General features: G+C 46.3%; 1 protein-coding gene across 1 annotated transcript; it reads left to right on the forward strand.

Moving 5' to 3' along the window:
- Positions 1-11,546: 11,546 nt before the first annotated feature.
- MAP3K9 (mitogen-activated protein kinase kinase kinase 9) lies at positions 11,547-89,642 on the forward strand. Its single transcript, XM_039251839.1, has 12 exons — positions 11,547-12,028; positions 19,344-19,757; positions 60,302-60,482; positions 70,213-70,361; positions 71,251-71,426; positions 75,406-75,646; positions 77,391-77,513; positions 78,894-79,047; positions 81,400-81,468; positions 82,882-82,994; positions 83,973-84,776; positions 86,347-89,642. The coding sequence occupies exons 1-12, from the start codon at positions 11,629-11,631 to the stop codon at positions 86,829-86,831; spliced, it is 3,309 nt and encodes a 1,102-aa protein (XP_039107770.1). The 5' UTR covers positions 11,547-11,628; the 3' UTR covers positions 86,832-89,642.
- Positions 89,643-139,270: the final 49,628 nt, after the last annotated feature.

Genomic DNA, 139,270 nt, shown 5'->3' on the forward strand with positions numbered 1-139,270 from the left:
GCATGCGATTTTAAGTATCAAGAGGTAACCGCAGACCCCCAACCCTTATGCAGGAAGGTAGCTGGGGGTCGGGAGGGGGGTGGAGGGCTGCAAGTGCTCAGTCAGAAATGGCAATAGGGCATGGGATTAAGTCCACACTGGGTCAGAACCTCTGGACTGGGAATTCTCTCAGGTAGAGGCTAAGTTGCATCTGAAGCGGCGGGGGGGGGGGGGGGGGGGGGAGTGTTAGCCTGGCCCCAGCCTCTGCGTTTGGGAGGAAGGAAGAGAAGCAGGAAGGAATGGTGAGTGGGCTGCCCCAGGGGTCAGCGTTGGGTGGGCACTTCCTGGCTTGGCTTGGGGTCAGATTATCATAAAGCGGTGAAGTCATCTGCATCCTCTCCCCCCCAGTCCATTCCGAATCCTAAAAGGGAGCCTCTACAGTGCAGTGAATTTTGCAGGTAGATAAACTGCTCCCAATGGAAGTCTTCCTGTGGATAAACTTAAGTAGATCTTGGATTCTGCTCCAACTCCTACCGCTCCTGTTACTCAATGGTTGTGGGGCCCAGTTTTTATACAAAGGGGCTGTTGAGCGTATGTAGTGCATGGGGTTTTGGGTGAAGATGCCCAAAAAGTGCTTGGCCCAGGCCTGAAAGGCTGAGAAGGTCAGTTAGTTTTGCCATCACTCTCCTGTAGACCCCGTGTGTCCTTTCACGAGGACAAAGCCGGTGGACACCAGGAGACCTGGCGAGAAAGTTTGGTTTGTATAACACAGAACCAGCACTCTTGGAGGAATGGATCCTGAGCGGGAAGAGCCTGGGGATCGAAGGGGGCCCAGTGCTTCTGCTCCTCACTGCTGCACTGTCACATGGAATAGCCTCTCTGAGCCTCAGTTTCCTTATTAAAGTTTTTTTTTTCCTAGGAGAGAGAGAGGGAGACAGCGTGAGCAGGGGAGGGGCAGAGAGAGAGGGAGACACAGAATCCGAAGCAGGCTCCAGGCTCTGAGCTGGCAGTCAGCACAGAGCCCGACGCGGGGCTCGAACCCACGAACCGCAAGATCATGACCTAAGCGAAAGTCAGACGCTTAACCGACTAAGCCACCCAGGCGCCCCCTCCGTTTCCTTATTAGTAAAGCTGGCTAAAAAGAATTTCCAACCTGTAGGACATTTTTGAGGGCTCAAAGAAATAATATAATCACTTCCACCCTATGGAGGGATCATTAAGTTCCAGGCATTGTTGTTGTTGTTTTTTTTTTAATGTTTTATTTATTCCTGAGAGAGAGAAAAAGAGACAGTGTGAGCAGGGGAGGGTCAGAGAGAGAGGGAGACACAGAATCTGAAGCAGGATCCAGGCTCTGAGCTGTCAGCACAGAGCCCGACGCAGGGCTTGAACCCACAAACTGTGAGATCATGACCTGAACCGAAGTTGGATGCTTAACCGAATGAGCCACCCAGGCGCCCCCCCCCCCCCCCCCGCCCCAGGCTTTGTTTTTAGGGCTGTTCATGTATCACCTCACTTAATTCTTGAAACCACTTTAGACCTCGGGTGTTTGCAGATATCTGAACTCATCAAATTGTACACATTGAATGTGTACAGTTCTTTGTATGTTGATTATACCTCAATGAAGCTCTTAAAAAAACACTTTAAGGGGGCTCCTGGGTGGCTCAGTCAGTTAGGCATCTGACCCTAGATCTCAGCTCAGGTCATGATCTCATGGTTTGTGGAATAAAGCCCCACATCAGGCTCTCTGCACACAGTGCAGAGCCTGCTTCAGATTCTTTCTCTCCCTCTCTCTGCCCCTCCCCCGCTCTCAAAATAAATAAACTTAAAAAAAATTTTTAGGAGGTAGGTATGATTTTTTTATCCCCATTTTGCAGTTGAAGAAAGGGTGGCTTAACAGAGAATTTAAGTAAATTGTCCCAGGCCACATAGTGAGTCATAGCAGAAGTAGGATTCAGACGGAGTGCAAGCAGGGGAGGGGCAAAGAGAGACACAGAATCCGAAGCAGACTCCAGGCTCTGAGCTGTCAGCGCAGAGCCCGACACGGGGCTGGAACTCATGAACCATGAGATCATGACCTGAGCTGAAGTTGGACGCTCAACTGACGGAACCACCCAGGCGTCCCCCTAGAAGTGTCTTTGAACTGCAAACCACTGTTTAAAGATCAGTTGTCATTACATTCAGTGGCATAGCTGGACGGGCCGTGGCGTGGTCTTTGCATACTAAGTGAGGGCACATGGATCAGCTCCGAAACTACCGCCTGGCGGTAGTTCAATCAGCACTGAATCACTCTGCTACCCTCGCCCTTGTGTCCAAGAGAGGACACGATGGAAAAGAAGGAACGTCAGTCCTACTACGTACAGAGCTATTGTGGGTGTGTCAAGGGCAGATAATAAAATAATAAAGAACCAGACCACAGAGCTGCAAGCAACTGCACCTGACCCGCACATGACAAATCCAAGGAAGCAAGGAAGCCAAGTCCTGAAATTGGGTCCCCTCTACCTTTAGTAACACAGGAAGCACAGATAGTTCCCCTGATGTCTCATAGGCCTGGCGGGGCCGCCCTCTGGGGCTCCCACTGACCTCACGCAGGCGCCATCCCTTAACCCAGGAAACACGCACTGTCCTTCTAAAGGCCTGACCCATGTCAGGAGACTCCTGTCTCATGGCCATGGGCAAGAGGTTAACAGCCGTCAACTATGCAAAGCTGAGCCATTTTAAAAGGTCTCTTTGGGTAGAGACCTGGGAAGCCCGAAACTAAAATAGGAAGTATTTTATTATCATTTGGGCCTGGAGATTTTCTAGTCATTCTGGTGCTCTTAGTTACTTTATTTTTATTTTAATTAATTAATTAATTAACTTAGAGAGCATGCAAGGGAGAGGGGCAGAGAGGGAGAGAGAATCTCAAGTAAGCTCCATAGTCAGTGCAGAGCCCTGATACATGGCTCTATCCCAAGATCCTGAGACTATGTCCTGAGCCAAAATTGAGACTTAGACACTTAACCGACTGAGCCACCCAGGCTCCCATTTTTGTTTTTTGGTGTTTTTCCCCCCTAGTCATCTTATGGAGGTGATCTTTTATGACTCTTATATTTAATGATCCTTGGCCGAACTCCAGACATACATAATGGCCTGCCCACCTGATCTCTCCGCTGGGGTATGGAGTGGTGACCTCACACTCGGTCGGTCTAACAGCACGATGCTCAGATAGTCCCCGCATCTCCAGTAATGACAATGCTATGCTCCTATCTGCTCAGGCCAAAAACCGCTTGCCATTATCCTTAACTCCTCTTTCATACCCCTTCTGACCCATCAGCAAAGCCACATTGATTTTTAAAATTGGGGCCATCTTTATTTTTTCCTTTGAGTTAAAAAAACAGTTGGTTTTTTTTTTCACATTTATTCATTTTTGAGAGAGAGAGAGCATGAGCTGGGGAGGGGCAGAGAGAGAGGTAGACAGAGAATGTGAAGCAGGCTCCAGGCTCTGAGCTGTCAGCACAGAGCCCGACACCCGGCTGGAACTCACAAACCATGAGATCATGACCTGAGCCAAAGCTGGGCACTTAACTGACTGAGCCACCCAAGCACCCCTCCTTTAAGCTTTTTAATAAAATAATCTGATGCTGCAGGAAAAGAAGTTCAGGGGTTGGGGCCGCTGCCTCTTTGGTCTGTGTGGGGCCACCTTTTACCATACGCACTATCACCTCCCTTGTCTCCACCTGCTGTTATCTCTTTCCAGAACACTGAAGAGCCTCCTTGTCTGTCTCTGCCCTTGTTCTTTGCAGCCCATTGTGAGCCTGGCAGCCCCAGTGTTTCTGTCCTGAGTCAGACCACACCACTCCTCTGTGAACACCCCTAACTGGCTCCCTTGTGACTCAAAGTAAAAGCCTCAGTCCTTCTTTGACCTGAAAGTCCCACATGATCTGCCCTCCCACCCCCCGCATCTCCTACCTCCTTCTAGCCTGAAATTCTCATTCCTGCTACATTGTTTCCTCTGCCAGAATGTTCTCCTCCCATAGCAGTATGCTGGTTTCCTCAGTTCCTTCAGATCTTTATTTCAAACATCACCTTGTGAAAGCCACTTGGTGTGGCCACTCTGAAATGTGACCCCGACCCCCACCCTGCCTTTTTTCCTTCTTAGCATTGATCCCTTTTTAATGCTATAATGTATTTTACTTACTTATCTTGTTTGTGTGTTTCCCTTGTTAGAAGATAAGATGTATGAAGGGATTTTTGTCTATTTCGCTCACTTTTGTACCTCCAGTGCCTTGAACACATAGTAGACACATGTTTAAATATTTGGTGAGTAAATGAATGAATGGAAAAATAAACAAGGGACACACTAGCTGTGGATCCTTTAGCAAATCATTTGGCTTCTCTAGGCTTCGGTTTCCTTGGATGTAAGACTGAGTCTGCACTAGATGGTTCTGAGCTTCCCTGAAGCTGACATGCAGACATCCCTGGGTTAACATCTAGAACGGGAAGCAGCCGTTTGGCAAGAAAGAGTCTGAAAATTTGGGTTCAAGCCTTCAAGCCCAGGTTGAGAACACTTGTCTGGGTCTTAGTTTCCACAACAAATAGAGAGAGCTCCACCCAGTGGCCAGTAAGGTTACTTTCGGCACTTAAAGTGTAAAAGTACCAAAGTCATTAAAAAAAGAAAAAGAAAAAAAGAAAAAATTTGCCTCCATATCCCTCAATACCACACGGTGGTGCAGTTGTCTACTACTGTTTCTAAGAGGGCGTTGCTGTGCCAAGTCCATGACTAAAGAGCCTGCCTACTGTAAAATATATTTTTCACGGACAATTGTGAGAGCTGCTCATTCATCACATCTCTCTGGTTTGTTTCAATAACAAATAACAGAAATCATTAAATAGATTTTTTTTTTTTAAATAAGAAGGCATGACTCTCAAAAGCAAAAGGGTGTGTGGAAATTTCAGCTAAATCTTTGTCACCAACTAACGACCAAGCTGCAAAGCTGTAAAACAAAAGAAGTCTATGCCAGTGTTAGATGAAGCCACAGCTATCCTAAATTAGTTCTAAAAGTAAGTAGCTACATACCTGTCTGCACATAACCAAGAATGTTCCCTCCAGGAAGTAGGAAGGCTAGGGAAGGACTGGTCTGTTTATATTCCAGCACCTTTTTGTTTGCTTGAAACGGCCGTTAAAGACTCTGACAGATAAAACAGATTGTGAACAGTGCATGGCATTCAGTCAGCCCTAAATTCATAGTAGCCATTGTCACTGTTGTTATTCGCATCATTATTATAGTCATCTTTGGGTTCTAGGTTTTCCCCTCCTCTACCAAGCATCTCTCCAACTAACAATAATGCTTTTGGCTTGAAACTTACTTCAGATTACAGGGGCGCCTGGGTGGCTTAGTCGGTTAAGCGTCCGACTTTCGCTTGGGTCATGATCTCGCGGTTCGTGGGTTCGAGCCCCGCGTCGGGCTCTGTGCTGACTGCCAGCTCAGAGCCTGAAGCCTGTTTCAGTCTGTGACTCCCTCTCTCTCTGACCCTCCCCTGTTCACGCTGTCTCTCTCTCTCTCCTAGAAATAAATAAAACATTAAAAAAAATTAAAAAAAAAAAAGAAACTTACTTCAGATTACAAAAAAAAAAATTGTGGGTCTTTATTCTAATTACAAAAGTATTACACGGTTATTTTGGGTATGTGGAAAATAAAGAAAAGTAAAATGAAGGCAAGACAAATTACCGACATTCTACCACGCAGCTCAGAAATAACCAAGATTTTGATGCTACCCAAATGCACACATGCACACACATTTGTGATTGTGTTGTATTGTTCGAAAACAAAATTCAACTGAGTAGATTTTACAGATCTTATTGGCTTTATCCAATGATTCACAAATTGCGTAGCATCCCACCTTGCAAACAGAAAGGAGCTCTTGGGAGCTCTGAAAAATGTAAGACTTTTACAGACAGAAGGAACAGAAACAAGGAAGTTAATTGGGCAACAAGTGGATTGGTTATAGCAAGATCACTTTCCTTCAGGGCATGGCAGGGGTCTATCAGGCAGATGCCCTCACCAGCGCTGATTAGGTAATTCCTCGTGACCAGATTAATACTCCATTTCCGGGACAGGCCGAAACTATAAATCAGTCTCAACTTGGTGACATGGGGCTTAGCATAAGTGACTCCATTTGGGGTCAGTTGTCTTGTTTTTAACGATTTAAAGGTTTTTTTCCCCACTAATTTTTCCTTTATCATTGTATTAAGCACATTTCCACATCTAAAATTTTCCTAATCATCACTTATGATTACATACTTCTTTGATTAGCAAATGAGTACATCTTATGTTTTTTAACGTTTATTTATTTTGAGAGAGTAGAGAGTGGGGCAGGGGCAGAGAGAAAGCAGGAGAAAGAGAATCCCGAGCAGGCTCTGCACTGACAACACAGACAGCACAGATTGTGGGGCTCGTTCCCACAAACCGTAAGAGGATGACCTGAGCTGAAATCAAGAGTTGGATGTAGAACTGACAGAGCCACCCAGGTGCCCCAAGTGAAGTACTACTATCCCCAGTTTCCTAAAGGGGGATCTGGGACACTGGAAGGTTAACTTGCCTAATGGCAAACACTAAGTATGGATTCCAATTCTGTCCGAGTCTCCAAGGTCCCAGAATTAACGATCAGTCTGCTTTTTCCCTCTTCTCTTTGTTTACACCCTACCTCCATCCCTCCTACCTTCTTGTCTCCCATCCCTCCTCTTTTCTCTCTTCTCCTTCCTTTTCCCACCCTTCTCTTTTTTAGAGGGAAAAACTATAGCTGAACTCCCAGTCAGGCAGCCTCTGCAGTTTCCTCCTCGGGTGTGATGAAAGACTGTCTCTGAGGGTGATGAGCAAAGAAGGAAGTAAATATGCTGAATATTTAGTGGGTGCTAAGCAGCATGCAAAGAGCTTTTTTTTGACTTATCTCATTTAATCCTGTAAGCCTCTAGAAAAAGGAGTTCCTATTGTTATATCTATTTAACAATGAGGAAACTGAGGCTCAGACAGGCACCTTGCCCAAAGTCGCACAGTTTTAATGAACAGAGCAAAGGATAAATCATGATCTGACATGTCTGGTGCAAAGGTGCATCACGGATTGCTATTACTCTCTCCCCGCTTTATGCTATACTTTTCAGTATGGTGGAGAAAATGGTCCTTTTCTGGGTGATGTTTGTCAACTGCTCCTCAAGAACTTAACAATGGTAAAATCATGGTGATTCCACCCGTCTTTCAAAGTCTTTTGCCATCTGCCCATTTTTACTTGGTCAATTCCATTTCCCACGACTCCCCTTTTCCTGTCTGTTACCGCTGTCTGTTACACTCACTTCCTTGTCCATGCTTTCTAGTCTCCACTATCAAGCTGCACACATCCTTCAATGCCCAACTTAAGCACTTCCTTATACACTCCTCATCTCTTGGTCCTAGGTGACAGAGACATTTCATCACCTCACAGCTCCATACCAAAGCTTTCAGTGATAGCCCTTTAATTGCTAAACGGAAGCCAGGCTTAGTATTCAAGGTAGCCATTGTCACCATATGTCTTGTGAGAGCCAGTTATGTGCTAGGTACTCTTGAGGTGCTGGGCAAAGTGTAGAGAACCAGACAGACAAGTTTCTATCCTGATGGTGAACAAACTGGACATTAAATAATTACAAATAATCAACTAAATAATTATTCGTCTGAGTCAAGCAATTACAAGGTCCTCTAGAATCTGGTCTCAGCCTATTTTCAGTTCCTCCTCATCCTTTTATTCCATGCAGACAAGCCTACTCATTCCATCCCCACCTCTGTGTCTGTGCCCACACTCTCCCATTTTTCCTGGGTGCTGGTTCTTAACTGCTCCACCCTGTGCCCCTCTGGGACCAACTTTGGTTCCACCTCTTCCATGAAACTCTGCTACACAACTTTAGCCCAGAGGACCTTTCCTCATTTGAATTTCTAGCACTTCTCCATTGGACAAATATTGACTGAATGACTTCTTGAAATGTTTGATGAATGACTCTTCATGAAGTCCTAAACACATGCTTCGGTATTAAAGATTTAAATTATATAAGGAGTTAGAGTTTTCCTACTGAGGGGGATCAGGATTTTTTTCCTCTTCTCCTCTGGGTGTGTGGGGGGGGGGGAGGGGAGGGGAAGTGGAGCTCAAAAAAGCTACAGTAAAATTTACAAAATTACCAATGAACAAAATGACAATAAAAACTGCCCAATTACTCATAATGATGTGAGAAACAGGCAGATGAAAAATTAAATTCCCTTACTGCCTACACCCTTTGACAAGTCTTTGAGACAGGCAGAGTGACCTCCCTCTAGAGGGTCAGCTGCCTCAATGATGACACTTTGCTAATGGCAAAATGGAATCTTAGCTTAACATTAACAGACTCCCTCCAGAATCTTCTAAGTCTACTTTAACATATAAAAATTCCTTTGGAAACTTCCTTTATCTTTACCCCCCACCCAAGATATATGTTGACCATCATCCTTCAAGCATATGGCCCACTGATATACATCTTAAGGGTCTCATGACTGAGGTTTTTACTAGACTGTAATAAATGACCTTTTCCTAACAATAGCTAGCTTCCCCCCCCCCCCCCCCCGCCCCGCCAAGGTCGTGGAAAACTTGCACCCAAAATTCCTTAGAGACTTTCACTATCCCTAACCCCCTCCGAACCTGAAGGTTAAAAAAATCAGTCACCAGTCACAACCCCAGTGCAGCTCTTTCTGTCTACGGGTCCTGTCCCCGTGCTTTAATAAAGTCACCTTTTTGCACCAAAGACGTCTCAAAAATTCTTTCTTGACCATCAGCTCTGGACCCCCACCACTCCCAAACCACATCAATAATCTTACTACTTGAAGGAAATCTGCCACTGATAGCTTTCTATCTTCCTAGTTTTTTGTTTCTATTTCTGTGTGTGTGTGTGTCTAGGAAAATTTTCTTTTTCCTCAAAGATTATCAAGAAAATCTTTTTTCTCATGGTCTCTTTTTATTATTTATTTTATTTTTACATCTATTTACTTTTGAGAGACACAGTGAGACAGAGCGTGAGCAGGGGAGGGGCAGAGAGAGAAGCACACACAGAATCCGAAGCAGGCTCCAGGCTCTGAGCAAGCGGTCAGCACAGAGCCCGACGCAGGGCTCCAATCCACGAAACGTGAGCTCGTGACCTGAGTCGAAGTCGGACATTTAACTGACTGAGCCACCCAGGCGGCCCAGTTATGGTCTCTTTTTATTTTTTATTTTTTTAATATTTTTAATTTATTTCTAGGAGAGAGAGAGACAGCGTGAGCAGGGGAGGGTCAGAGAGAGAGGGAGTCACAGACTGAAACAGGCTCCAGGCTCTGAGCCGGCAGTCAGCACAGAGCCCGACGCGGGGCCCGAACCACAAACCACGAGATCATGACCTAAGCGAAAGTCGGACGCTTAACCGACTAAGCTACCCAGGCGCCCCTGGTCTCTTTTTAAAACAGAGTACCTCTACCCCCACTTTCCTGCTCTTCTGCGTGAGGGTGGAATCGTTTGTTCTAGGTTGAACAAAACCTAGAGAATTTACTCAAAGACCCCCATATCTTTTCCAGTTCACTGATCCCATGTACAACAAAGAATCTGAACATTGTTTTATGGTATTTACTCAGAAGCCCTTTCTCAAGACCTATGCTAGAAAGCTCTTCAGAACAGCCCTCTTCTCCAACACTTCCAATGTGTGGGATGCCTAGGTGTAAGGTGTAGCCATACTTTTATGCAAACCACAGAATGCGGGGTCTAAAAGAACACAGATCTTCCAGTCCCCACCTCCCCCTCCCCCTCCCCCATCCCTTACAGGATGAACAGACTGAACTACAGTATTAAGTTGCAGCTGGGCCGGACAGGACTGAAGATACCAGATCTGGTTATCTTCAGAGATTGCTCCACTGTCCCCAGCTTGGCTAACAATCAACCTCAAATTAAAACTAAACAGAAAATACTCAGTGAAGCACCAACTCTTGCTAAGCAAATTGTATTTACTCCAGCCACTGAAAGGGAAAAGGTAACACTGTTTGGTAGAGATTAGATCTTTCGGCATTGCCTTGTTTTGAAACGTCAAAAAACTTTCTCTTTGGAAATCTGTATTACTATGATAGGATTAAAGCAAAGAGGAAATATCAGGGGCCACTTACCCCATTCTTTCCTACTGTCTGTGAAATGGAGAACAAAAGGGCGTAGGAAAAGGTTGGCCCTTGATCATGAACTGTAGCATTGGCCTGTCTGTATATTCTACTTTGGTTCTTAATCTGATTTCTAGAGGTCACAGTGATCTGAGGTGCAACTCGTTCAAGCAAAAGAAACCCACAATCTAGAAAAGCTGTGTTTCTTCAGAGAGGCCAAGCCCTCTCTTCACGGACAGCTTTCAAACTGGGCTTTCCAGTCGCAGTTTGAAGCCCCAGGAAGGTGGTCTCTCATTCTCTCTGAATTCTAAAAAATGCCGGTATTGGAATCGCTTCTTACAAAGGCGGGAGTTGTGTGAAAAGGGCGGGAACTGCAGTTTTAAGAGTGCTTCTTCTAAAGAACGTTCCGATGGGCCTAAAGGCCTTATAGAGATGAAAGGTTTCCTGGGTGCGAAAGGGTCTGGGAGCGGTAGCTGACCCACCTGGCTGGACTGGGGTAGAGGCACATCCGAGCGCGGGGAGACCCCCACCGCAGGAGCGAGCCAGAGAAGAAAGGGCTCTGAGGGGGAGGCACAACCCAGCTCGCTTGTCCTCTGCTCCCTCTCAAAAGCTCGCTTTAGGATCAAGAGCACAGGTGCTGGCCAACGGGGCCACTGCCCTACCCCAGCAAACAAAGGGCGCAGCCTCCAACAGCCTTTTTGGTCTGAATGGAGGCTCGGCCGTACCTTTCAGCGTCCACCCATCCCTCCTCATGCACCCAATGAGGCCGCAGCCTCCTGCTGCCTGGAGGTGTTGAACTCTCGCAGGAAATGGACAGGTAGCACGGACCAATGGTTGGAGCTGCCGCGGGCCAATGGGAGAGAGAAATGGGTCGACCTGGGGTTGAGAAGGAGAGCCCGCAAAAGGGGGCGGGGCCGCGGGGGAGGGACACGTAGGCGCCGGGGTTGGAGACGGGCGGGCGGGTGGCTGCCGGGGCAGCTCCAGCCGCGGCGCGAGGAACCTGCGGAAGGTCTGCCGCGACCAATGGGAGGGCAGGTTGGCCTGGGGGGGGTGGGCCCGGCGCCGGGCGGCCCCGCCCCTTCGGGTCCGCAGGGCTGGGGCGGAGCCAGGTCCGCGTCAGGTGGTCCCGGGCGTGCGGGCGGCGCTGGGGGCGGGGCGCGGCGCGGAAAGGGGAGCGGCGGCCAGCGGGCGGCGGCGGGCCCCGGCTGCGCGAGCAGGTACCCGCGGCAGAGGTGGCCAGGCCGCCCCGGTGGGGCGAGCGCGAAGGCGGGGGCTCCGGCCCGTCGCGCCCCCATGCCGCGGTGAGCACTCGCGCTCGGCGCACTTGTCGCCGCGCCGCGCCTGCCCCAGCGAGCCGGCTCTCTCCGCCCCGCCAGCCCGGGCCCTACCTGCGGCCGCCGTCGGGGGAGGGGGGTCCCCCCAGCTCTGCGGAGCCGCATGAACAATAGGCGGCGGCGGCTCCTGCGGGCGGCGGCAGCCCCGCACCCTATGGATCGGCCGCTCCATGGAGCCCTCCAGAGCGCTTCTCGGCTGCCTGGCGAGCGCCGCCGCTGCCGCCCCGCCGGGGGAGGATGGAGCGGGGGCCGCGGCCGAGGAGGAGGAGGAGGAGGAGGAGGAGGCGGCGGCGGCCCCCGGGGAGCTGGGTTCCGATGCGCCGCTGCCCTACTGGACGGCGGTGTTCGAGTACGAGGCTGCAGGCGAGGACGAGCTGACCCTGCGGCTGGGCGACGTGGTGGAGGTGCTGTCCAAGGACTCGCAGGTGTCCGGCGACGAGGGCTGGTGGACCGGGCAGCTGAACCAGCGGGTGGGCATCTTCCCCAGCAACTACGTGACCCCGCGCAGCGCCTTCTCCAGTCGTTGCCAGCACGGCGGCGAAGACCCCAGTTGCTACCCGCCCATTCAGTGTAAGGCAAAGGCGGGGCCGCAGGGCCGGGCGGAGAGTGGGGCTGGAGGCCTGGGGGTGGTCTCGGAGCGGGTGGGGAATGATTGACCGCAGGTTGGGTGTGTGTGCGCGCGCGCGCTGCAGGCAGGGGCTTTGGTGGGTGCGATGGGTAAGGTCGAGACGCCGCAGGCCTTGCCTGGACCCTCTGGCGCTCGGGCTCCTTAACCTTCATCTGACCACCTCAGCAGCAGCGTCTGCTTTCCACATCCAGAAGCCCCAGCGTGAGAATCTCCCCCATTTCCCGCTCCCCGCTCCCCCCAAATCTGGAAGGATGTCAGGCCGGCTGTCATAACCTTAGTCCCCAAATCAGGGACCTTCTCGACCTCTTCTGCCTCCTGTCCCCGCCCCTTCAAGGCATTTGTTAGCGAGCAGATGGGGGTGTCTCCCGCAGGGCTGGCTCTCAAGTCCCGGAAGCCTGTGTGAACTCGGGTCTGAACTGTCTTTGAAATGTCGTGTCGATTTCTGGGATCGCAATCACGTATCTCAGAAGTTGTACCTTTAGGAGTCTCGCTGAGAAGGGTCTAGTGTGTGGAGAAGCAGGTGATGGGGTGAGAGATGATTAGAGAGGGAAAAAGATGTCCTTCCCCCGTGAAAGTGGCTAGATCCCAGTCCCTTGACACCCAGGCCGTTCAGATAATACATTTCTCCTTATTTCTCACCCTAGATCCTTGCCTATATTTGGTGTTTGCCGAATCGCAAGGGGACCATGCCCATGGGTCCCTCCCAGGTCCTTTCTTCCAGTGCCCTGGTTTTCACCAGTTTCCCAGGAGCCCCCTGTTCCACACCCTGCAATGAAATTCCCTTTTTTTGGTTTTTCTTTTAAAGGGGTTAAATTCCTCTTAGGATCCCTTAATCGGTTCTGCTAGGTGGTTTTAAAAGAACGATGCAAATATTTTCTTGTGCAGTTTACACTGTTTTATATTTGAGGGTTTCCATGGTTTCTTCCCTGTTAATACAGGTTTTACTAATACATATTTATTATTGTTTATTCCTTATTTTGTATACTTTGCATTTTAGTTAATTTAAAAAAATCATTACCAAGGGCCAACTTTAGGCATTTAATTTTTAAATTTCATTTGTAACATTTATCTTTCTGAAACAAACAAACCATTTATCTTTTTGGTCCTATAACTTATTTTCACCTGAAGAATCGTTACTTTATTTAAGCTGTTTATAAAATACCATCACTTAATATGAAAATCGTAACTTCTTATTTTTCTATTCTCCTTTTTTATTGGTGTTTTGACTATCAAATTGATGTTCGAATCCTTAGTTCCCTTTGTTTCTATCTCCCTCTCATTCATTTTAAAACTTCTACACTTTGATCTTTATAAGGCCTGGAGGGGACAAATGACTTTAAATTGTTTTTGAGTGTTAAATCTTTTTGGCTGTGGTACTGGGAGGTTGTAGGCTAAGGGTCCTAGCGTAGTGTCTGAAATAGTGCTGAAGATGAACCTGGTCACATATTGGAAGAGATATTGGAAGAATGTCCTGGCCTATTAGATACAGTGCAGTTTTAAACATACGTCAAATTGTGAGTTTCTTTTTGGGTGACTTTTTGTGATCTTTTTACAGCTGATGTCAGAGTATGAGAGCTATGTGAGGCTCAGGAGCAGGAAGTCAGTTTAATATCTGTACTTAACATCTGTCAGAGCAGTCAAGAGTGAATATGACTTGGGCTGGAAGAACTCATCTGCAGAACACCAGATGTGTCCACAGTGTGCTACATTAGCAGCTCCTTCTCCGTTAGGTGCCCGGGACCTAATCTTTTATTTATTTATTTATTTATTTTTGAGAGACAGAGAGACAGAGCATGAGTGGGAGAGGGGCAGAGAGAGAGGAACACACAGAATCTGAAGCAGGCTCCAGGCTCTGAGCTGTCAGCACAGAGCCCGATGTGGGGCTCGAACTCATGGACCACGAGATCGTGACCTGAGCCAAAGTCGGACGCTTAACTGACTGAGCCACCCAGGGGCCCCCGGACCTAATCTTTAATGTAACAAAAGTTACCTTGGATAGACTAGATTCCTGTATGTAGAACTCAGATGATGAGAAAGTAGGAAGTACTTTGTGCTTGTTAAAAGAACTGACTTGAAGAACATTACATTTGAAGGCCCTGGTAACTTGTTTTGTTTCCTCTCACCAGGAGTTCTGAACTTGAATGGAATTAATTCTTGATAATTCAGAAAATTTAATTCCATTCAAAAACCAATTAGAGTACCTAAGGAAAGAGGGATACTGTGTTAAATACCAGGAGATAAAGAAATAAGATAAGGAGGTGCATATAAGTCACACCTGTGGGAGATTGGTGATGTAAATATATCATTTCAGTGCAATGCTTCGATGAAGATGAACGTGGGAAGTTGCTAACAGGTGCTCTGATGGGTGTCCTGTGTCCAGTTTAGTTAGTGCCACTCAGAAAATAAAGGTGATTCATAACCTTGTCTTCAAAGACTTGTAATAAAATCCAGCCACTGACAGCTTTTCCCCAATTACACTTTTGAAATTCTCCTTTGAGGCATGAATTGTGACATTAGATTATGAATATCAGACACTCAGTTAAGTAATAACGTTCAGTTTTAGTTTTAAATATTTCTTTTCTGGGGCGCCTGGGTGGCTTAGTCGGTTAAGCGTCCGACTTTCGCTTAGGTCATGATCTCGCGGTTCGTGGGTTCGAGCCCCGCGTCGGGCTCTGTGCTGACTGCCAGCTCAGAGCCTGGAGCCTGTTTCGGAGTCTGTGACTCCCTCTCTCTCTGACCCTCCCCTGCTCACGCTGTCTCTCTCTCTCTCTCACCTAGAAATAAATAAAACATTAAAAAAATTTTTTTAAAAATAAATACTGCTTTTCAAATTGGAAATTTTGTTTCAAGCTTTATTCAAAACAGAAGAGGAGGAAATTACCAAATCTTATGACAAATTGAAGAAATAGTGATATTAGAAATCATCTAATATTTATATAATGCCTTTATCCCCACCAATATAGATATGAACGTTTAGCTCTCCATGGAGCTGACAAATACAAATAACCTAGGAACTCCATCTTTTTTTTAGTGAAAGAGGAAACATGTACAGTTCCAAATTTATCATCATGAGAGATAAATAGCTCTAGGTTATTTTTAAAAAGTTTCTCCCATAGGAGGATTGTGTCTGTTTACAAGTGGGGCATAAATTAAGGTTATTACTAATTTACATTTTTTTCTTACATCCACTAGAAATATAAGGATGTATTTTCAGGTGTACTTGGGATTTTTGAATGAGTGACGTACGTACCATTCACTCACCCAAACCCACCAGAATGTGCCTATACATTTAGTTTCCAAGAATACAGTTGAGAGAGAATAACCTCTCGATTGCAAAAACAAAAGAAATAAGGTTTTGTTCCTGATATTCCTGAAAATATCCACCCACAGAAACTGAAAAATGTACTGAATGTGACTTGACCTGATTCTTACTTAAAACCAGGTCTTGGCTGGAGTGGGAAAGGAGAGCCCCACATTCTCTCACCTGCAGCGAAGGTCTAGTTCCTACCCAAAGGGACTTCTTCACAGGGAGGGGAAAAGAAAGTACCCTCCCACTGCTCCCCACTCTTCCGTCTTCCATCTGCTTGCAAATTGTGCTCTGTACTTTTCTTGAAGGTTGGTCATACTGTTTCCTTAACTAGTTAGCAAGAACCCGAGAGTTTATGTTCTACCAGAGAGAGATTATTGCTTTCCCTTCCCCACAGAGGTTTTCTGTTTTCTGTGAAATGCCGTTTGAGGAGCTGTCCCTTCAGCACCCTGGTTCAGAATCACTTCTTTTACATCCTTGTACGTTTAAATAAATATTTAACACATCCTGTGTGTTTACAACTATGCCTCAGACCAGAGGAAAGAAGGAAGGGTATAAGATGGAATACAACAGTTAATTTCCTTAAGGAAAATTCAGATATTCAATTGCAGAAATACATGTGTAAATGCAAACTTGTTACAGAGACATCTTTTCATAAGTGTAAAAGATGTTAGAAAAAGTGAATGTTTGAGGCACCTGGCTAGCTCAGTAGAGCATGCGACTCAATCTCAGGGTCATGAGTTCACACCCCACATTGGGCATAGAGCTTACTTAAGAATAAAATCTTTAAGAGGAAAGAAAAGAAAAGAAAAAGTGAATATTCCTTCTCTCCTTGACCAAGGAGGGTCCTAACATAACTTACATATTTCTCCAAGAGTGTTTCTTTTTTCTTTCTTTCTTTTTCTTTTCTTTTTTTTCTTTTTCTTTTTCTTTTTTTTTTTATTGAGATGGAGAGAGAAAGAGAGAGAGTGTGTGTGAGTGAGAGTGCAAGTGGGAGAGAGGATCAGAGGGACCGAGAGAATCTTAAGTAGGCTCCATGCTCAGCATGGAGCCCGATGCAGAGCTCAGTCCCATGACCCTATGATTATGACCTGAGCTGAAATCAAGAGTCGGACACTCAACCCACCGAGCCACCCAGGTGCCTCTCTCCAAGAAGATTTCTAATTGTCCCTTAATATAGCCATGTTTTTCTCATTCATATAAATGAAATAAGACAAGAATTAGTAATCAGGATTCATTTTAGGACCCAGAAACATTTAAAGTATTTTAAGCAAAAGTGATTTAGCACAGGAAATTGAGTGCTTCCAGAATTGTTGGAAGGGGAGAAGGGGCTCTTAGCTGGACCTGTGGGACCAACTCCCAGAACATTGCAGACCTGGCCCACCCGGCAAGCCACTCTAATTAGAAACGTACAGAATCAGGAGGTGACACTGAAGCTGTCAGTGTAAGGAACACCCTCTTGTAGTTAGGCAACTGCTTGGCCTTTCAACATTCCTTTCTAGGTTTTCCCAGAACTAATGACTGGACACTGACATGCAGAAAAATCCTACTTCTCCACAGCCATGCTTGCCAGGAGAGGCAGCAAGAGTATGGTGTCCATCTCTCTTCTGCCTTTCCTCTCTTGTGCATCTGATTGGCAGGAGCAGAACTGTAGCAGTCAGGGAGTCTGGGAAATGTAATTCTTAGCTCTCAGGCCTCTGTACAGAAAGGTAATGTAGAGAATTTTAGCGTGGATGTTGATTGTTAGTCCCCAGGACCAGCCACACCATTGATTCTTCAAGAGGAGTGCCAGATGAGATGAAAAGCTTAAACAGCTGAAACTTTTGGGTCAAGATGGGTTCTACTTTCTGCATACCTTTTTGTAGTCCTTTGTGCAGACTGCCAGTTGCATTGTAAAATACAAATGAATGTTAGCCGTAGCTAGGATAGGAATACTCTAAATAAGGAAGAATAGACTTGTGAGCACTGCCAGCATCTGAGTGAAAGATGGAGGCATTCTGGAGCTGGCTGAGGAAGGAAGAGAGCAGCCAGCAGTGGGCAGTTCTTCTTTTGATATTGCCAGAAATTCAGAAATATATCTTTGTTTTCTTAGTTTTTTGTTTGTTTAGTTTTTTAGCAAACTGATGCAAACTGATTATTTTCCCTATCTGTTTCAGGAGGTCCAATGCATTTTTTTAAAAAACATTTCAGGTCTGAGTTTGGTTTAAGTCCCTACTGAGATAGATTTTGCCCCCATTTTACTTGACTGTCACTTACCTGCTGAGTGTTCGGCAGGCTGAGTACAGTGGTGAATAAAGCAGACAGAATCTGCCCCAGCGAATCTCTCAATCTAGCAGGACAGCAGGCACTGAACAAGTAATTAAACCTTGTTGAGTCTTGCCAAACAGAGACTGTTATGGATATGCTTGATGGGGGCCTGACCTCATTTAGGCTGGGGTTAGGAAAAGTTCCTCTAGGAGATTTTGTTTAAGCTGAGACCTGAGGGTTGAGTATGAGTCAGCCAGGTAAAGACAAAGAGACCGAAAAGACACAGCACAGGGTTTTCATGAAAGAAACATAAAATCGCACTTTACTCATATAGCAACACCTTATCTAGCTCAAGATTTATAATCACCGGTAGCTGTTATCATCTATCCAAGGAAGCCTTTCCAAACAGAACAGAAGATATAATCAGGTACCCTGGGTTCAAACTCTGCATTGGAAAGAAGATGAGTGGTTGGGTGTGACACTGGGAACATCAGAGACGGAGCTGCGGAGCAGGTGACTTCTGGAGTAAGATGTCTCCTGGGAGGCTCCTCTCCCGCGTGCCTTAGTCACCAGGTCCTGGTAGAACCACGTTTGGAAAATATCCTCTCAATTTATTCCACACTCTCCATCTTCACCGTTGCTGCCATTCAGACCCTGGTCTTTGCATGCCTGGGTTATTTCAGTGGCCTCCTTAGTGGTTCCTTTTGCAGTAGGCTCCTGTCCTCTGGGTTATATTCCCCATGGCTGCCAGAGTTGATGTCCTTCCCAAGTCACAGTCTAACAGCACTCCTCTACTTAAAAATGCACGAGTCCTATCGTTCACAGCGTGAAGTTCAAGCCTCTCAGAATGACTTTTAAAACACTTCACAACCTAAGTGACCCCAACAACACCTTGAGCCCCATTTCCTATCCTAACGCATATAATCCAGCTACACTGGACTCCCTGAAGTTTTTAATATGCCATATCCTCTCATGCCCCATGTTCTTGCTCATGACCTTCCCTTTGCTTGGATTGTCCTTCTCCCACCCCTGATCATCACTGCCTGATGAGATCCTTTCCATTCATTCTTTTTTTTTTTTTTTTTAAGATTTTATTTTTAAGTAAGCTCTACACCCAGTAAGGGGTTCGAACTCACAACCCCGAGATCAAGAGTTGCATGTTCTACCAACTGAGCCGGCCAGGTGCTCCCCTCTAGCAGACTCATTCTTTAGGGCGCATTCCCATTGTTGCCTTCCCTGAGAATCCTTTCCCACTCACCCTCTTAATCCCTGTCCTGCAGTGAGAGTTGGGTGGTTTTCCTGATCTGATTATACTGCTATGAAGACCCTTTCCAGGCACTATGGTTTGGTTGTTGTGTGTCTGCCTTGTCACCGGATTATATGTTCCTCACCATCTAGTACCCAGTAAAATGATCTCCTTCTATGTTCCCTTCAGTTAGAATGGTTTGTCGTGGTATGACATTCTGTATGATGTCCCAAGTAGAAATTATTACATGAGTACTTATTGAATGCCTGCTATGTGCTAGTCATTAAGAATAATCCAGTAGGTTAACATTTCCTGCCCTTTTGCAGTTTACCTTATAGTGGGGAGATGAAAAAGCCAAGGGAACAGACAGCTTGCTGTGTTAATCCATCCAGGTAAATGGGTGAGTCAATGGTGTTTTCAGAATGTTTTTGACTTCCTTTTTTCTTCTCTTTCTCAGTGTTAGAGATTGATTTTGCGGAGCTAACCCTGGAAGAGATTATTGGCATCGGGGGCTTTGGGAAGGTCTATCGTGCTTTCTGGATAGGGGATGAGGTTGCCGTGAAAGCAGCTCGCCATGACCCCGATGAGGACATCAGCCAAACCATAGAGAATGTTCGCCAGGAGGCCAAACTCTTTGCCATGCTGAAGCACCCCAACATCATTGCCCTTAGGGGTGTGTGTCTGAAGGAACCTAACCTCTGCTTGGTCATGGAGTTTGCACGTGGAGGGCCTTTGAATAGAGTGTTATCTGGGAAAAGGATTCCCCCAGACATCCTGGTGAACTGGGCTGTGCAGATTGCCAGAGGGATGAACTACTTACATGATGAGGCAATTGTCCCCATCATCCACCGCGACCTTAAGTCCAGTAACAGTGAGTATGAAGAGATGAAGAGATGGGGCTGGAGGGCTGGAGAACACTCTTATGCTCAGTCCATGGCTTGGTGGGAGTGGATTCCTAATGGAATCTCAGTGGGCAGTGAAACTCCTTAAAACCATTCCGTCCTTGAGTTGAGATTTAGGGGTACAATGAATGCCAGGCAAAATTGGTTTAGGAAAAGAAGAATGAGGCAGCTCAGGGGTTTGAGATAATTTTGAGCTCATGTTAGCAGGCAAGGTTGGCAGTGTATAATTCTGAGATGCTGTGCAAAAATCCACATATGTACATAGATTTATTTTTCCACTTGAGGGAAGTGTGTCTGTAATTACAAAAGGGGTTTTCCTCTTTGGTGGAACAGCAGTCGATCAAAGGTATATTGCCTGTTTGCAGTCTGCCTGAGCACCCCAATTTGAGGTACCCATTAGAGAAGGGGCCGAGAGGAAAAAGAGGCACCTTCTTTGAGCCGTGAGGCCAATTCAGGTGACAGTGTCAACTGGGAGTGCACAACCGGCTCTTATTAAGCCTGCGGGTATTATTAATTAATTGTTGTAACTATCTAGTGTTTAATAGCAGGGAACTGAGAAGTAACTGTTTATTAAACATCCAGAATCCATAAACTGGATTGTAAAGCAAGTGTTAGACATAATTACATGGTAAGTTGGTGGAGACTGGTCTCCTTGGCGGAATCTGCGAGTGCTGGGACTACGCTGCTTTTGTGTTGTAATTTGTGCTCTCTCTCGCCTGACCTGTGTGGTAGAGAGGATGGAATTTGTTCAATGGCATATACTTAAAATCACTTCGAGCACCGTGTCCAGAGAGGAGGGAGTTAGGGTTTTGGAGGGTGACATGGGTCCCAGGAACTTTGCTGTCTGTCTTCTTCAGTGTTGAGCCCAGAAATCCTTCAGACTTTGTTCTGAGCTGTTCCAGATGAGGTTTATTGTTTCTGCTGATACTATTGTGAATCTGTTTATTTCAAAGAATATGTCTTAAAAGTTTAAAAATAATAAATAAAATAAAATTATATAAGTAGTACATGTTTTTGTTGTACAAAAATTAGTGAGTGTAGATAAACAACAACAAAAAAAAAAAAGAGAGAGAGAGAGAGAAAGGTAACCCATAATGTTTTTCTTCAGGAAGCGTAAGTATTTCATTTGACACATCCTTCTAAATATTTTTATGGGGCGCCTGAGTGTCTCAGTCAGTTGGACACTGGACTTCAGCTCAAGTCGTGATCTTGTGGTTCATGAGTTTGAGCCTCGCATCCGAATCTGTGCTGATAGCTCAGAGCCTGGAGCCTGCTTCCGTTTCTGTGTGTGTCTCTCTCTCTGCCCCTACCTGCTTGTGGTCAGTCTCTCTCTCTGTGTCTCTCTTTCTCAAAAATAAATTAAATAAATATTTTTAAAGGAAATATGTATATACACACAAATATATTTTCTGATTTTCTTTACAATAGCCTTTCTTAACCTTTTTTTATTTTTATTTATTTTTTTATTTATTTCTAGGAGAGAGAGAGAGAGAGAGACAGCGTGAGCAGGGGAGGGTCAGAGAGAGAGGGAGTCACAGACTCTGAAACAGGCTCCAGGCTCTGAGCTGGCAGTCAGCACAGAGCCCGACACGGGGCTCGAACCCACGAACCGCGAGATCATGACCTAAGCGAAAGTCGGACGCTTAACCGACTAAGCCACCCAGACGCCCCTAGCCTTTCTTAACCTTAAAGTAAATATATGTACACACACATACACATATTTTCTAATTTGCTTTAAATTAGCCTTTCTTACCCTTATCTCTTCTACCTGACCCTTATTCACCCTTAACAATAGAAAAATTCATCCTTGCAAAGGCATGGAACATTAAATATAATGCAGGTAAAGGATTTAAGTTCCATAAAACAAAATGTGATTATTTTCATCCCTCCTCCCAAATTCTGTTCTCTAAATGTATTAAATAAATTAAAAGTTTTGGTGACTCTTTTCACATTTCTGCCTAGACTTTGCTTTGGATGATGGGTTAAGAATAAGCAGATGTGTTGGTAGAAAATGTAATGTAGAAAGTGATTTTTAAAAAAGTTTTTTCTTGTATCCTTATCATGCTGGGAGAAATAGGCCAGTTCTCCAATCTTATGTATTGAGCCCTCTTAAAAACTTGAGCTAGGATGATGGAACTGTAAAAGTCAATCATTTCCTCCAGGAAGTTTCAAATTTGGGTGTAATCTAAGCTGTAAACACAAGGATTTACCTTCTGTGAGATTTATGTTTGGAAGTCTAGGTTCTTGGGAAGAAAAAGCTAACTTGTTGCGGGAGATGGCTAGAGACCTCGATGCCATTCTGTCATCAGGGAGACAAAACCCTTAACGGACTTTAAGATTGCCAAAGTGGAGCCTCAGGTGTAGTGTGTTGTGGCGAGAGCTGGACTTACACATGGGGCAGTATGACCCTTGACATCTGGGTAACAGATGCCCAGAAAAGTGCATAGTCCATTGGGCTCTGTGGCTGGTGCTGATATTGATGCCTGCTGTAAATCTCACATGGGAGTTAGGGTAGCTCCCTGAAATTTGTCTGTGGTGGCTGTTTGCTGGGATTGTAGAAATCCACTATGAGTCTTGATGACATTGCTGCTTTTACTCCACTGCTCTGTGGGCATGACTTGAAATTCATTTTAATCATGTTAATCATTTAAAATAATGTTGTGCTAGTTTTTACCCGCCTGTTAGAGAGTCAGAACTTAGTGTTTTGCAGACCTGAGTACACTGGCCTGTTTTTTTCTTGGTTCCAGAGGGTTGGATTTTGGTAGCGGTCATGTGAGGGCAGAATTGTATGAATCCTACACATTAGTTTACTTAGAACCACTAGAGAAAAGATATATATATATATATATATCGGGGCTGTCTTTGTGGAAGAAAGAAAGTAGTTGGTGATAAACATCTAACTGTTACAAAAGGTTCAGTAAAAAAGGTTATTTATTAAAATGCTTTATTATCCTGGTCACCGGCTTTTAAAAGTCACGTGCTGTTAACTGGCAATGGAATATGTACAGCGTCCTGTGTTAGTCTCTAATCCTCAGTAAGTTTAGGTTTGACTGCACATCACCTAAAAACCAAAATAGCAGTGGCTAAAACAAGATATACATTCATTTGTGTTTGAAAAGAAGTCTGCAGGGTTAAGACCACCACAGTGTCATCAGGACCCAGGCTCCTAGTTTTCACTGCATCCCAGTACATGGCCTGCAGCCTCAGGCTTGCCTTGTGCTCTAAGATGGCTGCTGAAATGCCAGTGATTTGGTCCAAGTAACAGGCCTGAAGGAGGACGGAAAGCAGAAGCACAGAAAAAGGGGCTCCTGAAACTGAGTTGGCTCCCATGAACCTCCCAGAAGTCCAGCAAGACACGTCTGCTTGCATTAATTGGCCAGGATGTCATCATATAGCGCAGGGGAGCCTGGGAGATGCAGGACGTTAATCTGGGTGGCAGTGAGCCCAGCTAATAATCAGGGTCTATTACCAGGGGAGGCTGGTGGCGGAAGCGGCTGGCGGTCTTACCATGGACTCTTAATGTGGGCCATGCGTTGGGAAGAACTATTACTTCAGGTACTGAGCACCGTATAGCCAAACAAGGTTAGCCAGGCCTTGGGACGTGTGGCTCATACCCCTGATTTAACTAATAGTTTATACTACTTTAGCATGTTGCATCATTAACGCAAACATTGCTTCTTAAAACCACTTGCTTTTATAGCTTTGGCTATAAAATTGGATTTATGTCTCTGTTCCATCCACTGGGGAAAACCAGCTACTTGATTGTTAGCAAAGCTGTCAGTGAAAGATGGCCTTTTAGTGGAAAGATTGTCCTTCTGGGGGTAGGTGGATGGATTTCAGGATTTTGGCTTATAGGCATGTGGCAGAATAGCAGTTTAATAGTGGTCATTAAAAGTTAAATCAGTGTAAAAATGAGATCATATGAAAAAGCTTTGGAAAATGAAAAACCTTGCCCGAAGTGAAGGTTGTGGTATTACTTTTATTATTAAATCACTTCTCTTAGAAAACACAGAAAAACATAGAGGTAAAAGCAGTTTTTCCAGTTTTTGCATGTATGTGTATTTGTTTTTACCCAGAATCATGCACAGGAAACCGTAATAACCCTGTTACTTGTAGCATGCTTTCCTGCTGCTCTACTTGTCAGCGGGTTGTGACTTGCTACATAAATAAATACTCTTCCACCACAAGATATTTAAAGGTTGCACAGTTCTTCCACTATTTAGATATGGTGTATTAACTAAACCAAACCCTTAGTAATAACAGTAAAAGCAATAATATAACTGATGCTATTAGGGCACCTGAGTGGCTCAGTCAGTTACACATCAGACTCTGATTTTGGCTCAGGTCATGATCTCATGGTTTTGTGAGTTTGAGCCACTTGCCAGGTTCTGCACTGACAGCGTGGAGCCTGCTTGGGATTCTGTCTCTGCCCCCTCCCCCACATGTGCATGCTCTCTCTCTCTCTCTCTCAAAAAAAAAAAAATATATACGTATGTATGTGCTCTCTTTAGATCAGGCACTATCTAAACATTTCATGTAGATTCTCTTAAGTTTTACAGCAACCCTGCAGAGTAAAGACTATGAATGTCTTTATTTTATAGATGAGGAAACTGAGGCTCAGAAAGGTCATCCATTTCTCTAGAATCTCACCGCTAGTCCTAAGAGCAGACTTAGCACCCAGACCTGACCCCTCAGCTTGTGTTCCCAGTCACCACACTGTTGCTGGCACATCGCTTTCGGGCAGCTGGGGTGTCTCACTGCATTGCGTCATGTGGCCCTATAGTGCTTTGGTTTCATAGAATTAGGGATAATATCACTATCCTACTCGCAGAGCCATAGCATGCACATTTCATAAGATCTGATCAACTTACTCTTAGTTTCATAGCTGAAAACCAGAGGTGAGTGGTGGACTGCACTTGGCTGGGACTAGCCACATCAGCCTTCTTTGGTTTGGATGTCACCCGAAACGTCTCATGAGGTCTTTGCTGCCTTTATCTCCCTTTTCCTCTAAAGGCACTTTCCTCTTAAGCCAGGCTGGTTTCCTCTTTCCCCTGGAATGAGGGTGTGCTTCCCAGCCACCAAGTCCTCATCACACCCTTGCCATGGGAATAACCTTGCTTCCAGGGTGCCCTTGCCACATGTCTGTGCCTGTCCAAACCCTGCCCGCTTTCCTGTGCTCAGCTCACAACTGGCCACTTCCTCCCAACACACCATCACTGTGGTCATTGCTAAGTAGTCGTCTGGTGCTAAGCACACACTACCTGAGAGCGTGTAGACGATGTTAGGGTGGCAAGCTCAGATGTCTTCAGGGTCAGTACATTTGCGGAGGCGCCAGTGTGAAGCTGCAGGGCACGCTGGGGATGATGAAGGGAGTGCGTGCTCCATCCAGCACAGGCCGTTGAAAAATAGAACAAAGCGCTGCTGGCCTGCAGCCGGCTGCCAGCCTGCAGCCCGTGGCCTCTTTTTGTTGGCTGTGATTTCAGGAGCATCCGCTGTGCCTCCAAATGGATTTTGTGTCTTTAGCTTCCCAGGCACATGAGTGAGTGAACAAATGAGCGAATGTGGTATCACCTGAACTGGTCTGCTTACAGGATTTCAAAATGTAAAACTTCTGCTTCTCTTGTCGAAGGATGTCCCTCCTGCCTCACTTGTGCGGATGTTGCATTTCATCTTCTGTGTGCTCTCCAGGCCCTCACCCGCTTCCTAATGTCCGGGTTCACCAACGTTTTGGGTGCCGAGGGTGGTATTCTCATGGTGTATTTGTTACCGTTCTTCAGTGCCTCTGCCCTCTTTCTTCCCTGCACGTTCCTGCATGCCAGCCCCGAATAATCCACTTGTCAGTGTCTCCACCGCAGCCAGTTGTGGGCTGCCAGATACTGGGGGGCAGGTCACCACCCTGTGCTGCCTCCATTCACTGCCAGTCCGTTCCATCCACCTCAGCACTTCTTGTGTCCCCAACTTGTGATTTCCCTTTCGTGCTCCTTACAGTCTCTGCTCTAGTTTTGTTGAGTCATTTGATTAGCTGCTCTTCTTGTACCTGGGGGCCTGAGGAGCACCTCTCCCTCTGGTGTCTCTGCTCATTTGTGCTCGGTGCCCTTCTTCGGCCTTCTCTCTAGAGTTCACAAGATAAGGAAGCCAAAGACTTGCTTTCTTTGGAAGTGTTAGGGGGACAGAGCTTCCATCTTGCCCTTGACCTCAGGTAGGCTATAACATTCTAAGCCCTGGTTTACACCTGGACTGGCTACTGGCCACAGTCCCAACTGTGTCTTCTGGGTAGGATTTCTCCAGGCTGAGAGTGTGCCAGCTGCAAGGCTCTGACCCACTGGATCCCACTCTCTGGTGCTCTTCCTCCCGTGTGCTGAGGTAGAGCACGTTCCTACGTGCAGGAAAGAAGGAATGGAAGAAGCAAGTAGGGTATGGGGATCCTGGCCAAGAGCAATGTGACAGGAAGGGCTTGCCTCAAAAAGGGTGAGGAGTGGCCATATAGAGTTTTTCCTATAAGAGAATAAAATGAACTATAAAACATTCCCAGGATGGGTCTGGAAGGCGGCAAAGTACTGGCTAGAGAACCCAGTTCCCAGTCCTTTATAAGACGTGCGTCAGTGGCTTTTTCGAAGCCTAAGGATTGCATCCCCAAATGAGATACTTCCAACAGTACCTGGCTTGGGTGCTGCTGGCTCTCCATTTTTCTTCCCATTTCTAGTCTTTGTGGTTCTTTCCTCAAGCTCCTTCTTTTGGAATTGCAGGGCGATGGACACGTTTTGAGGATTTTTTCCCTGGCAAAAGCATACCAGCGCTCAATGTTTTGGATCATTGGTAGGAGGCAATACCTGAGGTTAGCCAGCAGCCACCAGGCATGTACTAGACTGTTCTGTTCACCTGATGGGTAGCATTTTGCATGAACACAGACATGTTCTGCAAAGTCAAAATGAAGACACACATGAATGAAGCTGAGACTAAGCCAGCAGCCAGCCAGGTGAACACGACTCAGCAGAAAAAGCGGGTGAGGCCAAGAGGTCTGGGTTGCAGACCTCAGTTCTTTAACTTTGCCCTGGAATCTTGCTTGTCCCTTTTCCCGGGGCGTGGTCTTCTCTGCACAAGGATGGTTCTTCTCTGTGTGTCAACTCAAGTGCTTGGCGTTGAGAATAGAACAGTAAACAACAGACCCCTGCCCTGCCCTCACGGAGCTCCCTGGGGTGTCGTGGGGGAGAGACTGAAAATGTAAAGTCATGACTCTGTGCATGCTGTTCGGGGCAGATGTTGGTGCCGTGAGAATGATAATAAAGGGACATGCCTGAGGATTTCCTCAGGGTGCAGGGAGGAGTTCACGAGACGAAGCGGTATAGGGCCAGGGCAGTCCAGGCAGGGAGACCAGCAGACACAAATGCCCAGTGAGAGCATGGCCCCCAAGAGGCAGGTGGTACCTTTGACATCCCCTGGATCCTTTCCTGTGGTTGGTGGGGCTGAGGGGCCGCCAAGAAGGATCAGGAGGGGAACTGGGCTCTTTGCCATCCTTTCCCCAAGCTTGCTCTGGAGTGCCTTCCTTCATCTTTGGTGGCTCTGGGGCTTCTCTGCAGCTCACTCAGTGGTGTAGCAGGTGGCTTGCGGCCCTGGACAATGTTTAGGCACCTCTAAAGCCTGCGTTGCAGTTGGAGCAGAAGATGGCGTTATGTGAAGGATCGTGAGGTATTCTGGACCCTGAGCCATTATCTTGGAGAAAACAGCCTCGGTGAGGGTACAGGTTCAGGACAAGTAGGGCTTCTAATGGTGTGCGGGCTCTGATTTCCAGATTTTGAAGTGCCTTCCCTTTTATCTCTGTGTGCTCTGATTTGAGTTGCTTTTGCCTTCAAAGTCAAATTATCATGTCTGCTCTTCCCTGCACCTTTCCCCAAGCAAACCTGGTAACAGCTAAGTGGTGACCTGCACCTTTTGCAGCTGGTCTACTGCACTGTCACTGCTCAGGGTCAAGATTTGTGCTTCAGGATCTCTAAGGAGACAGGAGCCTGCCTGCCTCTCCCTTCCTCCATGTGTCTTGGAAAAATTTCCATTCCTGACTTGGTGTTTTACCTCATTTCCGTGAGGTCGCTCAGCGTTGCTTATGGATAGGGAAAGTGAGACACAAGGTGTGATGTGAGTGGTCTTCTTGAGTCAAGAAACAAATGTAGCTTCTTCTCCAGGTCACCCAGTGTCTTTACCTTAGAATCCCTTTCAGTCCCCTGTCAGTTTCATGTAGAGCCATACTTGTTCCTCTTATTAGGGATGGATTATTAATGTAGCGCTCTTGAGTCTCTTAGAATCTGTGGAAAATGTGCATAGGTTCATTTTGGGGGACAGGTGTCTACTACTTTGACTAATCCAGTATTCTGAGAAAGTTATGAATCAACACTGCTATAGAGAATTTCTTTTTTTTTTTAATGTTTATTTTTGAGAGAGAAAGAGACAGAGCATGAGTGGGGGAGGGGAAGAGAAAGGGAGACACAGAATCCAAAGCAGGCTTCAGGCTCTGAGCTGTCAGCACAGAGCCCAACGCAGGGCTCAAACTCAAAAACTGTGAGATCATGACTTGAGGGGAAGTCAGATGCTTAACCAGCTGAGCCCCCCAGGCACCCCTGTTACAGCGAACTTCTTAAGCTGGCCCTGTGGGTAAGGGGAGAATGGGTGCGGTAGAAGGAGCACTAGTTCACATGCCACCCTCGGCACTGACTGGCTGGGTTGCCTTGGGCACATCTTGTGCTCTCTGAGCCTCAGTTCCACGAGTGTGAAATGAAAGGTTTGGATGAGATGGTCTCAGAGGTCCCTTCCAGGACTGACATTATGGGACTTAAAGTGTGAATGTGTGTTTGGTAGAAGGTGGTGATTACACGGTCTGCCTGAATCCATGTGGCTGTCTACCACATGCCCGGGTTCCCCACTTTCTGGCTTCTTGTTGCAGGGGCCAGAGCTCCTGATGGGGACTGTTCTCCAAGTGGTTTAGCTAGCGCACAGTTGACCGGAGCTCTCAGGAGCTCCCCGCCCCTTTGCTGCCCAGGGCATGACAGATGGCCTTGCAGACAGAAGATGCTCCATTCACATGAATCATGACGGGGATTCACAATAAACCAAGGGCAGCCTTCATCCTGGAGGCAGGACGCAGTTCGTCAAACGTCACTTACGTCCTTGGGACTGAATGAGGGGCATCCCGGTGTCTCAGAGCTTTGCTGCTCTGAATTGACATTAAGCTTTTACAGATGGGGCTCAAGACCACTCAGGTGTTTGTGTGCCTCTGTCCCCCTCCCCAGCAGAGTTGCAGAAAGACTGTGTTCTTGCAGATGCTGGAGCGTGACAGTGAGGTCTAGAAATGAGACATATTAAAGCTGAAGATAGCTCATCCCTGGGATTTTTGCTCTCTATAGGGAACTTGGAGGTTTTGATCTGAGAAGAAAGCATTTCCCCCTATGATTGGTTTTGGGAATCACCTTGGTCTGATGGGAGGAACACTGGCTTGGGAGTCAGAGAGATGTGGATTAAAGCTACTTCTTGAGCCCTGATGTGGGACATGTGGCTAGCTACTTGGATCTCCAGGATCCCCATCTGCAAAATGTGGGCAATACAGAAAAGAGCAGTGTTGTTTTAAGATGGTATGAAACAGGGGCGCTTGGATGGCTCAGTCGGTTAAGCATCCGACTTTGGCTCAGGTCATGGTCTTGCGGTTCGTGGATTTGAGCCTCGCATAGGATCTGCACTGTCAGATTCTTTCTCTTTCCCTCGCTCTCTTCCTCTCCCACACTCTCACTTTCTCTCTCTCTCTCAAACTTAAAAAAAAAAAAAAAAAGATGGTATGAAACTGTGTGTGCATGTGCCCCATAGGCACCACATTCAGTAACAAGGCTGTGTTCTTTTCCTCTTTCCAAGTAATAGAAGAAACTTCTTTCTATTCCTTGTTATTTTAGATGTACACAGGATATGGTTCAGTTTTACTTTTTAAAGTAGCATAAGGAGGGGTGCGTGGGTGGTTCAGTCAAGCATCCAACTCTTGATCTCAAGTCAGTTCTTGATCTCAGGGTTGTAAGTTCAAGCCCTGAATTGGGCCCCACACTGAGCATGGAGCCTACTTGATTTTAGGCAGCCCTGAGCTGACTTTTCCCAAATCAGCCAGGGGCAGTTTTACTGAGACAGGCAAATTTACTTTAGCTGAAGCCACAGAAGAGGGGCTCGATACACCCCAGCCGCTTCTAGATGTGTCTGGGCTTTCTGTAGAAAAGGCAGAGTCTCTCACTCCCTCCAGACCTGCCTTAACTCACAGAGCTTGGCCCCCTGAGAAATTCTGTCTTGTCTTGTTATGGCCTTTGGCCTGATTGAATGGGACAGCTGGCCGGTTTTATGGCTCTGCTAGCCTCTCAGCTGATAATTAAAATGATTTTGCCCCAGGAGGAAGGCAGTTTATTTCTCTCTTCTCTGCTGCACGAGTCCATGGCCAAGGTCAAAGGGAATGCCATTTTCACACCTCTTCCTGGCTTCTTCCCCAAGTCAACTTAACATTATTGTCACACAGCCTTTATTAAGACTGGCATATTCAGGGTGGACTGAAGAGATTTATTTTGAGTGTGGCGGTCTTCCTTTGGTAGGAGGGTGGAGCATCATGGCCCCTTTCCATCTCTGTGCAGTGGCTTTATTGCCCGTAGCTATTCCACATCTGGCTGGGGCCAGCACTTAGTAGGTCCTCAGGAAATGTTTGCGGGTTTGGTCATCACAGATTCCAGCAGTGTGCCTGTTCCCATGTTTTGACCTCTCCCTCCAGCCCAAGATTATCTAAACAGTGCCCAAACTCTCCTTCAGAGCCCACATCTAGGATGTGAACCCCATCTATCATTGGAGATGACGCCATGTGAGCTCTGGGTGAGGCGTGGTTGGTATCTTGGCTCTACTACTTGGTAGCTGGGACCGTGCACAAATGATAAACATTTTGTGCTTTAGTTCTTATTAATGTTAAATGAGAATGATGATAATTCCACCCATCTCATTTTATAGGGTGGAGGTGAGGATTCAGTGAAATAATCTAGATGAAGCACTTAGCACTGTCTGGCACATGGTGAGGGCTCTGTATATTGATCATTATTTTATTATAATTCCAGAGGCTACATTTATTTCCTCAGTCTTCAGATCCATACTTTGTGATCTTGTATTTTTAAGTATAAATTACCTTGTACTTACATTTTCAATGTTTTAGCCCTGTTCTCACCAGTTGCGGTGTAGATATTTATAGTACAGATATAGTGATACGTACCTAAGGTAAGAATAGTTCAAAATGGAGATACAAAGAAAAGTCAATCTTATCCCTACCCTAAACCTAAGTTTACTTCTTAGAAGCAAATAAAATTAACGTGTGGGTTGTTTTTTTGTTTTGTTTTTTTGTTTTGTTTTTGTCTCCTTTGATAATTTTTTTCTGTGAAAACACAGGAATCCCAGTAGAATTATTGACGGCAGGGGTAATGTTGTTTTTCTTCCTTCCATCGTCTCCTGCTCCCCACCTCCCCTTTCCCACAAATCACCGCCAATGTAGGACTTCGCATAGAGCAGTCTGGATGTTAGCAATTCCATTGTTGCTGTGAAATCTTGCCTTTTCTATCCCTAGTTCCCTTCTGGCTGGACTCAAACTCCTCTATTGAACAAACTACATTTGCTGTCATCAAGCTTTGCTTTTGTACGTCCATTCCTGTTTCATAAACTTTTCAGGAGCTTAGGACCCTAGGGGAAGGTGTTTCTTGGAGCTTAGAAAGTCAGAAGCCTAATGTTTGCCTCTGGAATTGCCCTGCTGTGGAGGCTCTGACTCTCTACCCATCTCTCTACCTTGGGACCTGAGCCTTACCAGTGGGTCCACGGGGCCATGGCAGTGACTGATCTAGTAACTTAGGCCTTTCTCTGCAGATCCTTAATACAGTTTGCAACCTGATATGCCTGAGAAGGCAATGTAATAGGAAAAGGTAATATTGAAAAGAGAAGAAGTTATCTCAGATTGCACAGTGCAGATGCGACTGTTTTTTCTTTCTGTGGGATTTGCCTATTCCTGTCTGTGTACCTCATCTCCTGCCACTTCCGTCATGGAGTACATGCCATCTGGATACATTTTATTTTTGTTTGTTTCTGCATTCTGTTCACGTTCAGAATCCAAGAAGGCAAAAAGGACTGTAGCTGGGGGTGATAGTCTCCAGTTTCCAGTCATTCATACTCCCTTTTGTGTTAATGGATTAGACTTGAGCTTAAGGGAATTTTAGAGCCGTGACCACAGGACATTGAGTAATTTGCCTAGAGTCAGGCTTTTGGGTTGCCTGGGTCCTGTGACAGCGTCTTTTCTTCTAGGCTTCCCAGCCTCTGACAGTGGGGCCTGTCACTCTGCTACGTTTTCCAGCTAGGTCCCAAGTATCATGGGAGACGGCATCCGAGGAATCTACACTATCCGAGGAATCAGGGATGCCTTGCTTATAGCCCCGGAGGTCAAAGCTAAACAGCAAAGTCTGCATCTTTACTGCCCAATAACAATCACTTCTTCACTGGGTTATATAGAAGAGACCAGTGTTCAAGCTCTGCCAGGTATTTTAGTTTTCAGGAAGGAAAACCAGTAAAGACTCCTCTCCACCCCACCTCCCCCTACCAGCTGTATTGAGATATAATTGGCACGTAACATTGCGTAAGTTTAAGGTGTACAGTGTGATGATTTGATATACGCATATATTGCGAAATCGTTACCGCAGCAGGCTTAGTCAACACATCTGTCACCTCATGTAATTATTTTTTGGTATGGTGAGAACATTTAAGATCTACTCTTCTTGGCAATTTTCAAGTATATAATATCGTATTTTTTTATTTTTTAGAGATTTTGTTTTTAAGTAATCTCTATACTGAATGCGGGGCTTGAGCTCACAACCTCGAGATCAATAGTAGCATGCTCTACCGACTGAGACAGCCAGGCACCCAAATATGGCCTTGTGAGCTGTAGTCACCATGCTGTATGTTAGATCCCCAGAACTTACTTATCTTCTAATAGGAAGTTTGTACCCTCTGGCCAGCATGTCTCCATTTCCTCTACCCTTCAACCCCCAGCAATCACCGTTCTGCCCTGTTTCTGAGTTTACCTCTTTTTTAGAGTCTGTATGTATCTTTCTCTATCTGACTGATTCACTTTACATAATGCCCTCATGGCCCATCCATGTTGTCACAAATGGCAGGATTTCCTTCCTTTTTGATGGACCAAATAATACTCCATTGTATGTGTGTGTGTATATATATATATATATGTGTGTGTGTGTGTATATATATATATATACACACACATATACACAGCACGTCTTCTTTATCCATTTGTCAGTGGATAGACACTTGATTGTTACTGTATCATGTTTATTGTGAATAATGCTGCAATGAACATGGGGGTGCAGATATCTCTTGGAGATAGTGATTTCATTTCCTTTGGATATACACCCAGAAGTAGAATTGCTGGATCATATGGTATTTCTACTTTTAAATTTTTTGAGAAGCATCCATACTGTTTTCCACCCTGGCTGCAGCAATTTGCATTTCTACCAACAGTGCACAGAGACACAGAGATTCCCCCCCCTCCTTTTTCTTTTTACCTCCTTGCCAACACTTGTTATCTTTTGCTTTTTGGTAATAGCCATCCGAACGGATGTGACGTAATATCTCATTGTGGTTTTGACTTTCATCTTCCTGATGATTAGTGATGTTGAGCATCTTTGCATGTGTCTGCTGGACATTCGTTTGTCTTTTTGGAAAAGAAGGCCCTCTGCCCATTTTCTGATCAGATTGAAAAACATTTTTATTTCTTAAGTAGTCAGCTCCCAGCCATCTGGGATAGGAAAGTCCTGTTTAGGGACAGGAAACCCGTGGCACAACAGTAACAGTCTCTCTGTCATGGTCAGTTCTCTCCTCTCCCTCAAAACCATAAAATGAATCATAAGTTAGCTTGTCTTTTCCAAGTGCATGGCAGCTGGTGGCGAGGAAGGCTGGCCCATCAAGTCCCATGGATGGCAATGGAGAAGCAACTTAAATTTTTCCCAAATAAGCCTCTCAGATGATTTAAGATATTAGTGACATCTGATTTCCTGTCTTAGATAATTATTCATGGTGACAGAGATAAGTGCCCTCACTCCCCCCAACCCCCACCCCCAGTATTCCTAGAGATGAGGTGAAGAATAATCATATTTTGTATTTGGTGCTATAGAATTTTATTCGGAGGAGTATCTATGTAAGGTACTCAAGGCAGAAGTGGTGGTAGCCCCATTTTACAGTAGCAGAAACTGAGGCTCAGAGAGGTTTAACGTATTGCCCGAGAACACATAGCTAGAGAATGGCAGGGCCTGACCTCGAGTCCAGGGCTCTCCAGCATTCATGTGGTGGTCTTTCTTCTCTGTCCTTTGGGACCAGATGGCAGTAGGAGACCCTCACTCGCACCCTGTTCTGTAGGATTGACCCTGTGACCCACCAGACTCTGGGTGTGCTGGCGCTAGCCGTGGCTTTCAACCTGGTCTTGGGGTCCTTGTGGGGCAGACCCTCCCCACATGTGGAATTGCAGGGAGGGGATCCTTCACAGTTCCAGCCCAGGGACCTGACAGCCCTAGGCGTGGTGGTCCTAAAATGCACAGGAGCAGAGGGGGGCTCCTTTCTCCTCTCCCCTTTCCCCCAGGGCCCCTCAGGGAGCACAGTCTGAATCTTTGCCGTCATTCTGTAGCCTCAGCTTTGCTCCTTGTTAGTGTTCATTGTGAATCAAAGCCATGCTTATATACAGCCTTCTAAAAGCTGGGCCGTAACAGAAGCTTCCACATTATTTGACTCTTGCTTTTGCTTATGTTGGTATCATGGTTCTGCTTTTGTTTAAACAAGGGAAATACAGATAGATTTCACATAAATTCACACATACTTATTTATGGGAATTTAAAATTTCAACCAGAAAAGTGATGTAAACATTCAAAAAGGGTTTGGGCCCATTTTTAAATATCCAAGCCCCGAATAGTTATTTGGATGCCATGGCCTTTAGTCTCATGTCCTCTGGGAGGTGAGCAGGCCCTCCTGGGGCATTGCCTTTGCAAACTGAGGGGTTTTTTTTTAATGTTTTTATTTTTTATTTTTGAGAGAGGGGGAGAGAAAGAGAAAGAGACTCTCAAGCAGGCTCCCTGCTGTCAGCGCAGAACCTCATGTGGGGCTTGAACCCATGAACCGTGAGATCATAACCTGAGCTGAAGTCAGATGCTAAACTGAATGAGCTCCCCAGGCGCCCTGCAAACTGAGTTTGTAACCCAGTGTTGGGCCCACATGGGAATTCTGTTCCCTGTGGAGGACGGGTAGGCAGGCTTTGTAGTGCTCACTTACATTTGTAGATTAGTATCATGAAACAGAATTTGGGCTTTCCATCCTCCCTTCCGTAATGCTCCGAGCATTCCTTAATGCCGGTGGAATAGCACCCAAACCACTATGAGTGAAGCCTCCCAGCTCTTCCCTTCTCCTGCCTCCCCAAGAGAATTTTTAATTTGTTGCCACCGGTATTTTTGAGCTATGGTGACTGAAGGCAAGCAGAGGGGACAAGGGCTGGAATCCTGCAAATTCACCCTGACAGAAACACATTTTAAAAAAGAATTTTAAGGGACGCCTGGGTGGCTCAGTTGGTTAAGCATCTGACTTCGGCTCAGGTCATGATCTCATGGTTCGTGGGTCCGAGCCCCACGTCAGGCTCTGTGCTAACAGCTCAGAGCCTGGAGCCTGTTTTGGATTCTGTGTCTCCCTCTCTCTCTGACCCTCCCCTGCTCACGCTGTCTCTCTCTCTCTCTCTCCCTCTCTCTCTCTCTCTCAGAAATAAATAAAATATTTAAAAATAAATAAAAAAATGAAAAGGAATTTTAAGCAGGAAATTCATGACCTTCTTTATGTGAGGGCAACGAATAGGAGAAAAAGGGATTTGCAGAAGTGTTTCTGTGGAGCATATGAACCCTCTGATGCCTGGCAAAATAACTAGAGAGTCTAAGTAATTTTGATTGTCTTTTGGAGGCTGCCACCACCCTCCCACCCCGCCTCGCCACTGGACACATTTCAGCCCACAATCATTACGTGTAAGGCTGGCTTTATTTTTTTTTAATGTTTATTTATTTTTGAGAGAGAGTAAGCAGGAGAGGGGCAGAGAGAGAGGGAGACACAGAATCCAAAGCAGGCTCCAGGCTCTGAGCTGTCAGCATAGAGCCTGATGTGGGGCTCGAACTCATGAACAGTGAGATCGTGACCTGAGCCAAAGTTGGACACTTAACCAACTGAGCCACCCAGGCACCACATAAGGCTGGCTTCGTATGCATCGTTCTAGGCCATATGGATCATGAATCCAGCCAATTTTAGGCTTCTCATAAGCTTTTTGGTGTTTGATTTGATATGTAGTATATTGGAGGGCTGGGAATGGGAAGATCACTGATAATGACCTTGTAGGAAGAGTAAGAATGTCCCTGCTCAGGAAGAGGGACATAACCTAAGACTTTTCCTCACCGGGAGGTTCCACAAGGGCAGGAAAGAAGGCATTTGAACATTTTCCTAGCAGTTTCTGGCAATGCCCATTATGCCTACCTTTCTAGGTAGCAGAGAAGGAAGCAACAGACTGGCTTCCCCCTGGAACCGAGGCGTACCACCTTGAGAACCTGTGTGGTTGTGATTTTGCCTAACCATAGTAAGGTCCTCAACTCCATCACTCGGATTTGTGGAGTTATCTTTGGAGGCAGGCCAAGAAAGTACTGGTACAAACCTCATCTCACCCATCCCAGTGGGCATGGAGGTGGGAGGTGGGTACTCAGAAAGGCATCCGTAGCATAGACAGGAAGACAGTGAGTCAGAACAAAGCTAGTCTTAGCCTGAAGTGTTACTTGAGGTTGGCCTCTCCCTGCTCTTAGATGAGAAGTTGGGGAATGACTCATAGGAAATTTTACTGTGTTTTCCTTAGCTTTCCAGGACTATTAAGGATTTGTGGTTCAAAATGGCACCTCCCATTGTTTTGAGCCTGTGTGGTCATGCTTCCTTGGCTACAAGGGGATGGTGATGGGTAGCTGTGGTGGGTCATGCTATGTCTTCCTCCACACTAAAATCTTTTTTCTTCTGCGATGCCTTGGGTGATGCCTGGGGTGTTTGCATTTCGCGTGGGTTATGATTCTCAACCAGCAGGTCCTCATGAGAATCTGACGTGCCTGTGATTGCACTGGTGGCGTAGGAATTGTGACACATCACTTTATTATGTGTGCTGCATCGACGTTAGTTCCACCACATTCTCTCCGTCCTCAGGAGTCATACGACATAAACATGCCCCAACCACCAGAACAGTAGTATGCAGTATGGTATAGTGTGCCAAGGGTCTGTGAGATGGTGTCCAGACAAGGCAGAACTCTCTGACAGGCACTGATGGAAGAGTTAGGTCTTAAAGGGGCTTGGGAGGAGGGCTGTTGATAAAAGGATGGTGGGCCACAGCAATGACTTTCCAGGGGAAGGGGCTGCCTCAGTTGAGCCATGGCCAAGTGTTTGTCAATGCTGTGCCTCTGTCACCGGCTTCTTTAGGAAACCCCACCCCTGGACTACGGAACAGGAAAGCCATGTCCCCAAGTGATTGAGTCTCCCATATAGAAACCACTCCTGTCTCTAAGTGGCTGGGGAGCAGACAGAGCATGGTATACTGTTCTAGGCCCTGAGTCAGGCAGGTCTGGCTTGGGCAAGGTCCTCACCTCTGAGCCCATTTCCTCTTCCATAAAATGAGGATAATCCTAGTAGTTACTCATAGCATTGTAACGAGCATTCCATGAAATTGTGCACACAAGCCCTTAGCATAATACCTGGCACAAAGTAAATGCTCAGTAAAAGGGAGCTTTTCTTTCCTTTTTAAGAATACTGTTTCCAAGAGCAGCTGCTTCTCTGGTAGCAGCCGATATGAGAATAGACTCATAAGTGTGTCACCAACCGTTTCCATTCCTGTTGCTTCAGAACGAACCACCCCGAGCAAGAATCATTTCATTATCTCATGAAAACTGGGCGAGGGATTTGGAAAGGGCTCAGTAGGAATGGCTTCTTCCTGCTTCTCCCTGTATGGAACCTCAGCTGGGACAATTCGGAGGCTCTGATTGAGGCCGCAGATTGGGGGAGGACTCCTCAGAAAGGCTTGTTCACACACGTCTGGTGCCTGGGCTGGGAGGATCCGAAGGCTAGGGCTGCTGGTGGCGGTGCGCACGTGTGACCCCTCCGAGTGTGGCTGGCTCGGGGCTGTTGGCCTTCCGACATAGTGGCTCAAGGCTTCCAGCACAAGGGTTGCAGTGAACAGGGCAGCAGCTGCATTGTCTTCTCTGATCTGGCTCAGAAGTCATGCAGTGTTGCTTACGCATGCATGGGTTAACGTGGGTCTCAGGCCCGCTGTGATTCACAGGGGACAGAGACCCGCCTCTCTGTGGGAGGAGTGTCCAGATCACATCGGAGAAAAGCACAGAATATGGGGGACATTGTGCCATTTTGAGAAAGCCACCTGCCCTGCCTGCCAAGGGAACTCTGGTGGCAGAGCCTTGGGGACACAGGTTCGTGGGGAGCCTGGGAGCAATACCCCATGCCAAGAAAGAAGAATGACTTTTTGTTGACAAAATCATCAAAGGTCTGCAGCTTGTAGCTGAGGCATGGTAGCTCCTCGCGGTCAGGGCGAGACGGTACAGTGGGACTCTTCAGAGCTGGTGGGCGTTTGTGGAGACGTTCTTTAATAGGAAAAGTAGCTGCATAAAAGCTCTGCCTCTGGCTTTCCGTTTCCCGCTGGTGACACCTGTGTCTGGACGAGCCCGGGGCTAGAGTCCCATCTGTGGTATCCAAGCTTAATTTGCACAAGACGGCAATGGCCGCAGGTGCCCAAGTTGAAATGGTCCTATTTTAGGATGTGGCAGAGAGGAAGGTGTCCCTCAAACACACGGGAAGTGTGGCCAGAAAGGTGGTGGTGACAATTTGTGTTTTAATCACAAGCTCAGCCGTAAGAGAACCTTTCCTTGGCAGTGCGAGAGAGGTGGGAAGTGGTCCCTGTGTCCAGAGAAGAGATGAAAGTGACATTCCCATGGAAAGCTGGGGCTGGTTAAAGGGGTCATTGAAAAATAGCTTGAAAAAGTTGATGAATTGTGCTTCATCTCTTGAGACCAGCCATTGTTGGTCTATAAATATATGGGTTCTCTCTATTGGTCCCTCTATCCTCTAGGCCAACAAAGCAGTGGAAATCCACCCCTCATGCTGTTGGATCACGTAGCAAGCACAGATGTGGGCATGTCACAAAGGCTGGTGCTTTGAGTTGTTTCTCAAGTGCTGGTTTACACGTATACCTCTTTCCCCTTGTTCCCCGTGGCACGGATTCACGAGAAAACCAGCCAGGGTTCGGAGTGGCCTGGAGCCCTGGATGCCCTCCAGGTTTGAACTGAGGCCCCAGTACCACAGTCTTGTTAACTAGCCTGTCTGAACACTGTGCTTATGGCCCAGGCGCCTAAGGACTGGCCCTCACCACATTAGGCCACCCCGGGAAGCCCATCCATCTATCAGTTATGTCCTCTCTGGCCTCATTCTTAGGCTGGGCCATTCTCTGAGCTCTCTGCTGCCTGCCCTTGGCTGACATGGTAAAGCGTAGAGCACAGGTATCTGGGGCTTGCTCATTGTGTCGGACGATGCAGGACTGAGCTGCATTGGCAAAGAGTGCCTGGTCACAGCAGACATCAGGACTGTGGAACCGCATGTGGCCCAGGCAGTGGCAGTAGGTAATGTGTGAGTTTGTGGCTGTGCCCAGAAGTGAAGGAGCCCAGTTCCCAGGTGCTTATGGAGAGCTGGGGGGCACGGGGAGGGGAAGGAGGGGAAGCTTCAGTCTCTATTGGAAGCCAAGAGTTGGTGGGTGGGTGTTGGCACAGAGGTAGGGGCAATGGAATCCCTCAAAGCTCCTGTACTCGCTGAATGCTCATACCTTCCCGAAAGCTCAGTGACCTACAGGTACCCAGCTGGAGCAGCTGGGTGCTGTGAAGCTGGAGAGATTTCCTAGGACTCACTGGCCGCCCCTTCTCCCTGTTCATATGATTAATCACTCCGTCTCGCTGGCCCATCATCCCCAACCCCAGTACCGTGGTTTGTTCTTCACTACCTCCCCTGGGTAACTGTGAAGGTTACTGTTGTGTACTCACTGGCTGTCTTTCGTTCTTTCAGTTCTGTTTGCCTCACTGCCCAACTACACCACTACCCTGCTTACAAACTGCCTATCACTCCAGGATCAATTCCCAGCATCTCTGTGCCGCCTGCAGTTCTTCGCATCCGGCCCCAGCCCTTCACTGCCGCTCCGTCCTACTCCAGCTGCAAGGGACGATTTCCTTTGCCCTACATGTGTCAGGGTTTCTTCCCTGTGGCCTGAAACCACTTTATTCCTCCTGCTGAGAGTGGCCTCTGCCTCTTTCCCTTGGACCAAGCCCTGTCCTTTCTTTTAAAACTTTTTTTTAATGTTTTATTTATTTCTAGGAGAGAGAGAGAGAGAGAGAGACAGGGAGAGAGAGAGACAGCGTGAGCAGGGGAGGGTCAGAGAGAGAGGGAGTCACAGACTCTGAAATAGGCTCCAGGCTCTGAGCTGGCAGTCAGCACAGAGCCCGACGCGGGGCTCGAACCCACAAACCATGAGATCATGACCTAAGCGAAAGTCGGACGCTTAACCGACTAAGCCACCCAGGCGCCCCAGCCCTGTCCTTTCTTTACAGCTCAGACAGCAGCTGTGAATTCTTAAAAATTTTATTTCAGTTTTATTTTTGAGAGAGAAAGAGAGCAGGCAGACAGAGGATCTGAAGCAGGCTCCATGCTGACAGCAGCAAGCCTGATGTGGGGCTCGAACTCATGAACCATGAGATCATGACCTGAGCAGAAGTCAGACATTTAACCCACTGAGCCACCCAGGCGCCCCAGCAGCTATGTATTCTGTGATCTTCTTCCAAGGAGTTTCTTTCTCTCTATGTCTCTTGTTTCTGTATTTCTCCACAGTAGATGCTTGAAGCAAGATGGGCATGTGGGGTACACTAAGATCATCATTAAGAGCATGGGAGTGGTAGCCAGTCATCCCAGATTTACCGCTTACTGGCTGTGTAACTTGAGGAATATCCTCACTTCGCTCAGCCACAGCATCTTCATCTGTAAATAGAGATGAAACAGTACTCGTTTCATGAGGTGTTTGATTGAGGTGTAGTGCTTGTAGGATCCTAGCACCGTGCCTCAGGTATAGTTCGTGCTCCATAAATACGAGCAGTGCTGATGACAATGATTATAAGGGTGGACTTGTGGCCAGAGTGAATGGGAGTGGGGGTGTGAGGGGGAAGGACATTCCATTCCTGTTTTCCTTTATAGGATCATCTCTTCCTCATTCCTCTCCCCTTCTCCCTCTTGCCTGTGTAGGGGACTGCTGGCCTTTTCCAGTAACCTGAACAATTAGTATCTTTAACCAAAGTTCGTGGATTCTTAGGCAGGAGTATTAACAGGGAGGAGCTTTGCTCTCTTGAGTAACAAGCTGGATTCTCTGATCCTGGACGTTGGTTGTATTTTAGAGGCTTTAGCTAACCCCACATCCCTTTCCACCCATGGTGTGGTGCCTTTTCCCCAGAGAGGAGGATGGGTGCTACAGGTAGGCAGGGTGGGGCCTCATGGTCTGTGGGCCAAGCCCGGCACCATAAGAGTTGACCTGCTTGGGGTATGGATCCCTCCAGTGAAGGGCTGACCCTTGTACTTCCGAACTCCACCCAGTACCTTGACCACTTATAATAGCATCAGGCTATTCTTATAGGAGAGACTTTGTGGCCCCTGGGCTGTGATAGAGCAAGGAGAATCTTCCTCTCTAAAATAATCTTTCTCCATTTTGGGAGGTAGAGTATGATCATTCCTGGGGTGGATGAGCAGTGAGCAGTTTTTCTCCCATGGTTGATTGTGACTGTTGATGAACTGGGAATCTGAGGTACAGAGCTTTTGGAACTGACCCTTATTCTCTGCACTTCTGATATAGGAACCTTGACCTCTCTTTGTCCTCTCTGAAGGCCCTTGATGCTGGAGTGGTAAGACATACATTTTAGAAAAAGGAAAAAGAGATGTATGGGTGGGGACAGGAATAGAAGATTCTTCTGTGAAAGTGGTAGTGACATAGGCACTGGACCAAGTAACAGGGTCCTGGTGATGGGTGGTAAATTGGAGACGCTTCAGTCATGGGTATTTCCTAGCTCTTATGGCCTAGTGTCTGAAGGGCCAATGGGAGATGATTCTGTAAGTCAAAGCAGAGATCCCAGATTAAGAATATTCTGTGTTTGGGGGGCACCCAGCTGGCTTGGTTGAGAGTCCAACTTCAGCTCAGGTCATGATCTCATGGTTCGTGAGTTTGAGCCCCACATTGGGCTCTGTGCTGACAGCCAGGATCCTGCTTGGGATTCTCTCCTTCTCTCTTTCTCTCTGCCCCTCTCCCCCCAAAAATAAATAAATAAAGCATTAAAAGCCAACAACAGCATTCTGTGTTGGGTGCCGCCGAACAGCTGAATTGGACCTTCCTGCCCCTGCTCACCACCAAATACATACCTATTTTGAGGGTCAAGGTCCAGTGTAGAGAACAAGACTTAAGGTCCCAGGACTCCCCTGCTTAATAGTTCTTCTCTGTAAACGTTTGAACATTTAGCATGAAGCCAGCTCTCCCGCGGACTTTACTGAGGCACCGTCTGGGGGGGGTGTGACTGCAAGGTGACCGGTGCTACTGTGTTTGCAGGGTGCGGCCACTCAAAGCAAACCTCACGATTTCTAAAACAATGTCAGACCTGGCTGGTATGGGACAGCTACTTGTCTTGCCCATCACCACCTCTCCCCTACCCCTGAGCTAAGGGACTGTCTCAGCCCTGGTACTTTTAGCACACATTTGCCCTAAGTAACACCCGCCAGCAAACTTTTGCCCCCACTCCTTGCCAAAGCCATGCTGCATTGGGTTTCTGTGAGCTTCCCAGGTACATAGTCTTTATTTCTAATGTACTCTTATTCAAATATAAAAAGCTGGTTCCCTTCCCTACAAGGATACAGAGCACTACTCAAGTGGTTTGGCTTTAGTCTGAGACCCCGGGGTTCTGGTGAAAAGGGCAGTGTGCGCAGAGGTAGAATTAGGTTTGACTCCTACTTTGGTGGCTTCTCTGCCAGTTCTCTTCTGTCCTAAATGCAGGTTTCCCTCGTTGCCCTTCCCTGTCACTAAGACATAGCCATCAACTTGACAGTGCTATAGGGAAACCACTCTTTTTTTTTTTTTTTTAGTTAAAAAAATTGTTTTAGTGTTTGTTTTTGAGAGGGAGAGACACAGAGCACAAGCAAGGGAGGGGCACAGAGGGAGAGACACAGAGCACAAGAAAGGGTGGGGCACAGAGAGAGAGAGACACAGAATCCAAAACAGGCTCCAGGCTCTGAGCTGTCAGCACAGAGCCCGATGTGGGGCTTGAACCCGCGAACCATGAGATCATGATGTGAGCCAAAGTCAGATGCTTAACCGACTGAGCCATCCAGGCGCCCTTAGAAAACTACTCTCAGTGACTCTTTCTTTGTACAGGACACAGGATTAGGTGAGGTTCCTGCCCAATTAATCTATGAGTCTGCCCCAAGACAAGTAAAATGAAGACGCGGGTTGTACATGCCGGCATGGGAGAGACTGGCCTTGTAGAGGTGTAATTGTTTGAGCCCCGGGGAGGGGAGGCGGCAGGGTGTAGTGGGATGGGCACAGAAGCCAGGCGGGACTCAAATCCTGCCTGTTTCTCTTCCTCTGTGTGGAAGAGTCACTTAGCCCTTGAGCCCTAGCTTTCTCATCGGTAAAATGAGCATGCCACGCACCTGGCAGGTTGCTGGGACAGCTAGATGACGTAGCGTGGGTGACGTTCCCAGTATTGTGCCTGGGACACGGTAGGAATGCAAGGAATTGTAGCTGGTGCTATTATTTTTTAATGATTTAAGTTTTTAAAAGTTTATTTATTTTGATAGAAAGCATGCACGCACGAGTGGGGGAGAGCCAGAGAGAGGGAGAGAGAGAATCCCAAGCAGGGCTCGATGCAGGGCTCTAACCCACCAGCTGGGAGATCATGACCTAAAGCTGAAATCAAGAGTCGGACCCCTAACCAACTGAGCCACCCAGGTGCCGCTAATGACTTAATTTTTAAAATATTAAGAAAAAATACCTGTTTAATGCGGACAATTTTTTATAACATAGATGAATATAAGAAAAACTTACCACCCCAAATCCCAGTGCCCAGAGATAACTAGAGTTAGCATTTATATATATATATATCCTTTGGATGTTTTTCTGTCCAATAAACAGCATATTCTTAACAAAAAGAACTCTGATCTAACCATGTATTTTTGTATACTAATGTTTTATTAAAGTATGGTCACGTATATTATTTCTTGCTACATCTTTTTTATATATGTATTTTAAAGTGCATATACAGTGTCTATTAAAAAGCTAAATTATATCACAAGGTTTATAATAAGAAACAAAGATCTCCTGCTGTATTCTTTCTTACTTCCTGAATCTTCCTCCTGGCTAGTGATCTTCTTGAGAGGAGGTACTGGTTTAATTTATATTTGAACACATTGTACTTAGCACAGTACATATGGGCTCTCTCTAAAGGGGGCTCCTTAAAAAAAAATTTAAGTCAACACTTATTATAGAACATGACATACTACTTAAAAAACATGCAGCTGAAACGTGTCAAGTGGATTCATCTTATGGAAGCTTGGAGAGGTTTTCCAAATCTTTGGCTATATTTATTGTACAGAGATTTTATTGACTGGAATTGTTGCTTTCGGTTTAGATTTTCTTTTTTTTTTTTAATTTTTTTCTTTTTTCTTTTTTTTTCGGTTTAGATTTTCAATTTGAATATGTCTGTTTGCTATGAGAGATTTTGTAGTAGCGGAATTGAACTTTGTACCTGTTAGATTAGGATAGCTGATGAGAAACAGGCACCCCAAGTAACAGTGGCTGAATTAAGAAATCTTTCTGTCTTGAATATAAAAGTCTGACAGGAGACAGCCCACGGTTAGCATGACATCTTCCACAAGCCATAGACTCCTTCCATTTCACAGCTCTGCCAGCTTTTAGGCATGTCTTATCATCAAGGTCCAAGGTAGTAGCTAGATCTCCAACTGTCACATCTACATTCCAGGCAGCACAGTGTGGGAAGGGATGAAGAACGGCCAACGGCCTTGAGCTAATAACCTTTAAGACCAGTTACGGAAGGCAGCCACGTGAGGCTGAGTCACCTGGCTCTGCTTTCGAACAGGGAGACTGGGAAATGTAGTTAATGTTATATGTGGCCAGGTGCCCATCATGCACTTGAGGGTTCTGTTACTATGGGATGAGGAGAGGATAACCACTGAAGGGCGACCAGCCGTCTGGGTCACAGCTTTCAGGCTCCATTACTATCATTAATCCCTTGTTAGTCCTTCCATGATATGTTGCCAGGATTGCTACCGTAGCAATTCTTTTCTGCTGTGTTTTCAATTTGTCTTCTGTTTCTCATGGAATGCTGCTGACTCTCTCCTTCTGTTGTTTTAACCCTTCCTTGGAGATTTCTCTCCCATCCCCTCCTCTGGAGGCACAAGCCTTGAGACACCTGCTTGGATGTGAGATGGTGGCAGACAGGGAGATCTTTTCCTCAAGGCCAGTAGCCTTCTGCTTTCTGCATGGTGGGCCTCCAGTCACATCATCAAGATCAATGGTCCAGTGGGGGGCTCTAGACCTCTGCGGAGGGGGCCGCTGCAAGGGCGTGTTGAATCTAAGCGTGTTTGCAGAGAGTGTAAATATTCATATGTCCGGTTTTCAAATGTGTGTAGATGCTACTGTGTTGGTAGAATGCAAATTTGATTAAAAGTCTTTTTCTCAGTGAGTATTTTAATATGGCAGGATGCTTGGGATACTGAATGTGATTTCATTCAAACCTGGGTTAGGTCCGGGCTCTGCCTCTTCCCGCCTGTGACCTAGCCTCTCTGGATTTCAGTCTGCACATCTGAAAGTGCCTTCCTGAGTTAGTGAGAGAATTGAAGTAAGATTATGGATGTAAATCAGTTAGCCCGGCGCACAGCACACATTAGCTCCCGTTAGCTCTGATACGTATTTTCTTCTTCTTTTTTTTAAGTTTTTTTTTTTTTTGGGTTTCTTTTATTTTGAGAGAGAGAAAAAGAGTGTGAGTTGGGGGGAAGGGCAGAGAGAGAGACAGAATCTGAAGCAGGCTCCAGGCTCCGAGCTGACAGCACAGAGCCCGACGCAGGGCTTGAACCCACCCATGAGATCCTGTCCTGAGCCGAAGTTGGACACTTAGAAGGCACCCCCTGTAGTTTCTTCTTAACCAACATTAAAGGTACATCTGCCATCATAATAGCATTTTTTCTAAAGCCGAAAGGACATATTTCGAGAGGTTGGGAACCATTGCTGTAGCTGCTGTTTTGGTGATTCTGATGTAGCCAGCCCTCAGACAGGTTTGGGGACCACCATCTAAACTGATTCAGTCAGAAACCTTTTGGGATGATTTGTACGTGTGCATGTATATATTTATTTAACTTTAAAAAATTTATTTATTTTGAGAGAGGCAGAGAGGGCGTGAGCAGGGGAGGGGCAGAGAGAGGGAGAGAGAGAATCCCAGGCTTTGCACAGGCTCTGCATGGTCAGCACGCAGCGGACATGGGGCTCAAACTCAGAAAACCGGGAGATCATGACCTGAGCTTAAATCAAGAGTAGAACGGTTAACCGACGAGCCCCCCAGGTGCCCCTGTATCCATTTATTGATTCAAGCAAGAAGAGTCCTTACTGAGCACCTATTATAGGAGAAAGGGAGCCATCGTGGCTCAGCTTTGCTCAGCTCTGGGACAGACAAAGGTCACCGTGCTGAGCGCTCTCTGGCTGCTCCAGGAGGGCTTTCCCACATCCAGGGGCTTCCTCTGCTGTTTCCTTCACTTGCCTCTTCTGTACCAGGAGAGGGTGGGTCCTAAGTCCCCCGGGACCCGCTTCTCCCCACTCTCTGCTCTTCTGATGGGGACTGGGGTTGTCCGTGAGTGGTGCCGGGAAGCACAGCCTTGCGGGTTGTGCCGCTGCAACCCAGAGGAGCTCTGCCGACCTCGCTGACCCGGCCCAGTTCAGCCGGGGCCTCCGCGGCCACGTCTCCCGGCGTCTCCGGGCAGCGCCGCACCTGCCGAGGCGGAGAGTCGGGGAGTCTAGGTGGTGAGTCATTCGCCTCCGTAAGCGAGTCTGGCCTCTCTCGGCCCTGCCTGGATGGACAGAGTTGGCTGAGGGTCGGGAGAGGCCAGGGGATGCCTGCCGGCCGGGCGCCTGCCACAAGGTAGTGGTCCACGCAGCAGGCTCTTCCGTGTGGCTCTTGCTCTCAGCCTGACGGGGAGATCACCCCGCCTTGGCCAGGGGACCTGTTGGCGCTCTGGGCTGCTGGGTGGGGCAGGAGCCTGAGATCTTCTTCCTTCCTCCGCTGGAGACAACGGGCTGCAGGAAGCTAATGTCTCGCCCGCTGACTCAGGTGCCCTAAGGCCTGGCTGTGGCTAGTGAATGGGACTTCTCTCTGGGTACAGTCATCTTGCCTGACTCCTCTTTACCCTTTGGTTTAGCTGTTACTCCACTCAGATGGGTGGTGGAGCTTGGCTGGCCCCAGGAGAGACCGCCACTGCGTGCAGGGAATTACAGACTCAGGATGTCAGAAGCAGGGGGGTCGGTGGGGGGCCTGGTACTGATCCGCGGTAGTAGAGCCAGAACCCAGATGTTCTGGGTCCTCAGCGGTTACTTTTTTTCCTTCTGCCTTTTTGCAGCTCAGAGGTGGTTTTTGTTGAGGTGGGAGAGAGGGGACGCTGTGACGTAGATCTGGAGGTTCAACTGGGCTTTGGAAGGAAAAAGCTGGAGTACTTGCCTAACTGGAGACATGGGAGAACTAAGCCCAGCTAAGGGAAAGCCTCCGCAGGTGCCTTTGGGTACGGACTGCAGCACCTTCCTTCTCCCTACACCAAAAAAAAAAAAAAAACAAGCAAAACCGAAGGCAGCCTCCCGGGCTGGGAGGGCAGATTGAACACACACACACGTATTGCATTTGCTGGTGCTCACTCTTAAAACCCAGCTAAACCTGCAGGAGCTCACAGGGCCAGCAGGAGAGGAGGCCAGAGCTGCCACGTTTTGGAAGCTGGAAAACAGGTGGATGAATGGTAACTAGGAGACTTAGGACATTTGGAAAAGATCATCTTAAACTCACAGTGAGAGGGGCGCCTGGGTGGCTCAGTCGGTTGAGCATCCTACTTCAGCTCAGGTCATGATCTCATGGTTCGTGGGGTCGAGCCCCGTGTTGGGCTCTATGCTGACGGCTAGCTCAGAGTCTGGAGCCTGTCTTCAGATTCTGTATCTCCCTCTCTCTGCGACCCTCCCGTGCTCATGCTGTCTCTCTCTCTCTCAAAAATAAATAAAACATTTAAAAAATTAAAAAAATAAACTGACAGTGAGAAAAGCAAAGAACCAATCAGTTTATAGCACAGACTCCTAAAAAGTCTAGCAACAGGCAGCCCCAGGCGCCTCTGGAGCTGGAGAGAAGTGAGGTCCTAAAGTAAGCAAGATTGGGTAGCAGTGGTAGGACTGCATTTGAGTCTCGTGGATCTTTCTCCTTCGCTCCACGCAGTCACCTGACCGCCTTTCCATTTGGGAGAGGTTAACAGTTTCAAGACAGGGGGACTAACCACAGTGGAGGGGATGGGTACTTTATTAATAAAAGGAGGGGTGGGGCGCCTGGGTGGCTCAGTCGGTTAAGCATCCGACTTCAGCTTAGGTCATGAACTTGCGGTCCATGAGTTTGAGCTCCACGTCAGGCTCTGTGCTGACAGCTCAGAGCCTGGAGCCTGCTTCAGATTCTGGGTCTCCCTCTCTCTCTGCCCCTTCCCCACTCGCACTATGTCTCTTTCTCAATCTCTCTCAAAAATAAATAAACATTAAAAAAAAGACGAAGGAGGGATGAAGTATTTACAGACTGAAGTGTGCATTCTAAGACCACCTCAGCCCTCCTCATGACTGGCTTCCCAGCACGTTGGTAGCTTGGCCTTTCCTTTCCCAACCGTTTGCAAGAATACTTCTCCCTGCGAGCTGACCAGCTCAAGAGAAGTGACCTCCGATATTTTTTTCTAGGCTTGTCTGGATTTCCCCACAGTGAAGCTCAAAATTGACACATTCCTCCTATGTGCTTAGAGATTCTAGTCAGCTTGCAGTTCCTCACACCTTTCCCTGCCTACTAATTATGGAAAACTTACAGGTAGGGGAGATCACATAATGAACACCCGTCTACTCACCAGTTTTAACGCTGGCCAACTTGAGGCTAATCTTCCTTTGTCACCCTGTTCATTCCCCAGCCTTGATTATTTTGAAGGATATCTGTAGCATCGTTTCATATTTCTAGTAAATATTTCAGTAAGTCCTTCAAAATATAAGGACTTTTTATTTTTATTTATTTTTAAAGATTTTATTTTATTGTATTGTATTTTTTTAATATTTATTTATTTTTGAAACAGAGAGAGACAGAGCATGAGCCGGGAGGGGCAGAGAGAGAGGGAGACACAGAATTGGAAGCAGGTTCCAGGCTCTGAGCTGTCAGCACAGAGCCCGACGTGGGGCTTGAACTCACGAGCCGTGAGATCGTGACCTGAGCTGGAGTTGGATGCTTAACCAACTGAGCTACCCAGGCGCCCCTAAAGATTTTATTTTTAAGTAATCTTTATACCAATGTGGGGCTGGAACTCGCAACCCCAAAACCAAGAGTTGCATGCTCTACCAGCTGAGCCACTCAGGCACCCCAGGACTTCTTGTTAAAACCTCAGCATGGGGGTACCTGCATGGCTTAGTTAGTTAAGCATCTGACTTCGGCCTAGGTTACGGTCTCACCTTTCGTGAGTTTGAGCCCCACAGCGGGCTCCGTGCTGACAGCTCAGAGCCTGGAGCCTGCTTTGGATTCTATGTCTCTGTCTGTTTCTGCCCCACACCTGCTTGCATTGTCTGTCTCTCTCAAAAATAAATAAATATTTTTTAAAAAGTTTTTTTTAAAATCTAACCACAATCTGGTTCTTAATCATGAACCAAGGATTGCTGTAACTCTGAATGAAAGTGCATTAGAGGCCAAAACACAGATAGGAAAAGCACCTGGAGCAGCAAAATACACTGGAGAAAACAAAGAAGTAAAAAAGAACCGTTGGTGATACACTCAGGTAGAGGAAAAGATATTGTGCCTCTATTAAAAGAACAGCTACCTGAGTGCCAAGCACCAAAAAAAAAAAAAAAAAAAAGAAGGATAAAGAGCTCCTTTAGCAATTAAAACCATGATATGGAAATGGAAAACCCACTAGAAGTGTTCGAAGTTAAAGTGATGACATTTTCTAAAGAAGATCAAAACGAAAAACCAGATGGGAAAAATAGAGGAGAAAAGAAAACTGGAAGGCCAGTCTAGAAAGCCCAATGTATGAATAATAGAGGTTCTAGAGCAAGAAAACAGAAATACAGGCACGGAAATTAACAGTAAGATGCTTCAAAGAAATCCTCTGTACTGAAGGACATGAGTGTTCAGATTTCAAAGTACTCACAAAGTTCCCACCTCAAGCCATGTCCCTCTAAGATTTCAGACCACAGGGGACGAAGAAGAGAGTAGAAATTTCCCAAAGGAGAAAAACATCACTTAGCATCAGAAAGCTCAATGGCTGGAGGCTTCTTAAGAGCAGTGTTGAAAGCAAGAAAATGATGCATAATACCTTCAAAATTATGAAGGGACATCTCCATTTCTATACCAAGTATGCGGATGGAAAACAGACGTTTTCAAGCAACAACAAAAAAGTACCTTCCATGCATTCTTTCTAAGGAGCGACTGGAGAATGGACACCACCAAAGCCAGAGAAGAAACCAGCTAAGAGAGAAAGTGGGGTGCAGGACACAGGGATTAACACAGGAGGCGGGTGAAGGAAAACCCCTGCAGACTGAGAAGGAAGAGCCCAGGAGAACCGGCCGTGCCCCAGACCTTGACGTTGGGCAGTTGACACCCTGCAGTGTGAGTCAGGACTGTCATTGCCAACTCAGCGGCTGGTGGTGTTACACTGATCTAACCTGAGGTCTGACTGCCTGGGCCAGATTCTTATCTGCACTTGGCTGTCTTGCTCATGTGCTGATGCAGCTCCTGGGCGCTCCTCCTTGCCCTGCTTACCGGATAGACAAGTGTTTTCTTTGCACAACCGGAGAAACAGAGGTAGGCCAACGTGAATTTAGAAATAGAAAATCCAGGGGAGCTCACACCTGTGAGGTCCATGACCTTATTTGGAAGTTTTGTCTTTGCAGATGTAATCAAGTTAAGATGAGGCTACGCGGCATGAAGATGGCTCTAATGCAATGACCGGTGTCTTTGTAAGAAGAGGGAAATTTGGGTACAGACACACAGAGACGAGAAGGCCGGGGGAAGACACACGCGCGCGCGCGCGCGCACATACACACACACACACACAGGGCACACAGCCAGAGGTGAAGACACTGCAGTTACCCTGAAGCTGAGGAGCCCCCAGAATTGCTAGCAGTCACCAGAAGCTGGAAGGGGCAAGGAGGGCCTCTTCCTTCCCTGGGGTCTTTGGAAGGAGCACAGCCCTGCTGACATCTTGGTTTTAGATTTGAATTCTAGCCTCCAGAACTCAGGGAGAATAGATTTCTGTTGTTTTAAGCCACCAAATTTGTGGTAGCCATTTTACAGCAGCCCTAGGAAACTAGTACACATAGCTCCATTTGTGCCAGCTACTCGCCTTTTCAAAACATCTTCTTCAGGGATGTATACACGGGCGGTAACATAAAAAAGTAGGGGAATGAGGGACGCCTGGGTGGCTCAGTCGGTTAAATGGCCCAACTCTTGATTTCGGCTCAGGTTGTGATCTCATGGTTTATGAGTTCAAGCCCTGCATCAGGCTCTGCGCTGACAGTGAGGACCCTGCTTGGGATACTCTCTCCTTCTCTCTCTGCCCACCCCCCCCAAAATAAATAAAATAAACAAACAAACAAACAAACATTTTAAATAAAAGTCTTTAGGGGTCCCTGGGTAGCTTGGTCGATTAAGCATCCATCTTTGCCCCAGGTCATGATCTCGTGGTTTGTGAGCTTGAGCCCCATGTTGGGTCCGTGCTGACAGCTCAGAGTCAGGAGCCTGCTTCAGATTCTGTGTCTCCCTCTCTCTCTCTCTCTGCCTTTCTCCTGCTCATGCTCTATATTTCTCTGTCTCTCAAAAATAAATAAACATTTTTTTAAAAAATTCGGGGCACCTGGGTGGCTCATTCAGTTAAACATCCATCTTGGGCTCAGGTCATGATCCCACAACTGGGGAGTTCAAGCCCCTCTTCAGGCTCTGTGCTGACAGCTCAGAGCCTGGAGTCTGCTTCAGATTCTGTGTCTCCCTCTCTCTGTTACTCCCCTGCTTGCGCTTTGTCTCTCTCTCTCTCTCAAGATCTCTCTCAAAAATAAACAAACTTAAAAGATTTTTTTTTTAATCTTAAAAAAAAAAAAAAGGTAAAGGAGTGAATGACAGAAACTGGGAAAGGGATGTGACCGGGAGGGACCACAGAGAGTTTCTAGGGGATTGGATGGGATTATAGGAGTTTTCATCTCATTTTCTGTAAACTGTACATACGTGTTCTGTACACTGTTCTATGTGTATACACATTTGACAATAGGGGGAAAAAAGACTAAACCAACCAAAACACAACAACACTCAGAACAGAGTTGGACCAGTTGCTCCATCTGGTGCTGAATCAGGTCGTAGAGAATGAAGGCCTAGGGGACAGAGCCTTGGCGCCAAGGTGAACGTTTAGCAAATCAGAGCCCCTTGTGCTAATGGAGATGAATAATAAATAAGAAATCTCAAAGCGATAAATCATCCACCAAAGCTAAATTTACCATTACGACATATGGGAGTGTCTCCTCAGTTATGCCAAGTTTTGAGAGCCTGGCTTCCAGCTAAATGGTATTAGGTCAGACTCCGAGCCCTCAGCGGCCTCCCCTGCCTGACTGATTTCTCCTTCTGATGACTTAACAGGAGCTGGCCTTTGAGGTGGTCAGCTTGAAATACCACTGAATCCCATAGAAAGTCACTCAACCTCTCTGTATTTGTGGAGGATTAAGATTCACTTTGGCATTAGTTTACCTTTATATCTCCCCTTTTCTTTGTTTGTTTTTTAATTTTAGAGAAGACAGAGAGCACACAAGCAGGAGAGGAAGGGGGCAGAGGGGAGAGAGAGAATCCCAAGCAGGCTCCATGCTCAGCATGGAACCCAATGTAGGGCTCAATCCCAAATACTCTGGGTTCATGACCTGCACCAAAATCAAGATACCCAACTGACTGAGCCACCCAGGCGCCCCCAATCACTTCTTTCTAATGGAGACAGAAGGCCTTAATGGAGTTTGATCTGTAATAGGGTCTACTGAAACTTAATAACAGTGGTTTTTGTTTTCCTTTGTTTTATTTGTACAGGTTAACTGATATTAGAAGAACATTTGTGTTTTTCATTTATAACAATATAAAATTTGTTTTAGTAATCTTTAGAAAGTCAATGTAAAGAAAAATACTAAGTTAATGGTATATAAGTGGTATCTTTTTTTTTTTAATGTTTTATTTATTTCTGAGAAAGACAGACAGCATGAGTAGGGGAGGGTCAGAGAGGGAGGGAGACACAGAATCTGAAACAGGCTCCAGGCTCTGAGCTGGCTGTCCACACAGAGCCTGACACGCGGCTCGAATCCACGAACCGTGAGATCATGACCTGAGCCAAAGCCAGACGCTTAACTGACTGAGCCATCCAGGTGCTCCTGTAAGTGGTATCTTGATCTAGAAATAATCAAGAATAATGTCCATAGGTTACTGAGGTTTAGAAGACTGTTTATGCTCCTGATGGTAGCAAAATGTGGGCCCTTATTGAAGTTTGTTTTGTCTTGACCTGATCTTCAATTTTTGTCTTGGATCTTTCCTTTTTTCTTGTTGTTTACTTATTTATTTTTAGAGAGAGAGAGTTCACTTTGTCTTGACTTTTAGTTTTGTCTTATATCTTTCTTTGTTGTTTATTTTTAGAAAGAGAGTGAGCACACGTACTTCTGAGCAAGCAGGGGAGAGGCAGAGGGAGAGGGAGAGAGAAACTCCCACGCAGGCTCTGTGCTGTCAGTGCAGAGCTCTGTGTGGGGCTTGATCCCACAAACCATGAAATTGTGACCTGAGCTAAAATTAAGAGTTGGATGCTTAACTGACTGAGCCACCCAAGTGCCCCTGTCTTGTATCTTCCTATTCAGTATGTAGAAGGCCCTTTAAGGGCAGAATCTCTAGCTTAGCTTTCCTTGTCACCCCCCCCCTCCCGACCTGGCAGCAGCCGGATGTGGTATTCATCACTGAACCCCGGCTTCATGTTCCTCTTTCTTCAATCTCGTTATCTTGCATGGTACTCATCGGCTCCCCTTTGTGCCTCAGGATGGATGACCCTGTGGGCTGTACGCCCCCAGCACCCATAGGATGGGGAAGGGGACTGTCTGAGAAGATGCACAAGATACTTCTTCAGTGAAATAAGTGAGGGGTCAGTTCTTTCAGAGTCTGGTTCTGTGCTGGCTCCTGGAGAGCGAATGGTGTGGGTTCCAGAAGAAAGAGAATGGGGTTTTTACCCTCGCGGAGTCTTGTCCAGTACATTCTGGAGATGACGAGACACACATGCAGCAGTTGGGAAGAATTTAAAAGAAATATATAAAGTTAAATTGGGATACTGATTTTGGGTGCTGAAGGAATAATTCAGGAAACAGGAGAGCAGTGAAGACTAGTTAGTCAATGGTAGCTTAGGGATCAGGCAGAACTTGAGATAAGCCTTAAAGACGCATAGGATTCCTTTCTGACCTCTGTATGGCACAGCACATGAAGAGAGATGTGGCTTTGGTCCCATCTCCATCCCACAGTTAACCTTGCTGTGTCTGTTTCAATATGGATGAAACTGGGAGAATGTTTGCATCGACTTCATAGGGTTGATTTAAGGATTAACTAAGGTGATGTATGAAAAGCTCTTCACATACATTATGTAAAGGGTGTCATGCCTCTACATAGCAAGTGATCAGTAATGGGTAGCTATCATTATTAATTTATCAACCATTCCATTTATTTATACAGCAAAAATTTATTGCATGACTATCATATGTCAGTTACGCCCAGGCTCCCCACCAGTGTCCTCAGTACCTTGAACACTGAGTCCCATGGCTTCCACTTATGTGTGAGACACTTAATCATGATAGTAATAATAATAGCTGAGTGGCTGTGTATGTGTCAGACCCTCTGCTACATGTTTTGTTGCTACATCACCTTTAATCTTTATCCCCATTTTATAGAAGCAAGAATAGAAGTGCAGAGTTTATGAAACTTGTCCAGAGTCATATATAGAGGGTAAAGCCTGGGATTTAAATTGTCTGCTTTTGCGTAAGTTTGTTTGTTTGTTTGTTTGGTTTTTAAATCCATACTGACTCTTGTTACTGTCACCATTACCCATTATGTTTCCCAAACTGTACTTGGCTGCCTCAAAGGGCCTTGCCTCTCAACCTCAGTCCGCAACATCACTCTTCTACTTGTCCCTCATGTCTGAAAGATGGGAAAACCCCCTTCTCCATTAAGCCTCTATATTTGGCTAGTCAGTAGGTTTTTGGTTCAGATGCACCTTTTCCCTGTGATCCCCTTCCCCTGGCCGGCACCTCCACTGACTTGGGCCTGGACTTGTTGATTATAGCATCTGTACCACTGCCCTTAGCTGTGAGGGGTGAGGTCTACACAGTACACTTGGATGGACTTCAGTAGATTTTGATAAAACATTCCCAAATTTTCTAAGAAGTAAAGCACAAATTTGTTAGTTCTGTAGGTGTTTGTCAGTGGTAGAAACTCAGAATGGTCTAACTTCAGAGGTACAGTTAAGTGAGTAGCTGTGATTATAACCTTTCTCTCCCTGGGAAAGCATTTTGGGAGGGAACTACTCCATTCTGTTTGAAAAGTAAAGCCTTTTTCTTTAACAAATGAGATAATTAGATATCCACATGCAAACAAATGAAGTTGGACACCCTTATATGATATACAAAAATGGAGTAAGAATGGATCAATGACCTAAATTTAAGAGCTGAACCTGTAAAATTCTTTTTTTTTAACATTTATTTATTTTTGAGATGGAGAGAGACAGAGCACGAGCTGGGGAGAGGCAGAGAGAGAGGGAGACACAGAATCTGAAACAGGCTCCAGGCTCTGAGCTGTCAGCACAGAGCCCAATGCGGGGCTTGAACCCACAGACCACGAGATCATGATCTGAGCCGAAGTTGGACGCTTAACTGACTGAGCCACCCAGGTGCCCCAAAACTCTTAAAACATACAAGTAAATCTTTATAAACTTTGATTTGGCAATGGAATTATTGATGTTACACCAAATGCATGACCAACAAAATAAGAAAAGATAAAAGTGGACTTCATCCAAAGTAAAAGCTTTGTGGATCCATGGACGTTGTCAAGGAATTAAAAAGACAGCCTGCAGACAGGGGGGAAATATTTGCAAATCATATATTTGATAAGGGTTTAGTATCCAGAATATAGAAAGAAGTCTTATAACTCAAAACAAAACACCATTTCTTTTTTAATATTTATTTATTTTTGAGAGACAGAGAGTGAGCATATGAGCAGGGGAGGGGCAGAGAGAGAGGGAGAGAGAATCCCAAGCAGGCTCCGCACTGTCAGTCCACAGCCCAACATGGGACTCAATCTCATGAACTGTGAGATCACGGCCTGAGCTGAAATCAAGAGTTGGACACTTAACCAACTGAGCCACCCAGGTGCCCCCAAAAGACATTGCTTGAAAGAAGATATACAGACAGCAAAGAAGCATGTGAAAAGATGCTCAGCATCATTAGTCATTAGAGAAATGCAAGGTAAAGCCACAATGAGATAGCAGTCCACATCTGCTAGGATGGCTGTCATCTAAAAAAATTAAATAAAAGGAAAATAACCGTGGGAAAATTGGAACCCTCATACATTGCTGATGGGGATGCAAAATGATGCAGCTAAAATTTTTTTGAGGGGGCACCTGGGTGGCTCTGTTGTTTGTGTCTGATTCTTTTTTGTTTGAGTCTGATTCTTGATTGAGGCCCATGATCCCAGGGTCATGGGATTGAGCCCCATACCAGGCTCCACCCCAGATTCTCTTTCTCTCTCCCTCTGCCACTCTCCCCCACTCATGCGTGTTCTCTCTCTCCAAAATTAAAAATAAAAAAATTAAGAAAAATAAAATGGCACAGCCACTGTGGAAAACAGCAACATAGAGCTACCGTTATAACTATTATTCCACTCCTAAGTACATATCCCAAAGGACTGAAAACAAATGAATATATGTACATATGTGTGTATTACTATATCACAATAATCAAAAGGTTGAAACAGCTCAAATGTCTATTGTGGATAGATAGATAAGCAAATGGTATATCTATGCAGTGGAATATTATTCAACCATAAAAAGGAATGCAATGCAGATACAAGCTATAAGATGGATGGACCTTGAGAACATTATTCTGAGTGTGTCATATATTGCATGGCTCCATTTATATAACATATCCATAATAGGTAAATGCATAGAGAGAGAGCAGATTGGTGGCTGCTAGGAGTCGGGTGGAGGGGAGAAGGGGGAATAATTGCTTGATGAATATGGATTTCCTTTTGGAGGTGATGAGAAATGTTCTGGAACTAGATAAAGAGAGAGAGGTGTAGCCAGGATCACTAGCTGGTGTCTAATTACGTCTCCTCTTTGCTGAGGTCAGGACCCCAAGGCCGGGAATTTCTAACTCTGATGCCTTCACAGGTCCAACCTATGGGGATACGTGTCTGAGGTCAGCTGGAGAGAAGGCAGCAGGGCGTGGTGGGGATTAGGTGGAACTGGGCTGGACCTGCACTGTCTAAAAGTATTCATATTCAGGCAGACCTCTCCTGGGCAGATTCTTGCCCCATCTCCATCACTCTCCATCCCTGTTGAGCCATCTGGCTGGCTAATGTATTTAAATGTCATCTTCGCTGTACCATTCATTCTCTCCAAACCCATGTCCTATAACAGAACCTAAACTTCTTCGCTTCCCCTTCCAGCATAGAATCTGAGGAAGCTCAGCTGGTTCTGGATGCATCATCAGATGGTTACCCTCCTCCCACTCACCCTGTCCCTGCACCTGGAGTTTGGGGAGATCAGACTAAATCCCATCAGTTGTGTCAGGGGATGGGTTCACTCTGCATCTTTGGTTTAAGGGTGGCTTAGAGAGAGATGGTCAGCAGCTGGTGGCTGCCTCTGTACAGGGGATGGTGGGTTTCTTTAGTGCCAGTGGCAATTTGAGTGCATATTTTGTTATATCTGCCAGCAGAGAGGGGGAGAGGGGCACAGAAGAATCTGGAAAGATTTTTGTTATTCGAGGAGATGGAGAAAGTTTTTTTTTACATCTACCAAGCATTTAGAGACTCTGATCCATTCAGCTTAGAGCCAGGAGGGGTGTGTCAGGGGAGTCCGGGAGAGGGTGTGGAGGAAGGAGACCTCTCCATTAGATCTAGGGAGGGGCTGTTTTCCTTTGTGCTTCCAGCTTAATAGCTGCCTGTAATCCCTCTTTGCTGCTGATTTTCTGAGAAGCACGTAGGACATAGAGATCTTTGGCCCACATCCTTCCAATAGGTAATAATCTAGTGGGCATTTGCAAGCTCGGGGCAGGATGAGAAAAAGTATAGTTGTGTGACTTGAGGGAACTGCCTAAGGCTCCTGTGCCCTCAAAGGGACCCCTAAACCCTTGGCACCCAAAGTACCACCATCACACATCCTGTTATTGAAGGAGTTTGAGCTCTCAAAGAATCGTAAATTGCAAATGCCTCTCAGAGGTAAAGGTGAAGCCTTCTGAAGAGGCCCTCAGCTGGAGTCACTGGAGAGTCAGCCGTGGGAGGGTGTATCCCAATACTGTAGGGCTCAGAGCCCATGTTTTTCACTGTTTACCTAGACAGAGTGGCTGGAGGAACTGAGTCAACCTTTTTTAGTTGTTATTCTGTCTTCAGTGGATTCCTTTCCTCACCCTCCCCATTTGTACTTGAAGAGCAGGAATGGGAAGAGACCCTTCCTTCCTTCTCTGAAATCTTGAGTGTAGAACTCTGAATCCCAGGTGTTCAGTGGCTGGCCCAGAAGGAGCTGTGCTTCTGTGGGGTCTTCAGAGCCTTCCTACTTGTGGAAATGGAGGCCTGGCTCGCACGCTACCCAGCTGCCCACTCAGAGCTTCTCAGCTTGGCGTATGGCACTTCAGTCACTTAGCGTGTTTGCTCTTTTTTTTGTTTTTTAATTTATTTTTGAGAGAGAGAGATAAAGTGCCACTGAGGGAGGGGTAGAGAGAGAGGGAGACACAGAATCCCAAGCGGGCTCCAGGCTCTGAGCTGTCAGCACAGAGCCCAATGCAGGGCTTGAACTCATGAACCATGAGATCATGACCTGAACTACTTAACCGACTGAGCCACCCAGTTGCCCCTTAGCATGTTTGCCCTTTTTACGAAGATTGACTCCTGCAAGGGGATGCAGACCACTGGAACCATCATGTAGGTGAAGTGGCTGCCCCAGCTACTGTCCTAGGAGAGCCAAGATGGTGCCACACTGTGGTGCTAGAACTTGGGAGACAGGCCCAGAGTATTACTGGTTCAGTGCACCAGTTTTTTCTTCCTGGGTCATACACACAGAGAGATTCATGGCTGTGAACATGCGTGTACCCTCTGACTTCTCCAACTTGTCAGCCAGTTCTCAGTGGCTGGCGGTGGTTTGTGGGGGTGGGGGCCTGTTCCTGGATCAAGGGAAAAATCTCTGTGCCCAAAAGACATGCTTTCTTACAAACTTAAGTAACTTGGAGAGGTTCATGGAAACTGCAGGCGCTGTCTGAAACCTTAAAAATCCACTATGCACCTCCATTCCTTGTGGTCTGAGAGTGAGTATGGCCCAGAGGTGGCTGGGCAGACAGGAAGCCCAAGGAGCCACTCTCAGAAGGGTCAGCTGCCAAGACCTCATGGCTCCCTCCATAGGGTAACAATGGGTTGTGTGCCGTGAAGGTTAAGAGAGAAGGGTCTTGAGTCAGGCTGCCTATGTCAGTCCTGGAGTATTAGTTAGTGCTGTATCTCAGTTTCCTCATCTTGTAAAAAGGATATGGCAATGGTACCTACCTCATAAGGTTGTTGTGAGCTAAAGACAATGCCTATAAAGGACTTGGCACAAAAATGGATGCATCGTAGGTACATCTTAGCAAAAACGATGGTTCCTACCATCAGTCCGTGGTAGCTGCACAGTGGAGCCTAAAGGAGAGGATAAGAGTCTGGCAGGAGGGCTCTGTATTTGGTGCTTTCCCTGTGATTAATGCAGACTTTCTGGTTTCTTCTGTGTTCCTTTTCTTGCCCAGTATTGATCCTCCAGAAAGTGGAGAATGGAGACCTGAGCAACAAGATTCTGAAGATCACTGATTTCGGCCTGGCTCGAGAATGGCACCGAACCACAAAGATGAGCGCAGCAGGGACGTACGCTTGGATGGCGCCCGAAGTCATTCGTGCCTCTATGTTTTCCAAAGGCAGTGATGTGTGGAGGTAAGGACCAGAGGGGCAGGGGCAGGGCTGCCCTGGTCTATTTTGGCTGTACATGTGTTTCAGGGCTTGGAGAGTTGAGGATGCATAGACTCCCAGGCACCCCAAGTAGGTCAAAGTGACCCCTTCCAAGCAATCTACAGTAATTCCCAGGTTGCCCTGGGACAGTTTCTAATGCCTTCATCTATCCAAAATTCCTTCAGTGCTGTGGCAAGTACCACCCCTACGTGTTAGTGATTGCTCTGTAGGAAAGACCAGTAGATCCCAGGGGCAGTGTGTACGCCCATCTCTGACTGTAAGGTGCTAAAGGCACCCAGGAATTCCTGGGGACCTTCCACAGGGTCACCGTGGCTTCCTTAGCAACTGTGGCTGTTACTGCTGGACTTGTTCTCACTGTAAGTTCTTCAGCTGATGAGTATTCTTTGTGCTATCTCTCTTCTTTTGGTGGGTTGGAAATTATTCTTTCTAGTTATCTAGTTAACCTCTTTAGTCAGGGCACTATCTGTTGGACATTGATATAGAAATGGGAAAAGATGGAACTCAAGCATGTACTGAAAACTGCAAAGTCACAGATTAGACCAGCCATTCCCCTAGTAGATGTCAGCCCAAAGGTCATAAGGACATAGATCTAAAAGTCTTATCCTCACTGATGGGAAGAAGAGCTTCTACAGAGTGTGCATCCTCCTGGCTGTGAGAAGTAGCATCACCGTGGTGCACCAAAAGAAAGGACCATAGGTTATCCTTGGACTTTAGTCTATGAAGTTGTTTCTTCCTGATGAGTTGTAAAGTGAGCCTGTATGTGTATATGATGAGTGTGTGTATTTTTAAAAAAACAGCTTTATTGAGATATTACACACATGACGAAGTTCACCTTTCAAAATGTCTAAGTCAATGGTTTATAGTAAATTTACCAACTTTGTACCAGTCAACATTGTTATTACCTTGCTAGGGTCGCTGTAACAAATTACAGCAGACCTGGTGGCTTTAAACAATAGAGCTCTGTGGTCTGGAGGCCAGAAGTCTGAAATCAGTACTAATAGGGCCTATGCTCCCTCTGAGACTTTGGGGGAGATTCTGTTCCACATAAGGATTTTGGATATTAGCACATGGATATATCTTTTTAGGGTTACCATTCAAACTACTACAATACTGTCTATGTCCAGAATATTTTTATCACCCCAAAAAGAAACCCAATACCTATTGGTAGTTGTACCCCAATCCTACCTCCCCCGGCCCCCAGCAACTGCTAGTTTACTTTCTGCCTCTATGGATTTGCCTATTAAAGATGTTTCTTGTACTTGGAATCCTACATGTGGTCTTTGTGACTGGCTTCTTTCATTTATCATGTTTTCAAGGTTCATCCGTGTAGAATCATGCATCAGAACTTCATTCCTGTTTATAGCTGAATAATATTCCACCCTATGGAGATTTATCCATTTATAAGTTGATGGACATTTGCATTGTTTCCACTATTTGGCAAGTGTGAAAAATACTGTTGTAGACATTTTTAGGCAACCTTTTGTGTGAACGTAGATTTTCATTTCTTTCAAGTATATATCTAGAAGTGGATTTGTTACGTCCTATGGTAATTCTGCTTTTAGCTTTTTGAGAAACCACCAAACTATTTTTTTTTTTTTACTACAGCTGAGATTTTGATGGGGTTTATGTTAAATCTGTAGATCACTTTGGGGAGCATTGCCATATTAACAGCGTTAAGTCTTCTAATCCATGAACATGGGCTATATTCCTATTTACTTAGGCCTTTTCCAATTTCTTTTAGTGATGTTTTGTAGCTTCTGTATATTGCATCATATTTCCCCACACATTAATTATAGGGTGAAGTGACTGTTATGAAGAAAAGAGTTTTCTTTCCTTAAACTGTCTGACCAGATTTCATTAGTGTGAACTGTGTAGTGCTATTCCAATGTTTTTGACCTACAAAAACAGCAATTTCATAGGCTTCGATCTAACGGTTTCATTACTTGACTAAAGGCTATATGAGAATAGCTAATATAGTAATTAGTCTAAGCTACTATTACAAAGAGACCTACAGATGCAGTGGCTTAAATGAAGTAGAAGTGTATTCCTTTTTCAAAGAGTAGTCCAGACAGTCCAGGCCGTAGGGGAGCTGTGCCCCATGAGATCCTCCAGAAATCCAGGTTCTCTCTGGATCCCTCAGTGCATTCTTCTTATCTAAATGGTTACATCTGAGTGACTGTAACTTCCACATTATATTTTACAGAAACTGAGAAAGAGAGCTTATCCATGGCAAGCGGGTTGTCTTCAATTTGGAGACAACCCGGAAGTTGTGCACATCTCCTGCCCTTGGTTATGCTCACACACCTGGCTCCGAAGGAGGCAGACAAATGTAGGCTCCAGCTGGCTGACTGTGTGTCCAGCTAAAACTCTTCTAATGGAAGAAGGGGAGAGTGGATTTGAGGGACAATCAGCCACTTGCCACACTCACCTTTATCTTACCTTTCTTCATGGGAAACCATGACTTCTCAGTAGCATTAGTGTTTTCTACTTCCTGTATTCCTGTGAGCCTTCTTTCCCAGCCTGGCCGTGAAAATGTTAGATTTTATTGTCACACACGCCAAAGGTTTCTGTCACTGTGATTGGGACAGAGTTGCTGCAAGTATCGAGGCACATTCTTTGTGGGAAGGGAAAGCCCAGATATCTAATGTAAGGCCTTTTCATGGTGACAGAAATGGCCAGCAAGGAACAGCAAGGCCATTGTAGGGGTTGTCCATCATGGAAGGAACAGGCCAGGACCATTCATCTTTTACCCAAAGTGTCCTTGTTCTAGGACTAACCTCCAGGTCTTGCCTTTCAACCACAGATCCTGAAAATAGGCTTGAGGAGTGTTTGGTGAGTTATCTGATGAAGTTATTCCACTCTTAGTGCCTGGTTTTTTGTTCTTTTCGAAATCTTTCTTTCTCAAGCTTCCCAAGGGAATAGCTTGGAGGTAAGCCCCAAATCAGTAGCACTTTGGATGAGGTGGCTTGGATGTGGTCACGTGGTCTGCTGTGCCAGTGGGTCTCCCAGTTTAGAATTGTTCCCGGGACTTCAGCTTCCTGACTCATCTTGGTTGATGAATGTGGTTTGAAGACATAACTCACTGTGCTCCCTCCCACTGTCTTAGCCTCCACGCTGCAGCGTTCCCTGCGAGGAACAAGGTATAGGAGCCCATTAGATGGGCCTTTACTCTTGCACTCCTTGAGCCGACTTACCTAAGTGGCTCCAGATGATCTCGTACCTTTGTCAGAGGAAACCTTGTGCCCATTGCTGTGTGTACAATATGCATACACTGTTAACAGTATTTGCCACCCACGCAAATGCTTATGAGCAAGGCTCTATGCTAAATACCCCATTTAAAAAATATTTTTTAGTGTTTTATTCATTTTTTGAGAGAGAGAGAGAGACAGAGTGCATGTGGGGGAGGAGCAGAGAGAAGGGGAGACAGAGACTCTGAAGCAGGTTCCAGGCTCTGACAGAGCCTGATGTGGGGCTTGAACTCACGAACCACGAGATCATGACCTGAGCCAAAGTCGGACACTCAAGTGACTGAGCCACCCAGGTGCTCCACTATACCTCTTCTTTTAATCTCATTTATTCCTCACAAGAATCCCCAAAAGTAGAGGATATTATTTCCATTTTACAGATAAGGTGACTGAGGCTTAGATGGTTTAAGTCACATGTCCAAGTTCATCCAGGTGGTAGAGGTAATGCTGTGATTAGAATCATAGGAAGTACCCGGGTGGCTCAGTTGGTTAAGTGTCCAACTCTTGAGCTCAGGGTTGTGAGTTCAAGCCCCACGTTGGGCTCTGCACTGGGTGTGAAGCCTACTTTTAAAAAAAAAACAACAACAAAAGAACTAAATATGTGTCTCTTAATACTTTGTGGTTTAGCCATATTGCCATCTATATACCCTTGTGCCTGCACTTTGGGCAGCTTCTCCCAGGGTGATTGGGCCTGGGGTCAGTAGGGTCCTAGGGCTCAGAGAGGGCCCATGCATGCCCAGGAGCTCAGACAACATTTGTTCCCAAATTAACTTGTAATTCATTCACTCATTCAGGAAATGCTTGTTGAATATTTACCATGTGCCAGGTACTGGACAGAGCCTGTGTCCATCTTCTACCCTTCCTGGAGGGTCTGGGGCCTCTGGGCTTCTTCTTACTGAGTGTGTCTTAACTGCTTTTCAAGAGTAGTTCTCTGGGCCTCTTCCACATACTGTGATGGAAGGTATGATGATAGCGGCCCAGATCCTCAACTTCAAGTATTTCCTGATGTGCTTGGATTTAGACCACTGCAGGAGTAATTGACCAAGTATTTCCCTTTGGTTGTGCTGTGCAGAGAGTGCAGTGGTTAGTGGTCTCCTGTAATGACTTCTTGCCTGATGTGTGTGGGATGGGGTGGAGGCATTTTACGTTTTCAAAATTATAGAAATAGGAGCACCTGGGTGGCTCAGTCTGTTAAGCGTCTGACTCTTCATTTCAGCTCAGGTCATGATCTCACGGTTTGTGAGTTTGAGTCCTGCACAGGCTCCGCATTGACAGCATGGAGCCTGCTTGAGATTTTCTGTCTCCCTCTCTCTCTGCCCCTACCCTGCTCTCAAAATAAATAAATAAACATTCAAATAAAATAAGATTATAGAAGTAAAAATTTGTTCACCATAGGAAAAATAGAAAATATGGGTAAACAAAAAGAAAAAAAAAGGGAAAAAGAAATCACCCAATACTACTTCTAAAGATAACTTGGGTTAATATTTTGGTGCGTTTATTTCTGTTCATGTGCTCATCTACCCATCCCTTAAAATGAGATCACTCTGTTTTGTAAGCTGCTTTTGAATATAATCTAAGGGCACTTGGGTAGCTCAGTCTGTTGGGCGTTCAACTTTGGCTTAGGTCATGATCTCATGGTTTGTGGGTTCGAGTCCTGCTTCAGGATCTGTGCTGACAGCTTAGAGCCTAGAGCCTGCTTCAGATTCTTTGTCTCCTTCTCTCTCTCTCTGCCCCTCCCTTGCTTGTCTCTCTCTCTCTCTCTCAAAATAATAATAATAATAATAATGGATATAACATAGCATGAGTATATTGCCATATCAATAAATATTTACTATGTCAATGTATCATGTATATATTACATATATATTAATAAATAGACTGTCATTTCGAATGAGGTCTAGTTAACAACAACAACAAGAACAGGGGTGCTTGGGTGGCTCAGTCAGTTAAGCATCCAACTTCAGCTCAGGCCATGGTCTCACGGTTCGTGGGTTCGAGCACCGTGTCGGGCTCTGTGCTGACAGCTCAGAGACTGGAGCCTGCTTCAGATTCTGTATCTCCCCCTCTCTCTGACCCTCCCCTGCTCAGGCTGCTTCTCTCTGTCTCTCTCTGTCTCTCTGTCTCTCTCTCTCAGAGAAATAAATAAAACGTTAAAAAAAAAAAAAAAAACAAAACAAGAACTGTGTTACTTTACAATTTACAGAGTGCTTTCATATGTAGTAGTTCAACTGTCGTAGCCAACAATTGTTAAATAGTGTGGTTTCTAGAATGTGGGGGCACAGCCAATTATCAAGTCCAGAAGCCCATTCAAAGGGCACCCTCTCCTTTCAGGGTATGTGTCTTAGAGACAACATAAGTTAATAAGAAAAATAGCCCTGGTCCAGCTCCAGTGTGGATTTGCTGTGCCTTTGGTTGGGCAGCTATTTGCTCTGATGCTTTTCCTCACTTTGAGAACATAGAACACCTCTCCCTGACCTGTGACCCCACCAAACAGTGGGAAGGATTACCATACCTCTGGAGGTGGTCAATCAGTGACACAGGGTACGTTCCCCAAGGTTTGCAAGGACCCCTGGGAAATCACTGACAGCACTGTGGGAACTGGTGGCTCTCCGTTGGGGGAGGGACTGAGGCAGAACTTTAGCTGAGCTGGTACTTCCAGGCCACTTGTGCTCGATCTTGAAAGGTTCTGTTGACCTTCTGTCAACCCTGGGAGGGCATCAGAATGGGTCAGACCTGAGGTAAATCATGTGGGCTTCTCCTGCCCACCTCTCATGGGGGCTCAGACACATCGAATGTGTCATTCTTTAGTTCCTTTCTTGGACTCTGTTCCTGCCAAAGGAATGCCAAGGCTTCATTTACATTACCACCTTGTGTTAGTGAAATAAAGAGGAACATTGGCAGAGGAGAACGAACTGGTTCCGTCATCCCCAGAAATGCTTCTTCCCTGATTGCTGGTGTCCCTCAGCAAGGCTCTCAGCAGACACTGCAGTCTCTCCCTAAATCCCACCAGAGGCTTTCTCATTTCAGGACCTTCCCAAGGGGAAACACACAGTGTTTACTAGCCATAGAGGGTAGCTTCCGGAGAAGCAGTTGTTATTGTTATTTATTCTTTGCAGTTATTCTGTGTGATAGGAATTGGCTGTTTTGTTGCACAGGTGAGGAAACTGAGGCTTGGAGAGGCAAGCTGCCTTTCCCAGGGCCACACCACTGTAAATGGTGAAGCAGACATGCTTGACTCAAGTCTGTCTGAACCTCTCTTGGGCGGCATCTGAACAGTTTCTCCTAGTGGTGGGGCTTTTCACATGGAACAAAATGCTGTTGAACAAAGAAACAAGCCAGGTGAGAACAGGGCTGCCCTCGCTGAAACTGAGAGAGATGGAGTCCCTGTTCCGCCCTCTTCCCGGTGGCCTGAGACATCTCCATGGGTCAGCGAGGACTCAGCATGAAAATCATCACAGTGTGGATGCAAGGACACAAACGGGACATGTGTTTAGATCTTTGAAATTCTCTACTGTCTTTCCAGGTAGTTAGGGCTCAGACACCAGTCCTCTTGCCCTGAATGGAAGAGAGGGTTCTGGGGGACCTTGGGTGTTTGTTCCCCAGAGCGAAGGTTGGCAGTAATTCCGGGAGCAGACGACTGAAGATGAGGGTCACTGTAGCCTAGGAGTCTCATCCGCAGTGCGGACAGTTCTTAGAGGTCACTTGGTAGCAGCTGCCAGGCACGACTGCTGTCTGGATGAGTCACAGTAAAGATTTGGCAGGAGAATGAATAATGGTGCTGTTCTCGGTATTCAGGGCTTACTCCGGGGCGCCCAGCGCAGCCTGCGGGACCGTCTGTCCATGCGCTGTCTCCCTTACCCACCCACCAGCGCACTCACCAGACGGGGGCCTACTATGTACAGCCCCCAAGAAAGCAAAGGTTAAACTACTCTCCCTGCTCTCGAAGAGCCCATAGGCTGCAGTCCATGGCAGCCCCAACAAGGGTTAAGTAACACTGGCAGTGTCAGCGAAGGCTTCCCTGAAGCGTCTGACATTGTTGCCGTCCGCCGCAGACTAAGACCCACCTCCCTGTCACGACAAGACCTGCTGCTGTCTTCCAGGCTTTCTTGGTTGCTGAGATCCATAAAGAAAGTGACGGTATTCGGAGGGCACACTGGGGGAAAGCCATTGCCCAAGGAGACTGGCTAGGCTGCTCCTGGGTTCCATCTACGGGGATCTTCTGGGATGCTCCGGTGCATTGGTTGGCACACTGCCCTTCTTTGGAACGATGCCAGGTCACCTGGGATTCCTGGAGGGCGAGCCCTGGCTTTGTAGTGCGGATCCCTGTCTTCTGTTAGCTAGCAGTCAAGGTTTAGCTACTTCCTGCCCTATTCTGGTCTGGTTTGGGTGGCCAGGAGTCCATCTTGGTCTCTTTGTGCACTCATGGTATGTCTCTTGTGGCCCCTCTGTGTTCGAATTGACATCTTTTCTGTTCCTCTCAGTAGTCTCTTTGTAGATAAGATCTGTGTCCTGTATCCCAGTGTCCTGCAGTGAGCCTGAGGCACAGTAAATCTTTAGTAGATGTTTAAAATGAATGAATAAATGGTGGTGCACTTGAATTTGAAAGACGATTAGAGTTCACCTAGCAGAGAAATGGTAAAAGGGGATTCTAGACAGAGGGAATTGAGAGTTGGTCCAGGGCCCACCATGACTTATTCCATGTGTGCCCTTAATATATGCTGCTAAACTTACCTGAAACTTGCTTTCGTCATCTGCAAAATGGTGATAATATTTATCTTGCAAGTTTGTGGTAGGGATTCAAGATGATGTTTAGAAAGGCCTTAGCACCTTGTGCATACAAAGTACCATGATGAAATAGATATTAAGCTTTTTATTAATCTCTGTGCCCAATGTGGGGCTCGAACTCATGACCCTGAGATCAAGAGTCGCATGCCTTACCACTGAGCTGTGTTTTGTTTGAAAATAACATGACTTTGTTGGTTATTAACTACTGATGAGTATTTTTAAAAATTTGAGGCTTGTGTTGAAAATATGAGGAGTCAAGAAATTAACAATAGAACTCCCCTATGACCCAGCAATAGCACTGCTACGAATTTACCCAAGGGATACAGAAATGCTGAGGCATAGGAGCACATGTACCCCAATGTTCATAGCAGCACTCTCCACAATAGCTAAAACATGGAAAGAGCCTAAGTGTCCATCAACGGACAAATGGATCAAGAAGATGTGGTTTATCTATACGATGAAATGCTACATGGCAATGAGAAGAATGAAATCTGGCCATGTGTAGCAACATGGATGGACCTTGAGGGTGTTATGCTGAGCGAAATAAGTCAGGCAGAGAAGGACAAATATCCTGTGTTTGCACGTATAGGAGGATTAGGAGGAACTTAACTGAGGACCATGGGGGAGAAGAAGGGGGGAAATGGTGGGGGAAAGGGAGAGAGGCAAACCATGNAGAACAAACTAAGGACTGATGGGTGTGGGGGAGGAGGGGGGAGATGGGCATGGAGGAGGCCACTTGTGGGGATGAGCACTGGGTGTTATATGGAAACCAACCTGACAATAAACTATTTGTAAAAAAAAAAAAAAAAGAAAGAAAAAAGAAAGAAAGAAAGAAAATATGAGAGCCGCTCGTCTTTACTGTTCATGGCCTTATGGTTGCTTGTCCCGGAAGGACTGTTATTCCTGGAAGGATTGAACCCTACATGACGTTGCCTCGTTCTGATTGTGAATTCGTAGAATAGTTATTCCGCTAAACTTTGTGCTCCCCTTTCTCCGACTCACAGGACATGTGAAAAGAAGTTCTTCATGTGGCTTTGAAAGGTCGAGAGGAAACTGAAGTCCTCACGGCTGATACCCTGCTCTCTTCTCCCCATGTAGGCCACCTTTGTGCAACTTTCCCCTTTGAATTAGACAGAGGTCTCTGTTAGCTGACCGAGGGCAGGAATCTATACAACTGAATGGGCATTTAAAGAAATGTTCTAGGTGGTCAGGTGGTCAGGTCTCTGCTTTTCGAAAGCTGAAAAAATATATCTGTGGCTAAAGCTGAGGTTTTCTTAAAATAGAGAAAACATGGATTCTTGGGAGGCTGCCCCTTCTTGCAGAGTGTTACATTATTGGTAACGACAGAATAGCTGTGGCCGGCTGGCGCTGACTTAAGCCCTTAGAGTGGCTCAGTGACTCTCACGGCAGCCTTATGATACTGGTAGTATTGTCTGCACATTATAGATGAGGAATCTGAGGAACAAGGCTTTGAAATCAAGCATGCCTGACTCCAGAACTTTTCCTTTTAGTGGGTCGGCCTCGTGGTCTCCTGTCTGTATTCCATTGGTGCATCTACTTGTTGGTCTCCCTCCATCCCAGAAAGAGTATGGGCACCTCAGAAAGGTCTCATGAGCCCTCTCAGTGAGATTGCCTTGTGGCTTTGGTCTTTTTCCTCTCCTCAGCTACGGGGTGCTGCTTTGGGAGCTCCTGACTGGTGAAGTGCCCTTCCGAGGAATCGATGGCTTAGCCGTAGCTTATGGAGTGGCCATGAACAAGCTCGCTCTTCCCATTCCTTCTACATGCCCGGAACCTTTTGCCAAACTCATGGAAGGTAAGTGACCCCTGACCAGAACAAAACTAGAGAAAGTTTGCCTTCTCAGCAATACTTGGGTAGATTACGGACAATTCTGCTGGGTCGGTTACCAAAAGAGGAGATGAAGTATCAGTCACTCACGGATGACTCCTGTGGGTGGTTGGAAGAGCTACTTGAAGATGATGTCAGCACCCTGCTACGTTGATGTCACAAATGCCCCTTCTGTCCATCTCCAGTAACTATAGAACTTAGTTTAGGAACTAAAGCCTGCTATCCAGTGCTTTAGTATTTTATTATTTAATACAAAATGAGCATATTGCATATAGAAGTGAAGAATGTCCAAGAAGAAAGGAACTCTATAAGTCATCTAGTCAAACCATATAATCTGTAAGTGAGAAACCCAAAGCTGAGAGAGGCAAGGTGCACTCCATTAGCTAGTATCTGAGCACAGTAGGTAGAGCTCACTTTTCCTGATGCCCAGTCTGGTGCCTTTTATCCCTGCTTTATCATTATACCATTGAGGTGGGCCAGACTTGCTCATTTATTTGTGGGAAATTGAGGCCCGATGCCTCATCACCCATTGTCAGGGCTGGAATCATGTAGGAATGTGAGAAGTCATGGTTGTCCAACTCCACACAGGCAGACTTTCTGGACTTGCGTTTTTTTATGCTAAATCAACAGAGTTGGATAGGGGTGGCCGCATTATATTGCCCCATTCACTCTTTATGATCCTGAGGTTGGGCAGCTTGTTTTATTTCCCCAGCCCTATTTGTGGTTACCTAAAATCCCAGTGTTTCTGTTTCTGGAAGGAAAAATTTTTCTGGTAAGTGAGGTCCCATACTATTCCAAGTCTTAATGCCTGTCTCTGTCCATTTATGCGCTCCATCTGCTCACGTGTTTCATGCAGACTGCTGGAATCCCGACCCTCACTCACGACCATCTTTCACAAATATCCTGGACCAGCTAACTACCATAGAGGAGTCTGGTTTCTTTGAAATGCCCAAGGACTCCTTCCACTGCCTGCAGGATGACTGGAAACATGAGATTCAGGAGATGTTTGACCAACTCAGGGCCAAAGAAAAGGTAAGTAAAACAAGAAAAAGGCGCGCATTGAATCAGTGGGCCTTCCCCACTGGGGCCTCTGGACAAATTCCGACACAACCACCTTCCTGCTTGATTTTTGGTAACAGAGCAGCTTTTTCATCCTGGCTTTACATGAAGAGAGTTTCCCAGGCCTCAGGTGTGACCTGAAATAGTATAGATGTTTCCTTTCTTTTGGGGATATGGCAGGAACAAGTAGGGGAGTCGTGATCCAGAGCTCTTTTTACGGAGTATCTATTTCATTGTCCAGGCCAGAGGAAGAGCACCACTGGGTAAGTACCAGCAGAAAGTATGAGAAGGTTCTAGAAATGTTTCTTGGTTCTCTACTGGACTTCCAGGGTGGGGGTGGGAGGTTAACTTGATATAGGGATATTCAACCCTGAGCACAGTTATCAGAATATCCTACTTTTGGTATCAGAATCGGAAATAGCAATGGGCTAAAAATACTGTGGTTCTGAAACTTATTTGGTATTTTGCACGTTTTTATGAAAAGGGCTGCAGCCCAAACTGACTGAGGAGTTCAGATATTCTTAGCTTATTAAAATTAAAGATCTGCCGTTTTGTTTTGGTGGCCATTCCCTGCGTAGCTCCTCTCTATGCCCTTTGTGCCTGGTTAGCAGTCAGCATCCCCAGAGGTGAAGCTAAACACCAGTAAACACCAGCAACTATGTTGCTGCTTCTGCAGGGGGGGCGGGGGGGCAGGCTGGATCTAAGGCTACAGCTGGGGTCACAGGCAACATCCATGTGTCTCTCAGTTAATTTCTCTTTTCCCTTCTATTCCCCACAATGGGCATTGGGGAAGCAATTTAAAATAATAACAATAGCTAAAATCATGTAAGTCTCTAGGTCTTCCCAGTTCTTTCGCTCGGAAGGTCTGATGATGAAAGAATTTTGTGTCTTTTTTATCCAGGGAAGCTTATGGCCTCTGCCACCAGCATGTGGGGCAGGTATTATCTTTTTCATCTTAAGGCTGAGCGTCAGTGACTTGTCTAAAGTCACACAGCCAGTAGAGTGGAGAGGCAGAATCTTGAACTTGGATCTTCTGACTCCAATACCTTCTTCTCTCCAATATCGTTGTTGTTTCCCTAAACAAATGACTTTTTAAAAAATGACATTTCTTAAGCTAGTGTGAAGAAATTAAACTCTTTTTTTTTTTTTTTTATGCCATATAGCAATCCTAAGACTGGTACTATTTCGCAAGTCAGTGAGCATTCTGCAGGGGAATGGAGTGAGCCTGTGATGTCTTTTGAGACCTGGGGGGTGGGGGAGGGAACCAGCACTGACCTTGGAGAAGAATGATTTAATAGAGTTTGTTCCTGTTACTAACGCTGTTCCAACTAGAAGAAACCTAGAGTTGCTGGTTCTCTTTAGACTGTTGAATCACTTGACTCTTGGTTTTCTTTCTTTTGATTGATGAAGTTATAAGGGTACCAGCCAATAAGAGGAATGAAACTTGGATTTTGTCAGTAAGTAGTTACTAGGAAAAGCCCCATTCACATAACGGCTAACATTCATAGAGCATGTTCCCTGCACCATGCTCTAAGTAATTGATACGAATTCTTATGTAATCTTACACAGTAAGGTAATCATTGTCTTATGTAATACAACCATGTGATGTCAGTGCTGTTAACGCCATATTGCATATGATGCCCAAGGTAACTCATCCCAGGCCACAGTTCAGCCAATTTGTTCCAGGGTCCTTGCTCTTTTTTCTTTTTTTTTTTTTAAAGTTTGTTTATTTTTGAGAGAAAGCGAGTGCGTGCACGAGGGAGGAAGGGCAGAGAAAGTGGGCAGAGAAAGTGGGAGAGAGAGAATCCCAAGCACTGCACTGACAGTGCAGAGCCTGACGCAGAGCTTGAATTTAAGAACCATGAGAACATGACCTGAGCCAAAGTCAAGAGTCGGATGCTTAACCAACTGAGCCACCCAGGTGTCCCGGGAGCCCTTGCTCTTAACCACCGTGCTATGATGCCTGTCTGTTATAAGGCTTGTAGTTGGGCAAGTGAGGGTGAGATGGATAATAAGCTTTCTCTCTGGAGAGATTCCTCTTAAATCATTGTATGCAAATGTGATTTGCATATGAGGAGACTGATCCCCAAATAGGCATTTCACAAGAAGAGGAAGACTCCCCATGTTTGAGAGTCTTCCAGATATTTGTGAGTACTCCACAAATGTCCCGGTTTCCCCTATGATTCAGCTCATTCTCAACCCGTCTCAATTTACAGCTTCCAGGTATAGTGACCATGGATTTGTCTCTGAACTGGGGTCTGAGTTCCTTCAAAGGAAGGGGCTACAACACAAACCATCCCCTAGACAAAAGCGCATAGGAGAAGCAGACTTAAGAAAGCTGAAATCAGCTGGAAATTTTAATTTTCCCATCTAGCAGCAAAATCAACCAACCAGGAATGATTTTTCCTGAATCTTGCATGTGTGTCTGTTCTCCTGATGGTGAAAACAAAGTACTGGGACAAAGAGAGCCAAGGTTTTTTGGGGGGCGTACAACAGCGGATCTGTTTGGTGCTAATTTCATTAAAGGAGGAGAAGCTCAAAAGTTCCGGCTCATCTCTCAGACTTGGTGAATCTGGGTTCCCATAAAGGTGTGCATTTATAAACATGAATTCTCTCCCCCTCCAACTTTCTCATTCACACATTAGCACTGAGCACCTATCATGTACTAGACCATTTTCAAGGTGCTAATCCTTTTTTCACTTCTGCCTTTTCTATCCCGTTTATTATCAGTTGTGATACTCTTGAGAACAGAGGGCAAGTTGAGTAAAAAGTTCCTAAACATCATAATATTTTATTCCCATCTGGCCTCTGTTCTCTCTTCTTTTCTCTACCCACTGCTCAGCTTCGCCAATATGTGTTCACATCCTTTTTTTTTTTTTTTTTTTCTAGTGCTAGGCTCCTTTTCTAGTGTCCAGAATGACTTCTTATAGTGGAGCATTCCATGGAGAAATTGTAGGTTTTGACCACAGAAGTGTTGCTCTGGCCACTTTATTGAAGAAATGCCCTATTGTTTTTAGGTTTTACTGCCTCATGCCCCCTCACTTCAGTCTTATGCCCCGGGTGACCAGTGCGAACAGTTTAGATGCCAGATTGGACAATTGTATGCACATTCCTCATTCCTGTTTTTCTCTCCTGTTTCCTGATACCATCTACATCGCCCCCCTGTCCCCTCCCCCACCCCATCTCAGGAACTTTATGCTGGGTACAGACATAAATTCATGCAGAAGGAAAAGGGGAGAGGTCTGGCCCATCTAATAGGGTAGTGGTACTAGAGCAAAGTGCCTGGCAAAGACTTTGGGAAATGTTTTCTCTTTGCATTGCTATCATGATCCTTCCAGAGCAAATGGTTGTCCTTTGAGATAAGATGAGAGTTCAAACCACATGCCTCAGTAGATTCACTCACCAGCTGCATAGAGGTTTAGAAGACATGCTTCACTACCGTTTTTGAACAATCACTCTGGAAATATATTTTTATTTGAGTGTCAGGTGATGCCCTGAGGGCGATTCATTTATAGTGGGGGCACATTTTAAGCTAGATCACAGTAAGTTGGCCCTGGTTTAAAGATTTTTTTTCCCGTATATAATGGAAAAACAAAATTAAAATAGAACCAAGTCTGTAAAACGTAAGTCAGGATTATATTTTCTACCCAAAGCCCGTTCTTTACCAGTCACAGGCAGCTTTAATCAGTAATCAAGGAGCGTCTGGGAACTATCAGCCCCTGTCTCCAGCCTGTAGCTGTGTCCTCCGTGTGGCTGTGCCGAGCCTGCCTGTCCCCAGTGTCCGGCGTGGTCAGGCGTCCACCTACCGAACCTGCATCTCCTCCTGGGACCGGGGGTGTGGGGCCTTGTAGGAGCGCTAGCCAGGTGTCCGGGAGCACCCCACCCCTGCACTGACACCCCCCCCCCCCGCACTGAAACACCCCCTCCCCCCCCTCCGCGTCTGCTGCTGCAGGAGCTGCGCACTTGGGAGGAGGAGCTGACGCGGGCCGCGCTCCAGCAGAAGACGCAGGAGGAGCTGCTGCGGCGACGCGAGCAGGAGCTGGCCGAGCGGGAGATCGACATCCTAGAGCGGGAGCTCAACATCATCATCCACCAGCTGTGCCAGGAGAAGCCCCGGGTGAAGAAACGCAAGGGCAAGTTCAGGAAGAGCCGGCTGAAGCTCAAGGATGGGAACCGCATCAGCCTTCCTTCCGGTCAGTGGGCTGGGGGTGGAGGGCGGGAGCAGGGCAGCACGTTGCTGGGGTCCCGGGGGACGGCCAGGGACGGGGCTCGGGAGCAGGAGGCTCTGGGTCTCGGGTCGGAGCGGGTTGGACGCACCGGTTCCGTTCACCGAAAAGACGAGCCTGCAGAAAAGCTTTCCCGCTCCTGGGAAGTTTCTGAGGGTGACTAAATCCAGGGCGTGAAGGAAGAAGGGCCAGTGACTGGTGGACCCGACAGGCAGGCGCAGTCCAGACTGCTAGTAGCCGGGTGGCTCACATGGACACGTCTCCCGTGAGGCAGGCCTGGTGAGGAGGCCTGGTACACTATGCGAGAGATCGAGAACTCCGTGCTCTGCAGAATAACTCATCTCTGAGTTTCTTTAAATAATTAGTTTTCTGCAAGCAGTGGAGACAAGGATTAATGTGTAAGAATTTGATTTACATGCAACCTTTCAGAAGCACATTGGGTGAATAAAGGCACATCTGGAGTATGTCCAGCCTTGGGGAAGTGCAAAGTAATAAGAATCTATGAATCAGGGTCGTCGAGGGGTGTAACGTGCCCATGCAGGAAGGTGAGTGCTCAAGTGTATGTTTATGTAGATAAAAAGTTCATTGTAGTCTAAGTTTATAAGGTCTGGGAAGGAAACCTACAGAAGCGTAAGGAACCTGGGGAAAACGGCAGAGTTGGAACAATAGCAGATGATTTTAAGCACTGGTATCATGGCTTCAGTACAGACAAGGGAATCCATTCAGTGCAATTCCGTGAATGCGTTTGTGGGACATGTTTGCTGGTGTCTGTGTTGCGCGTTTTTTCTGGCAAGGCAACAAGGAGTCTTGGAGCCCCACTCGAGCATGTTGTGTGTGGTGCCATGCTGCTGCTGTGTGCTGGGGAAGCACGTAGAAAGCAGTAGCTCCCACCTTCCCGGAGAGCGCAGCTAGTGGGGAGACCCAGGTGTGGACACTCAGCTGTTCACACTTCTCGGTGGATGAGGGCACTGGAACTTAGAAACCCAGAGCTATAAGTTTTACATTCTTTATGCTCTGCCGTAACTGCCTTTGGAAGACGTCATGGTCTGGAGCATGAGCCCCATGACCCTCACTTTCCCAGGTTCCCACCAAGGATTAGTCCTAATTACTCTGCCCTGCCTGCACTTAGTGAGAAGCATCAGTCTCCCTGCTTTGATCCCTGAGAAAAGAAGGCATGTACTAATAGATTGTAAGAAACAGAGAATTGTTTTTAAGTTTATTTCTTTTGAGAGAGAGAAAGCATGAGCCAGGGAGGGGCAGAAAGAGAGGGAGAGAGAGAATCCCAAGCAGGCTCTGCCCTGTCAGCACAGAGCCTGACTCAGGGCTCGATCTCACGAACCGTGAGATCATGACATGCACCGAAGTCAAGAGTGGGACACTTAATTGACTGAGCCAGCCGGGGGCCCCAAGAAACAGAATTTTAAGTTAGATTACCTATAATACTCAACAAGTCTCGTGGTCTTAAAAAAAAAAAAAAAAACTATGGGAAATCAGTATATACGAGGTTCACTTGGACGGCGAATTTTCCTTCTCCTCACATGTTGTTCCTACTGTCCTTTGGGGAGAAAGAAAACATTTCCCAGGTGAACAAGCTGCTTCTTGGGAAACTGGGGCCTGTCCCTCACGCCTGCCAGGACAAGTCGCTTTTCTCATAGGAACTGGATTATGGGAGGATTCTAATGCACACGCACGTCTGTGTTTCCCCAAGCAGATTTCCAGCACAAGTTCACGGTTCAGGCCTCCCCCACCATGGATAAAAGGAAGAGTCTCATCAACAGCCGCTCCAGTCCTCCTGCGAGCCCCACCATCATCCCTCGCCTTCGAGCCATCCAGTGTGAGACTGTTTCCCAAATTAGTTGGGGCCAGAACACACCGGGGGCACCTGTCCCCTGCTCTGTCCAGCCACCGACTGGCCCAGGCTTGCTCCATCCATAACTTCTGCCACTTCTCCTCGACAATGTGTATATACATGCACATATGTACGCAAACCCGTAGCCCTCCTTCTTGTCTCTCTCCATTAGCTTTACTACTACCTCCCCTACCTTTTCCTCTTAGATACCAGCAAAGGGGGGTGTGGGTATCGACGGGATCCTTAGTGAACCACAAAGCAATTTGGAAACTGGCGTGTGACGTAGATACCCTGGTACCTGGCCCAGGTTGGTTGGTACCCTGGCCTGGGGACCTTGTGCACTCTCTGCCATGTTTAGGGCATCACTGGTTTTCTTTTGTTCATGCTGCCCAGGGAAGAGTGTTTTCAAAGTGTAGTTCCTAAGAAAACTTGCCAAATACTTCGTGACAGGCCAAATCTGGACCAATTTTATTTTCACCACAGTGTTTACTGAAAAGAACTGACACACACGCTTGTGTGTATGAATGAAGTATTGCCCCTAACTTTAAAGACAGAGATTTCATTTTTTTTAAAAGCCCTAGGTTTCTGGCTATCCTTGAAATATCAGTTCGGATCAGTGGATTCCCTTTATCATGTGGCCTCAGTTGCCTGGATCCAATGGCAGCTTCCATATGCACTGTATTTTGCCTCAGTCCCCTCAGCTCCCTATTTTGTGGTGTCTGGAATCATTCACTCATTTATGATGTAAGCCTTGTCTCTGAAGCATTTGGGTTTCAACACTTCTCTAAGGTAGCGATGTCAGAAGAATGTTCCTCCTTTCTTATGTGTTATATTTCTCTAGGCCTGTTCCTTCCCCTTCTCCTCCTGCTCCTGACTTCCTTCTCCATAGTCTTGAGCCCCTCATTGTCTTCCTTTCTTACCACAGTTCCTTTCTGTACTTCCAAGTCTTCCTTACCCCCTTTTCCGTTTTCTCTCCTACCTACCTCCTCACCCACTGCCCTTCCCAGTCCAATTCCACCCAACAAAACAAGTTCTTGAAGTCAGATCTGTTTGGAGCTCTGCTGTCTGGCTGGCTTGAGCTCCAGCTTTGCATTGGACTTATGAGAATCTAGAATCTGGGCAGTGTTTCCATGTTTGGTACTTTGAGAGTGCTCAATGATTGGTGGCTGAGGACTTGAAGGCTCCCCTTGGGCACAGAGTTTTTGAGGAGATGTGACTTCTTCCCTGTAACTCCATATGTGTGTGTGTGCGCGCACACGTCCGTGCGTGCGTGTGTCTGTGTCTGTGTGGTGAAGTAGAGGCTAGTTTTGGGGGGACCCTGTCTATCTTTTTTTCCAGATCCCATCCAACTTTTGTTATTCACAGTGACACCAGGTGAAAGCAGCAAAACCTGGGGCCGGAACTCAGTCATCCCGAAAGAAGAAGGGGAGGAGGAGGAGAAGAGGGCCCCCAAGAAGAAAGGACGGACCTGGGGGCCAAGCACACTTGGTCAGAGGGAGCTTGCCTCGGGAGACGAAGGGTAAGAGCCAGAATACACGAGATTTTTTCCACTTAAAGATGGGTATACCCTTTTAAAACTAGGATACCTTTTTCTCTGTTGTGTGTTTCATCCACAGCTTTCTTTCTGAGAAATTCCCAGCTTCAGTTTTCTAGTCTCCTCATTCCCTGGAACCTCCTCAGACAGGGCTCAGCATACGTTTTCTGTAAAGGGTCACACAATAAATATTTTAGGCTTTGTGGGTCATATTATCGCTTTGCTATTACTCAGCTCCTGTGTTCTAGTGCAAAGGCAGCCATAGACCATGGACAATATGTAAATGAATGAGCATAGCTATGTTTATTCGGTTAAACTTTATAGAAGTAGGTGGTGGACCAGATTTAGCCCTCTAGTTATAGTTTGCCGACACCTGGAGGGATCTGACTCAGAGTTGCAGGTACATTAAGCATTTACCAAATGTGAAGAGTTTGGCCAGGTGTCCTACTTATACCTGCTTCTTCCCTTAAAACATCCGCTCAGAGCAAAGAGAATGAATAACAGGGTTCCAGGCCTCTCTTGACTTGGAGGCTTATCCCGAAGCAGGGGCAGGTGGAATGATCCAGCACTGGTAGTGAGTGCACTCAGATGCGACCCCAAGGCCGCCAGAGCTTCTCTTGTGCCCCACTTCATAGCCACGCGGACAGGTGTGAGACCCTCCTCTGAGCAAAGCGTGGGCCCCAGCTTTGTGCCCTGGATGTGCTCGTGTTCTTCCAGTGGCTTACAAGTTAAGCTCTCTCAAGTGCCGGGTCTTTGTAGGCCAGTCACTTACCGTGCAGTAGTGGCGAGCATAACCGCTGACCCCAGACTGCCTGGGCGTGAGTCCTGGCTGTGCCGTGCCTCGCTATGTGGCCCCATGTTTCCTCATCTGTGATCGGGGATCCCATCTCTTGGAGTTGATGTGAGGAGTAAACAAGTCCATGTGGGGAAGTGCACACAAGATCAGCTTGCTCATAGGGAGCATATGCAATCTCTGCTCTGACAGTTCTTCCTTGCTCCCAATGCAGTTTCTATTTTATACCTTATTCTTGGTGTTCGAATCGAAAATCCTGTGTTTTGACTTTTCTAAGTGTGAGAATAAGCAGCAGTCTCCTCCACCCTTTTCTGTGACTTTCCCAAACTTCTGCCCGAGCCTGTAAGTGGCCTTGCTGTTCCTTCCAATAGTAAGAAGAGTTCATGTCCAAAATCTGTTCCCTCATGTCAGATCTGAGCTGAGGGTGAAAATATCAGTTTGGTTCAAAAAGGATGGACTCTGAAGCCAGGCTTTTTAGAAATCACAAATACCTTGGAATAGAAAATTTAGGTATGGTAGGGTGAACTGCTGAGCTCCGTGAGTGCTCGGTGATGCAGTCCTCTGGGTTGGTGACTTTCTCTGCTGTGGTAGGTCCTGTCGGGGCAGGATCTCCCTCAGTTTGGATTCCTTTGAGCCCTGGGGTAGAGTAGGGTTGGGGTGGGCCTGAGAAAGTCAGTCACGCCGAATCCCTGTCTGACATTAGTATGATTCCTGATAGGTCTTTCCAGTAGTTTCTGTGGTTCTGCTTCATGTATAGATATTTTTCGTCTTGCTAGTAAATTAACTTTATTTCATGTTTCCAAATACTAACTTTGAATTTTCTTCCTCCTTGCATAGATTTGTCCTCAAAACTATTGAAGCAGTTCATAGCGGGGGAGGGGCAGAGAGAAGGAGAGGCAGAATCCCAAGCAGGCTCTACACGGTCAGCATAGAGCCCTGTGTGGGGCTCGAACTCACAAATTGTAAGATCACGACCTGAGTGAGCCAAGATCAAGAGTCAGATGCTTAACCGACTGAACCACCCAGGTGCCCCAAAATAGGACTTAATTTTTTCTGGTTCTCAATTCATGTTGAAGAAGTAAAGTGTATTCCGTTCACTCTTGAGTAAAGACCTCTTTAATGTCATAAGTTTTTGAGAGCCTCTGTATGATAATAGTTTAGTCCCTATCAACGGAAGAAATTATGTAACAACAAAAAGCTATATTGAATTCAGTAATGTTAAGTGAATATGCATCTCCGTCCTCTTAAAAAATAGTACATATCTATAGGAAACATAGGTGCTTGCTTGTAGATAGCTTGGGTCTCTGCAGATTCACGCGGCTTCTGCAATTATGCCATGGCTGCTCAGGGACCTTAGTCCCACAGACTGGGGGGGTCCTGCACCTCCTTATTAAGATTCCTTCATGGTGTGGGCTTTGCTGACCAGGCAAGAGGAGGGCAGCTGGCAGTGTAGCTCGAGACCAGCCTTGAGGGCTCCCATGTGGGAGACATTGAGTCGGATGTACCCACTGTCACCTACTTCTGATTTTCTTTATTCGTTGAAGATCCCCTCAGAGACGTGAGAGAGCTAATGGTTTAAGTACCCCATCAGAGTCTCCACATTTCCACCTGGGGTGAGTCTAATCTTCACCCTTTCATCAAATGTGTTCGTAATAGTCCCCTTCCATTTCCTCGTCCTCACAACATACCCGGTAGAATCATACCTCATTATTGCCAAGGCTATGCTGATTTTTTTCCTTTAAAGCAGTACCATCGTGCACCCTGGGAGATCCCTGTGTTGGTCTGACTTTCCCTCTCCTCACTTCCCTGACCACTCTTGTTGTGGAGGCCCTCCTGGCACCCTTAGTTTTAGGGAGATAGTACATGACTGTTATCCTTTGTTCTGTAGCACTGGCTTTGACTGCTAATCTGGACCCCCTGGAATCCAGAGCTGGAGGTGATGTTATAAGATCATCAGTTAGAAGTCCCAGGCTATGGGTTTGGTTAGCGTGCTCATCCCTGGCTGTGTATTTTGGTTGAAACCACTGGTGGCCAGAATGTATTTGAATTCACTGGTGTTTCTGACAGCACTTGAAATAGAGATCTGAAGTCAGGGGAAAAGTTGGTCCCTCTCTCTTCCTTAAGATGGACTGGAAAGAGTGGGCTTTAGTTGAACAGCTTTTTCTGGCCCTAAAATGAGAGCCAGCTCTGGTTATAATCCTGGGATGTCCAAGGCAACCAGAGCCCAAAGATTCCTCAGCCTCCCCTCTTCATTGTCCATTAGAGAGAAGACCAGTGCCTCTGGGCCTCTGATTCCCCCATCGTAAAGGGGTTGATGGGGTGCCCAGTCAGGATCCTCAGAGTTACTGGCTTGCAGGTGTGAGCTCATCACAAGGACTCGAAAGCAAGCTCCTGCCCTTTTCCTCTTCATTCCCAGACAAACCAGGGAGGGGCTCGAGGGCAGCATTATGCACTACCCACATAGGTCTGTCCCAAAGTGCACTGGGTTGGTGCAGCTTTGTTGGCTGGTTTTGTTTTTGAAAAGTGGATGGCTTGGAAAGTTGCCTAAGCATGCTGTGAGCTGGGAAGGAGAAGTTGAGAAATGGCCCACCCCTGCTAGCTCATCTGCCCAGGGCTCGCCTGGGATCACAAGGCTTCGGATTGCAGTGTCTCTGATGCCAGCAGTGTGCTGTACACAGTGTCCTGGAGTGATCATCTCTGCTTTGAGGTGGGCTCAGGCAAGCCCCTGGCCAGTGCTGGGCAGGCCTCCTCCTTTCTGTCTTCTTGCCGGCCCGCTGGCTAGATCCTTCCACAGCTCCGTAGCAGCATGTTGAAGGGGTGGATTCACGGCCCTGCTTTTCTTTCCCTAGAGCATGTACACTTCTGTTTGTGACACGAGGGGACCCAGTAATGTTCGCTACCTTGAGGCTCTTGGGCTTTGGTGGAATGAAGTACGCAGAGAGAGACAGTTCCATGGGCCCATGGAGGTGAGGGTGGAGTAAGGGAAGTCACCAGTTCTAACAGCTCCCCCGTTTCCTCCTATTTAGCCTCAAGTCCCTGGTAGATGGATATAAACAGTGGTCGTCCAGTGCCCCCAACCTGGGGAAGGGCCCGAGGAGTAGCCCAGCCCTGCCAGGGTTCACCAGCCTTATGGAGATGGGTAAGCATGGCCCTTGTCCCGACTGTGCCTGTTCCCGCAGGGAACTTTTGGCCAAGCTTCTGGGACTTTGAGGACCTCTAGCACCACTTCATGGGGACTGTCTTCTCTTCTACCCAGCTCCAGGGCCCTCACCCTCTTCCCTCTTCTTCGCTCTACTCCCATTGCATCAACCCTACCTAAATCACGGTTTGTTCCTACTGCTGCCGTAGAGCCTGCCCTTGGCCTCCTATCCCAGGGCGCCAGTTACCGTCTCCTTAGGGCAGTGCAGAGGCTGAGGTCTTGAATCAGGCACTTCCGACTGCTGGGTCTGTTTCCTATGTATTTTAATGTGGGGAATCTGCAAAACAGGAGATGGGGGTAGAAGACGCTGTGGTCTTTCTCTAAGGAAACTTTTCCGTTGCCTGTGATTGCTGAATGGGTACGGCCTTCTCCGGGCTCGCTCTCTCAGATAGTACGTTCTCTTCTCTCTGAAGATTTCCAAGGTCTTAGGAGGTCAGTCTACAGAGTAGATGGGCCTTCACCCATGTAGAGGATTCCAGTCCATTGCAGGACACTGGGCTTAAGACCAGCCTCTAGGCCATCGTTGTAGAAATTCAAGGGCCCTTCTAATTCTAAGGTGCAAAAAATGAGGGATGTTTCCATTCTAGCCACTATTCTCGGAAACTCACACACTGTACCTCTTGTGTTGACGGTCTCAACAAAAGGAGTAGAAAATTAGCAGATTTCCTTTGTCTGAACGCAGCAAAATAGGCTCTGGAATGGAGAGTGATCACCTCATCTTGGCCACAGTTGCATGTGGAGGGGTAAAGCCCTGTGGTTCAATGCCCGGTTCCTTATCCCGCCTGTGAGGCTATTTGACCCTCGCCCTCCTGATGATCCACCAGGAGGCCCAGGCTGGGGAGAAGGATGAGATTCTTACTCTTGCTGCCTCATTCCCATTTCCTGTCCCCCACACCGTGCCATTTCTCTCATCTCCAGAGGATGAGGACAGCGAAGGCCCCAGGAGTGGGGAGAGTCGTCTACAGCATTCACCCAACCAGTCCTACCTCTGTATCCCGTTCCCTCGCGGAGAGGATGGGGAGGGCCCCTCCAGTGATGGAGTCCACGAGGAGCCCACCCCGGTCAATTCAGCCACCAGTACCCCTCAGCTGACGCCGACCAACAGCCTCAAGCGGGGTGGCACCAACCACCGCCGTTGTGAGGTGGCTCTGCTTGGCTGTGGGGCTGTTCTCGCGGCCACAGGCCTCGGCTTTGACCTGCTAGAAGCTGGCAAGTGCCAGCTGCTTCCCCCGGAGGAGCCTGAGCCACCAGCCCGGGAGGAGAAGAAGAGGCGTGAGGGTCTTTTCCAGAGGGCCAGCCGGCCTCGTCGGAGCACCAGCCCCCCATCCCGGAAGCTCTTCAAGAAGGAGGAGCCCATGCTGTTGCTAGGAGACCCCTCTGCCTCCCTCACGCTGCTCTCTCTCTCCTCCATCTCCGAGTGCAACTCCACCCGCTCCCTGCTGCGTTCCGACAGCGACGAGATCGTGGTGTACGAGATGCCCGTCAGTCCGGTCGAGGCCCCACCCCTGACCCCTTGCACCCACAACCCCCTGGTCAACGTCCGAGTGGAACGCTTCAAGCGAGACCCTAACCAATCCCTGACTCCTACCCATGTCACCCTTACGGCCCCCACGCAGCCCAGCGGTCACCGGCGGACCCCTTCTGACGGGGCCCTCAAGCCAGCGGCTCTCCTGGCCAGCAGGAGCCCCTCCAGCAGTGGCCTGGGCCCCAGCCCCGGAGCAGGTGAGTCCTGTCCTCCTTTTCTCTTCCCTTGTGCCCCCCGGGAGTGGCAACAGTTGGAGTGAATGGCAGCTCCTCCTCCGGCTCAGCCCACCAGGACGTGCTGCCCTGGGGTTGGAGAGACGGCCAGGCCGACTGATTTCTCTCTGTCCTGTGCCTGAGCGGGTCCTCCCCGAGGAGTGAAGGAAGACCACAGGTTCTGGGAAGAATCGAACCCGGGGCTCCTGTGGGATGTTCAGGCCCTGGGTCTTGGAGCACACAGTGCAGTACTTCCAGGGCGTAGGAGGGGCAGGAGCCAAGCTGCACTCATTCCCTGAAGTGGAGACAGAAGTTACCGGAAGGAATGCTGCACTCACGCAGGAGGGCTGTTTGGTGGCATGTAGTTGGGCTCCTGCCTGACACGGCAGCGTTAGCACAGACCTGCTCACGGGCTAGCTTCCTCCCGTGCATCCTGGCCCGTATCACTCATCCCTTGCTCATGCCTGACTCCTCAGACGTGGCAAGGAATCCAGATACATTGCTGTGCCTGTGCGTGAGCTCGCCTTACCTGTCTGGCGCGGAGCCCCTGAGCGTACGCATCCCCAGTCTTTCCTCGCCACTGCCACTTGCTTCCTAGAAGACTGAAGTCTGGCTTTGAGACCCCTCTCACCCAGCAGGAGAGGAGATGGCAGCTGAGATTTCAGTGAGATTTGAGTGTAAATGACAATTGTATTTTCCCTTACAGCTCACCCCGCCCCTCTTCAGATTTTTTGTTGTACTCAGGTATATGTCCTCTTTGGGAGGAGACCTTACTACTCGTCTTCAGATTTTCGAGACCTCGATGTGTTCTTGCCTCACATGTTTATTAAACGGATGAACAGGGAATCCAAAGATGCTTCCTTGAGTCAGGGGTCAGTGAGCTTTCTTGGCAAAGGGCCAGATAGTAAATATTTTAGGCTTTGGGGGTCATGTGGTCTCTTATAATTACTCAACGCTGCTGCTGTAGTGGGAGAGCAAGCAGTAGGTGTGGCTGTGTTACAATAAAACTTTATTTGCAGACCACAGGGTGGCCCAGTGGATGGTAGTTTTTTCATTGCAGATGTGAGCCCCATGTGTCCCATTAGTATTTTATTATCAGATACAGTGATCGTGGCCTTCTCGTTCACTATTGTGTCCCCAGTGCTTCTCAGCACGCTCCACTGCACATAGTAGGTGCCGATTAAGTATTTGTTGCTCATGTTATTCCAGGTGAACAGGGACGTGGCAGGTGTAGGGAGGGAGCCCCCCCCCCCCCCCCCCTAGAAATGCGGCGCCGTCACCTGATGCCTCTCCCTCTTTCTCTTTGACCAGGAATGTTGAAAACCCCCAGCCCCAGCCGAGACCCAGGCGAATTNACTATTGTGTCCCCAGTGCTTCTCAGCACGCTCCACTGCACATAGTAGGTGCCGATTAAGTATTTGTTGCTCATGTTATTCCAGGTGAACAGGGAGGTGGCAGGTGTAGGGAGGGGGCCCCCCCCCCCCCCCGCCGTGTCTATCTGGCCTAGAAATGCGGCGCCGTCACCTGATGCCTCTCCCTCTTTCTCTTTGACCAGGAATGTTGAAAACCCCCAGCCCCAGCCGAGACCCAGGCGAATTCCCCCGTCTCCCCGACCCCAATGTGGTCTTACCCCCGACCCCAAGGCGCTGGAACACACAGCAGGATTCCACCCTGGAGAGGCCCAAGACCCTGGAGTTTCTGCCCCGGCCGCGTCCTTCCGCCAACCGGCAACGGCTGGACCCTTGGTGGTTTGTGTCCCCCAGCCACGCCCGTAGCGCCTCCCCGGCCAACAGCTCCAGCACGGAGACGCCCAGCAACCTGGACTCCTGCTTTGCTAGCAGCAGCAGCACCGTGGAGGAGCGGCCCGGACTCCCGGCCCTGCTCCCGTTCCAAGCGGGGCCGCTGCCCCCTGCCGAGCGGACGCTTCTGGACCTGGACGCGGAGGGCCAGAGTCAGGACAGCACCGTGCCGCTGTGCAGAGCCGAACTGAACACACACAGGCCTGCCCCTTATGAGATTCAGCAGGAGTTCTGGTCTTAACACCGAAAGGGTTGGGGGCGGCCAAGGGGGAAGCAGGAGGAGATGGGGGGAGCTGGCTGGCACAGCCCTTTCTCAGAGTTGGACCCCCTGAAATCCAGCCCTACTTCTTGCACTGATAATGCACTTTGAAGGTGGAAGGGATGGAAGCAGGGCCATCAGAGGGTCCCCTGCCCTGTAGGGCCTTTCTACCCACGTCCACTGGAAGGGGCTGTGGCCACCAGCTCTGGCTGTGTAGGGGAGGAAGGGGTGCGTGCATGTCCCCCACCCTCCACAGTCTTCCTCGCCTTTAGGGTGACTCTGCAGGGTCACTCAGCCAAATCTGTCTGCTGCTACCTCTCCTCAGCTGCCTGGGTAAGCCCGGAGCCTGTCCCAGAGTCCTTTTGTTAGCCCTGAGTTCAGCCTTCCCAAACGCCAGTATTGGATGTTCTGTGGTTGATTTTGCCCCTCTTCCACGTTCTTCCCCAACACCCATGAATCAGAATCTCATTTGGTGTGAGACACAAGCTTTTCTGTGTCAAGCCCTTACGTGCCAGCTGGAGGACTGAAGGCAAGGTGCCCCAGTGTGGGACGTAGGAGTTGAGGGACCTGGGACTTACCTGCCTGCCCTTCCTGGTGGCCCGCTTATTTATTTGAGCCTCATAGGGGTAAGGGGACCTGGGGAGAGGAGAGAGAATTAGGAAAAGCAGAGTCGAGTGGCAGCAAAGAGGGTAAGAGTCTGTCCTTGCTCCTTTTGGAAACACACAAATAAAGGCAGAAACCAGCGCCCGTTGATGGCATCTGTCTCCTACCCGGGGTCTGGACGTGGCCAGACCAGTTTCTGATACACACACGCTCATCCCAGGGAGAGTTTCTTGGGAGGCCCACTCACTGGTGCCAGTTCTGAAGCCAGAGACAAAGTTCCTGTGTTTGTCCATTATGTTCTGATCCTTGTGTGTTCTGCCCTTCCCTGGATCTTTCCTCCCGTCCCCAGAGCTGGTGGATTATGCGTTTGGTGGGTAGATCTCTCTGCATTGCACCAAAATAGCATATTGGTGGTGGGGGTAGTGATAGGGTCCTGGACATTGGGGGTTGGAGCTGTGGGATTTCTTCTCAGCCATGCCATCCATTCTGGGAAGCCCTTGAAGTTAAACAAAGCCATTAGTGGTACCTTCCGCACATGGATATGGTGAGGTGATGATGTTTGTAAGGTGCTTGGAGAGCCACTGATCTAGTCAGTGTTGAGCCCCAGGCACTGCAGACTGACCAAGGGCATGTGTCTCTGGGCACAGGTGGCCCCTAATGCTAGGCTCTGAACCCTGAGCTGGGTAGGATGGAGAGCAGAGGCCACCCCTGACTTATCTGGAATCAGTTTCCTTAACTTGAATCTGCTTGTGAAGCTTCCTCCTATGTACCTTCACCATTCCTCTTACCCCAAGCCTCCTGGGTCAAGTGTGATCGGTTGTCTTTGTGCAGGACACGCATGTGAACTTGATTGGGAGCAGAGCCTCAGGTCACGCCCCTTTCCCCTCCAGACCTTCCAGTGTTGCCTCCCTGTCTTTCGTCACAGAATCTTTCCTTGGAGACGCAGGCGGACAGCCCGTAGGCTCCCTGCGTTTGCGGCCCGCCTGCCCGCCGGAGGAGAGCAGTGACACTGACACCGATGAGTTTGGTCACCGCTCTGTCTCTGTCACTATGATAAAGTCCCAACCCAGGAATGAAGTAAGGGGTGACCTTGGTCTTTGAATGGCTCCATGTTTTATGAGCTCACTGGCACTTTGGTTCAAGGACCCCCCCTCATCTTGGGTGGAAGGTGCTCGGTTTTGTTGCCCAGTATTGTGTCTCATCTCTCTCCTTCTCTCCTTTCAGTGAAGACTGTAAGAGGTTTTGTGGGGGGGGGGGGGGGTTTCCTCCATCCCCTCACCCCTTGGCTAGAGGGGGGGAAATGTGAATCCTATTAACAGTTCCAGCCAACCAAGTGACTCCTCTTCATTCTTGATTGGATGAACATGCAGATGGCATGTTCTGGGCCCTTCCCTTGACTCTCCATAGCTTCAGTTCCTAAGTCTCTAATGTGTCTTTAAACCCTTGGCTCCACTAAGTGGCCCTTTTGGGGGTGCTGCACATACCATAATCCAAACCATGCTGGCTCTAGACAGTGCTCTGCTCTATGAGGCTATTGACCGTCTTCTGCTTTTTGTTATTTCGTTAGGTTGCAGCCATCTTTGGGGGCAGTGGGAGTATAACTGATGTGGTGTGTACTGAATGGTGGCCACTTGCCATTGAGTAAGAGGTTGAGCCCGTTTCTTACTCCTCCACCCAGAGAAAAGACAAAGAAAGGCTGGGTCTGCTAACGGGAGAATCGCACCTGTCAGAGGCAGAAGCGGGATTAGTTGGAGGCTGCGTTGTGAGCCTGCGTCAGCACGGAAGGGTTCTCTCAGCCCCTCTGTAACCCATCTCTGATGGGCCCCTGCTGCCACTCTCTCTCTCTCTGGGGTGAGGCTTGGTGGGATATAGAGTTTGAGTTGCTTTTTGTCCACTTAGGCTCCCTTGTCTCTATGATCATGGTCAGGAACAGGCCTTGAAGCTGGGATTGAGCCCCCGCATTGGCAGTAGCCAGAATCCCTTTTTACTCTTTCCATTTCTTTCCTCAAAGACTCTTTTCCTCTGTTCTTGGTAGGTTCTCATTACCCAGAAGATGGTGATAGGAAACAGATACTGCTCTCTGCCCTTTCTGCTCGGATCCCTCATCTCCTCCCACCGATTCTTTTTTTTTTTTTTTTTAATGTTTATTTATTTTCGAGAGTGGGGGAGGAGTAGAGAGAGGGAGACAGAATTGGAAGCAGGCTCCAAGCTCTGAGCTGTCTGCACAGAGCCCGATGTGGGTCCTGAACCCATGAGCCATGAGATCATGACCCGAGCTGAAGTCTGACACTCAACCGATTGAGCCACCCAGGCACCCCTCCTTCCACTGATTCTAAACAGGATTATCCTCTGTTAACCCCCCTTGGGGATCCAGGCCCCTGCCAGGGGCTGAGTGGATGTCCCCATTATCCTCATATTATTTCTAAGAGGCTTGGTGGATGTTCTTCACTTCACATCCTTTAGTATCCCAAGGGTCTGGTAGTAATGACGACGGTGATGGTGATGAGGTCTTCTGTTTGTCGACTCAGAATAGTGCTAACCTTTCCTCCTGGCCTTTACAAAATTGCACATTTCCCTTCTAATATACTTGCTGGTAGAGAAGAGGAAAGGCTTCAAAAGGAAGAAATTCAGGGGAAGAGAAATTTACAAGCAGCGTGGACTGGTCACAGAGTCGGGCACCAAGCTCTGAGGCCTGAACAAGGTGGCTGGCTGTCTCCCACTGTTTTGCTCTCTGGCTCCTCTTTTAGCCACTCTCAAATTCCCGTCCTGTGAAAGCAACCATTACCTGGTTCCCCATCAAGGGCAATGAGAACATGTATCAGAGCAGGTCGGTGAAGCCTGCAGCTCCCAGCCAGCCATTAGGACGAATTGCTGACATTAACAGTGTGCCCTCGCCACACTTTGCCTCTAAGGGACTTGCCTACTGTTTCTTCCTTTAGTTTCTGAAAGAGTAGTAACTTGGAGTTGGCTTAGAATGACTAATGGGGGCCATAGTCAGGTACATGGTTTTCTGCATTTATGTAGCACCTGATGTTTACAAACAGCCTTTCTGATTCCCCCACTTAACTCATCAGGCGGGTCTTTCCCACCATTAGTGTCTTAGGAAGGAGGTAATAGGAGACCGGGAGGCCGGAGCCAGCATCAGAATGACAGTTTGGGGTCTTAGAGTTTTTAGGAGTCATTCTCAGAGTCTGGTTTTTTCAAGACTGGAATGAGGCCATTTAATTCCTGGAAGAATCTTTGCGAGAAGGTCTGCTGGCCCTTGGGACACATGTCCTGGTGTGAGGTTCTTTACAAGGCCCCTTTCCCCTCAGACCACAGTTGCTCAGGGACACAACAGGACACCCCATGGGCATCTAGGCGTGGCTTGTCAACGCTTGGGTTCCTCAGTCCCCACATTGGAGGCCCCCTCCTCCCTCTGGCCCCCACAAGGAGGGAGACCCCTCCTGAGCATCGCAAACTCTTCAAGCTTGCTTTTAACAAAAGCAGGGAACAGCAGACTCTGAAAGGCTGGACGGCTGTGAATGGTTACGCTTCGGGGAGCCTTGACCTTTTCCTCTTGTGTTTAATTAAGCCTGTGCTTTTGACTCAGGTATGTGAGGACCCCACCCCCACCCCCGCTTCAGGCTGGTTGGAAACACTCCATTGCCTCTTGAAGGATGGAGAAGAGGCGGGTGTTGCCCTTGTGGTAGTGCTGGGCTTTTCCTGAAGGATCTGCCACAGACTGGCCCCGGGTCAGGGGTGAGAGCAGCCCACAGCGCGTTGTGATCACGAATGACCATGGTGGCAGGAGTGGCAGGAAAACAGTGACCCGAGCTGCCCACACACTAGTGTGTGAAGTTGCAAATATGTCCTCTCCTCTCTGGACCTCTGAGCCCAACAACTGAGGATGAGTTTGCCCTCCCTTTGTGAAGCACTAAGCCCTTTAACTTTAAAATGTATGGTCCTGGAACCCGGGGTCCAGCACTGATAAGCCTCACCTTGCTCGTTTGCTTCCCTTTGTAGAGAAAAAGGTTGGGGTGGGGGGGGGGGTTGTAGGTCAAAACCAGCCAAATATCGGCAATTTCCAATGGTTCAACCTACTAGGCCACTGCCTCTCTCCTTGGCCTCAGGCCTGAGGATGCCTTCTTGTCAAGCTACATTTATCCTTAGCAACATGGTCCCAAATGCTCTCTTCTTTCAGACAAATCATTGCTTTCTTAGATCGGGAGTTTCAAATTCGTAAAAATCCATATCAGAAAGGAGAACCCCGGCTGCTTCTGGGAGTCCTTGGTCCCTGGCACCTTCCCAGCCTTGCCACTGGACACTTGGCATCTCCATGCACTGGTGTTTGGAGGCAGAAACTGGAGTCCTGGCTAATTAAGGCTAATTAATAGCATTTAGGTGCCTAACTAGCCTGACCCAGCTCTAAGCTTCCAGTTGGCTGTGCAGGTCAGGTGAACCTCTCATCATCATCTCAGACTGTCGGCCCTTTCCCGTTTGTCCTCATGAGGCATTGACAGCTCTCCCCCTTGGTTCATTTCCAGTCTTGGGTACTGGCAGCACCCTGGCCTCCCTAGACAGCTCAGGGAGCCCTGGCATTTGTTGTTCTGAAGGTTGGGCTCTTTCCTTAACCTGCAAGCCAGTAGGACCGGTCTTCCTGATTCTTACTGCCTGTGGTTCCCTGCATCCTCTGCCTGTAGCCTTGCTTTGGGGCGTTAGCTCCCGACTGCAGCTAGAAACTGAGAAGAGCCATTGTGTTGAGCTACATGCCCTAGGTACCCAGCTATAGCGAAGAAGGGAGATGATGAACTTGTCAACTTTCCTCTCCGATTTTCCTCGCTATCCATCCTAAACACACACGCTCACGCATTCACACACTCGCATACTCACATGCTCACATACAGATTTAGACTGTCTTCTAGAGGATTAAGGAAAGAAGTTGGAGATGGGTTTTACTTAGTTTGCGGTAAAGTTTCTTTGGGATTTTTCTTCCCGTTCGAGCCTTTGAGTCTAGGTGAAGTGAAAGTTCACATACGTGTTTGTTTTGTTTCTCTGTAAGTAGCTACTAGTTTTCATCCCTGGGCCTTCCCTGTTCCAGTGTCTTGTCCGTATGTCCTAACCCTGTGTCCTTGAATTCCCAGTTTGCTTTGAGATTTAAGTTATTGTAACTCGTCAACAATATTTAAAAATAGAAAAGTCCTGAAGGAAACTTAACCAGGTTCTTTTCTTTGGCTTTTTTTTTTTTCAAGGTACTGTAAATTGTTAACTAGGGATGCCAAGCAGGCTTGGTTCAATGGCTAAACCTCTTATCGTATTACAGTGTAATGCCGATTCAGCCTGGTCCCACCACCAGAGCACACACAGACTTGAATAAAACTGTTATAACAATGACTTCCGGTTTGCCGTGGTGCTTTGTAAGCTTATCCTTTCCCCACTTCTTGATTAAACAAGATGTCCAAGTAACTGGCTCTTTGTGGGGGACTTCTGTATGTCAGGAAGAATAAAAACTAGGGCTATGATACAGGAAAGAGGAAGTGGAGGAAAGGCCTCCCTGGAGCCCCCAGCTGGACCACAGGGGCCCTTCTGGCACATGCTGAACCGCACCTGCTGAGATGATTCAGTGTCTTCTCACAACTGACGTCTGCACAGGCTATGGATTTGGGCTTTCAGAGCCCCTGCAAGCATGTCTGCCTCCCACCCCATCATCATCCACCCTGATGTTCCTGGTGAAGTTGTGAATGGGGCTAAGAGGACACACCAGTGGGGTCGTACCCAGGATTTGCTGGCTGTGAGGAAAACCTTGGATTCCTTGTTGCCTTGATACTTTCAATGGCACTTGCCAGCTGTGTGACCTCAGGCAAGCTACTTGACCTCTCTGGGCCTCTTCTGGAGCAAGTTGATCACCAGACACCCTTTGTGCTTTCACTTTCCATGATTGTGTGTTGGGTGGGGATGAGGGTGAAAGCAGATAGGAAGAACCGTGTTAGGGGCTATTCTTTGCTGCCTTAGTCCCCTATTTCTTCATTCAGCTGAATGTGGAAGGCAGCTTCTGAAACTTCTGTGTTGACACCCTCATACTTCACTGCTGTGACCTTGTATTTCATGCCATATGGCTTAGCTCCATCCTCTGCAGCCCAGGAGGGGTGATGGAGGTGGGGTTCCATGCTGGTGCCTAGACTGTGAGAAGAAAGATGGATCTGTGGTTGAACTTCAAGATGGGTTTGACCAGGGCCCACATACTCTTTGTAAGGCACATTGGGCAAAGATTAAAGAATGACCAAACCCCTTACTGGAGAAGATGCCACGGAAGGTGCCATATGCTATATTTATGTATGAATTGCTCATGTTTCCAGAAAGCAGTTTGGCCATGTGGCATTAATTCCATAACGTGGGCCCAGAAATTCCATTTAGTAATAAACACTAGCTACAATGTGCCAAGCATTGCGTTAAGACTTGACCCACATTATCTCATTTACAACATCTCAACATTCTTAAGAGTAGACCCCATTTTATCTGAGTAATCTGTACACCCAATGTGGGGCTTGAACTTACAATCCTGAGATCAAGTGTCAATATGCTCCACCCACTGAGCCAACCAAGTGCCCTTATCTCCATTTATATATTGAGGCAAATGAGGATCAGAATCAAATAGCAGGCCCAAGGCCACCCAACTATCAAATAGTGGAAGTGGGATTTTTCCAATTCTAGCATCTGCACTTGTACCACAAGATGAGTCGAAAACTGAGAACTGATGGATGGAGGGGGGAGGGGGGAGGGGCATGGCGGAGGGCACTCGTGGGGATGAGCACTGGGTGTTATGTGGAAACTAATTTGACAATAAACTATAAAAAAAAAAAAAAAAAAAAAAAAAAGATGAGTCGGATGAAAACAAAGACTTATTTATAAGTCTCCCAACATTATTTACAGGAGGGTTCAGACAATAAATGACCCAATCAAGATTTTGAAAGAGGACTTCTATGGCCTCCATTTTGATTTCAGCCTGTTCTTTCTAACTGATCGCGTTCTTCTTTCCAGCTTATCTCTTAACTCAGACAAAAGACCCCATGGGCAAAGCATCCCCTGAAGGAATAGGAAATGCCCCCTCAGACAATAAGGGCTGCCCTGAGCCAGCAATACCCTGTGACTGACCTCAATATTATAATCTACTTGACTTTCACTGTGCATCGGCCTGTACCACCATCCCACCGAGCTTTGTCCCACATTTCCCTGGCAAAAACCTGGAAGTATTTTCAGCACTTTGGAGACCGTCTTTGAGATGCCAGTCCTCTGTCTTCCCCGTGTTGACCTCATCTCTTGTGTCCCACCACTCGTTTGTCTGCCTTTGGATATTGTCAGTGGCAAGTAGATGAACTTGGTCTGTTTGAGACCCCAGGAGCCAGGTGCTCTTGCACCCCTGCACCCCAGGTACTATTTTTTTGGTCTACCTCCACCCTCTTCCTCACTCAACATAGAATGTTGGAAGTGAGAACATGGGGAAGTGAGAATAATCTTTACAAATTAGAAATAGTCTATATATGTGACAATGAGGGGACTGCTTAAACTTTGCTTCTTTGCAAGGCATTTATTGAGTGTCTTCTGTATGCCAGGTACCAGCTGGACACTGGAGCTTCATGGCTTGCTCAAGTAGAGTCCAGTTTATAAAGATCATATGATCTGGTGGGAAAGATGGACATATGAAGACATCTGTTTAATATAATTGGTCAGTGCTGTGATGATGTTAGGGGAGCACAATGGACTGGTGTTAGCCTGAGCTGGGGCTGTGCAGACTTCACGGAGGGGATGATACCTGAGTTGAGTCCAAAGGTGGGAGAGGGGAGCAAGGGTACAAAGGCATGGCATGACTTCCTCTCTTATCAAGCAGCACATTTATGTCTCTTTTTGAAACTGATAACCTCACTCTAGGATCCTATCTCTGGTTTTATGATACAGCCATATGTGGTATTATGCAGCCATTAAAATTAGATTGTTCAAGAATAAGGAACTAGGGAAATAGTCATAAATGAAAAGGCAGGATACAGAAGACTTTAAAACAATGATCCCAATTATATACAGAAAATATAATTCATTTCCATCCTTTAAAAAAACATGCACTTGATAGGCATAATATGAAAAAGAAAGAAAATCAATAATCACCATTTTTATAGATTGGTGTTATGGATGATCTAAAAGTGTTCCTTACGTTTGGAATTTTTAAGACTGTTTCTTACAGTGAATATATGTTACCTTTACATTCAGCAAAAGAATGGTGAATACGGTAGTCTGGGGTGCTTTCCCATGACACGAGCTTCTCCTGCAGATATTCCAGAAGCCCTGGCCACTTGCTTCAAGGCTGCCCCCTGCCCTGACCAATACAGCAAGGTGACTCCAAGCCAGAAACAAGACTGGAACAAGCTTCCTGGTCCTAATGGAATCATGGAATCTCCCTTGACTCGTTTTCTCAACTCTTCCTCCCACTTGAGAGATGGTGCCAAAATGGTGAGTCACCTGCAAAATGCAAGTGGAACGTAATGAGGACACACAGAGAAAGTTCTGAAAGGAAGTACCATGGAGGTCTCCTAGAGGGCACAGCTGGTTAGGAATGTCAGGTCCTGGACAGGCTTGCTCTTACATTTGCAACACGCACACACGCACACAGCCCTCCAGCCAGGAGTTGGGCTGGGGTTGGGTACAACCACACCCTGTTTACTTGACTGTGGAATGTGCCTCATTCAAGGCTGGGACTGATGTGCTAATCCTCTGATCCGTCCAGTCCCCACCCAATCTAGTCCAACCAGCTTAAGTTGGAGAACGTGTTTTGGCATAGGTGGTGGCGGTGGGTAGGGGGACTGTCTGCTGCTCAGCCCTGTCCCTCCTCTCGGACACTGGTCACACCGCACCCACCCAATCAGGAGAGCCTCTTGCACAGTCTCAGTGGCAGGCACTGGAGGCTTCTTTGTGATCAAGGGAAAAGCAGAGGGTTGGGACAGAAAATCAGCCCTAGGAAACATGCTCATGGAACACAGGTCTGGTCATGTTACACCCCAGTGTCGGTAGGAAGAGATCTACATTCTTTGGCATGGCCTTGAGGGCCCTTGCTGGTCTGGTCCCACCTACCTTCACAAACTCCTACCACGATTTCCCTGCCCCTGGCTCTTCCCCACCCAAAGACTACCCTTCCCTGTTTCTGGTAAGATTTCATCTTCCTGGAACCTGAGGCCACCTGCCTGAGGGAGCATTCTCTTCTTTATGACCAGACGCTCTGCTATCTACGCAGGTGTCTAAACTGACTGTAACCTAATTAAGTGGTTGAATTTGGGGTGGGAGGAGAAAAGGGAGAATTAGGCAAGAGAAGGAAGGAAGGAGAAGAAAGGAAGAGAGACTGGGCCCTGCCTTCTAGAAGGACACAGACTCTCTTGTGAGATGGAAGATACAGGGGTGCCCTGAAGCAGGTTACCAAGCACGATGGGACCCCCGTGGTTAGTGAGCAGTAGCCAATTAAAAAGCCGCTAACTCCCAACCTGAAAAGAGAAGAATCATCTTTCTAATAAACACTGATTGAGGGCCTACTCTGGGCTGAGATTCAGTGTGACCAGCAAATTCCACTACTACTGGGGCACAGGCAATGAGGGCTGTATTCTTAAGACAGTAGGATGTGGTATGGGCAGTCGTGAAGGGAGAGGCCTGCCCCATCTGAAGACATCCACTTAAAAAGGGAGTGCATATGGGGCACCTGGGTGACTCGGTAGGTTAAGTGTCTGACTCTTGCATTCAGTTCAGGTCATGATCTCACGATTTGTGAGATGAAGCTCCGAGTCAGGCTCTGCACTGACAGTGCGGAGCCTGCTTGGGATTCTCTCTCTCTCTCTCTCTCTCTCTCTCTGCCCCTCCCTTGCGCGCTCTCTCTCTCTCTCTCAAAATAAATAAATAAACATTAGAAAAGGAGTACATAAACACATCCCCTCTGTGTTTTAAACTTCCTGAGAGTGGACAAGGGAGAAAAGCCTTTTAGGAATTTACCATGTAGTGGGGAAAATCAGGTAAGGCCACAAAGAAGGCACTGGGACATGGGGGGGGGGGGCAGGGGAGAGGTGGGAGACGATATCTAAGTTGAGGCCTGAAAGATGAGTAAGACTGAAGTAGTCACTGGGTGGTGATGGTAAGGGGGATTCCAAGGATTGTTTGAGCCGCCCTTAGGAACGGAGCTTTTTAATCCTCTGCCAGATTGCTTATGTGATGTTCCTCGCCTCACAAGGCACTCCATTCCTGTAGACTTTACTTTATCATAAGTGTTAGGCTTAGGTGATAACTGGGCAAGAAAAAGAAAAGTCAAATTTTAGCACAGGTGGGAGGAGGTATGGGTATATCCAGTTCCCCCTCTGCCGTTTAGTCCGCCCTGGAGTGAGGGGGAGAGCGTACCTCTAAGGAGACTTGCGACAGAGAATCAGAAAAGGATGCAGGCAATGGAAAACAACACAGGCAGTGAAGGGCTTGGGACACAGGGCATCTTTTTTTTTTTTTTTTTAATGTTTCTTATTTATTTCTGAGAGAGAGAGACAGTGCAAGCGGGGGAGGGTCAGAGAGAGGGAGACACAGAATCTGAAGCAGGCTCCAGGCTCTGAGCCGGCAGCACAGAGCCTGACGTGGGGCTCGAACCCACAAACCACGAGATCATGACCTGAAGTCGGATGCTTAACCGACTGAGCCACCCAGGCGCCCCACAGGGCATCTTTTTCTTGACCCCCCTCTCTCAGCAAATGATGTTAATGACAGATTATAAGAGCCTCTGATAGCCTACATTGGGAGGTAGAGCAACGATCTTCAAAGTGTGTTCTATAGACCCCTAGAGGTGGTCAAGGTCAAAACTATTTCTCTAATGATAGTAAATATTGTTTACCTTTTCACTGTGTTCACATCTCCACCAGGGGCGCCAAACAGTGGTGGGTCAAACTCTTGGCACCTTGGCACATATCATGGCAGCGACACCAAACTGGACAGTATTCGTACCCTTCACCACCATGCCCTCACAGTGCCGGAAATGCCAGTCTCACTGAAGAATGTCCTTGATAACACAGGTAGCGTTATTAATTTAATTGCATCTTGCTTTCATGAGTACATCTTTTTTTAATACTCTGTGTGGTGAAAGGCAAAGTTCACACAAAGCCCTTCTGCAGCAAATGGAAATCCAAGGGTTGTCTGGAGGGACAGCATGTGTGTGATTGAGTCTCCAGCTGCACGAGCTGCTGTTTTTTCACAAAACAGTGTTGTTACTCGCAAGAATGATCGTCAAACCGACTGTGGTTATTCGGGCTTGACTACTTGGCAGATATTTTCCCAAAAATGAATGAAGCGAGACTGTTACTTCGAACAGCTGACGCTATTTGTTCCCAATGACAAAATTCAAGCTTTTGAGTGAAAATTAGGATTTTGGAAAAACTTGAGTCTGTCATGAACTTGACGGCTTCCTGACACTTCACGCCTTTTCTGATGAGATTGGCAGCGATATTTATGAATGTGATTTTTTTGATGTCCTATCATGAAATGTGTCAACATTTGGAAGCTCTCCATAACTCATAAACTACCATTTTCCATATGACGATGAATGAAGTTGTGAAATCATGCATCAAAACTCTATTCAAAGTCCAAGATAGACTGATGGATATTAATATAGCACAGTACACAGAGTCCATGGATATTATTTCATATTCCACATTCTAACTAACCTTTAAAAAACCATAACTTGAGTTTTGGTATGGTGTCAAAAAAGAATGCCCATAATTATCTGAAAAAGTTATCCAAACACTCCTTTTTCCAACTACATTTCTATCTGAGGCCAGATTTTCTTTATATGTTTCAGCGAAAACAAGATATTACAACAGATTGAACCCAGAAGCAGATATAGAATTTGGCTTTTATTAAGCCAGGCATTAAAGAACGGCACAAAAATGTGAAATATTGACATTCTGTTCATTGATTTTTTTTCTTGTTTTGGAAAATACGGTTATTTTTCATTAAAACATGTTATTTATGTAAGCTTTTAATAAGATGATTTCTATTTTACTTGAAATTTACTTATTTTAGAGAGTGAGAGAGTGAGTGGGAGAGGGGCAAGGGGAGAGGGAGGGAGGGAGAGGGAGAGAATCCCAAGCAGGATCAGCACCACCAGCCCAGAGCCTCACACAGGGCTCGAACTCACGACAACCACGAGATCATGACCTGAGTCATAATCAAGAGTCAGACGCTTCACCGACTGAGCCACCCAGGCACCCCTGATTATTTTTATTTTAAAATGAATCAACAAGTTAAAATGTTTTTCCTGGTTTTATTTTCAAATAAGAGAAATACTGTAGCTATAACACAGATACATACACATGCACTCTTTGGGGTCTAAAAGTACTAGGAGATTTGAAATACCACCAGATGGCGCTGATGAGAAAAGAGAAGATTTGAGGGAGAGCGAGCAAGGGCGGTGGGTGGGGAGGGAGGGAGGGAATTGAAGCATGGTTTGCAGTAGTGAGTTTCATAGTATGAGATTTCCTAATAGCAATGATACTGGTAGGCTCCATAGGAAAAAACAAGTGACAGGCCCAGGACTTAATCAGTGGGTTTTCACAATTTAAATTAGATAGGTAGATTTATGCCAAATAATATGTTGGACCTTTTTTTTTCCACATCCTCTAACAAAAGCCAAGCACATTCCTTGGAGCAGCTCCCTGCAGCCCTGGGAAACTAAGCAGATTAAACTGAAAGAGCTCAGTCTTTTCCATTTTGTGTTGCTAATAAGATAACATTAATCTCCGGGATTTAAGAGCGAAATTTAGGCAGATTCATTCCAGCAAGGAGTGCATTGTGGAAACCTCACAGCCTGCAGCTCCTTCCCATTGGTTCTTGGAAGCCCTGAGTGGAGGAGGAGGCAGTTGGGGGGAGGGGGTGGTAGAGGCGAGGCGGAGGAAAGGTCACCTCTGAGAGACTTAGCTGGCCTTTGGTGACAGAATAGTATAAATGTCCGGGCTTTGTGTGAGGAACTATAAATGGGCATTGGAAAAACCTGAAGCCAAATTCAGTTTCTCTCCAAGGGCACTGTGAAGTAGCTGACAAAGGATAGAAGTCTCTTCCAGAGGTGAAGTTTTTAATGGCAATGCCCTTTTAAGGGTCACCAACAAAAGCAGCTAGAGCCTAAATTGGGGGCTGGGCTCTCTGACTGGGTTCATCAGCTGCTAAAGAAGTGGGTGGAATGTGATATCAGCTCCCCTTCCCCTCTAGGCTGGGGGTTTACAATGTGTCCTCTGGTAGTCATTCCTTTATTCATTCATTGACTCATGCATACATTGTTTAACCTGCTCTCTGGATCCTAAGCAGTTTGCAAGGTGCTGGGTCTACTGTGGTAACTGAATTAGACATGGTTCGTACCCTCAGGTAGACTTGCTTGAAAAAAAAGTCAATATGAAGGGAATCTTGACAGCTTGGTGCCACTACCACCACACAGACTTTTTAGAATGTTTCAATGTCCACTCAGCTTATTCTCTGGTAAAACTATCAGTGCAGGCAGCCGAGCTGAGTGGTCCGTTTTCCACATGCAGATGGAAGTGGGCATTACAGTTCTCAGAAAGAGTGAGTGGGGTGCTATTTAACCTTGATTGCCCCTTCTCCTTCCCATCTTCCTTTCCTTCCTGCCCTTCATTCCACAGACATTTATTGAGCACCTACTATCTGGTAGGCACTGAGGCAACAAAGCTATACAAGACACATGTGGTCTCCAACCCGCTGGAGCACACAACAAGCATGTAAACAACAAGAACATACCGACAGATTGTTGTTAGCAATGTGAAGGACAAGGGGAATGGGAACCACTTTCTTTTTGAGAGAGAGAGCGGGCAAGCATGAGTAGGGGAGGGACAGAGAGAGAAGGGGACAGAGGATCCAAAGCAGGGTCTGCACCATCAGCCCAGAGCCCAATACGGGCCTTGAACCTATAAGCTGTGAGATCATGACCTGAACAGAAGTCATACGCTTAACCAACTGAGCCACCCAGGCTCTCAGGGAACCACTTTAGATATAGGTGGTCCTAGAAGGCCTCTCTGCAGAAGTAAATTTAAGCCAAGATTTCTCACCCTCGGCACTAATGGCATTTTGGGCCAGACAGTTCCTTGTTGTGGTAACTATCCTGTGTGTTGTAGAATGTTTAGCGGCATGCCTGGCTTTGCCTGCTGGATGCTAGGAGCACCCTCCACCCCCGTTTGCGGCAACCAAAAGTGTCTCTAGACATTGTCAAAGGTCCCTTGGGGGCCAAGACTGCTCCTGGTTGAGAACCATTGATTTAAGCTGAGACCCAAAAGATGTAGAGCTTGTCAAGAGAGGGCTACATTGGAGAACTTTCAGACCATAGTAAAGAGTTTAGATTGTATTCTAAGTTCAAAGAAATCAATGTTTTCAATCATGGCTGACATAATCTACTTTGAACTTTGAAAAGATCATTCAGGCTGTGGAGTGGAGAATGGCTTAACTGGAGGCCCGGAAAGGTCACAACTGTCAAGGGAAGCTGGTGCACTTATCCACCTGACGCCCAGGAAGTAGCCTGGACTGGGATGGTGACACTTGGAAGGGAAGAGATGGAGACAAATATTCACCATCTTTAAGGTTGCACCCCCAGGTTTTGCTGACGAATCTGGTGTGGAGATTCCATCCCTGAGCATCCACTCTGGTGCCTCTTTTGCTGTGCACAGTGGTAGCATTTGCTGGGGGGTAGGGGTGGGGGTGGGGCGAAGGGAGGCACGTTCAAGCCAGACTACACAGCAGCTTGAAGTTCTCAGCAGAGTGTGTAGCTGGGGTAACGTTTAGTTGGGATGATGTACAAGTGAACGCACTGGGTTCAGAGTTCCCTGTCCCCTGTGGTTCTGGCTGGTCGTGTCTCTTAGGGACCAATTTCTGCTGGTAAACCTGGAAAGGCAGTAATCGAGGCTGAAATCTGAAATCTCACTGTCAACCTTCAAAGCCAATGATGGTGCAAAATCCACTCCACGTCCCCACTCAGTCCAGGAATCTTGTGTTTCTCAGTTGGGAAAAAAATGAGAACACAGGGACCCAGAAGTTCAGGTTGGAAGTGAGCAAATCTGCTGATCTGAGTGCACCCAATAGTGGGCCTCTTGGCTGACGCCAAAGAGGGATGGACAGGCATTGGGAACAGGGGACTGTAAGTAAGGAGCATTCATATTACCAGAGAAGGGGGAGAGAGGCAGGGACAAATTCTAACAAAATATTAGGGACCTGTTTGTTCATTTGTTTGTAATTGCATAGAACCTGGTTGCCAGGGTTTTAAATCGTAGTGCCCTAGGCATTTAGAGAGGGTTTAGTTGACACCAACTGGGAGGCCAAGTTGTTGATGCAGCTTATGAGAACGATCTTCTGATGTTAACATTCAGGGGTGTGTGTGTGTGTGTGTGTGTGTCCTTGGCCCTATTTGCATGTTTTCCCTTGGGGCTTCCAAGCTCCAACTGAAAAGGACCAGCCCCCTTAATGTTTTTGTTTTTTTGGTTTTGGTTTTGAGGTCTGTATGAACATTCCCACCTAGGTCTCAGTCTGGCCTGCGACGATGACGTTCTGCTGAAGGGGTTTCTGGATCTGAAACAGGTGGATCATCTCAGTGCAATCATGAGCCACCCCCCACTCGTTACGCATGCCCGCATGCAATCTCTTCTTCAACTTAAAAGTGCAGAATTTTAGAGCTGAATGTGACCTTAGCCATTATCTTCTCATTTTATATATGAGAAATCTGAGGGCCGGAGCGGTAACTCAAAGTTTGCTCAAGGTGGCTCAGCAGGTGAGCGCTGTTAGAGAATGACCAGGACAGGAACCAGCACAGGGTCTTCTCCGGGGGTGGCCCTGAGGCCTCCTGTAATGGAAGAGCGACCTTTTCTCCTGCCACGTGAACTCCCACCGTCTCTGACATCCTTCCTGTTTTCTCAGTCTTTATGCGGAAGTGTGGTGACCGCTTCGGAGCCCGACAGAAAGAAGAGGAATGTACGAGTCAGGTAACTGAAATGCCTTGTGAAGCGGTAGAAAATAGTTCACTCTTCCAGTTACGGGGAACCATCTCACATCTCACCTTGGCAAAGGCAACCTGCCCAGTGGACCGTGATGGCCTTGGAGAGTTCCTGCCCCTCCCCAAGGTGAGCAATTTCCTCCATTCAGCCAGCCAGCACAGGCCCATCACACAGTGAAGACACGGGAAGCTTACCAGGCAATTACTCAGAATGGGAGCCAGTCCTTTCAGGAGGTTCTCTTTGATCTTTTCCAGCAACTGCCTCGGGGCGGGGGAGGGGTGCGGACAGAGGTCCTCCTACAGGAAGGATGAGGAAAGGACTTCTAAGAGCGACTGGAAGTCAGGACCCGGTTTCCAGGCCTCGCGGCCGCCCCTGCTTCTGTCTGTCCGTTTGGACCTTGCTGCTACTGCAGCAGATGGAGGCTCTTAAGGGGTCCCAGGTTTCCTTTCCCCAGGCCAGTGGAGGAGGAGTTTCTCAAGGGCTCATGAGTGGAGGTGCCTAAAGCTAAAGCAGTTGAGGCTCTTTGGGATTGAAGAGCATTTGTGTTTGTTTAAGGTGACCACGTCCTGGATGTCTTGGGTGCCCTGATTTCAAATATTCCGTCCTACTGATGGGGTTTTGGAGTGAAGGGGGCTTGCAGCTGAAAGCCAAGAAAGAATTCTTGAAGACGTCTTTGGTCCAAAAGGGGTGATTTTATTAAAGCGTGGGGACAGGACCCAAAGGCAGAAAGAGTTGCACTGGGATTGTAAAGAGTGCCTGGTTACATTCGACGGAGTTGGGGGAGGTAAAGGCAAATGGGAGGATTCCAGAGGGACTTTGATATGCTAAAGGGGACTCCTAAGATGCCAGGGGCATTGCTATCTTCAAGTTAAGATTGTTTTCCTTCTAGTAAAGTATTAACATTAGGACAGTAGGGGTTCCTATACTCTGTACTTACCTCAAGTATTTGTCAGTGGGCTGCTGGTTATAAAGATATTTAATTTTGCCTGCCATGTCCTACTTGCCTTTGTTCCCCACATCACTGTGGAGGGGAGGGTGATGTTTGGCTCCAGGACACTGAGACTACAGGCTTCTGGAGATTAGGCCATGGATAAGATTGCCTTTTTCTTGTAATTTACTAAGATATTTGTAAACTGATAGAGACTCAAGTCCTGTAAGATTGTGATCTCTATCAGTTAACCATTTTTCTTTCCTTTCCTTTGGTCTTGGGCAGCTATGAGTGCCTGGGGAATGCCACACATATCCTGGGGGGGTGGGGGGAGGTTAGCCTGTGCTTTGCTCTCAGCTTGCCTTATGCTCCCTCATCACTACCTTCTTTATAAGTCCAGGTACGTACTGAAACTTATATTCTGATTTTGGTTCTGAATATAGAAATAATACACTTATTTGGAATTCTTCATTACACTTAATGGAATTCTTCACACACACACACACACACACACACACACACACACACACACACACACCCTTCCTGGTGTCTGACTTTGAACCACACAAAGCCCTCTCTGGAAAGACCAGAATCAATCCCGCCTACTCCCCTAATCAACCAGCCAATCATCTAGGGAGCCTGTGATGGGGCTGGGCAAAGCGGGGGGTGCGGGGGTGGGGGGTGTGAGCAGGGGTTTGGAAATCAGTTCTGGGTTCAAATCCCAGCTTCCAGCACTTTCTAACTTCATCTCCTACTGCTCCTCCCTGCACTCCTGTTTCTGAGAATTATGCTGTGTGGGTCTTCTAATACTTGGTGCCTGCCTCAGGGCCTTTGCACTTGTGCTTCCCTTGCTCTGGGAATTCTTCCCCTAGAGATCCACATGCCTATACCCCTGCCTTCTTCAAGTCTTTGGTCAACGTCATCCATGACCAATCTCTACAATTGCAATCCTCCATGCCCTCACCGCATCTCCTTCCTTGCTTTGTTTCTCCAGAACAGTTATGATGCCCCCCACCCCCAGCATAGCACACACTTCACTTAGACTTTTGTGTATTGTCTGTGTTCCTCAGCTACAATGGAAGACCCATGAGGGCAGGGATTTTCATCTGCTTTGTTCACTGCAATATGCCCAGCATCTAGAACAGTGTCTGGCTCTTGACAGGAGCTTAACACATTTGCATAAATATATAACTCTTAGCAAGTAACCTACCTCTCTGAGCCTATGTCCTCCCTCTCTTAAAAAGAAGGTGTGAGGATTAATGACGAAGACAACTGCTGTAGATAAAAATAACAGCCAACAGGAGCGCCTGGGTGGCTCAGTCAGTTAAACATCCAACTTCAGCTCAGGTCATGATCTCGCAGTTTGTGAGTTCTAGCGCCTCATCTCAGTGTTCGTGAGTACACTTTGGATCCTCTCTCTTTCTTTCTGCCCCTCCCCATCTTGTTCTCTCTCTCTCTCAAAATAAATAAACTTAAAAAAATAATAACCATGGGATGCCTGGGTGGCTCAGTCAGTTAAGTGTCCAACTTCAGCTCAGGTCATGATCTCGTGGTTCGTAGGCTCGAGCCCTGCGTCAGGCTCTGTGCTGACAGCTAGCTCAGAGCCTGGAGCCTGTTTCAGATTCTGTGTCTCCGTCTCTCTTGGACCCTCCCCTGCTCCTGCTGCCTCTCTCTCTTTCAAAAATAACTTTTAAAAAATTAAAAAAATAATAACCAACATATATTGTGTCTTATTCAGTGCCAGTTTTCAAATGTTTCAAGTGCTTATTATTGTACATGGATTATTTTATTTCAGCCTCCCCTCAATTCTGTGAGGCATTCTGTTTATCTTCATTTTACAGAAGAGGAGCCTGAGGCTTAGAGGAGCTGTGTCACTTATCCAGGGTCACACAAAACTCTGGTCCATATTTGTTTGAGCCCAGAGCCAGGACTCTTTTAACTTTGCCAGTATAGTGCACAGGGCCCAGTATGTAGCCGTGGCTCAGTCAGTGTTAATTCTCTTCTCCAAACCACTTAGTGGGAGACACTTGTGGTCTGTCTGCCCCTCGTGTGTGTGTGTGTGTGTGTGTGTGTGTGTGTGTGAGAACCTGCCCCTCCCACTAAAGCCTAACATCCTGGAAGAATCCTCTCTTCTCAGAAGATAATGTGGCGTTACTATTTAACACAGTACTGGGAGTCCTAGCCTCAGCAATCAGACAATAAAAAGGAATAAAAGGCATCCAAATCAGCAAGGAAGAAGTCAAACTTTCCCTCTTCACAGATGACATGATACTGTATGTAGAAAACCCAAAAGACTCCCTGAAAACATTGCTAGAACTGATACAGGAATTTATAAAGTCACAGGATACAAAATTGACATACAGAATCTGTGGCATTTCTATATACCAATAATGAAGCAGCAGAAAGAGAAATCAAGGAATCAATCCCATTTACAGTTGCACCAAAAACCATAAGATACCTAGAAATAAACCTAACCAAGGAGGTAAAAGATCTGTATTCTGAAAGCTATAGAACACTTATGAAAGAAATTGAAGATGAGACAAAGAAATAGAAAAATATTCCATGTTCATAGATTGGAAGAACAAAAATATTGTTAAAACATCCATGTTACCCAAAGTAATCTATGCAATTAATGCAGTTCCTATCAAAATACCACCAGTGTTTTTCACAGAGCTAGAACTAATGATCCTAAAATTTGTGTGGAACCACAAAAGACCCTGAATAGCCGAAGCAATCTTGGAAAAGAAAAACAAACCTGGAGACATCAAAATTCCAAACTTCAGGGTAATTAGAGCTGTAGTGAGCAAGACCGTATGGTGCTGGCACAAAAACAGACACATAGATCAATGGAACAAAATAGAAAACCCAGAAATGGGCCTACAATTATATCGCCAACTAAACTTTGACAAAGTAGGAAAGAATATTCAATGGGGGAAAAATGGTGTTGAGCAAACTGAACTGCAACATGCAGAAGAATGAAACTGGACCACTTCTTACACCATACACAAAAATAAATTCAAAATGGGTGAAAGTCCTAAATGTGAGATAGGAAACCATCAAAATCCTAGAGGAGAACACAGGCAATAACCTCATTGACATCAGCTCTAGCAACTTCTTACTAGATTCATCACCTGAGGCAAGGGAAACAAATGCAAAAAATGAACTATTGGGACCTCATCAAGATAAAAAGCTTCTGCACAGCGAAGGAAACAATCAACAAAACTAAAAGGCAACCTTCGGAATGGGAGAAGATATTTGCAAATGACATATCTGATAACAGATAAAGAACTTCCCAAACTCAACACCCAAAAAACAAATAATTCAGTTTATAAATGGGCAGAAGACATGAATAGACATTTTTCCAAAGAAGACATCCAAATGGCTAACAGACACATGAAAAGATGCTCAACATCACTCATCATCAGGGAAATACACATCAAAACCACACTGAGATACTACCTCATACGTGTCAGAATGGCTAAAATTAACAACACAGGAAACAAGAGATGTTGGTAGGTATATGGAGAAAGGGGAGCCCTCTTACACTGTTGGTGAGAATAAATTAATAAATGGCAAATCTCCTATGTAGAAAAAAAAATAACGTATATGGATGCTCCACTCTGGAAGAGGGGGACCATGTGCAGCCACTCTAGAGAAGAATATGGTGGTTCATCAGAAAGTTAAAAATAGAACTACTCTATGACCCAGCAATTGCACTACAAGGTATTTACCCAAAGGATGCAAAAATACTAATTTGAAGAACTACATGCACCTCAATGTTTATAGCAGCATTATCAACAATAGCCAAATTATGGGAAGAGCCCAAATGTCCATTGATTAACAAATGTATAAAGAAGATATATATATATATATTCCATATATATATATATAGAATATTACTCAGCCATAAAAAAGAATGAAATCTTTCTATTTGCAATGATGTAGGTGGAGCTAGAGAGTATAATGCTAAGGGAAATAAGTCAATCAGAAAAAGACAAAGACCTACGATTTCACTTATATGTGGAATTTAAGAAACAAAACAAATGAACTTGGGGGGAAAATTGAGAGGCAAACCATACTATAGAGAACAAACTGAGGGTTGCTGGAGGAAAGGTAGGCAGGGGATGGGTTAAATAGGGGATGGATATTAAGGAGGGCATTTGTGATAATCACTGGGTGTTACATATAAGTGTTAAATCACTAACTTCTATACCTGAAACTAATATTACACTGTATGTTTACTAACTGGAATTTAAATAAAAAGGTGAAACTGAAAACGAAAAAAAAAGGAGGCAATGTGATGTATTTATAATAAGACGGTAGGTTTGCTTACTAGGGGACCTAGATGCTGACACCTCCTTTGCATTAACTTACTGTGTGATCTTGGACAATCACTTCTTCTTCCTGGTGACCAGTTTCTACTGTTGTGATGAGCACTGAGGTCTCTCTTAGCTGTAGCAGTCCTGGATGGTGGGAAGACACCACAGGGCTGTATGGCATATGAATCATCTCGGGTTCCTGCCCCAAGACTGTGGCCTTGACCTCACTCTGCTCAATAATGCAGTCTATCCAGCTTTGACAATTGTGGGCCTTGCCCCTCCCACGCTTCTTGAGCTTGAGTTTCAAGCTGCTGGATTTGGGTGTGAGGATGGAAGAGGCAGCATTTCCAGTGATTTTTCTAAGTGCTTCTCTAGGGTCAAGACCAAGAGAAAGAAAAGAAAGATTTGAGAGTTCTCCCACCCAACCAGGGACAGAGTCACTGCAGTAAATGGACTTCCTGCCAGAGTCAGGATCCAGCAGGTCCAGGGTCCCTAAGGATGGATGGGACCCTTGCTCTCGGCAAGAGAGCATGTGAGAGGCCTGAGATTCTTTCTGATCACCAGGCAGGCATCTCTGTCCTGTCAGTTTTGATGTCTTTATTTATAGGTCAAACAATAACATGACATCAGAAAATGGAATTTTTACAATGGATAATTCTCTGTGATAAGATGCTTTGGAAAGTGTACAGAAACAGGCTTTACAGAAGTATTCTTGCAGAACTACCCCAATTATAGTGAGGTTGAGTAACTCTTACAACTAAGAAAATAACAGGGTGTTCTTAGTGAAAAACAGGATAACATACACATTTGTTTAAGTCATTAACGTTAAGATTAAGTCATAGGTTAAGATAGGCTAGGAGTCATTCTGTCCAGCTCACAAAAGAAAGAATGTATTTGAGCTCGTTAGTAACTTTTTGATTTGATGCTGAATGCATAAACACCATGGGGGCCCTAAATGTGTCAGCCTTTGTATTTGGGTTTATGTTCTAACTACTCTTATCCATCCTCATCACAGCTGCCCATGTAAGGGAAGGTGTTTGTGGAATGTAGGCCTTAGGGAAGGGACTGCTATACATCACCAGTTAGCAAAGGTATATGTAGTAACTTATCTTCTGCCTTTATCTGTTCCTTCTCTCTAAGTTAGGCTCTTTGTCTCCAGGCCAGACTTAATTGTCCAGTTATATTCCTTATGGCACTGGAGAGCCAACTATACCTTTAAAGAGTTTAGCTCATTTCCAATACATAGAATAGCCTCTTCGAGCTCATTTACCTTTGTGTCTAGTTTTTTGTCTATGATTTCTTGAATAGTTAGGGCATGAGAAACATTTTTGGTTAGTTGATTCACATGTTGAGCTGTATGAACCTCTTGGACTAACGCAACGGTAGAAACAGAATTATACATGTAAAGATCAATCTTTTGAGTAAGGGTCATTAGCCTGTTCATAGCTCAAGGGAAGTATCGAGGAAAAGAGGACCTGCCAGAGACACAATGTCTGTTCCCATAATCACAAAAGAAGAAGTTCCTACAATAAGTTCCTTCACAAGGTGCAATAATCATACCAGGGCCAGAATAAGGGGACAAGTCACCCTCGATACCAATCAACAAGGTGCTTCAGGGGTCAGTGCTCAAGCAGAAACAATTGAATGAGGGTAGATATCAGTCATCATCTGACAGCAGGAGGCCTTGCAAACCTGTCTTAACTTCACAAGGAGTTTTCTCAACTCGTGAGTTCAGAATGGCTCCCAACAACTTCCCTTGTGGAGGTGATCATAGGGGGGGACCTGCTCGGCCCTGTGGAAGCTCTGAAGAAGGGCTTGGAGACTGCTTATATAAGAGGGCATCTGCCCAACAGCCTCTTCCAATTCCCCACCACACCTCCTGCCGAAAGAGTCCTGACAATCCCCTTATTTGCCAACCCTGAAACTTCCTCACTTCTTTTCTGACTTCCCATTTTCCCCTGTCTTATAAAATAGGGGTGAAATGGAGTAAGATGACCTAGCCAATGGCTTAGGTCATTTTCCTCACTTCATTCAACATTTAGGTGCTAGACTCTTTGCCAAGGGATTGAAAGAGTAAATTAGTCAGGTTGTGGCAAACTTAAATTGGGTAATTGGTAATGTGAGGAGAGTTTAATGAAGAGAGTATTTTCAACAGCGAGAACAGAGTACAGAAAAACAAGGGATAGTGTGGTACCCTGGAGCTGGTAACATCAGGAAGAGATTATCAACCTTAGGCTGCAGGGATAAGAGGAGAGAAAATTCCCAGAATCTAGGGGAGAGCACATGGGTAGGGCCACTTGGCAGAAGACAAAGGTCACGCAGACCTTTGATTGAGGAATTCATCTAGCTTGTCAATGAACACCTTGGCCTCCCTCTCTTCTTCCTATTGAACCCCACTGATGTAGTTGGGGTGGTCCAGCCTCTTGGGGCTCACAGCAGGGCAGAGAAGGGCAATCATATTTCTAGCACAGAAATCAGACACAGCCTGTATCCTCAAGAAGCTTCCATACTAGCGGGGGATAGGGCGAGGGGGTGGGTAGAGGGGCAAAAGTAGATTACAGCATGACAATTGCTCTAGTAAAGATGTGAACAAAGTACAAGAGAAGTTAAGAGTTTAGGAAATAGGAAATGATCTCCGCCACAGAGAGTGTTAATGTGTTTGTAGGTTGGGGGAGGAAATTTGTTCCTGGGAAGGAAGTGCAGGGGAGTTGTATCTCAAATGCAGATCAGGCTTCTCAGAGGAAGTAATGTCTAAAATGAGACCTGAAATGTGAATAAGAATTAGCCAGGAGAAGAAGAGGAAGTAAAGGAGTCTAAGCAGAGTGAAACACAGGCATGAAAGCCGAAGACTAAAAGAGAGCATAGAACTCTTTGGGAAACTGTAACATGATATAATCATGTAACATAATAGTGTATAGAAGGACAGGTGGCAGATGAAGCTGAATACAGAAGGGCACAGAGTGTGAAGAATTCTTTTGCCACATGAAGGAATTTAGAATTTTGTCTAAAGCCTTAAAAGGTTTTAATCAGGGGGGTGACATCATTGTGTTTGTCTTAGAAAATCACTTCGGTTGAAGAGAAGAGAGTGCATTAAAGGTAGGGAGATTAGAAAGAAGGTTGTTTTTGTAGGTCTAAATGAGAGCTGATAGTGCTCTGAAGTAAACTGGTAGAAGAGCAGATGGAAAGAAGTATTAAGAAGGGAAAGCCTGGTGGGATTTGGAGTTTTGATAGAGGAGAGAGAGTTTAGTCTTGGGGATATGGTGACATAGTTCACTGAGATAAAGAAGTGTGTGTGTGTGTGTGTGTGTGTGTGTGTGTGTGTGTGTAGGGGAGGAAAGTGTACCATGGTGGAGAAGATGGAGGTTATTGATAAATAGTCTAGTTTGGGGCATATTGAGGTGATGGCACCAATAGGATGTCCAGATAGAACTGTTGGTGCTTTGAATAAACTGTCCAGAAGAGGTCTTGGTGGAAGTTACAGATTTGAGAATCCTCAGAATTGATAATGGCAGCAATGGAGCACATGAGATCACCATAGAAAGAGCTTAGAGTGAGGAGAAAAGAATACTGACAAAGACAGACTTTTTTTTAATGAAGAAGATTAAGCATTATAGTTTAGTAATTAATTCTGAAGCAGATGATTATTATTTTTTTGATTTATTGTCAAGTTAGCTAACACACAATGTAGTCTTGGCTTCAGGAGGAGATTCTTGTGCTTCATCACTTCCATACAACACCCAGTGCTCATCCTAACAGGTGCCTCTTCAATGCCCATCCTACATATTCCTCAACACCATCAACCTTCAGTTTGTTCTCTGTGTTTAAGAGTCTCTTAGGGTTTGCTTCCCTCTCTGTTTGCGTCTTATTTTTCCTTCCCTTCTCCTATGGTCATCTGTTCAGTTTCTCAAATTCCACATATGAGTGAAATCATATCTGTCTTTCCATGACTCACTTACTTCACTTGGCATAATACCCTCCAGTTCCATCCCTGTTGTTGCAAGTGGCAAGATTTCATTCTTTTTCGTTGCTAAGTAGTATTCCATTATGTATATATACCACATCTTCTTTATCAATTCATCAATTGATGGATATTTGGGTTCTTTCCATAAGTTGGCTGTTGTTGATAGTGCTGCTGTAGACATCGGGGTGTATATGCCCATTTGGATCAGCACTCCTTTATCCTCTGGATAAATTTCTAGTGGTACAATTGCTAGGCCATAGGGTAATTCTATTTTTAACTATTTTTTTTTAATTTTTTAACGTTTTTTTTTAAATTTATTTCTAGGAAAGAGAGAGAGAGACAGCATGTACAGGGGAGGGTCAGAGAGAGAGGGAGTCACAGACTGAAACAGGCTCCAGGCTCTGAGCTGGCAGTCAGCACAGAGCCCGACGCGGAGCTCGAACCCACGAACCGCGAGATCATGACCTAAGCGAAAGTCGGATGCTTAACCAACTAAGCCACCCAGGCGCCCCTATTTTTAACTTTTTGAGGAACTTCTACACTGTTTTCCAGAGTGGCTGCACCAGTTTGCATTCCCACCAACAGTGCAAGAGGGTGCCCGTTTGTCCACATCCTTGTCAACATCTATTGTTTCCTGAGTTGTTAATTTTAGACACTCTGACCCCGTGTAAGGTGGTATCTCAATGGGGTTTTGATTTGTCTTTCCCTGATGATGAGTGATGTTGAGCATCTTTTCACTGGATGTCTCTTAGCCATCTGGATATCTTCTTTGGAAAAACGTGTATTCATGTCTTCCACCCATTTGTTCACTGGATTATTTGTTTTTTTGGAAGACACAGACTTTTTAAAGGATGGTAGAGGTAGAGGAACTCACTAAGGAGCGGAGAAGGAAGTCACTAAGTCCTGAAAAGGAGGAGAACTAAGAGTGAGTGTGGTCACAGAAGCCAAAGAGAATACGGGAGTCCTCCCTTGTCCATGGGAGATATGCTCCCAGACCCCCAGTGGATGCCTGAGACCATGGATAGTTCTGAACCCTCCATATACTATGCTTTTTTTTTTTTTTAAGTTTATTTACTTATTTTGAGAGAGAGAGAGAGGGCAAGCTTGAGTGGGAAAGAAGCAGAGAGAAGTCAGGAGGGAGGATCCCAAGCAGGCTCTGTGCCACCAGCACAAGGCCCAAATCAGGGCTCAGACCCACAAACTGTGAGATTAGGACATGAGTCAAAATCGAAAGTCAGCCCCTTAACCCACTGAACCACGCAGGTGCCCCTACTATGTTTTTTCCATGCACACACATCTATGATACAATTTAATTTATACATTGGGCACAGTAAGAGATTAACAACAATAACAAAATAGAACAATTATAATCATATGCTGTAATAAAAGTTATGTGAATGTGGTCTCTCTATCAAAAGATCTTGTTGTGCTGTATTCATTCTTCTTGGGATGACGTGAGATGATAAAAAGCCTCTGTGATATGGGGCACCTGGGTGGCTCATTCAGTTGAGAATCCTACTTCAGCTCAGGTTATGATCTTATGGATTGTGGACTCGAGCCCCACACCAGGCTCTACGCTGACAGCTCAGAGCCTGATTCGGATTCTGTGTCTCCCTCTCTCTCTGCCCCTCCCCTGCTAGTGCTCTGTCTCTGAAAAATAAATAAACATTAACTATTTTTAAAAAAATTTTTTACTTTATCTTTGAGAGAGAGACAGAGACAGAGAGAGACAGAGCACAAGTGGGGGAGAGGGCAGTGAGAGAGAATGAGATGCAGAATCTGAAGCAGGCTCCAGAATCTGAACTGTCAGCACAGAGCCTGATGTGGGGCTTGAACTCACAAACTGAGATCATGACCTCAGCTGAAGTTGGTTGCTCAACCAACTGAGCTGCCCAGGAGCCCTTTTATTTATTTTTTATTTTTTTACTTTATTTTTGAGACAGAGAGAAAGAGCATGATTGGGGGAGGGTAAAAAAAATTTTTTTAAAAAGGATATGTGATGACATAAATTGAGGTGAGTGGTAGTAGGCATTGTGACACAGTGTTAGGCTACTACTGACCTTCTAACAATAGGTCAGAAGGAGGATCATCTGCTTCTGAACCTCAGTTGACCTCAGATAACTGAAACCATAGAAGGTGAAGCCAAGGACAAGAGGGGAAAACTGTATTGAGTTCTAAGATGGGGCATGAGGAAAAGTAACCATCAAACATGGCAGAAAGGTACTAGGCACAGGAGTTAACTTCCTGAGCGTCTACTGTGTGCTTGCTGTGGGCTGCATTGTGTTCCCCCAAAAGACATATTAGAGTCCTAACCCCTAGTACCTCAGAATGTGACTGTATTTGGAGACAGGGCATTTAAAGGGGCAATTAAATTAAAATGAGATCATAAGTATAGGCTCTAATCCAGTGTAACTTACAAGAGGAGGCGGCTGAGGGGCGCCTGTCTGGCTCAGTCGGTGAAGCATCTGACTCTTGATTTTGGCTCAGGTCATGATCTCAACATTCATGTGTTTGAGCCCCAAATTGGGGTCCATCCTGATAGTGTGGAGACTGCTTAGCATTCTCTCTCTCCCTCCCTCTGCCCCTCCCCCACAATCCCCCCCAAAGTAAATAAATATTAAAAAAAAAGAAGAGGAGATGGAGACACATTCACAGAGAGAAGACTATGTGAAGACATGGTGGGAAGACAGCCATCTACGAGACAAGGAGAGGCTTCCAGAAGAATCCACCCTGCTGACACTTTCTTGGCAGACTTCCAGCCTCCAGAATTATAAGAAAATAGATTTCTTGTGTGTAAGCCACCCACTCCGTGGTTCTTCTTTATGGCATCCCTAGCAACTAATGTTAAGGCTGCATTATGTTTTAGGTAGGCATTTGAAAAAGCAAACAACATGGACTAGGGCCCTCAAGGAACTTAACATTATTTTTAGGAAAAAATAGCAGCATGTAACTGGCCATTCTAGTCAATATAGCCCTCAAGCTTGGGTAATTCGATTGTGAATAAATACTGTATGAGGTTGAAGAAGCAAGCAGGTTAATCTGGGCTGAAGCAATCAGGAAAGGTCTTGAAGGGGAGGAGGGGTTGAGCTCAGTTTTGAAAGATAAAGATTGGGATTGGCAGGGTGACTGAAGGGGTGGGTCCTTGAGTGAAATTATGGAAGTCGGAGCGACAAGCAAAGACCAGCACTCCCGTATGTCCTAATATCTGTTTTATCCATGGCAGTAGCAGGTTCAGCTGACCACTTGGCCACCTACCCAAAGACATTTCCTTTGCTCTTTAGGTGTGGTCATGTGATTAGGTTCTGGCCAATAGAATGTGAGTGGAAGTGATGTGGACAATTTCCAGTTGAGCCCATATAAGGAAAGAGACATGCCTCCCCTGTCACCCTTCTTTCCTTCTCCCCTGGACATCGAAAACACGTGGCCACTGACTCAACACTGGACTGCTTTTATTTAGCCTGTTATTTGAGAGATATTCCTATCTCGTTTAGCCCGCTGTTATTTTATCCCTTATAATGACAAACAGATAATCTAACGACTACATACAGGATAGCGCTACATAATGGTGGGGCCTCTGGTTTGTATGACATACAATGGTAATTACCAAAGTCTTTTGGTAATGAAAAAATAGAGATTAGGGAAAGGAGCACATATTTACTGAGTGCTTATCATGCGCTAGGTATTGTGTTAAGTATGTGTTCTGTGTTAGGATTAGTTTCTAATTCTTCTAATGGCTCTTTAAGGTAGGTATTTTTAGCCCTCTCTTAAATGCCAAGGAAACTAAGGTTCAGAGAAGTTACATCACTTACCCAAGAGAACACAGTTAGTAAGTGACAGAGTCAGGGTTTGCCTCTGGGTCAGTGGTTCTTAACCAGAGGCAATTTTGTCCCTCAGGAGACGTTTGGCCGGAGAAATGTTTGATTGTCACAAGTGGTACAGGGGGCGGGTAGGGATGTGCTACTGAGTAGCAGGAATGCTGCTAAACATCCAACAATGCACAAGACGCCCCTCCCCCCATAGAGAATTATCTGCCTTGGGGCGCCTGGGTGGCTCAGTCGCTTAAGCGTCTGGCTTCGGCTCAGGTCATGATCTCACAGTTCATGAGTTCGAACCCCGCATAGGGCTCTGTGCTGACAGCTCAGAGCCTGGAGCCTGTTTTGGATTCTGTGTCTCCCTCTCTCCCTGCCCCTCCCCTGCTCACACTCTGTCTCTGTCTCTGTCTCTGTCTCTGACTCTCTCTCTCTAAAATAAATAAACATTAAAAATTTAAAAAAAATTATTTGCCTCAAATGTTGATAGTGCTGAGGCTGAGAACCCCTGAGGTCTATTCTACAAAAGCCTCACATACCTTCCATTACACCAAACTGGGGAGGAGGGTGGGGGAGGTTGAAGAGAGGTTTACAAAGCATGTCATGAAAACATTTTGGGGGGGATGTAAACGTAGAGTGGTAAAAAGAGGAGTTGGAAAAACGGACAAAACTTGGGATGGGAGAAACTGAAACCGAGAGACTAACAGACACCACTGACGTGGTCTAGATGAGCGGGGGGGCTTGAGGTGCTGGCGGGGGGTGGGGTGGGGGGTGTGGTGGGGCAACGAAAGGAAGAGAATTGAAGTGTCAGGGCAAGAACTGGTTGACCAGGAGTATCTAGAGAATGGGAGAGTCAGGGAGAAGTGAAGACAGACTAGTCAATGAATGATTCCATTTCTCCCCACCTCCTCCCCTGCCCCCCTCCCTCCCCTCCGCCTCTCTTTCCTCACTCCTGCTTCTTTACCCACCTCACCCTCTTCCCTCTCTTTTCCCTGCAGTCTCCTCCCCCATCTGCCTCTGCTTCTCTCCACTCTTCTTCCTACTAACCCCTTTCTCTACGAGGGTCCTCTGTTTTCCTCTGACCCCCAGTTCTAAGTAAGCTGTGGGACTAAGCTCCCCCTACCCAGCACAATGCGGAAAGATCTGCATTTCCTCCGCTTATGCCCTTGACACGAACCCGGCAAGCTCCCGCAGTGACAGCAACAGATTCTGACATGTCTTTTCAGTCTTGCTTCCTCCACCATTTCCTGTTCGGGGGGCAGAGTAAAAACATTGACCAGCGTCTAGCATTGTTGTGAGGACAGACACACGGCTCCTGAACGCCGTCCCGAGGGAACTTCTCACATGCCAGAGGAGGAAGGAAATCCTTTGTCTCGTTTTTTGCTGTTTTCTCTGGAATGTTTTCCAAAAACAGCTGGCCTGCTGACAAGATCTTCTGGGGAACTTGGGGTGGCTTCCTCCTCTACCTCATCCCTGGCCCGCGCCCATCCCGGCAGCCCGCTGCCTGCTCGAGGGCCAAGGGGACCGGCATCGCCTGGCAAGCCCTGAGCCCTGCTGGCAGAAGCTTTAGTGTTTGGCCTCTGGGTCTGCTTCACTGGCCCTCGCTTCCCCAGGACTTGGGGAGCCCCCTGAAGGCGCCAGTGACACCTCATGCCTCTGGAAAACTTTGGCCAATGAGAAGGCTGCCATGACGAACAGAATGTTTTCAGGCCCTACAGCTAAAGTCAGAGGCTGCCCAGGCTGGCCCTGAATGCCATCATCCAGAGGGGTCAGCACCTCAGGGGATGCCGGTCCCCCAGCCCCAGTTCCCATGATGCTTCTGTGGGACTACCCTCGGCTCGGCCTGTGTGCATCCGTCACCCTTAGGCCCCTCCACTCACTCTCCTTCTGCTTCCTTGGTTTCCTCTCCTCCTTGCTCACAACCTACACAGCACCTTCTGCCAGGAGAACCATGTCAGAAAACAGGGAGAGGGAGGCCCCTTTCTTCTGTGGCCTTCAGCCCCGGTCCCCTTGCCTTCTACCCACCCTTCAATCACCACCTGATCTGAGGAAAGGACTGGGTGTCAGTTGTCTCTACCATTGGTGTCCTCATGGCATGAGGGCTTTGATCACATGTGCACCTTGCAGTTGGACAGTGTGGGCCGGAACGCAGGCTCTGCGCCTCACGTGCAGCTTTGGTATGTATGTTACCAAACTTTTATGTTCCCATTTCTTCCGTCCAGACGTTGGGGATAACGATAGCACTGACCTTGAGCCATGGCAAGGGTTCAGTAAGGGATGTTTGTAAACACTTTGGACGGTGCCTGACACCTGAGAAGTTTTATAAAAATTAGACGTTTGTGGGACACCTGGGTGGCTCAGTCAGTCAAGCGTCTGACTTAGGCTCAGGTCATGATCTTGAGGTTTGTGAGTTCGAGCCCCATGTCAGGCTCTGCTAACAGTGTGGAGCCTGCGGGGGATTCTCTCTCTCCCTCTCTCTCTGCCCCTCCTACCCTCATGTGTGCTCTTTCTCTTTCTCTCTCTTTCTCAAAAATAAATATTTTTTAAAAAATTAGGTGATCTCTTCATGAGTATAGATTGATGTTCTGTAGCTCAGTAAGAGTTCTACATACAGGTCAGGCCCCCTTCCAGCCATGACAAGTGGAATCCAGGGCCATCCTGGGGTGACTGGGCTTACCGAGGTGGCCGGGCCAGCCCTGGTGATGCCCAGGATGGGCTGAGCCAAATCTCCTGTCAGCACAGTGGCCTTGAGACTTGGCAGGCCTTATGGAGAAGAGAAGGGGAAGGAGGGAACAGAAAGTGGCAGGATGACATCATTCTCATAATCACTGGACTCGGGGGTCAGCGTCAGGCCAGCAGTGATCAGAACAGAGAGCGTCCACCGCTGCAGCAGGCGGACCTGAATGGCTAACATAGAAACATTTCCCTAGGATCCCACTGGGGACAAATTGGCAGGACCCATTGCATATGGAGAGCTGATGGCTGATGGCCGGTAAAGACCCCCTCCCTCCATTTCCTGTGCCCTTTCTCCCTTGTTTCAGTCCTCAGTGCCATTCGTGGTCTCTCTTTTCCTCTCCTGGGAGAAGTCCCTTGGAAAACTTCTGAGAGCAGCCACTCCTGAGGGTGAATGAGTGAAGGTTGTCTGTGTGGCAGGCCCTGACTTTTATTAAAGAAACAATATCAGGGGTGCCTGGGTGGCTCAGTCGGTTAAGCGTCCGATGGTTCATTAGGAAGAGAAATGACTGAGCCAAAGCTGCCAAGAAGCAATTGTTTTTTCTGGCACCTTCTACCACATTGCCAGACTAATGGAGGGATCAGGGATATCCGATGCTGGGAGCGCCAGGAAAACCGGGCCCACGGGGCAAACAGACAGGTGTGTGCCTGTGTGGTGGCAGTGCCCTGTGGTCCCTCGTGGTCTCCCTGAGCTCAGGAAGGGACTCTCACAGGGCCGGTGCCTCCAGACTCCCAAATCACACACAGCCGCATGGCCAGGCAGGGCTGCCGCCCCATGACTCAGCAGGAAGAGAGTTCCAGACAAAGCTCACTCTCTTCTGCAGGGACCTCACTCTGAGGAATAGCTGAGGCCCGTGTACCGCGGTCGGGTCTGCTGGCTTTTCAACGCTTTCCAACAACCACCCTGCCTACCTCCGCCATTCACCGATACAATTTTGTTGTGTTTTTCCATCTCAAGAAACATGTTGTGCAAAAGCATCTTTGAGCCAAGTCCCCCAGCCCCAGGGGTGATTTTCAAGAGTGCCAGACATTAATCCTTTTATAGCATGTCAGGGAGGTTCAGGAGTCCAGGATAAGGGGTCTTGAGTGGCTCAGAGCAGTGCCACTTACCAGCTAGAAGGAAAGCCCATTATTATATTTGGGGTGGGGGAGATATTCTTTTTTTTTTTTAACTCTGCCATAAAAAACATGTAACATTAAATTTACCATCTTAACCTTTTTTAAGAGTACAGTTCAGGGGCACCTGAGTGGCTCAGTGGGTTAAATGTTCAACTTTGGCTCAGGTCATGATCTCACAGTCTGTGAGTTTGAGCCCTGTGTCAGGCTCCATGCTGACAGCTCAGAGCCTGGAGCCTGCTTTGGATTCTGTGTCTCCCTCTCTCTCTGCCCCTCCCCTGCTTACACTCTAACTCTCTCTCTCTCTCAAGAATAAATGAACATTAAAAATAAATTTTAAAAAAAGAGTACAGTTCAGTAGTGTTAAGTTTATTCACATTGTTGTATAACAGATCTCTAGAACTTTCTCATCTTGCAAACCTGAAACTCTACACCCACTACACACTAATTCCCCCCTCTCCCTCCCCTCAGCCCTTGGCAACCACCTTTCTGCTTTCTACTTGTATAATTTTGATTACTTTAGATACTTTATAGGAGTGGAATCGTACAGTATTTGTCCATCTGTGACAGGCTTGTTTCGCTTAGCACAATGTCCTCAAGGTTCAAAACACTTGAATATTTTAACAACCTGTCTTCATGCACTTGTGTTGGCCGAATGTCAGCCCTGCCTCACCTCTATCTCAAACATATGCCCTACTGCGCAGGAGTTCTGGAAGTTACTCATGCCTGAATATTAAAGAAATCCCACTCCACATCCCCAAATCCTTCCTATGGTTCTTTTCCGAGTATTTCAGGAGATTTTTGGAGGGTGAGAAGTCTCTCTGCTTGGGCCAGTTTTTTTTGGTCAAGGGCTCATTTATCAAAGCCCATGTGTCTCCTTCCTTTCTAGTTCATTCCCAGTGATTTCCTTTTATGTGCCACACACTATCTAAATGGAACTTGACGCTATTTTTTTCCAACCTGAACATCCTCATCTTCGTGACTTTGCTCTTCTACTTTTCTCGACATGGGGAGCCTTTTTTCTCTTTTCTCACTGTATCCAACTTACACCCACCTGCTAAGGCTGCTCAAATGGCACCATCGTCATGAAAGGCTCCAACTATTCCCTTGTTCAGAAGTGATTTCTTCTGAACACCCTCAAACACCTTTTTCTGAAACTTCAGGAAGGCACTTAATAATTTCATTCCTCCTTGGAGCACCTAGGTGGCTCAGGAAGTTAAGCGTCCAACTTTGGCTCATGTCATGATCTCTTGGTTTCCAAGTTTGAGCCCCACATCAGGCTCTCTGCTGTCAGCACAGAGCCCGCTTTGGATCCCCTGCCCTCTCCCTCTCTTCCCCTTCCTCACTTGTACATGCACATATTCTCAATCTCTCTCAAAAATAAATAAAAATTTAAAAAAATTTCATCTTCCTCCTCCTCATCTGGTAGCATTTATTGAGAATCTACTGTGCATCACAAAAAATATTCTGTGCTTTATTTACATCATCAAACTAAAAAAATCATGTGTGTAAAAAGTAGTTATTTACACACATTTTCCTCCTTTCTAGGTCATTATAATGAAATAAGTGGGATTTGGCCTCAGATGGACTTGGGCTTGGAGCCCTTCTGTTACTGGCGGTAGGACTTTGGGCAAATGACTTTGCCCCTCCAGCTTTCAGCTTTCGTGTTGGTGAAACACAGATAGTAGTAGTACTCATACCAGGTAGTTGTACTGCATGAAATAATAGTCGTAGCTAGCATTTACTGAATGTTTATGATGTGCCGGGCTATGCTCCAAGCACCTTTTTTGTATCATCGTATTTAATAATTTAAATCCATACGACAACCCCGTGAGATACGTTTTATGGAGGGAGAATCTAAAGCTAAGAAGGTTTAAGCCAGTAGATGGAAGAGCCAGAATAAAATCTTTGACTTCAGGATCCTTACTCTTCATTATTACCAACAACTGTCTCCCAAGGGTGGACACTGTGCAGTGCAGGCTGGATAATATCTGTATAATACGTAACTCAGCAGTGACAAGTGTGCCCTAAGAGGCAGCTGTTATTCTCATCCCCGTTCCTGTCATGGGGGGCTGGGTCTCTGTGCATCTTTGTTTCCCCGCGGCACCTCCCAGGAGTAATAGATGGCATTCGTGAAGCATGTTCCACGAATTTGCATGTGCCAGGAACTGTGGTCAGTCTCTGGCCCCAGCACGATTAGCGAACGGGTGATTGGACAAATGAGTGCACGAAAACTGGGGACACGAACTCTTGAACAGCGGGCAAAGTCTGTCTGAAAAGAGGGGCCACCCCAGCCAGGTTGTTGGCCAGGCAAGAAGACACCGCGGTGAGGAGAGGCCTCCCAGAGGCTGACTTGTGCCCAGTATTCATCAGTGTTTTCATTAAGGACTCAAAGATGGAGTGCAGAGGCTGCTAATCAAATCGGTGAAGCCTGCGAGGCGGGATAGAAGCTGAGCACTTAAGGAGGCGAGCTCAAGCTTGCAGACAGTACTTGACAAATTAGAGAAATAAACAGAGTCAATAAACACAGCTCCAGGAGCTGCAGACTTCAAGTGGCTCCAAGGGAACAGCTACCTCTAATGGATCCGCCCAGAGAAGCTTTTGGCCCACTTTTTTGGGGGGCCTCACCTGGCTTGATTGCATATTTGGGGCAAGTCTAAATGCAGCCTCTTGATGAGGGACTGGGGCCTGGAGGCCTCATGGACAAAGTCCCCGCTCCAGAAGCTAAGCTGTCCCCCTACCCCTTCCTGGCCTCTGCCCTCCTCATCCCAGCCATTGGCTTTGCTGGTGCTCATGGAGGGAAGGACACGGCTCCACCGGCCCCCTCAAAGACCTGAGGCTTGGCAAAAACATAAACTTAGCCCCGATGCCCCATCCCTACACGCCAAAATGGCGCTGTCTTTCTCTACTTCCTATACATTCTCATCACTGAGCCGCTTCTTCTCCCATTTGAGGCTGCCCTGGAGGTTACTGTGGCCTCAGTGTCCTGTGGGCAAAAGCGGGTGTGAAAGGAGGGACAAGGACACGGCGCGATCTGCTAGGGAGTGCCCTGCATCTTCCCTGCCCGCCTCTGGGAGGAAGATGAGGTCTGGGTGGTTTGGCAGTTACAGAAATGTGCGGGCTGGGGCGCCTGGGTGGCTTAGTGGGTTAAGCGTCCAACTTTCGCTTAGGTCATGATCTTGCGGTTCGTGGGTTCGAGCCCCGCGTCGGGCTCTGTGCTGACTGCCAGCTCAGAGCCTGGAGCCTGTTTCAGAAAATGAAACACACTCTCTCTAACCCTCCCCTGCTCACGCTGTCTCTCTCTCTCCTAGAAATAAATAAAACATAAAAAAAAGAAACAGAAATGTGCGGGCCTTGGAGCTCCAGATGCATCCTTCTGGGACTCTGTAGCATCAGGTAAGTTATTTAACTTCTCTGAGTCAAGTCCCTTTGGTTATGAATAATTGAAAGCCAGTCAGTTTGTCTTAATCAAAATGGAGTACTCAGTTGGAAGAATAGGAGAGAGTCCCAGAAAACCTGGGCGCTGGTGGAAGAGCCGCTGTGGGACCACGACATGATCTCTCTCTTCCTCTTCCTCTTTCTCTTTCTCTAGAATTGTAAAGTTCTCTCCTCTTGCTTTTCTCAGCACATCTGATCCCTTCCTTCCTCACTTCTTCCTCCCTCCCTGCCTCCCTCCCTCCTTTCCTCTCCTTCTTTCCTCCCCTTCCTTCCTTCCTCCCTCCCTCCCTCCCTCCCTCCCTCTCTTTCTTTCTTTCTTTCTTTCTTTCTTTCTTTCTTTCTTTCTTTCTTTCTTTCTTTCCTCCTTCCTTCCTTTCCAACCTTCTTTTCTTTCTTTCTCCTTTCTCTTCCTTTCCTTCCCTTCCCTTCCCTTCCCTTCCCTTCCCTTCCCTTCCCTTTCTCTCTCTTTTTTAAGTCATCTCTACACCCAAATGGGACTTGCAGTTACCAACCCTGAGACCAAGAGTTGCATGCTCTACTGACTGAGGCAGCCTGGTGCCCCTCCTTCTTCTTTCTTAATTGGCCTTCATGGTACCTGTGAGCACACACTGATGCTCCAGTCCTGCTAGAGGGGTCTGGGAGTGAGGACAAACATCACTATGTCCTAATCCTCGTTTCTGGGGAAAAGAAATTAACCAGCCCCACTGGGGTCAAGTTTCTACCCTCACCCAAGGAGTTGCTGGGGTTTTCTTGGTATCAACATGCCAGTAGGAGCCCACCCACGTGGGTAAGTAAAAGGTTCTCAAAGAAGAGAAAAAAGGAGGGTGTGCAGTCTCTCAGCTAGATTTTTCTCGGTCAAAAGTGGAAATAATATTGCCGATCTCTTAAGATTGAAGTACTCTACATAAAGCACTTAGCATTATGGCTGATACATGGTAAGTTGTGTCACTTGCTGAACAATTGCTCTTATTCAAGGTAAGGTTCTCTGGACTTTGCAGGAGGGTCTCTGAGCTGGGATGGGCCTGGATGGGGAAGGATGCTCAGAAGGGACAGGCTGAGGGGGGTGTGAGGAGGGGGAATGTGTCTCCATTCATCCACTATTTCAGGAAACAGAGTTGCAAAAAGCTGAGGATAGGGATGCCCAAATGCTCTTGTTTCAGGAGGCCTGACTCATAATTCCTAGCTGGAGGGTAAGCCAGCAGTACCATGTCATGGGCTTAAGCTTTCAGACCACACTTTCATTCATTCTCTCATTTAACTGATGTTAGTTGAATACCTGCTATATGTCAGGTACTGTTCTGGCTGCCGGAGATATAGCACCGATCCCTCATGGTGTTTGTATTCTAGTGGGAGAAGAATACAATACATAAGATAAATGTTATGGACAAGTGTTAAAGAGAAGAAATAAAATGGGAAAGAGGTACATGAAATGTCAGGTAGGTGGGGTGAGTGTTAACATTTTAAATGGAGGTAGTCAGGGAGGGCCTCACTCAGAAGTGTCTTTTGATTAAAGACCTTGAAAAGAAGTGATAGAGCTAGTCATGTTATGGAATAGGGGAGAGGATCCCAGAGAGAGGGAACACCCAGTGCAAAGGCCCTGAAGTGGGAGTCTGCCTGCTATATTTATACCGTAATTAATACTTTAATTAAAGTATTACAGGACCAGAGCTTGTCAATCATGTAGTTCATAGTAAGGACTTCAGCTTTTGCTCTGAGTGAGAGAGAAGCCATTGGAGGCACTTAAGCAGAGGGGTAACATGACCATCATCAAGTTTTAACAGAATCATTTTGGAAAAGACTGAGGAGGTCTAAGACTGAAGCAGTGAATCTAGGTAGAGTATTGCTGGGGGAGCTAGAGCTCGTATCTTGGACGAGAGTGGCCACAGTAGGAGTGAAAAAAAGTGGTCAGATTCAAGATATATTTTGAAAGTAGCACTGATGGTATTTGCCCAGCTTAACTACTGCTTTGTTCTGCAGTGACATACATTCCAGTTCTGGGCCCCCAAACATAACTTGGCTCATGGCCCTCGTCCCTGCCAGCAAATCCTTGCCATGTGTGTCTCTGCAGACATGTTCATGGGTCACCCTTTCCATGGAGACCTGAGGCTTAGAGGACCTATTAAGACCTCTACGGTCACAACCATGGCCCCTGAGATCAGAAAGCTCTAAACCCAAGTCCTCAAAGAGGAGGCATGAAGAGTTTTTATTGTGGTAGCAACTTTCTTTAGTGACCTGACAGTGGAGCCCCAAAAGTCTTCTTCCTCCTCTTCTTGGTTTTGAGGTACACATTTAGGGATCCCAGGATTGAGTTTCCAGCCCTGGAAACAAATTGCCACGTAAGCAAGGCATGGAAGAACTAGGGCCATTCAGATGTACTGAACTTGAATTCCAAAGGAAATGGATTTGAGTCTCAGCCTTGTCTCTATGGGCCTCAGTTGCTTTATAAGGGGGTTCAATTAGATGAGCTTCTTTCAAGCTCTAAAGGCCTGTAAGGTTTGTGCATTTTGTTTATCTGAGGTATTTACTTCTCTGGATTTGGCCTCATTCTTTTAAATTAACGTACTATAAATCAAGAGAGATAGGTGAATTACATTTTTTGCTAACTGGCCTGATGACAGAGAAGATTCCTTTGAGCTAGGTGACCAGGCCCAGGCCTGGAAAGCTCATCACCCTTCTGTCAATGGGCCTCATTCAAGAGCCTGAGCTAAAGATGCTCATCTCTGAAGGGCGAAGGGGTGAGTCAGCAGAACTGAGGGGTAAGAGAAGGTGACACCTGCAGAGTTTAGTTTCCTTGCTCTCAGTTGTTTTTATTCTCATGTTTCTTGTGAGTTGTCTTTCAGAAAGCAAACGAAACTTCTCTGTAAGCTCCAGGGCTATCTCTATGACATGTAGGTGACAAAAGGGTAACTTTTTTTTGTCAAGAAGCAGACCCATCCATTTCTGGGGTGTCACCCTGCCCTCACTAGCTCTGTTGGGGGTCATCAGCATGGTAGGAGGGACTGTAGAGAAAGAATTTAAGCTCTCCTCACTTTGGACAGGGGGAATCTGTTTTGTGGCAACACAGGGTCTACCAGCCTAGGAGCTACTCCTTCAAGCCAGTGATGTGAGAGCCCAAATTCTCCCAATGGCATTCCCAAACTGGTCAGCATCACCCTTAAGACTGACTATGTTTCCTAAATGACCCCTGAACAAGTGACACTGATTTGCTGGTTACTCTATGGAGTTATCAGAGGGGTCACACACTGTACAGTTGGTTTTTCCCAACTGAGACTCAATGACTAAACTGTGGTTAGAATTATAGCTCACTTGGGAATTTTTTGCTTTGGGTGTAAAAGCTGCAATGCTAGGCAACAACGAGATGGGTAAAATGCAAAGCAAGACCAGCAGAGGCAAAGGAAAAGCTGGATTTTCATCAGGGCAAATTTAAGGCATAGGTCTTCCCTTAAGGTCTTCTCTTGCCTTAAACTTTGTGCAGAAGTAGGTAACACAGAAGCAGTTCTATTTTACTTCTTTTCTTGTCCTTAGTCTTTATTGTGGACTCTTTCTGCCTGGCTATCAATTGCTGGGAGGCCAGTGGGTCACCAACACTATTACATGCTTATCATCAAGAATGCAAAAGGAAGCCAGACGCATGGTCTCTACTCTTAAGGAACTTGTGTCTAATAGGAGAGGTAAGCATAGAGATTAATATTTAGATGATCATTTCACTAAATAGCTGGAGATTACTTAAGATATTCAGCCTGGCAGTGCCTAGAATAAGCTAGTTCTTTTCCAGGTCACTGTCCAAACATCCTGTGGGTGAGAACCTTTCTTTTGATTTTCTAGCAAGATGCTTTACTGGTTAAAAGAGTGTTCAAACACTTATGGTGCTCTTATCCTATACTTGTTCAGACCTTTCCTTCTAAATATCCATGCTAACACATTCATCTTGCCCTTTGTTCTTATACATAGGCTTTTACTGGTCTAGTGGCCCTGGTTCCCAACCCAAGAGATAGTGGAGATGTTTCAGAGGATGATAAGGGAGCTGGCTATTTGTCTGGGCCCTTATTCCTTGGCCCATACATATGATCCTAGGGCATCCCCAAATTCCCATTCCTTACATTAAGATCTTCTATTCTATTCTAGCTTCTAGCTTAATATACTTCTACTTAGGGGTGCAAAGGCATTAGCTAATCCTGGATCCCTCTAGCTGCCTGAAAGGCACTGAGAACTGACTTTGCTACTGTCTTCTTGTTTGCTTCTCTCTTAGAGGGGCAGCCACAGGTCCCCATAACTCAGAGAAGTCAAGGGGTTGGACAGTGAAGGCAAGAAAAATGAGCCACACAGAGAAAGTGGGTGGAACTGCCAGGTGACACACTGAGTTGATATGTAGCCTCATTAGCAGAGCTCTAGGTTCTGGTTCCCATTCCTGACAGGATCCCAGAAGGCAGAGGCCAGACTCCAAATGACTATGCAGCAATCCTAGAAGAAACCATATAGAGCTTTAAATGACTGAATGAGCCAGTGGGAGGGTGAGGGAAGCAACACCAACTTGTTCTGTCAAAATAAGTGCTTTCTGGTTGGAAGTCATAGATTCCCCCTTCCTTAAGTGGTATCTGGTAGAGTTATTATTTTACTTTTAGAATACTCAATTAAAGGAAAAACACGTGAAGAGGGAAGACACTATTTTTAAGCATTTTTTTGTCCAAGTCTTTCTCTTAGACTTGGACAAAAAGCCCAGGAGGGGAGGTTAGGGTTTTTGCAAGGAGATCTCTCCCTGATCCCAGTGAACCCAAATGTGTCCTTTTCCTCCCCAGCATTTCATCAACAGACATTTATTAACAACGGTATGCAAGAAGAGGTCATCTTGTCCAGAATGCCCTTCCTTCTCCCAATTTCCTTTACAGTCAGGGCCTAATGGGCAATCATTTATCCTTTAGACCTCAGCTCCCTGAGATTTTTCTTCCTTCATTAAATGATAAGGCTTAAAATGCAGAATGCTTCAAACAGCTCATACATGTGAAGTCACTAATAAGTGTTTTCAGATCTTTCTCTAAAAGCCACTTTTGAAGTGGAAGGAAAGGAGTGTAGAGAACAAAGGAAGACAGAAGCTCCTACAGAGAGTGAAGGAGGGGCTATAAGATAGTCCCATGGAGGATAGCGGGGAGGCTCAGTGAGGGGAGGCTAGGAGTCTCAGAGATCACCCTAGCCTACTTCTCATGGGCTGAAGATGCTTGAAGGTTAAGCCAGATTATATCCTGCATATTCAGCACCTAATGCCATTTCATTCCCGGCTAAAGAAGGACGAAAGTACCAGAGTGGGTTAGGACCAGATACAATCAGGCAGAGAAGATGTGAGAGCCCTTGAGATTCCAGGGAGAATGGATTGTTCACCCTCCCAGGATAACTTCCCACATCACAGTGGCCAAGAACTTGGGCTTTGGAGTCACATGGCCTAGGTTCACATCTTGGCATTTCTGCTTATTAATTGCATGACTTTGGTGATTTATTTAACCTGAGACTTTTCTGGGTCTCAAATTCCTCATTAATAAAATGGATGTTGTTATAATAATAACTACCTCATACCTGGGTTACAAACCCAGTAAGGATCGCAAAACACGGTTCTGGTGCATAGAAGTCAACAGCTGTTTCCTGTTATAGGATAGGATTATTCTGGAGGGAGGAAAATGGGGAGTGAGTAGGTTTAGAAGTATGAATTATCAGGGGTGGATTGGGGTGCTTGTGCTGAAAAGGACCTAGGGTTTAGCAGAAGGGGTTGGAGGTAGAGGTGGGGTGTGGGGCTCTTAACCGGATTCCCAAGACACTGGAGTGGAAGGAATACTCAAAAGTCAAGTGACACTCAAGAATACAGTATTTTATTTATAAATAACATGTGGCTAGATAAAGATATGGTCAGAGGGAGTATCTGGATATGTGGTTAGAAACTGGTGACTCTGCTGACTGGCTGCTCAGGAGTGAGGCTCCTCTGTTCTCTCCCTACTCAGAGTGTGGTCCATACACTGGCCAAGTAGCATCACCTGAAATCTTGTTAGAAAGGCAGAATTTTGGGCCCTGCTCCAGACCTACTGAATCAGAATCTGCGTTTCAGCAAGATCCCCAGATGATTTGTGGGGACATTATAGCCTGAGAAGCACTAGTGTTTGCAATCACCCATTTCAGTCCCAGGCTATCCACGGGGGTATATGTGAGCTGCTGGGATTTTTAAACTCTTTGTGACAGGACGTGATGCTAAGAACAAGATTACATTTTATAATTTTTTTAATGTTTATTTATTTTTTAGAGACTGACAGACAGAGAGCAAGCAGGGGAGGAGCAGAGAGAGAGGGAGCCACCGAATCTGAAGCAGGCTCCAGGCTCCGAGCTGTCACTACAGAGCCCAACACAGAGCTTGAACTCGCCAGTTGTGAAATCGTGACCTCAGCTGAAGTCAGATGCTTAAATGACTGAGCCACCCAGGCGTCCTGAACCAGATTACATTTTAAACTTAAATTAACTTTGTGCTTTAGTGGGTTCATCTTAAATAAAGTCCTTCTATATAGTCCTTCTATATATAGCAAGAGGGAACCATACCACAAATATACCTTGACATGTCAAACATTTCTGCCTTGGCATATATACACAAGTTAATATCAGCAATATTCAGTATGAACTTTTTTACAAGTCACAAGACATAATTTCTCTATTAGTGGATTCACTAGACATTCCCTAATGGACAACTTCTATTAATAGTCTTATTTAAAATTCACCTATTGCCACCTGCCAGGAAATGCAGGAAATCAACTCAGTCTACCGCCAGCTCCCCTGAAGGGAAACCTTGAGGTCTCTGTGCAGTGAATCCCTGAAGGAGCAAAGGCCAGGTGGGCAGTGCTCTTGCTGTGTCCATCATGGTTCCTAGGACACATCTTTGCTATGTGCCTTAGTTTCTCACTTGCAACATGATCAACGTGATTAACCAAGAGAGCTCGTTGAACAGCTTTCAGCTCCTTTCTTCCTTTTTCTGGATCTCAGGACATGATTCAACTAAGACCTTGGGTTCTTTTAACTAGAAGCTGGTGCAAACCCAAGCAGGAGCAAGATGAGACCCAGGCCAGGACAACGGGGCTTAGTGGTTCAAAAGGTAGCTATGTCACAAGGAGTGGAAGGGAAGCTAAGGAATTTTGTACTTCTACAAGCTCAGGGTCGGCTCTGATGGTACCTAAGAGCCCTGAGTTAGCTTGAAGTTTACACAGTCTGGTCCATTGGCTATGAAGTGTCAGTATGCTGCTTACACCAAATTATGTGTCAAACGGGGGGACTGGCAATACCTTTTTAATCTCTTCATTCACTTACCATAGAAATTTCCATCAAGTGTCACTCTGCCATGCCTGATGGGCAGATACACCGGGATCTTTATTTCTACCCCTCTATGTTCTCTCAGGCTTCTCAACAACAACAACAACAACAACAACAACAACAACAGCTTTTCCAATCTTTGATTAACATTCTTATTAATTCAAGCCCTGGGGTCTCTCCCCTGGGAGCTCTTTTCCTCCCCCTCATTTCAGCACCCTCAGCTATGCATGTGACCTCAGACCTTCCTCTGCAGCCCTGTCCCCTCCTAGGACACATCCCACCAGAAGGTCCTATTGCCACCTCTCTCTTTCGGTGTATTCCAAGCAGAACACAGTTCTCTCCACCAACATGGATCATCTCCGAGTGCCTCCTTTTGGCCAGTGCTTCCACAGTGCTTTCCATCTCCTAAACTTGAAAATTGAAGGGAAGTTTCTAGTTTAATACCGCTGCACTCCATCTTTGTTCTAGTTTTATTTTGGACTAAGAACAGAAGGAATGGCTTAAAGTTGGGGAAATCAGCAGACATGGGTGTGATGGAATCAAGATGAAAATGCTCACTGTAAGCTATAAAGAAAAGGCCAAAATCAATGTGATGAAATTTAATAGGAATAAAGTTGTACATTAACATAAAAATACAATGTTACAATATGTACTATTCCATTTATATGAATTTCAAATACAAGTTTTGTTTTTACAAAACTTATCTGTGGGGCTAAGAATCAGAATAGTGGTCACCTCTAGGGTTTCAGGATGGAAACTGATGGGAAAGAGAAATGAGAGAACTTTCCAGGGTGAAGGCAATGTTTTTTTTTTTTTTTTTTTTTTTTAGAAATTAAGATCCTTCACTTTATTTTTTTTTTTTTTTAATTTTTTTTTTTTAATGTTTTATTTATTTCCAGGAGAGAGAGACAGCGTGAGCAGGGGAGGGTCAGAGAGAGAGGGAGTCACAGACTGAAACAGGCTCCAGGCTCTGAGCTGGCAGTCAGCACAGAGCCCGACGCGGGGCCCGAACCCACGAACCGCGAGATCATGACCTAAGCGAAAGTCGGACGCTTAACCGACTAAGCCACCCAGGCGCCCCAGGCAATGTTTTATATTATGACTCTTGTGTTGATTACAGGGGTGTATTCATTTTCAGGACTTTTCCATTGACACTTGAGATCTGTGCATTTTATAGTACAGAATTACAACTAAATAATAAGTACCTTAAGTTTTTGTTTATCTATTTTGAGACAGAGAGAGCATGAATGAGAGAGAGAGAGAGAGAGAGAAAGAATCCGAAGCAGGCTCCACAATGTCAGCACAGAGCCTGATGTGGGGCTCGAACTCAAGAATCATGAAATCATGACCTGAGCCAAAGCTGGAAGTTTAACTGACTGAACCACCCAGGCACCCCAATAACAAAAATTTTAACATCCGTGGTATAAGTAGAAGATGGGGCCACACGTACACTACAAGCCAGCTGTGAAACAATCTGATAAAAAAATCTGGGCACCATTGCAGTCTGGATGTAGAGAGACAATGTGGGTCTCTTGTTTTCTGTGCTGGCCATTATGGTTCTGTGTGTCACATTTTAAGAGGAACATGAATAGACTGAAAAGCAAGGGCCAGAACTAGAAAACCTGTGAGGGAACAATAGTTGAACGAGTTGGAACATATAGACCAGAGAATAGAAGATTTTAAAGAGAGTCCAGATAGGTGAGTGCCATGTTGAAGAGAAGACTAGTTGACTCTGAAGAGGGCCAAAGCCAGGTCATGGATGGAAGCTACTGGAAGATAGGTTCTAGCTCAATTTAAGAAGGCAGATTCTAACAAGTATTATTACCTGAAATGGAATGAGGTATCTTTGATATAGGACTTCTTTTCGAGCACTCAGGCAGAGAAACACCTGTTGGGGATATCATAGCTTCCAGTGTAGAGTATGTGCTGCGTGCCAGGCCCTCTGCTAAATCCTAGAGACAAGATTAAGAATAATAATTTTCCTCTTCTCCTTCTTTTTCCTTCTATTGTCCTCTTCTCTATTATTATCATTATTATTATTAAATAATTAGTTAATACTAAACAATGCTTAATTTGTACAGATACCATCCAAAGCGGTTTACATACATTTAATATTCACGATAACCATATGAGGATGGTACTGTCATTATCCCTACTTTCAGAAATGAGACACACAACAAATTAGTGTTAATGTCTGAAGTTGAGCTCTGACTTGGCCCACATTACAAAGGCTGCATGAGTTAGAGTGGGCCTAGAAGTAGAGGCCCAGGGAGCAGATGGCTGCACGCTCCTCTCCCTTGCCTCTCTCTCTCTCCTTCAGTGCTGTGATCCTTGTTCCTCCGCCTTGATCAGTGACAGTGGCTAGAGAAGAGTCTAGGGATGGAGACATAGAAACCTCGTGGAGAAGCATGAGGTTTAAAATAACCAGAAAGGTTAATCTGGTGACTGTTCAGTATCCATAGGATATTCCTTGAAGCTCTAGGACTTTGCTGTCCAATACAGTAGCCACTAACCACATGCAACCATTGAGCAATTGACATGTGGCCAGTCCAAATGGAGATGTGCTGTCAGTGTAAATTACACACTGGATTATGAAAAAAAATGTAAAATATATCATTAATAATTTCTATATTGATTATATCTGTAATGGTAATGTTTTAGATATAATAGTTTTGAGATATAATTCACTCATGTAAAATGTACACGTCAATGACTTTTAGTATATTCACAGTTATGTATCTATTACCACAATCAATTTTAGGACATTTGTATTACATTTCAACACTAAACCCTGCATCCCTGCATCCATCAGTCCCGATCTTCCCACCACTATCCCCAATTTCCTGGCTTTCATCCACTTTCTGTCTCTAGATTTGCCTCTTCTGGAAATTTCATACAAATGGGATCCTAAATATGTGGTACTTTGTGACTAACTTCTTTCACTTAGCATAATGTTCTCAGGGTTAATCCATGTTGTAGCACGTGTAGTAACTAATTTGGTTCTATTGGATATACCACATTTTATGTATCTGTTCACCAACTGATGAACATTTGAATTGTACCCAACTTTTAGCTATTATGAATAATATGGCTATGAACATCACTGTATAAGTTTTTGTGTGGACATATGTATTCAGTTCTCTTGGGTATATATCCAGGAGTAGAATTGCTAGGTCATAGAGTAACACTATTTGCAACCACTGGAGATACGACCAGACTGTTTTCCACAGCAGCTACACTGTATGTATTACCAACGGCAGTATACAAGTGTTCCAATTTCTCTACATCCTCACCATACTTGTTCTCCATCTTTTTGATAACAGCCATCTTAGTGGGTAGGAAGTGATATCTTGTCATGATTCTGATCTACATTTCTCTAGTGGCTAATGATGTTGAGTATGTGTCAATGTGCTTAGTGGCCATTTGTCTATTTCCTTTAGAGAAACGTCTATTCAGATGCTCTGTCCATTTTTAAATTGGGCTATTTTTTTTTATTATTGATTTGTGATAGTTCTTTCTGTATTCTTAATTACAAATATCAGATATATGACCGCAAAAGATGGAAGAGTCTCTCCCATTCTGTGAGTTGTCATTTTGCTTGCTGGTGTCCTTTGAAGCATGAAAGTTTTTAATGTTAATTGATAAAAGTTCATTTTATCTATTTTTTCTTTTATTGTCTGTGCTTTTGGTTTCATGTCCGGGAAAACATCGCCTAATCACAGATCATAAATATTTACACCTACATTCTCTTCTAAGAGTTTTAAGCTTTTAGCACTTGAATTTAGGTTTTTAATCCATTTGAGTAAATTTTTGTGTGTATATAATGTAAGGTAGTGGTCCAGCTTCATTCTTTGGCATATGGTTGTCCACTGGTCTCAGCATCATTTATTGAAAAGACTCTTTTTCCTCCACTGAAATGTCTTAGTTTTCTTGTTGAAAATCAGTCTGCCATAAATGTAAAGGCTTATTTCTGGACTATCATTTCTATTCTATTGATTTCTTGTCTACCTTTATGCTAGCACCACACAGTCTTGATTACTGTAGTTTTGTTGTAAGTTTTAAAATCTGGAATTGTGGGTCCCCCAACTTTGCTCTTCTTTTTTAAGATTGTTTTGGCTCTTTTGGGTCCCTTGAGTTTCCATATGAAGTTTAAGATCAGTTTGTAGATTTCTACAAAGAGGTCATTCGGGGTATTGATAAAGATTATGTTGCATCTATAGATTAGTTTGGGAAGTATTAACATATTAACACCTTAACAATATGAAATCTTCCAATTCATGAACATGGGCTACCTTTCCATTTATTTAAGTCTTCTTTAATTTCTTTCAGTAACGTTTTGTGGTCTTTAGAGTTTAAGCTTCACGCTTTTGTTAAATTTATTCCTCAGTATTTTATTATTTCTGGTTATTTTCTTAACTTTGTTTTTATTTAGGATATATTACTAAAAGTATTCTTCTGTTAGCATTTATTTTTTTAAGTGTGGCTTCTAGAGAACTTAAAATTACGTAGGTGGCACACATTTCAAATAGACAGTGCTGTTCTTGAATAAAGAGGCAGAGATTAGAGAAAACAAAGGAACATGAAACATGACTCTGGAGGTACGTTTGTGAAACTGGGTGTAGAATTTTTGCCCCTTATGGAAATCACCAGTCTGGAAGAGCTTCTGGTTGCACTCAGAAACAACACGTGTAGCCACTTATCTCTATTCTACATGGAGGGGAATTTAGGCAGTTAAACCTACAAGGTCTTCTGTGACTTCTCAGCCCATGGTCCTACACAGGTGGTAAAAGTGACATTGCCTGAGCCCAGGCTTGAAAAATCAGGAAAAGGATAAAAAAAGATAGCTCATGATGACTGTCTCAAATTCCTTCATATTATATCCAAGAAAAGGAGCAATAGAACTTTGCCATTGACCCTGAAGTTTACTCATCTCTCACCAGTTCTCCTCCACCAGTTGGTACCCACTAAGGAAAATCTTCACTAATCTTCCAGGATCCGTGTAGATGCCCCTTCCATGTATGTCCTTGGTGTTTTGTAACATTTATTACACAGATTTGAAGTTGCCTGTTTATTTTTCTTTCTTCTCTACAACCTTTAAGTTTCTCAGGCAGAGAACATAACCTTGTTAATCATTGAACCACTAAAATGAAGTCACTGGAATGAGAACTATTGAGTGAGGGAATGGATGGATGAATGTGTACTATATTCCTTGTTTCTTTAGAAGAGAAAGATGGTTTTTTTTTAAGTTTATTTAAAAGATTAAAAGTTTTTCTTTAAGTTTTGTTTTTTTAAGTTTAGTTATGCTGAGGGGGAAAGGGGCAGAAAGAGGGGGAGAGAGAGAATCCCAAGCAGGCTCTATGCTGCCAGTGCAGAGCCCGACGTGGGGCTCAGTCTCATGAACCATAAGATTATGACCTGAGTCGAAATCAAGAGTCAGACACTTAACCCACTGAGCCACTCAGGTGCCCCCAGAGGAGAATAATTTTATAGCATTACTTTCTTTTTTTTTTTTTACCTAAAGACAGGTGCTGTCAATATAAGTGTATTTTGGTTCAGTGGACAGAATATTAAATTTATGGTCAGAAAACTGACCTAGTTCCAGTTTTGGCTTTGCTACTGACTAGCTGTGTGACCTTGAATAGTCACTTGCCTTCACTGGACTTAATCCCTCGGCTGTCAGATGAAAGGTTAAACTCATGAGATTTAAGATTCCTCCCAACCCTAATATTCTGTGAGATGTTGAAAACAGGGCAAACTGGCTTTCAGTTACAGGCTGGCTCGAGACAAGCAATTCAGTTGAACAGCTGAGATTCCCCAACCTTTTGCAAGGGCCTTTGCCTCCTCCCCCTTTTCCATGTCTTAGCAAATATTAATAGCCAAGGGCCTCACTGAGTGTGGTTTTTAATAGAATCCAATTTCAGTCCATTTAGAGTGGGACTTTTCATGCTGACTTGGTAATTTGAACTCTGTCATGCCTGATGGGCTGAATGCATTTTCCCTGTCGGTGCAGCCTGCCCAGGGTGGGAGGAGGGTGGGGTGGGAGAGGGCAAGTAGGTAAAGATGCAGGGGCACCTTCACCAGAAAGGCTGCAGATCAGCTACTTCCGCCTCACAGCCGCTTTTGTCTCTCCGGCCCTGAGGCATGTGAGTAAGAGCCTAGGGCGTTGGAAGAAAACTGGCAGGGACTACTCTCTTTCCTGATCGTCGCCGTTCTCTTACAGCCCAGAAGCGACTAGCCTCTGGGTAGAACCACAAGAGAAAACTCTCCATCTTTGGATGTGACTGGAAGATACTTGGTTCTGAAAGCCAGCAGAATTATTCCAACTGATTGCTGAGCAGTCTCTGATATTTTGGGAGAGGGCGTGTGAGAATGCATGTGGCTTCCTCTGCCCTCTCCCCCACTCCCTACCCCAACCAAGTATGTGTCCTGTTTAATTAGAGTAATCTAAGGGCCTATTGGAAGTTCCTTCCTTCTAGAGTGCAGTGTGGGAAAATGGAGGATGAACATATAGGTATTAGCTGTACCATAACTGGGGAAACTGGGTCTCACAAGGTGGAGGGAAAGAAATGAATATTTATTCCATGCCTATCCTGTACCGGTCACTGAGCTAGGAGACACTTGTTTCTCTCCTACTGATAACCTTTTAAGGGATAAGAAATTATTACCATACCCCATATATAATGGGATAATTATATAAGGGGAGGAAAATGAAGATCAGAAAAGTCAAGCAACTGCCCCCAAGGTCACACAGCTAGTGGATGTCAAAACGGGAATTCAAACAAAGCTCCATGCGCCCACTACAAGAGATCACACGGTTGGAAATGGTGGAGCTGGGTGCTCTGATTTGTCTGCTGGTCTACCTCGTAGCACTCCTTCACCTGGCTGGTCATTAGAAGCACTTCAGGACGTTAAAAAAAAAAAAAAAAACCCTATAGTATCCTGAGTATTATCCCCAGGAATCTGACTCAATGGGTCTAAGGCAGAGGCTTGAGATTATGTATTTTTAAAAAGTGACTTCAAGTGATTCTGATGTTTTGGAAAGCACAGCACTGGAACATGTGACTTTTCCTCCAACCTGAGCCTCCTAGAGTCCCTCAGTTCTCGAAAGCACAGATCCAGTCCAGGCCTGCATTTACTCCAAGTAACATTTGCCACTGAACCCATTAACCATTCATTCTAGGTTCAGGGCTTAGTATTTATCGAGCACTTACTGTGTGCCAGGCATTGTGCTCAGCATTCCGGCTGCAAAGATGAATAAACCATAGCCCTGCCTTGGGGAACATCCAGGTAGTGGCGAGACAAACATCAGTAGGAAGTTCCAATTTCTTGTAGCAAACGCCAGGCACAGGTAGGCTCATGTTGCTTTAGAAGTATAGACCACAGAGTCAAGGAAAGCTTTCGAGCAGTGATGCCTTGGTCGAGTCCTATCGGAGTTTGCAAGGCAAAGAGGGGATTGGAGGACCGAGGCATGGCCAGCTAGACAGAAGGAACAGCATGGATAGGCCCAGAGACGCAGAGCCGTGAGTTTGGGGAATCACAAGGAGCTGTGAGACAGTGGAACGTAGGATACTTTTGGAAGAGGACCAGGAGTGGAGCCTGGAAGAGTCTGTGGGAGAAATTGCATGGGGAAACTTGTGTGCGGTGCTAAAGATTTTTAAGCTGTGGAATGACATAATCAGATTGTGTTCTAGAAGGGGAACTCTCACAGAATCGACAGGGTGGACCGCAGGCAGAAGGAGGTGGCAACAGAGAAACAAATTAGTTGCAGAATTAAGAATTTATGTGTGTCAAAAAGCACCATAAACAAAATTTGAAAGCAAAGCACTTGGAAAGCCTATTTGCCATGTTTCTTGACAAAAATAATGTTCTTAATAAAAGTACACATTGGTAACAAAGAGAAACATAGCACTATCAAATAAATAGAAAAATCACAAAGAAACAAGTACAAATGGTCAGTAGGCATTTGAAGATGTTATTCACTAATAATTTAAGAAGCATGAGTTCAAATAACATTGACATATGATTATTTTCCTACCGAAATGGGAAAGGTTTGATAAATGACAGTACCCACTATTAGTGAGGGGGTGGGGAACAGGGCACTGTCAACCCTGCAAATAGAGGAGTGCAACGTTTAGTACAAACTTTCTGGAGGGTGGTTGGCAA

This window comes from Hyaena hyaena, unplaced genomic scaffold, assembly GCF_003009895.1.
Source record: "Hyaena hyaena isolate Hyena2069 unplaced genomic scaffold, ASM300989v1 scaffold_400, whole genome shotgun sequence".
NCBI classification, from domain to species: Eukaryota; Metazoa; Chordata; class Mammalia; order Carnivora; family Hyaenidae; genus Hyaena; species Hyaena hyaena.

Excerpts from the sequence above, each read along its gene's own strand:
- MAP3K9 (XM_039251839.1), top strand. The coding sequence starts at position 11,629 with ATGGAGCCCTCCAGAGCGCTTCTCGGCTGCCTGGCGAGCGCCGCCGCT. Across the intron at positions 79,048-81,399 it reads CTTGCCTCGGGAGACGAAGG|ATCCCCTCAGAGACGTGAGA; the intron begins GTAAGAGCCAGA and ends TATTCGTTGAAG. Across the intron at positions 82,995-83,972 it reads CACCAGCCTTATGGAGATGG|AGGATGAGGACAGCGAAGGC; the intron begins GTAAGCATGGCC and ends TCTCATCTCCAG.